General features: G+C 41.0%; 1 protein-coding gene across 2 annotated transcripts; it reads left to right on the top strand.

Moving 5' to 3' along the window:
* The first annotated feature begins 18,895 nt into the window (after positions 1 to 18,895).
* On the top strand, positions 18,896 to 93,040 carry LOC132824713 (protein FAM180A). Of its 2 annotated transcripts, XM_060839384.1 has the most exons (4): positions 53,011 to 53,063; positions 65,553 to 65,653; positions 79,695 to 79,798; positions 90,245 to 93,040. In XM_060839384.1, the coding sequence occupies exons 2-4, from the start codon at positions 65,593 to 65,595 to the stop codon at positions 90,563 to 90,565; spliced, it is 486 nt and encodes a 161-aa protein (XP_060695367.1). In that variant the 5' UTR covers positions 53,011 to 53,063; positions 65,553 to 65,592; the 3' UTR covers positions 90,566 to 93,040. The 2 variants fall into 2 exon arrangements, with proteins under 2 accessions (XP_060695366.1, XP_060695367.1); XM_060839383.1 differs by lacking the exons at positions 53,011 to 53,063; positions 65,553 to 65,653 and adding an exon at positions 18,896 to 19,042.
* Positions 93,041 to 110,311: the final 17,271 nt, after the last annotated feature.

The raw sequence follows: 110,311 nt of genomic DNA, 5'->3' as shown, positions 1-110,311 counted from the left end.
CACTCTTAAAAAAATGAGAGTGTCAGTTTAGAAGAAGTAACTTGTTCATACACAAGAAAGGATATTCTATTAACAATCAGGAAACAGAAAACCTTGCTTGGAAACAATATAAAATGACTACTGAATTTAGCCTTATGCTTATAACCAGAAAATAGATAGGCTGTTACATGACAGGGATGTTAACAAGAAGTTTGTGGAGTTTTGTTTGACTCACTTTAGCTGTCAGGGAGAAATATTTTAGAACTTGCATAAATGGATAAAGTCTGGGATAAGGCAAACTGCACATCCAATGGGAGTGGTAGGCTTAATGAGTTGGATACTTTAACTTGTTCCATTTTTTATTGCCTCCACGTGTTTTGTAAGCCTTATAATAAGATCCCACATTTCTTGTTTGATATGTGCTGAATTGACTGAACTTGGCTGCGACGTCAGCAGAGGATTAGATTTTATTGTCACGTGTACCCAGCTTTAGGAGTACGGGAATACAGTGTCACCACTCTCCAGCGCCACCTTAGAATACAATAGTTAGAATTAAAAACAAGAGCCAAAATTAACAAAACAAAAGCAAAGTAAAAGAAAAAGTCCAAATCATCATTGTCAATACCTGCTGCCATGAATGTTGAGTCAGGATCACCAATGCCACCTGCACTGGACCCACCAATGCTACGGTGTTGCCACTGCTGCAACCATGGCTTCTCAAACACTGATGTCAATGCCTTGCTGCCGCATATGTCAGATCCACTAATATCGAAGTTTCACGTTGCATCACCATCACAGAATCCCGACAGTGTGGAAGCAAGCCATTCAGTCCATCGAGCTCACAATGACTCTCCAAAGAGTATCCCACCCAGTCCCATCTCCCTACCCTATCCCTGCATTTCCCATGGCTAATCCACCTCGCCTGCAAATCCTTGGACACAATATTCAATTTACCATGGCCAATCCACCTAACCTGCACATCTCTGGACTGTGGGAGCAAACCAGAACACCCAGAAGAAACTGACATAGACTCCATGCAGACAGTTGCCTGAGGCTGGAATTGAACCTGGGTCCCTGGCACTGTGAGGCAGCAGTGCTAACCACTGAACCACCACGTGGTCCATCACTTGCCATTAGACCTAACTTGATGATGCCACAAACATCTTGGAATCAATTGATATACAACCTTCCTGAAGAAATGCAAGAGTGCAACCCTTTGAACCAATGCTGACATCAGAGCCATTATCGATGGTGAAGCTGCCGCCTCAAGTGCTGCGCTTGGCCCAGCACATTGAAGTCACCAAACATTCTGCTGCCATCTCTTGTCGCTGGGACCACACTTGCTGTCGTCACTGATGCTGCCAGTTCCACCACAGCCGAGGTCCCCAAGTGCAATAGGTAAGAGAGAACTATAGAGAAAAGAAAGAGGAAGAGAAATAGGTGGAAAAAAGCAATGATGATCAGCAGCTCGAATGATCCTACTCCACTACCATCTTGGATGGTCTATTTTAATTATCGTCAGGTTTGTTGAACTGGGAATGGAAAATATAGCAATGTTCCTGCTATCAATGCAGTGATCCACTGGGGGTTGAAGTCACGATTGACTGTATACATGGCTTTACGGAAGCTGCAAATAAATAGTGGCATAGTGGCAGGGATAATCTATGTAACTATTGACCGGTGAGCCTAACATCAGTGGTAGGGAAGCTGCTGGAGAAGATACTGAGTTATAGGATCTATTCCCATTTGGAGGAAAATGGGCTTATCAGTGATAGGCAACATGGTTTTATGCAGGGAAGGTCATGTATTACAATCCGAATAGAATTCTTTGAGGAAGTGACAAGGTTGATTGATGAGGAAAGGGCTGTAGATGTCATATACATGGACTTCAGTAAGGCATTCAGTATGGTAGGCTGATGGAGAAGGTGAAGTCGGGTGGAGTCCAGGGTAAGTGGCTGGGCAACAGGAGACAGAGAGTAGTAGTGAAAGGGAGTTTCTCAAAATGGAGACCTGTGACCAGTGGTGTTCTACAGGGATCCGTGTGGGGGCCACTGTTGTTTGTGATGTACATACATGATCTGGAGAAAGGTATAGGTGGTCTGATTAGCAAGTTTGCAGATGACACTAAAATTGGTGGAGTAGCAGGTAGTAAAGGGTACTGCCAGAGAATACAATGGAATATAGATAGATTGGAGAGTTGGGCAGAGAAATGGCAGTTGACATTTTGGAAGATCCAATTCAAGAGCAAACTACACAGTAAATGGAAAAGCACTGGGAAAAATTGATGTAAAGAGAGATCTGGATGTTCAGATTGAAGCTCAGACATTAACCATCAGATATAGCACTATGATTGGATTTGTGAATGTTTTCAGAGTTGGGTACCTTTTCTACCCTGGAAAGGGTGAATTTCCATCTCTGTGCACAGCCATTGCAAGGATATTGTTGAATTCTTCCATGCTCATTGACAGTGAAAGGTAACATTCTGCTAGGTTCACAAATGTACCAAATATTTTGTTGTGCCTATCCATCTGACTTGATCGGATCATATTGAGCAACCCTTCTCCCTTGCTGCAATCTGCTTTTCTGTTACTGTTTCTATGTTAGCCTGTACAACACCTGCAGAGCCTCTCTGAGTTGGTAGTTGTAAATGCAATATTGAGTTTCAGTGTTTCCTCATCATCAGATTCCTCTTCCTCTACCGTGATTCCCTCTTGATACTACCAGCTGGGCAGGTGCCAATTCTTGGAGATCTGGAAGGAGAAAGACAACAAAGTTAGGTTGTGAGGGGAGTGGGATGCATGAAAGGTGACTAGGAAAGTGCATACAATTTTCCTTCAAGATTAGAGTGGTGCTGGCAGAGCACAGCAGGATATATTTCAGGTAAAGGCCAAATTTCTGATTAAGGGTTTTTTGCCCGAAACATCAGTTTTCCTGCTCTTTGGATGCTGCATGACCAGCTGTGCTCCTCTAACCTCCAGCATCTGCAGTACTTACTTTCACCTTTCCAATTTTCCTTGTTGGTTTCTACGTCAGGACTGGCTAGTCATGTTGACTTCAATCATATCTGAGCACCATCTCCTGGTGAGGGTGAACATAGTCGTACTGGAAGGTGGTGATCTTCACTTATGTACCGCATTGTCCTGCAAGAGAGGGAAAGTGTATCACTCAGCATGGCGCAATGAATTTTGCTCATGTGATTGCCATAGTAGTAAAAACTGTATGTGAGTCGGAAGTTACATCATTGCTTGCTTATTGATGGTTCTTGTCTCAACCATGCAGATAATATTGCAGCCATCTAAAGTCAGTGTTTTCCATTTTTAAAACCATTTTTCTCCATGAAAAAGTCCCAGGTATTTGAAATCTGATAATTGAAATTGAAAGTGATAGTCCATTTTAACACTATCATAACACCTTGACTAATTATGTGATATAAATTAACTCCTTTTAACACTGCATCCAGGTCCTCAGGGCTACCCTTTACTGTTAATGACCATTGCTTTCTCAGAAGTTGACTGGAGAGTCTCCTAACCTCCTGTCAATTAAGGACCTCTCTCTTCATGTCCACCTCTTATATGAGGACCTTCCAGTGCATTTTCAGAGATCTTTGGAGCATTCTCTCTGTCATGTTATTCCATTTCTGGCTCTTGCAAAATGAAGTCTAGATCTGCTCCAGACAATGTCCTCTTCCTCTTTATGAGGTGAAAGCCTTACTTTAAGCACACAGGCTAGTGGAAATACTTACCAGTGCCTTTGGATTTTGTGCCTATACTTCAATGTGCAGCCATCAACAATACACTTAGCACCGGCTGTAATCATATGAAGGGATGGCAGCACAATCTTTTGCATACTGTCTACAGCAGAACAACTCGACTCAGGTTAATTACCAATCTCAATTTCTAAATCAGTTAATTTCACACCTCATTCAACTTTTCCTCTGAGGTATTTTTATGGAGCCAAATAATAGTACTCTAGCATTAAATGAACACATAGCATCTTTCTCCCTGGAGAAGAAGATGTTGTCAATGCAACAGTAAAGGAAGAAATAGTGATGATATTAGAATCATATTGGTTTGGATAAAAATAGACAAAAATGATGCACTTAAAATGTTGGCAGTGCTCAAAGTAAAAATGTCTGAACCACTCCAGTTCACGATTCCTCAATAAGCTTGACTAGGTTGTACAGCTCATTCTTGTTGTCAGGAGATGGCTCAGTTGTCAAACGTTATTGATTTCTCATATCCCCAGGCTCCCAATTGAGGCTCGGATTGGAAAATATTTCCACCACTCCTGTATAGTTGCAGGTTTTCTTCTCGTTGGCAGTATGAAACAATTCTCTTTTGTCAAGCTAGTTAATAGTTAGTTTCTTCTTTTTGTGTTCCACCATGACTGTAGGAAACCCAATGAAAGTTTCTATCAGTTTCTTCTTTTCCAGTTGGACTACAATTTTTTCTGGAACCAGTTGTTCTTTGACTGACTTCTCTCTAAATAGGCTTGATATAACTTTATTTCTCTTGATCTGTTCACTTTCTCAAGGAATTCATGGAAAACTTTGTGCGACCTCATGAATGTTGAGATTGAAATATGGACGCTCAATATTAAGAAGCGCTGATGATAAATTACATATACATTTTCAACTCCCTTACATTGTTAATGTTGCAAGGCTATTTGTAGCAAATCCTTGAGCCTGAGGTTATGATACTGGGATCTTGTAGTTTCATCTCTGCAACTTATAACCTCTTCCTTCATGGTATTTGACTTGATAAGACTGTAACAGTCATCTCTATATCCAGTGTTATAGACCAGACCAGACCCCCTCAAAATATTCCAAGGAAGTAGCCCAGACCCTAACTTTGCTACTTGTTTTAAGCAGGTGTGGAGTGGATATACCAAGAGAGATGCTGCTGGTCAAACCAACTAGTTTTGTTGCTGGTTTAAACAAAACAGAATAGTTTACAAGATTACTGAATAAAACACAAACAAAAGAGAACAGAATACAGATTAATTTAACCTATCCGAAAACCCAACAAATTATCCCAACTTAATGATGCTGTTCCAAATACTTGCAACAATCCCCATAAATACTCCTTGACACAAAAAGTAAAATCATACATAGGGTCTTACAAAAGAGATGTCAGAGAGAGGGGACCAGCCTGGACCTGTTTCTTTGGGTGCAGCAGCTTTAGCAGACTACTGTTAAACTCAAACCAAACCAGAGAAAAGCTGAGCTGGGAGAAATGGCCACTCCCCTTTCATTGTACGTGTTTTTCTTCAAAAACTTGAAAGCATTTTACCTGAGGCAGTATCTGTTACCTATCATCAAACTGGCCCTAAAAGCCTTCAACTTTGACTTTTCAGAGTCCATGTCTTTTACGTCCTCTCTGAAAGAAAACCAAGGACACCATAATCTGTCAAAGGAGCAGCTTTGTTACACCAACATAAAACTAAATGTATAGGCACTGACATAAACGCATTCTATCAAGATCAAATCAATTTGGATCACAAATGTCTGCTTAAACTGCATTGAGTAACTTTTCTAATGCTGATGATTCCATCAAATTAATGTCTTTGTACGAATAGCCATTTGGCATGCTGCAGCATGAAACTATACATAACTAATGTACATCTTCTGGAAATGACTTATAGTTTTTTTTATATAACTGGGCTTTGCTCGTGGATATGCAGGTTCCTTTTTCCACAGCATTTGTACTGGCTGTTAGTTTCTGCATTCTGACCCACTTGTGGTGTTGGCTTGTCACGTAGTCTTTAGGCAGTTTAGACCTTATTAACTAAATGGATTCTGTTGATCTCATGTGATAAGTTGGGCAAATCCTCTCCGTGATTTTCCTATGAGCCTTCCTGGTTTCTGCTTCCAGCATGATTTAAACAGTTTACTCCAAAGTCAAATTATTTTCAGTTATAATAAATAAATCAAAGACTCATCAATAATTCCAGCAATTTCTGCCTCTTATTAATTCGGATTTCAGCACTTCATAGCCACACTTTTCCACTGATTATTAACAGAAACATATATAGGGATCCCTCTGGATTCTGAGCTCTTCTGTTAAAACTTGCTGTTTTAAGAATTTTATTTATTCTGAAATTAAAACAATAGCCAAAACTTGTATAAATTCTTGAGAAATATCTCTGACTTGTTATACACTTTGGCAATTTAATCATCAGCTGTAGGTTCTATTGAATACAATTTGTACTTACTTGTACAACTTATGATTTAGAATTTAAGCTTGAGATAATTCTGTACCTTAATAATTGCTTACTAGTGGGTTTTCCCATGTTTTTGTAGGGAACATGGAGGTTTTCTACAGGCAGGCAAAATGGAGGTTTCTTCTCCTCTCAATGGCAAAATGACTGATTTCCTGCTTTTCATATACTAATACACAATAATTTTCCATGACTTACCCAATAAAATCAAATGTATTCTTTTTTAGAAGCATGCTTTAAATTGAATTCTTTGGTTTTGTCTCAGCCTCAATGGTCTTGTAACTATCTTCTTCTATTTGACTCAGTCTGCTTTGGTTTTTCATTGTCCCATTTGTTACCTTGATTCAACTTTGCTGTGTTTCTGGTGCTACAAACTCAGTATGGCCTTATGGACCTATATAGCCCCAGATTCCCCTACTACAGCTGTGCCTCATTGTATACACATGCAGTGGTGGAGACACTTGCTCTGAACTATAAACACTCATTTCTTAACTTCTTGCCTTCTCAGCCTGTTTTTTGAAAATAACTTGCAGATTTTTTCTTTGTCCAATGGGGATTTTTAACTTTACTCACACAGCTCCGGTATGTTTGCTTCCTAGCTAAACCTCAAACTGGAATGCTCTTGAAGATCCTCACTTCTTGATGGAATCTGTAACTTCCAGGTGTGACTAGTCTTTAAGCAAAGGAAGAGGAATACCACCATTCCTCATTCTTTGATTAGGTCTAAAAACCTATTTGGTGTGGAGGAGACATAGCAAGAAGAAGCTCTTGTCTGAAAATGATGTTGTTTCTTTCACGATTAGCAAAGAAGTTCAAATTTCATTAGCTAGTTAGTTTCCAAGACTATGAGGAGACCTATGAATGAAGGTCTGCTTTCCAGGCGATCTTAAGGTATTCTGCTTTATCCTCACTCAAACCAATCTCACATCATCAGATTGGTTAGAGTTTAATGCAATCTCCAACAATAACTCTTAAACAACAGACTTTTCTGTTTTCATACTCCACCTCTTTGCAGGAAAGGCCAGTCTTCCATCCACCTGCATTGTGATTAATCTGAGTTATGATTAAGTTGTATTTCATCTGGAGCCCTCTGTATTACACTATGCTGCAATTTCTCTCTATTTAAGTCACGTTCTGATTTTTTGACCCCCTTGCCAAAGTGGACAATATCACATTTCCTTGCATTTGATCCAGATATTCTGATCACTGTTGAAATAAATTCCACGAATAGTAATCCTTTCTAAAATTACACACTCATCTGCCTGCAATTTTTCTGGCCAACTCAGGCCTGTTGAAGAAAATCAGAAAAAAATCCACTCGGCGCAGCAGTAACCTTGTAGGCCAAGACATGCTCCTTCATTACATCACTTGCTGCCATATTTCATAGTTAAAGGTCTCAGCGTCTTTTCTTGATTTATATTCTGCCCTACAGTGTAGCTAATGTTAGTATTCTTTAAATTGCTTCCATTTGTAATTTCCTTTTTTGCTATTTCTTGTCTACATCCAAAACCCAGTTCTACATTATGAATGGTTTTGATCATGTACGTAAGGAAAAACTGTTTCCAGTCGTAGTAGAGTTGTAACTAGTGAACACTGATGTAAAGTGGTTGCTAAAAGAAGCAGCAGTAACATGAGGATATACTGTTCCAGACAATGAATTACTGTTCTTTGGAAAGCAGTGCCTGAAAGGTTGGGCGAAATAGGTTCACTAGTACATTCAAACTAGCTACATAAATGAAGGGGGCATTAAGTAAAGCCAAAGAATTGAAAAGGAATGAGATTAATTGGATAACTGTGCCAAAGAGATGGCATTGGGAATAGGTAAGATGGGCCAAGTGGCCTTCTATTTTGTAGCATTCCATGGTTCAATGATGTAGTAGCTTTTGTATGCATGCTGTAATAAGTGTAATAAGTTGGTGTTAGAAGTTGAATGTTGCTGCTATGAGTAATCAACTGGCACATTAGATAAAGGATCTATATAGAAAATGTGTAATGTATATCAAAAGACCCCTTCTGTATAGCCTGCACAAATGATATATATGCATGTGTGTATGTGTATTTCTGGCTGTCTGTTAGCCTTTATGTAAATTGTTTCCTTATAATTCCAGTCTTGATTCTTTGAAATGCCTTTTCAGTAAACTAGAGATCTACAATGTATTGAATGTTCGATTCATAGGATGATTAAATTTAAATTTGATTTCTTTAAGTGTGTACTGCTGCAATAATTGATATTGTTTCATCTTTTTGTAGTGAGGTTAAACATCATATTGCAAATTCTCCTAAAAAAAGTCTTCAAGGCATCTGTTCCTTCATAGTCTGTGTGGTCTAGTCTGGATGAGAATATCCACCTCTATTGGATAGAAGAGCCTCTTGTAGTAAACAAGGTATATTTTATTGCATAGTGAAAAGTACAAATATATTTTGCGACCTCCAGCACTCATAAATATTAAATCCTGATGTGACTACAGCTGTTTGGGTCAAACTCCAGACTGTGTTGCATTCTTATGTGTTGCCAGTGAATTGGCATTTTGATACGCTGACCTCATCAGCTCCATGTGATACAATAGAGAATGTGGTTCTCATTAAAAGATAATTCAACACTTTTTGTTTAGTGCTGTTATTATTGTCTAACTGCAATATGACAATCATGTTGCAGTTTGCTTCCTTCCACTCCTGAAAGTAGTAGGACGAATCTTCTGCAGTCTCTGTTGGTGAGCCTGAGGGTGGGAAGGCTGGAGTTTGGTGTACTTGAGTCCTGTTGATTCCTCCTCAGCAGAATTGTTTTGGTCGGATTTGAACTCACATCTCCAGAATGGGAGCATAAAGCTCTGGATTGCACAATCAATGACAGTATCATGACACCACCAGTACCCCATGACTGCTTTTATAAGTGCATCCAAGAAGGTCAGAAGTCACAATGACATTGAAGGCAGTTTACGGGTATATGGATGACTTCATCCCAATTACCATTTGAATGCTCACACTTCTGATCGGAAGGGTGACTATTCCTCCTCCACTTACATCTACTAATTTAGGATTAAGTTTGTACATGGCAGAAATCCAGTATTGTTGGGCTTAACGTTAAATCATGTTTCCTCCTTCGCACATTTTACCAGAGCCCAGGAATTGCAGTGTTTTACCCATCCACAATCAACCATAGTCAAATAGATATTACAGGCATCTCTTTGTTTTAGAGAGAGGCAATTGGTTTTAACATGAGGAGCAGGTATCACTGCAGAAATCTCTCCTGCTTTTATCACCTGCCAGGGTAACTTGCAGGTTTATTATCAGCCAGTATCATGAAAGCATCTTCCATGGTCAACAAATCCTGGGGTAGGATTTGAGCCCAAGATTTTTGGCTCAGAGACAACAGTGTAACCAACTGAGCCACAAGACTTCTAAACATGGCTTTATCCTTTTGCATTCTGGATCAGTGGTGCTGGAAGAGAACAGCAGTTCAGGCAGCATCCAAGGAGCAGCGAAATCGACGTTTCGGGCATAAGCCCTTCATCAGGAATAAAGGCAGCGAGCCTGAAGCGTGGAGAGATAAGCTAGAGGAGCGTGGGAGTGGGGAGAAAGTAGCATAGAGTACAAGAGGTGAGTGGGGGAGGGGATGAAGGTGATAGGTCAGGGAGGAGAGGGTGGAGTGGATAGGTGGAAAAGGAGATAGGCAGGTAGGACAAGTCCGGACAAGTCATGGGAACAGTGCTGAGCTGGAAGTTTGGAACTAGGATGAGGTGGGGGAAGGGGAAATGAGGAAACTGTTGAAGTCCACATTGATGCCCTGGGGTTGAAGTGTTCTGAGGCGGAAGATGAGGCATTCTTCCTCCAGGCGTCTGGTGGTGAGGGAGCGGCGGTGAAGGAGGCCCAGGACCTCCGTGTCCTTGGCAGAGTGGGAGGGGGAGTTGAAATGTTGGGCCACGGGGCTGTGTGTGTGATTGTGCGGGTGTCTCGGAGATGTTCCTTAAAGCGCTCTGCTAGGAGGCGCCCAGTCTCCCCAATGTAGAGGAGACCGCATTGGGAGCAATGGATACAATAAATGATATTAGTGGATGTGCAGGTAAAACTTTGATGGATGTGGAAGGCTCCTTTAGGGCCTTGGATAGAGGTGAGGGAGGAGGTGTGGGCGCAGGTTTTACAGTTCCTGCGGTGGCAGGGGAAAGTGCCAGGATGGGAGGGTGGGTTATAGGGGGGCTTGGACCTGACCAGGTAGTCACTGAGGGAACGGTCTTTGCAGAAGGCAGAAAGGGGTGGGGACGGAAATATATCCCTGGTGGTGGGGTCTTTTTGGAGGTGGCGGAAATGTCGGTGGATGATTTGGTTTAAGCGAAGGTTGGTAGGGTGGAAGGTGAGCACCAGGGGCGTTCTGTCCTTGTTACTGTTGGACGGGTGGGGTCTGAGGGCGGAGGTGCGGGATGTGGATGAGATGCGTTGGAGGGCATCTTTAACCACATGGGAAGGGAAATTGCAGTCTCTAAAGAAGGAGGCCATCTGGTGTGTTCTGTGGTGGATCTGGTCCTCCTGGGAGCAGATACGGCAGAGGTGGAGGAATTGGGAATACGGGATGGCATTTTTGGAAGAGGTAGGGTGGGAAGAGGTGTAATCCAGGTAGCTGTGGGAGTCGGTGGGTTTGTAAAAAATGTCAGTGTCAAGTTGGTCGTCATTAATGGAGATGGAGAGGTCCAGGAAGGAGAGGGAGGTGTCAGAGATGGTCCAGGTAAATTTAAGGTCAGGGTGGAATGTACTGGTGAAGTTGATGAATTGCTCAACCTCCTCGCGGGAGCACGTGGTGGCGCCAATGCAGTCATCAATGTAGCGGAGGAAGAGGTGGGGAGTAGTGCCGGTGTAAAATCAACTGTTCTATGTAGCCAACAAAGAGACAGGCATAGCTGGGGCCCATACGTGTGCCCATGGCTACTCCTTTGGTCTGGAGGAAGTGGGAGGAGTCGAAGGAGAAATTGTTAAGGGTGAGGACCAGTTCGGCCAAACAAATGAGAGTGTCGGTGGAAGGGTACTGTTGGGGACGTCTGGAGAGGAAAAACGGAGGGCTTGGAGGCGCTGGTCATGGCGGATGGAGGTGTTTGGCCGAACTGGTCCTCACCCTTAACAATTTCTTCTTCGAATCCTCCTGCTTCCTCCAAACCAAAGGGGTAGCCATGGGCACACGTATGGGCCTCGGCTATGCCTGTCTCTTTGTTGGCTACGTAGAACAGTTGATCTTCCGTAATTACACCGACACTTCCAGCTCAGCACTGTCCCCATGACTTGTCCGAACTTGTCCTACCTGTCTAGCTTCTTCTCCACCTATCCACTCCACCCTCTCCTCCCTGATCTATCACCTTCATCCCCCTCCCCCACTCACCCATTGTACTCTATGCAACTTTCTCCCCACCCCCACCCTCCCCTAGCTTATCTCTCCACGCTTCAGGCTCTCTGCCTTTATTCCTGATGAAGGGCTTTTGCTCGAAACATCGATTTCGCTGCACTTTGGATGCTGCTTGAACTGCTGTGCTCTTCCAGCACCACTGATCCAGAATCTGGTTTCCAGCATCTGCAGTCATTGTTTTTACCTTGTTGATTTTATCCTTTTGCATGTCTATTAATCCAAAAGTAAGCTAATAATGATATGTGAATCATGTTGATTTAAATATGTTAAGTGCATACATTCAGGAGGGCTCCTCTAACATAGTGATAGTGCCCCTACCTCTGGATCTGGAGGTCCACGTTCAACTTTCACTTGCTTCAGAAGTATGCAGTAACATCTCTGAACAGGTTGATTAGGGAAATATCTACATACACACATTCATGGTGAAATTGCTTCAATTTTTGAATCAAATAAAAGTAGTCTGGGAATAACACAGGATGCTTTCTTCATACTTCAATGATTCAGTGGCAGTGTATGCCAGGCGAACACACTCCTCCACTAATTAAAACATGTTTTGCATAAAGGAATTATGGTCATTGGAGGTCAGTCATCTCAGGCCATGACTATTTGTTGTAGGAGTTCCTCATGTTCTCAACCCATATATCAAAACCAGGAGGGTTAGAAAATGAGGAACTGCTCCCCTTTATGAAAGGATCAAGGAGAGAGTGCAGATTTAAAATAATTGGCAGAAATTAGGGAATAGAGGAATGGAGACCATATGCAGACAGATGGCATTAGTTTAGAATGGCATTCATGGTCAGACATGCTGGGCTTTGAAGGGCATGTTCCTCTTCTATATTCTAAACTCCACCATATTCTACTATAGACCAGCATTTCTCTGTGGGTTTCAGGCCCACACTAACAAATTACAATGTGGTCAGAAGACAGTATTAATAGCAAACAGTCACTCCCCAGAACAGCCAATTAATGCCCACAAGGTGCATCCCATATCCAGTTATGGGGGTGTTAGTGGACAGGGGCTTGATGGTCAATCAGAGATCTTCCAGCACGAAGCAGCAGCAGCAGGGAGTGATGAAAACCAAGGAAGGAACAGGGTACTTAAATTGAGGTGCCCTCTCTCCAACATTTCAGGATTTAAGCTAAACATGGCTTTTGCAACCAGGTCATCTTTCTTGGGGAGGAAGCTGTCTACAAGTCGGTTAGGTTGTTGCAAGGAGGGCCCTAGGATTGAGAATCACCTGGTCTACCAATAGGGGCTACTGTGAGCTTCTAGTGAGCACCTGTCATCAATGGAACTGGGACGATGATGTAAACTCCCAGTTAGCTTCCTTCAATTAAGTGGATGTAAGCAGACAAACGTGATTGGCCATTTGCCAGGTATAATGAGTAACCATGCCCGGTTCCATTCTGCTTTCTTAAAAATGGCTGGAAACAAGTCGATCTGGAGAATGGGTGTGCTGGCCATCGCTAGTATTGCCTGTGCATCTTCTGGCCCTGGTACCAGCTAAAATTTAGATTAGATTACTTACAGTGTGGAAACAGGCCCTTCGGCCCAACAAGTCCACACCAACCCGCCGAAGCGCAACCCACCCATACCCTTACATTTACCCCTTACCTAACACTACGGGCAATTTAGCATGGCCAATTCACCTGACCCGCACATCTTTGTGACTGTGGGAGGAAACCGGAGCACCCGGAGGAAACCCACGCAGACACGGGGAGAACGTGCAAACTCCACACAGTCAGTCGCCTGAGTCGGGAATTGAACCCAGGTCTCTGGTGCTGTGAGGCAGCAGTGCTAACCACTGTGCCACCGTGCCGCCCGTAAAAGTCTACTTTAATATTGACACACCTCATTACAACAGATTTAATTTATCAAATTAATCTGTAGCTATCTATGGTTATATACTTTTGATTATATAGATTATATACTCAGTTTGAACAGATTGTAGATGGTACAACCACCCTGGTTAGTATGTATCATTAAATAATGGCTAACTAAAAGGTGGCTGTGACATGGGATATGAAAGCTAGAAGATGTGCAGAGATCCTTTGGAAAGGTTTAGGTTCTTTCAGCAATCAACAGGTCTTTTATAAATGGAGTCTGTTTATAAATGTGGGACACGATAGAGAGAATGGTTTAAAAATATATTTCACAAATAAGGTACATCTCTTAAGTCTACAACTTATTGCCTATCCAAATTGTCTTTTAAAAAAGTGGTAATGAGCTGTCTGCTTGAACTGCTGCAGTCCATATGTGGTGGAAAGGGAATATTATCAGCTGAATGTTGGAAGAGAATCTGAACAGGGATCTATTAGCGACAGGAATGAGTACAGCATTAAGTCTTCAATAAGTGTGGTCTGAAGAGTAAAAATAATCAGCTCATCAATTAATGCCTCCATTAAATGAAACAAGGATTTTGGATAATTGGTAAAGGAATCAGTGGGGAGGTGTGGATAATATTTTTACGCAGCATGTTGTTATAATTTGGAAGGATTGACCTGACAGGGAAACTGCTTCAATAGTGATTTGTAAAAAATTATTATATATATTTGAAAAAAGAAAATAAAGACATTACTGGGAAAGAACAGGGGAGTGGAACTAATTAGGTTTGCACCTGAAAGAGTCAGCACAGATATGATGAAGCAAATGGCATCCTTCACAATTTGGTGAATTGCTGCGAAGAGTGTGCAGTATGATTTTCTAATTTGTGGAAGTTCTGCTTTCTGGGTTTCATCAAGTTCTGATGTGTTCCATGGCTTGAGAGAAGAATCAGTTGGAATGATATTTTAACATCATTTTAAAGTGATGTGCAAATGAAGAAAGGGTATTTAGATTAGATTCCCTACAGTGTAGTTATAGGCCCTTCAGCCCAAACCGACCCTCCAAAGAGTAACCCACCCAGATCATTTCCCTCTGACTAATACACCTAACACTATGGGCAATTTAGCATTGTCAATTCACCTGACCTGCACATCTTTGGACTGTGGGAGGAAACCAGAGCACCCAGAGGAAACCCACGCAGATACAGGGAGAATATGCAAACTCCACAAACACACTCACCAGAGGCTGGAATTGAACCTGGGACCCTAGTGCTGTGAGGTAGCAGTGCTAACAACTGAGCCACCATGCCACCCTCAAATGTGAGAAGAAATGTTTTCACACAGCAAGTTATTAGGGAATGGAATGGAATGGAACACACTGCCAGGAAACATAGTGGAAACAACGTAATTGAGGCATTCACAAGAACTTTGGTGATTATTTGGATGGTAATCGCATGCGGGGAAATGGGGAAAAGGCTGCATTTTGACCAGTGACAATGAAGGAATGGCAAATATTTCTAAGTCAGGATGGTGAGTGGCTTAGAGGGGAAATTGCAGGTGGTGATGTTCCCATGTATTTGCTGCCCTTGTCATTCTAGATGGAATTAACTCTGAGTTTGGAAGTTGTTGTCTAAGGATCTTTGGTGAATTTCTCCAACACATCTTGTAGATCGTACATATTATTGCCTTTGATCCTTGCTGCTAGAATGACTGAATGTTTGTGGATGTGGTGCCAAATAAGCAGGCTGCTTTATCTTGGTTGGTGTCGAGGTTCTTGAGTGTTGTTGGAGCTGCATTCTTCAGGCAAATGGTGAGAATTCCATCACACTCCTGACTTTTGCTGTGTAGATGCTGGACAGGTTTTGAGGAGTCAGGAGGTGAGCTACTTGCCACAGGATTCCTAGCCTCTGATGTGGCTGTGTTGCCATTTTGTTTATGTGGCGAGTCCAGTACAGTTTCTGCTCCATGGTAATCACTAGGGTGTTGACAGTGGGGGATTCAGTGATGGTAATGCCATTGAATGTCAAGGGGCAGTGGTTAGATTGTCTCTTATTGGAGATACCATTGCCTGGCACTTGTATGGCATGAATGCAGTTGAGAGGACTATTTCAAAAAGCTTTGTCAGGAATTGAATAAGAGCCAATATCTGTGTGTTATTACATAGAATCATAGAACATTGGAGCAAGAGTAGACCATTCAACCTCTCAAGCCTTCTCCGTCATTCATTTTGATCATGGCTTATCATCCAACTCAGTGGCCTGTTCCTGCTCTTGCCCAATATCCTTTGATTACTTTAAACCAATGCATATCCTTCTTGAAATCATGCATTTCCTGCACACATGCTGGCCCTGGGCACTGGAAATGTGCCTGGCTTCCCACATAGAGCAGGAAGAACACTCCATGGTTTTGAGGTCATCTGCCAAAACTTAACTCATTAAACTAACATTTTGGAAAATATTTAATATCAAATAATATCAATTATTCTAGGGTCCTTATTCACTTGGTCTTGTTACTGTAGAACATAGTCCTTATAAACTATAAACCACAGGAAAAAAAACAAAGGGCAAAACACAACTCTTTCCCTCTGCACCCAATCCCCAATATATTCCAGTTTCCCAGAAGCACACCTGCACACTAGCTGTGTGTCATACTCATTAAGCTTCAATAATAATTAACATCTACTGAGACCCTATTCATGCTTCAGGTGATTGACTGTAGTATTTCAGTCAGTGGAGTCAGCTTTTGACTAGACTATTGAATTAAAAAAACAAAAAAAATTCAATTCAATTCCCAGTGCATGCCAAATTTTCAAAAATACTCTCTCATTCTGCTGTGTCTCACTCAGGATGGATTTTCTTCAAACTATTTGTGTGAAGCTTACAGAACAAAGTAAGCAAAACATATTTGATAAAGGGTAAATGAGGAAATGGAGATCATGTTAAATAGCATCAGATGAAGAATGGACAATAGTCAATAATACATTAACTTCATCTGAGTTCTGTAATGAAATGTTACAGGCAGTTCACAGAATACCAATGCCAAGTCACTTATTAATTTAAAAAAAACAGGCTCAAACACCAAAACATTTAATTGGCCAGATTTGCCCAAATATGTTAAATCATGCTAGTCATGTCATCCATGCTACTGCAGAATCCCCAACCATCAATTAAACTTGCAGCCTTATTTCCGATAATTAGCTTCTGAGGAAGCATTTAATAGAGCTTGTAGGACTCTTACCTAAAACAAGAAATAGGAATCAGTGTCTAGTAACTATTATCCATTAATAGTAGGAGTAGGGAGATAAATAAAAATATCAAAGAGAATGAACAAGAAATTGATAATTTGAAAGTCAATACCCCTCTCCCAGTAATTGAGTTGGATGATACAGAAGCAATTGAGAAGTTAGGTGGATTATTATGTTATCTCTAGAAAAAACTATTTGATTTATGATAGCTATTATGGACTCATAAATGAGTTTTGTAAATACATCAGAGAAAATTTCATAGGTCATAAACAATATTAATGTAAAGAAGTTTTTCCATAAAGCAACATTCTTACAGACTCAAATCCAGAGAAATTAACTCAACTGAGGGAAGAGATCATTTATGTTGGAAAAAGCTGTAATTGAACTGAATCATGATTGTGGAGCTCAAATATTGTGTCTGTATCAAAATCAGATGGATCACAGTGACTCTTCATGTAAGTGTAAGGTCATTGCTATGACAAAGGCAGATTGATATCCAATGCCAGGAAGATTGTAATAAGAGGATTGGGCAAGCATGGGCTATTACAGAAATTGACTTATGAAGGGACATTTGCAAGTTACATTGACTAGCCTTTATAACCCCAGATGGTCTTTGACAATGCCATTTGGAATGAAAAAGCATCAGTAATGTTTCAAAATTATAAACAACATTATTGAAGGATTGTGCAACCATTTTGTATATATTAATGATTTTTAAAACATGGAAGAAAGTATTTAAAACACTTAACTGTTTGATGGATTGCACAGATCCCATTTGATGAAACATTTGGCACAAATTGAATTTCCCGAAGCAAATATAAATTATTTGAGTCAGTCTATGAAGCAAAGCCATGGGGTCTCAAGAGAAGTAAATTAAGGGCAATTTGGATTTTCTGCCTTTGAGGAAACAAAAGATTTTGCAGTAGGTAGACATGTTTAAAATCTAGTGGCATCATTGATTAGCTTGTTTAAAAAAATGCAAGAAATTTGAATGGACGGAAGAATGCTAGAGTGTCTTTAAAGTTGTACACACTAACACGGAGGTTTTGCAGCATCAAGAGATGTTAAGGAACTTAAATAGGATTTTGAAAGCAACAGCAACATGGTTATTGGTGCAGTTTTAAATGCAAGAGGATTAGTTTGGTATTATTTCTGAAACCTTTTGAAGTTCATAAATTCAGTAGCATTGGCAGACTATTATTTATATGGATTTTCAAAGAAAGATCTTTCTTGTGAAGTGCATGTTCCTGGAATATGTTCAGTACATTAAATTTCCTTTCTTTTCTGGAGCTACTAAATCTGAATGGGATCATAAATATAAAAGACCCATGCCTTCCATTATTCTAGTTCTAGGTCAATTGTAATTTCAGCTGTGATCACTTAGCTCGGCAAAATCTACTTCAAAATTGGATCCCACAGCATCTATTATTCAGGTGATAAACAAGCACTGGAACATTCTGTATAGTACGTGGCAGGCAGTGCTTGATCCAAATACGGACAGCTCCAAATGCAAAATTGGTTAGATTGACCAAAGGTTATCCAGGAGCATTCCTGGAGCTGGCATTGTCTACCTCCTATGCAAATTGAGGAACAAAAGTGGATTGTTGTCTGTGTTCAATCACAGAACTCCATTTTGAAAATGGAGTCATCAGAAGGATGTGCTGATGATAGCCACCCAGCTGTTGTTGCAGTTTTAGCAAAAGAGAAGGGAAAAGGAATTGAAGTTTGAGCCTGAAATTACAGCAAATCTAAATGAGGCTGTGGCAGGGTTGAAGAAATCAGTTCACAAGGACTATTATCACGGTTGGAAGATAAATTGCAAGGCTGAAAAGACATTTACAAGATACTTGTACACATGGTTTATTAGAAACTGAAACATTACATACCATTGACAGCTCCTGGAATGCAAAGACTGCAGCTTTGTCTACACTTACAATATGATACCCTATTTTAAATTGCCTGTAAAAATTAATGCAAGAACCTGCTCTATATCCTTTGATGTGTTCTGGATTGTTAGTAAGGATAACCGTATAGGTGTGACTGTATTGTATGAAAGAGGGTATTGATGTGTGAGAGGGAGGGAGCGAGGGTGAACAGCTAGTTGATTGAGTGTCAACATGCATACGTATTACAGTCTGCTGATGTGTACCAGATGTTTTTGAAGGTCAGGCATGCTTACATACAGCCACTGCAGTCGTTGCATAAAGAGTTTCTAAAAGACTTACAGACTTACCAGAGCTGCATTGTAGTCTAATATATCACTACAAGAAGTTACTTTGATTCAAGATTATACACTAATTAAACCCTTGGGAAAATGCAGGGAAAAACTCTGATTCTGCTGATATTTTCCACCAATGTTTGTGCAGCTGCACTTCCCAAAAGGAATAAAGGTAAGTCCAGTGAGAATATAATAAAAATTGAACTAAATTACAGGAAATAAACTCTTCAAATGTCATGTGATTCTACTATAGGTAAAACTGTTTGTGTATCAGGAATGTGTATCAGGAGTAGAATTATTTTGGACAATCAATTATAATAGGCAATACAGATTGACAAAATTTGTCAATAAATAACAAACAGAATGTAAATCAGAATGCCAAAACACTAGTGACTGTGCTTCGACCATTCAAGACAAATTTTGCTTCAGTCTATTTAGTTAATTGTGTGTGTGTGTTAGCTTTTATTTGTTTATGTTCAAGCAAGTCTGCATACAATAATTTGGATCTACTTGAATGCTATGGTGTTGGATTATATGTTTGTGTTGATATCTTTTCTTTTGTGCTGATGTGTGGATGTTTGTCAGTGAGTATGTGTTAATTGTATAACTGCTGGTGTCCATATTATGCCTTCTTGTTGGGTAGATCATGAAATGGGCAATAGTAGAAAATAGTTGATAGTGAATCAGCAACTTGTTTTACATGTCTTGAATTTTCCTTCTCTTGAAGGTACAGCAACCTTCAATATACAGTTGCTGGACATGCTTCTTAGCATGAAGTGATAGTTTGGTCATTGTAGTTTGAGAAAATGTGATGTGAGCTTTTGTCTTCTGCAGGGTATTTATACCTGATGAGGCAATACTTCTATTAGTTCCCTAACTGAAAGATATAATAGATGTTTATTAAAGATCCTGATAGATACACATATTACACTTCAGTGCCTGGGCTAAAATAAACTATTTGGTTACAAGCTGCAGCATATTTTTCCCAATGCGTCATGCTTCTGTTGGCCCCAGTTAAGATGGATTCTGAGACTATAAACCCTCAGGTCAAATGTTATGGTAAGATGATGATATGATGAGCATTTCTCTTACAGATATATTGCATTATGAGTTGTGAGACTGAACACATTTTCCTTTTGTTGAAGATAAAAATATTACCCTAAACAAGTCTACATGGTTAAACATTGGCACACTTTGTCAATTTGATAATAATGCAAAGAGAGTTAACACGATTAACAATTCAATGCAACATTTTGGAAGGCTGATAACTCATCCTGATTGAGTGATTGTTTACCCAGCTGGAGAGGTACATGCTGTGCTTGATTGCTGTCCGCTGACAACTTGCTGTCATTCAACAGCATTACACATAATCTTAGAATCCATACAGAGTGGAAAAAGACGATTTGGTCCATACTGACCCTCTGAACAGCATCCCATCCAGACCTACACCTACCCAATATTTCCCATGCCTAGTCCACCTAATCTGTACATCTTTGGATTGTGAGAGGAAACCTGTGCACCCAGAGGGAACCCATGCAGACATGGGGAGTTTGCACAATCTCCACACAGGCAGTCACACAAGAGTGGAACCAAACCCAGGTCCCTGGAACTATGAGATATCAGTGCTAACAACTGAGCCACTGTGCCACCACAAACATGATCTTCAGCTTTTTTTCTTAAGTTTGCTTCCTGACTCTGCTTGCGCATGATTGACATGTTGTACATTGGCCTGAACTAGCTTCTCATTAACTGTGGTCTCTGTGGACTGCTAGTCATACCACAACTAGACATATGGACAAAAAAAACTGAGGAACAGAAGTACAAAAGTTGGCTCTGCTATTCAATGTGATCATGGCTGATTTGTTTCCATGTTGAATTCCACATTCTCATCTACACCCCTGATAACCCCTTGATTTCTATGCCCATCAAGAATCTATCTGCCTCTCTCTTAAAAATATTCAATCGTCCTGCCTCCACTGCCTTCTGAGGCAATGTCCCAAAGTTATACAGCCCGCTGGACCATTGAACAAAAGAACTGCTATTGCTGTAAATCTGAATCAAAAGCAAAAATTGCTGGAGAAACTCAACAGATCTGGCAGCATCTATGGAGTGAAAAGAGAGCAAATGGTTTGAGTCTAGTGATCATTGTTCAGAACAAGCCTTCTGAATGGAGAAGAAACATCATAGGACCCAAAACATTAACTTTGTTTGCTTTTGCAGATGCTACCAGCAATTTCTGTTTTTTGCCTCTGGACCATTGGTAAATACTTCCTGGAATTTTGCAGAAGCCAAGATAACCTTGTGTACAGACACCGCAGCGCAGTTTTGCTAATGCATGCAACTGGTGCCCTGTTATATGCTATAAAACAATCTCTCATAGGCTGAACAATGGAGTGTAAATGGAGGATACACATCTTTCAGATACATAGTGTTTTTATGTTGACACTAACTCCTGTGCCTTTTATGGACATTAATATTTGTAACAACTTTGTATTCCTTTATAACGTTGACATGGTGTGTGAGATAAACAGTGTTGAAAATTTGATTGTCTTTCAAAATCTGCCTTTCGCTTAGTTGTCTCTTTATTTCATTCATGTGTTTGCATTTGTGCACATTCTTAAAACTTTTCTTATTGATGGCATTGTAGTGTTGTAACATTTGAATAGTCACCTAGTATTGTTCAGGGATCTGGCTTGAATTTTGAAACCATATTTCTTGCATGCATGCGTCCAATGTTATTTAATAAAACATACTTTGCGGATGTAAAGAAACACTGTCAACTTTTGGATAGGTATGTCAAACCACAACAATTGCAGATTTTGATGGTTTGGTGCTCTTACTGACTGTAGCAATAGTGTTGGATGAACCTGAAAGATGTAATTGTTGTTGGCCTGCCACAATGGCTTCATGCAGCCATCCATCTTCAAGTAACGTGTCAATGATCAGGCTCTCTATCATGCCTGAAAGCTCCTTCCTGAATACTTTAATCAGTATAGAGGTGATTACTAATTCAATGGCCTCTCTAAAATTCTACTTTGGGGAAATTACACTCGTACGCTTTGCGATGGCATCTTATGACAAACTCATCAGGGGGTATAGACGTTTCCATTTAAATACCTGGACCCTGTTAATCCTGAAGTTAATTCTTCCTTTGAGCTGGTCTGTGAAAACTAACAAATGTTTCCAAGATCTTTCTGACCTTCTACAGAAAGTCTGGAAATAATAAAACTGGTCAGCACATTAAAGAGAGGTCTGTATTTAAGCTGAAAGTAGCTTTTGATTGCCTGTTTAAAATAGTAACATTTTAATAAATCTCTTTTCTCTCTTTTTCACTTTTAAATAGTAAGATACAGAACTTCCAGTAATGTGGACCTATTAACTGTAATTAGAAAAAAAGGTAAATCTGTAGACTTCTATTAACAGAAATTGATGGTATTAGACTTCCAATTGTTTTGAAGTCAAGAGCTGTCATCTAGCTAACCTTCATCGAGGTTTCCAAGTGTCTACCATCAAAACATGGATTCCTATAAATGGTCATTGCTGCTTACCACTGTGTTGCTACCAGGGCCTTCCATTATGATGTGGGCGTTTGCCTTCAGCAGAGAAGGTGTACCTGATGAGGCAATACTTATGTTAATTCTGTAAAACTCTGGAATTAAGAGTATAATGATGACAGTGAAACAATGTCGATTGTCTAGAAAACCCACCAGACCTTTAGCGAAGCAAACTATCGGTCCTTATCAGTCCGGCCTAAATGTGCATCTGGGCCCACAACATTGAACAGTACAGCACAGTACAGGCCCTTTGGCCCTTGATGTTATGCTGACCTTTTATCCTGCTCTAAGATCAAACTAACCTACACACCCTTCATTTTGCTATCATCCATGTGTCTATCCGAGAGTCGCTTAAATGTTCCTAATGTATCTGACTGTATAACCATTGCTGGTAGTGCATTCAATGCACCCACCACTCTCTGTGTAAAGAGCCAACCTCTGACATCTCCCCTGAACCTTCCTTCAATCACCTTAAAATTGTGCCCCTTGTGATAGCCATTTCTGCCCTGGGAAAAAGTCTCTAACTATTCACTCTGTTTTTGCCTCTTATCATCTTGTACACCTCTATCAAGTCACCTCTCATCCTTCTTCACTCCAATGAGAAAAGCCCTAGCTCCCTCAATCTTTCTTCATAAGACATGCCATCCAGTCCAGGCAGCTTCCTGGTAAATCTCCTCTGTATTCTTTCTAAAGCTTCCACATCCTTCCTACAATGAGGCGACCAGAACTGAACACAATATTCCAAGTGTGGTCTAACTGTGGCACTATAGAACTACTGCATAACCTCAAAGCTCTTAAACTCAGTCCTCCGCTAATGAAAGCCAAGATACCATACATACGCCTTTTTAACAACCCTATCAACTTGGGTGGCAGCTTTGAGGGATCTATGGACATGGACCCCAAGATCCCAACTGTTCCTCCAGACTGCCAAGATTCCTGCCTTTAACCCTGTATTCTGCATTCAAATTCGGCCTTCCAAATTGAATTACTTCACACTTTTCCAGGTTGAACTCCATCTGCCACTTATCAGCCCAATTCTGCATTCTGTCAATATTCTGTTGCAACCCTACAATAGCCCTCCACACTATCCACCACTCCACCAACCTTTGTGACATCAGCAAACTTATTAACCCACAATGTGGCTGATTCCTAACTTTCCTCTGGGAAATTAGATATGAGTAATAAATGCTGGCCTGGCCAGTGACACCACATCGTGCGAAAGAATTTTTGAAAATTATACTTCCTGATATATGCTTACACTAAGTCACAGGAACTTTAGTGTCTGGGCTAATACAAAGCTATTTGGTTACAACAGTAGCACTTTTTTTTCATGTGGGAGTCGAAAAGTGAGGCGTTGGAAAAGCACAGTAGGTCAAGCAGCATGTGAGGAACAGGACAGTCAACGTTTTGGGTATAAGCCCTTCAGCATGCTTCAAGTGGTCCCAGTTAAAAGAAAGATGGAGAATGTTATACCCTCAGGCTATATGCTATGAAATGATGAGAACATAATCTCCTAAAGGTATACTGCATCATAGCTGGGGCGGCATAGCGGCTCAGTTGTTAGCACTGTTGCCTTGCAGCGCTAGGGATCTGGGTTCTGTTCCAGCCTCGGGTGACTGTGTGGAGTTTGCACATCCTCCTTGTGCCTGTGTGGGTTTCCTTCGGGTGCTCTGGTTTCCTCCCACAATCCAAAAGATATGCAGTTGGATGAATTGGCCATGCTAAATAGACCATAGTATTCAGGGATGTGTAGGTTACGTGCATTAGTCAGGTGAAATGGGTCTGGATGGGTTACTCATCGGAGGGTTGGTGTGGATTTGTTGAGTCTAATGGCCTGTTTCCACATTGTAGGGATTCTATTCTATTCAGCTGCGAGATAGAATGCAACAAATATCACATAGTTAATAATGGATTGACATTAGTATGATTTGGAGGTGCCTGGGGTGGACTGGTGTGAACAAAGTTAAAAATCAAACAACACCAAGTTATAGTCCAACAGGTTTATTTGGAAGCACACTAGCTTTCGGAGTGATGCTCCTTCATCAGGTGGCTGTGTACAAAAAAGGATTACAATTCCAATTGCAAACTTTTTCAGCAAATAAAGCAGTGACACACCACTAACTATTTACTTGTTGTGAAATTGTAGTATAAAAATACAATATAAGCGAACCAGAATTACTTTTTGAAAAATTATAACAATCATCTTAAGATATCTTTCAAAGTACAAAAGCCACTGACACAGAAACAAAAATTGCTGGAAAGGCTCAGTAAGCCTGGCAGCATCAGTGGAGAGAAATCAGAGTTAACGTTTTGGTTTGAGTGACCCTTCCTCAGAACTCAAGTTTCCAGCAATTTCTGTTTTTGTTTCTGATTTACAGTATCTGTAGTTCTTTCCATTTTTATAGCACTCAGCGCTGCTGTTGTTGTAAAGAAAATCATCAGCATTTTCTCTCTTGGCTTGAAAGCTAACAGCAGGATTCCTTTCTGAGAGAGCAACTTGTTGTATATCACAAGCATGAACAGACACAGAAAAGTGTGCAGGAAATATATAATGGGTATTTGCACTCAGTTACCCTTTATTTATTTTTCTTGGGGACCAACTGTAGTTTTAGTCAAAAATATCAGGCATGTGACAGTGAGTCACTAGTATGAAAGGCCATGGAGTACAGTCTTGGATTGCAATACTGATGGTCTGAAGCAGCTGTGCAAAGTTGCTTGTGGAAGTTTTGTCCTTCAGCTGAATAACAATCGAAGACAAACGCTTTGTTAATGGAAAGGTTTTGCTGATTAGTATCTGGTTTTGACCAAATGACGGGTCCCACCTCTAATTTTCTTTGTACCCCTCCCATTTAGTCAGTTGTTCCAGTGTTTTGAATAGATTTTAAAGCTGCCATTCATCTGAAAGTAAACCATTTCCTCTGGGAACAGATCGTATTGCACAATCCTGATCCAAGAATTTCTTGAGAAAAACAAGAACTGGTGAATTATCTGCCAGCTGGGTGTCTGTGTCATTGTATGGAAAGTCCTGTGATGTCTCTTTCCCATCAAACAACTTTACCTCCTGGAGGAAGCTGGCAGCAGCAAACAGTAATCACATGGAGGAATGTGAACCAGATGCCATCAGCATTTATTAAAATCTGTTAAAAGTATGTTTTGTAAACATTCAAAGGATGTGAATGTTGCTGGCTAGTCTAGCAATTGCTCCCCATCCCCATTGCCTTGGAGAAGTTGGTGGTGTGCTCCTTCCTTGAACTACTGCAGTCCACTAGGTTTAGGTACATCTACAGTGCTATTTGGAAAGGAGTTTTAGGATTTTCACCCAATGACAATGAAGAAACAATGATCTACTTCCAATACTGTGTGGCTTGGAGGGCAACTTGCAAGTGGTAGTGTTCCCATGCGCCTTCTGCTCTTGTCCTTTTAGAAACTTAAGATCTTGGGCTTAGAAGGTGTCAGCAAAGAAGGCTTGGTGAGTTGCTGCACTGCAACTTGGTACACACTACTATCCCTGTGCAACAATGGAAGGACTGAAATGTGATGCATAGCCAATCAAAGAGGCTTCTTTTGTGCTAGATGTTCTATGGCTTTTCATGTGTTGCTGGATTTGTTGTCAACCATGCAAGTACAGAGTATTCCATCACACTCCTAACTTGTGTTTTGTAGATAGTGGACAGGCACTGGGGACTCAGGTTATGAGTTACTCACCAAGAACTTCCAGTCTTTAACCTGGACTTATAGTGTTTATATATTTAGTCCACTTAAGTTTCTGGTCAATATTAACATTCAGGAAGCTGTTAGTGGAGAATTCAGCAATGATAACGTCTTTGAATATCTAGTTCAGATGACTAGACTTTTTTTCTTTTAGAAGATGGTCATTACCTGGCATGTATGTGGTGTGAATATTACATACCACTTATTAACATAAGCATGAATGTTGCCACCAGGTTTAGAGGGAGGCAGCTGCATAGAGATAATGTCACTAGGCTCTGAAGATATCGATTCAAATCCCACCATGGGAGCTGATGAAATTTAAATTCAATTATTAAAGCTGGAAAACAAAGGTATTCTCATTAACGATGGCCTGAAACCCATCTGAAGCAGGAAAATCCTTGAGGAAGGGACATCTTTACCTGATAGGGTCTACATGTGGCTTCAGATCCATTGCAATGTAGTTGTTTCTTCACTGTTGCCTGAAATGGCCTAGGTGAAAGTGAGTACTACAGATGCTGGAGATTTGAGTCAAGAGTGTGATGCTGGAAAAGCACAACCGATCAGGCAGTATCTGAGGAGCAAGAGAATCAATGTTTCAGGCAAGAGCCCTTCATCAGGAATAAGGAATGGCCTACTTAGCCAATCAATTCAAGGATCAAGGGATGATTAACAAATTCTGGTCTTGCAAACGATTCCCATGTCGCATGAAAATAAAAACCTAACTGCCCAAGGGCATGAAGTACGTGAAGTATGTGAGGAATCACAAATTCTTTTGAACACCGGAATCATCAGTGAACATCCCTACTTCTGATCCGAATGAAGAAAAGGTCATTGGTGAAGCAGTTGGGGATGGTTCTGCCCAGGAGAATACCCTGAGAAAGTCCAACTTAAAGTATAGAGAGTCGCAGGTAATGGGTACAGCCAGAAAAGGCAAACTAGAGCCAAGCTTGAATCGGCCATGGTGTTACTAAATGGCAGAATACTCTCAAGGGGCTGTATGGAACTATTGCTGCTCCAAACTCTTACGTTCTTAGGCCCAGTAGATTTTACCTAGTGGACTTCATCTGAATCTTGGCAATCAATTGTTCAACTGGAAAAAATAAGCAGATTGACAGGAAAAGGTGAAAATTGGGTGGCAAACTGCTTCTTTGGCATCAGAAAATAGTAACAAGAAGCACAGTAGGTTAAAGATTGGGGGGTGCTTTCAGGGTTTCATAGTTGCTAAGATTCAGGAGAGTAGAGGGGCTCTGGGGATGAATTTTACTACTCAATCTTGACTAAGAAAAGGTTTTTGAATGGTTTGTTTGGGCTCCCTGAAAGGTTTATATCAGAAGGAATGCTGAAGCTGTGTCCTGTTTAAGAGAGAGTTAAAATTACATTTGGATCATTGTAATTCATGGAACTCCAGTGGGGTGGTCTCATGGAGCTACAAAACCAGCAGCATTAAAAAATCCAGATGAATGGAATGGAGCATAAGACTTTTTGTTCTACACAGAGACTGGTTCATGTGGGGGATGAACTTCCAGAGAAATGGTGGATGCAGATGTTACAATGTTTAAAATACATTTGGATAAGCACATGAAGAAGAAATGTTTGGAGGGATATGTGCCAAGTGCAAACAGGTGGGACTAATTTAGTTCCAGATTATGGTTGGCATAGACTGGTTGGACCAAAGGGTCTGATTCCGTGCTATATAACTCTATGATTCTATGACCTACTCTCTTGATCCAACCCCAGTTACTGTGCAGGTTAAAATCTAGCCCCAACTCCCACCCCATATCATGCTCTTCCCATTTTTAATGGTCTGTCTTACAAACCTACCTTTGGTGGTTAAGTAGCCTTGGCAGCTTTCTCCATGCCATTCATGGTCATAACCATACGCTTGGCATGGAGGTTCACAAAACAGATCATCAAGATTGGGATGTGCTTTATCCAGTATATGAAATATCCAAATATGGTTCAATTACAGAGCTGAGGGTCATCTCATAGGTTCTTTCAATAACATGCCTGATATTCCAAGCTGTGTATAAGAGGCTTTAAGGACTTTTGTACTTCACAGCACATTGCACTGCAGTGTGTTACATGTGATTATTGAACTGACATTGAACACATTGAATCAGTTCTCATTGTTCTTGGTTTATTATGTTCTTTATGTGTAAGCAAGCTAGCTCAGAGCCACAAACAATCTAAGCAGTAATAAACAACAAAAGTATCCAAAATATGCCACTCAAAATGTGTTGCTCCATTAGCTTCATCATTCAAATCAATGGCATTTGCACATCCTTTGAATAGAAACTACTTTTAACACTGCTACTGCATAATACTATAAGCAGCCTCACAGATATATGATTTACTGCACTCAATTGCTTCTTTAAATCATATTTGCGAAGCTTTCTTCAATTGTTTATTACCAGTTTCAACAACAACAGTTAGGCCGAAACCATTGCAACTGGTTCAGCTTGTGGTCAGTGAAGCAATTAGGAACAGTGCTCAGCTGATGTTATTCCCTGATCTTGCATGTCTTGGTAACAGAACATACGTTTTTTGAAATGATCAAACAGGAGCCCGCTGAAGTTTAAAAATCATGATCAACATCTCCTTTTTCAAGCTGCACTTTATTTCTTTTGGTCCTGTATATGTCACTGGCAAGACTAAAATGTTCTTTACGTTCTTGTAAAATCTTGTTAAATATGTGCAAAGTCTTGAGTTCCCAATATAATGTATAAATATCACAAAGAAAGGAAATTTTCAAAAACAGAGGACAATCTAAAGTTAGTGGTTTCCAACTAGTCAAATTAAATAATGGAAAGACCATATATAATTATTGTTTTATCTATATATAATTATTGTTTCATCTTTGTATTTATGAGCTTACAACAAAGACCAGGATAGCATAGGAACAGGCCCTTCGGACCACCAAGCCTGCACCAGCACCTGAGGCTTTTCTAAACTAAAAGAGCCTTTTTCTTCTATGTGGTCAGTATCCCTCTATTCCCTGTATCTGTCAAGTTGCCTGTTAAACAACTTGCCTGTTAAACATTGCTACTGTATCCAACTCCACCACCTCCTCTGGCAGCACATCCCAGACACTTACCACCCTCTATATAAAACAAATGCCTCTCACATCTCCTTTGAACTTACCTTATTTTACCTTAAACCTATGTACCCTAGTAATTACCATTAATATAACTGGCTTCATTATAAATGTTTAAAGATTACTTATCAATCATTTGAATTTATAATAAAGGACAACTATAGTATAAGCGACGACATTTGGTAAAATAGATTTGCTGCTGCATGCAATTAGTATGAGCAATAAACTCCAGATCATCCATCACTCTATATGGCACTGACCCTGGCTTGGCAGACGAGGTCAGCACAGAGAATGCCAAGTACAGTATTTAGGGACATAAGAACAAATACTAGAAATCATGTCATAGCTTGAAGAACCTGCCACATGCCCGTTTGGCTCTGTAGGATAATGTACCATGAGTTGTGGTTCTGTTCGCCAAGCTGGGAATTTATGTTGCAAACGTTTCGTCCCCTGTCTAGGTGACATCCTCAGTGCTTGGGAGCCTCCTGTGAAGCGCTTCTGTAATGTTTCCTCTGGCATTTATAGTGGTTTGAATCTGCCGTTTCTGGAAATGGCAGATTCAAACCACTATAAATGCTGGAGGAAAGATCACAGAAGCGCTTCACAGGAGGTTCCCAAGCACTGAGGATGTCACCTAGACAGGGGATGAAACTTTTGCAATACAAATTCCCAGCTCGGTGAACAGAACCACAACAATGAGCACCCGAGCTACAAATCTTCTCCCAAACTTTGAATGTACCATGAGGCTTTCTCAGCACAACCTGTCCTGCTTGACCACTTCATTTCACAGAAACAAGTGTGCCATTATAGTTGGGTCTCACTCACATTCATACTTAAACAGGGCATATATTAATTTGTAAGTTTCAATTTCACAACTCCAAATGCTTCAGGCAGCATCTCCTGTAATCAAACATGCTCACTTACTATAATAGGCTTTAGATGACATGGCAGCCATCAGTGACATCTTGAAGGTTGGAAAATATTATAAAGTGTTGGCTGTACTATGAGTAATATATGATAGGATATCTGATATATCTGAGATACCTTGTCCAGATTCACTACCACCAATCCTTTACCATGGTATTACTCTAAAAATCATAGAGATATACAGCACAGAAACAGACCGTTCAGTCCAACTCATCCACGCCAACCAGATAGCCTACACTAATCTCGTACTATTTGCCAGCACTTGGTCCATATACCTCTAAACCCTTCCTATTCATATACCCACCCAGATGCCTTTTAAATGTTGTAATTATACCAGCCTCAACCAATTCCTCTGGCAGCTCATTCCATACGCACATCACCCTTTGTGTGGAAAAGTTGTCCCTTTTAAATCTTTCCCTCTCCCCCTAAACCTATGCCCACTTGTTTTGGACTCCTCCACCCCAAGGAAAAGACCTTGTCTATTTACCCTATTCATGCCCCTCATGATTTTGTAAAGTCTATAAAGTCACCCCTCAGCCTCCGACACTCCAGGGAAAACCACCAGGAAGAATGCAACCACAAAGTTGCCAAATGAGCTATCCAGCCACCTAGTAGTCCTTTATATACTGATGGATGGAGTTTGCCTTCTCATATCACTTAACCCTTTTGGGTACTCACTGTCTAATACATCTCTGCTAAGCATTTATTTGGTTATTAAGTTCTTTATATAATTGTTTCAATTAAGTAAATTATGTTTATCACTAGCTGATATCCCCTCACAAATTCCTGACTTCATAAGTGATTAATGTCTTGATTGGCTTGAAAGTCTGCTGTTTGACAATGAAATATTCAGTTGCAGTTCATTGTTATACTGGAACATTGGTAGATAACATGTGTCCCAGGCTTCAAGACAGCAGCAGCAGCAGCAAGGGCAGAGACAGGTGAAGATAAACTGAAGTCCAAGCTCAAAGACCCAATTCTTTAACTTGAAGACAATAACAAGAGAGAAGGAAGTGGCTAACAGCTGCAGCTAGCTCCTTTGAACAGAACACTCTGGAACCAACCACGCAGCTGTTTATATTAGATTTGGTATTGTGTAATGAAACAGAATTAATTAACAACATCAGAATAGAGATACTTCTAGGCTGCAACAACCATAATATGATTGAACCTAATATTTTGTTTAAGTGGGAGAAGAGTGTCTAAGAGCAGCTGGAAAATGGGAAGCCTTCAGAAATGAGATAACGAAAATCCAGAGACAGTATATTCCTGTCAGGGTGAAAAGAAAGGCTGGTAGGTGTAGGGAATGCTGGATGGCTAAAGAAATTGAGGGTTTGGTTAAGAAAAAGAACGAAGCAATGTTAGGTACAGACAGAATAGATCAAGTGAATGCTTAGATGTGTATAAAGGCAGTAGGAGTGTACTTAAGAAAGAAATCAGGTGGGAAAAAAGGGCACATAAGATAGCTTTGGCAAATAGAATTAAAGGAGAATCCAAAGGGTTTTTACAAATACATTAAGGACAAAAGGGTAACTAGGGAGAGAATAGGGCCCCTCAAAGATCAGCAAGGCAGCCTTTGTGTGGAGTCGCAGGAGATGGGGGAGATACTAAACGAGTATTTTGCATCAGTGTTTACTGTGGAGAAGGACATGGAAGAAATAGAATGTGGGTAAATAAATGGTGACATCTTGAAAAATGTCCATATTACAGAGGAGGAAGTGCTGGATGTCTTGAAATGCATAAAAGTGGATAAATCTCCAGGAGCTGATCTGGTGTACCCTAGAACTCCGTGGGAAGCTGGGGAAGTGATTGCTGGGCACCTTGCTGAGTTATTTGTATCATCAATAGTCACAGGTGAGGTGCCGGAAGACTGTAGGTTGGCTAACATGGTGCCACTATTTAAGAAAGGTGGCCAGGGAATTATAGATCGGTGAGCCTGAGGTTGGGCAACTTGTTGGAGGGGATCCTGAGGGACAAGGTGTACATGTATTGGAAAGGCAAGGTCTGATTAGGGATAGTCAGCATAGCTTTGTGCATGGGAAATCATGTCTCACAAACTTGATTGAGTTTTTAAAAGAAGTAACAAAGAGGATTGATGAGGGCAGAGTGGTGGACTATATGGACGTCAGTAAGGTGTTCGACAAGGTTCCCCATGGAATACTGGTTAGCAAGGTTAGATCTCATGGAGTACAGGGACAACTAACTATTTGGACACAGAATTGGCTCAAAGGTAGAGGATGGTGGTGGAGGGTTGTTTTTCAGATTGGAGGCCAGTGACCAGTGGAGTGCCACAAGGATCGGTGCTGGGTCTACTACTTTTTGTCATTTATATAAATGATTTGAATGTGAGCATAAGAGGTATAGTTACTTTGCAGATGATACCAAAATTAGAGGTGTAGTGGACAGCGAAGAAGGTTGCCTCAGCATACATTGGGATCTTGATCAGATGGGCCAATGGGCTGAGGAGTGGCAGATGCTGTTAATTCATATAAATGTGAGGTGTTGCATTTTGGGAAAGCAAGTCTTAGCAGGACTTATACTCTTAATGGTAAGGTCCTAGGGAGTGTTGCTGAACAAATAGACCTTGGAGTACAGTTCATAGCTCCTTGAAAGTAGAGTCGCAGTGGATAGGAGAGTGAAGAAGGCATTTGATATACTTTTCTTTATTGGTCAGATTATTGAGTATAGGCTTTGGGAGGACATGATGCAGCTGTACAGGATACTGTACAGGTTAAGCCACTTTTGGAATATTGTGTGAAGTCTGGTCTCCTTCCTATCAGAAGGATGTTGTGAAACTTGAACAGGTTCAGAAAAGATTTTCAAGGATATTGCCAAGGTTGCGAGAGGTTGAATAGGCTAGGGCTGTTTTCCTTGGAGCGTCGGAGACATAGGGCAACCTTATAGAGGTTTATAAAATCATGAGGGGCATGGATAGGATAAATAGACAAAGTCTTTCCCCTGGGGTGGGGGAGTCCAGAGCTTGAGGACATAGGTTTAGAGTGAGAAAGTGAAGATATAAAAGAGACCTAAGGGGCAACGTTTTCACGCAGAGGGCAATATGTGTATTGAGTGAGCTGCCAGAGGATGTGGTAGAGGCCAGTACAATTGCAACATTTAAAATGGGTATGTGAATAGGAAGGGTTTGAAGGTATATGGGCTGGGTGCAGGCAGGTGGTACTAGATTTGGGTTGGGATATCTGGTTGGAATGGGCGAGTTGATCTGAAAGGTCTGTTTCCGTGCTGTACATCTCAATGACTTGATGACTTTATGACTGATATTTTAAATTTAAAAAAGGACAACGGTGTGGGTATGAAGTCTAAGCCACCTGAAATGAAGTGGCATTTAAGCTAGTGGAGAGATCAATTGAGATATAACAGCAGACATTTAAGCGGATGTTTCAGAATATGCACAATAGATATCTTTTACCATAATGGAAAGTTCAGGAAAGAGGACCAACTATCTAAGGTTAATTAAAGAAGTTAAGAAGCTTCAAAGTTGAGGAAAAGCATAGAGTTACAGGAAGAAGAGTGGCAGTTAAGATGATTGGTCAGCACACAAAAAGCAGCAGAGAATCCAATTAATCAGAGAAGAAGTTAGAGTACAATTAGAAATTAGTCAGAAATGTAAAAATGAAGAACAGGACTTTCCACAGTTTTATGGAAAAGGAAGAGTATATAAAGTAAGTGTTGGTCCTTGAGAGAATGTGAATGGCGAGTTAATTGTTTCATTTCTGTCTTTACTATTGAGGATAAGAAAAATATCCCAATAATAGTAGTAAATCAGGAAGTGGAGGAAGAGGTGAACTTAGTGAAATTATTATCACCAGGGAAGTGATTCTGAGCAAACTGATGCAAGTCACAAGTCTGCACATTGTAATAGTTAGAGAGAAATTATGGATGAGTAGTAAACACTAGTCTGCAAGTTTCAATGAATTTTTAAAAATCTATAAAGCTGTGAGTTTGCCTAGATCTGAAGGCTCTCGTTAAAACTTTGAAACAATCTCCCCATCCCGTGCCATTCACCACCACAACTTACCACAGTCATTAATACTATAGATGCAAAGGATGGTTACTGGCATGTGAAGTTGGATGAAGGCAGATGTTTTGTGACTATGGTCTGTGTGCTATTTGGGAGATATAGATAGCTATGCACACTGCAGGCACTTGCACTGCTCCGGAAGATTATCAACACAGAAAACAGTTGATTGTAACTTCTTGGAGCGGAAGCAATCATTGATGACCTTCTTGTCTATGGATATAGAGATATATTGGGAGAAGTCATCACAGATCATCATCAGAATCTGGTAGACAGATCTCACCAGATAAGACTGAAACTAATAAGAAGGAGATGGATTTGAATATGATTTAAGTCAGACTCACAGGTCTGATAGTAAATGGAATTCACCTTGATAATGTGAGACCTGGAGCAGGTATGCAGCAACAAACAGATGTGAAAGCAAAGTAAGGATGTTTTTGATTTGTAAACCACTTGACAAAGTTTTGCCTGATTTGTTATCAGGGTATGAACCTCTACATTAGCTCACTGTAAAGGATGATCAGTGATATTGGGGCACAGAACAATCAACAGCTTTCACTCATATTAAGCAACTAAAGTTGTCAATGCTGGTACTGAGTTACTTGGATGTCAATGATGAAGCCCATCCAGCAGTATGATAACAGCAAGGCAAGGCTTGAAGCAACTCCAGTGCAGCAAGAGAACCGGTTGCCTTTGCATCCAAAGTGGTAACAGAAACTGAATGATATTCCCTGGAGCTGAAGGAAGGAAATAATGCCAGAAAGGAGCAGATATCAGATGAACTCATGCATGCCATTACTTGTTTTAAAGGTTGTGGGTTAACTTGAACAATTTAAAGGTAATGGGTCAAATACTGGTTAGTGGATTGATTAAGTTCAAGAAGTAATTTTTGTACTTGAGTGATAATTTTCATGATTGACAATGCACACTATGCAACTTGTAGCTGCAAATGGTAGCATGTCCATTTTTTTGTTTTTGATGAAAAGGAAATGTTTAAAGAAATGCTGTGTACACTGTGACTTTGCATCGTGACGCAACCTTGGATAAAACAAAGAACTGCAGATGCTGAAGATCTGAAACAAAGACAGATATTGTTCGATAAGGTCAGCAGGTCTGGCAACGTCTGTGGAGAGAAATCAGAGTTAATATTTTGAGTCTGGTGACCCTTCCTTAGAACTGATCGTAGCTAGGAAAAGATGACATATATGCTGAAGACAGAGTGTGAGGGGGAGAAAGGATAATAGGATAGGCAGAAATAGAACCTAGAGAGGTAGAAAGAAAGTTCAGCAGATAAAGTTGACCATGAGCCAAGAGGAAGAAACGTTGATCATGGAGACAGCTCATGTAATAAAAGCGCCTGGGATGTGGGGATGGGTAAAAGATATGAAGGAGGTGTTTAGACTCTAAAATGATTGAATTCAATATTTTGTAATGAAGGCTGCAGGGTCCTGAAGTGGAAACTGTGATATAGTTCTTCCAGTTTGCACTGAGTTTCATGAAACACTGCAACAGGCCAAGACAGAGATGTTGTTGACCATCGAACAAAGTGATCACTCAGCTTGCATTTCGTCTCCCCAGTGCACAGGAGACCACACTGAACAGCAAATACAGTGGACAGGGTTGAGTGAAGTGCAGATTGCCCTTTGACATAGTTGCTTTCTGTTGAGGAGAGAAGCTTTTAAAACTTGTATGTGGAACTATTTGTTTGAGGCATTGGTTGTCATGCAAAGGGTTGGAACTGATAGTAAGGTTATGGGGTTTGTGGTGGAATCCAAAGCTAATCACGTCAATCTCCGCAGTGTTAGCAATGCTATGGTTTAGTAAATATTGTGAAGTCCAATCACGTGTTCTGGGACCTGGTGTTCTTTTTACCCTGAATTACTTAAACACAATATAGTATAATTTCCCAAATCTTCCTGAAATAAATAAGATATTGAAATACAGAAAAAAAACACTTACAATAGCAGTAGCATTCCAAGAGTAATATAGACTTCATATTACATTTCTGCAGCAATGGTAAAGTAATCTTAGCTGTGTAGCACTTTCACCTGTCCTTTATTTGACCCATGTTCACTTCTCAGGGCCAGCACATTCCATACTTTGGGTGGGTTCTCCAGGCATTTCCAGTGTCTGGGGCTTCATGCCTCATTGACCGATTCATCTATTGCATAGCCTGGGCTGCAAAGGACGTCTTTCAAAAAATGCCCATACAGCTCAGTTCTAAACTGCAATCAATTATTCAGCGACAGACATTGTAAACAAAGAGCAAAGGAGGTACTTTGGTGTTTGCAAAAGTTGCCCACTGCAGAAGGGAAGTCTTCTCTGACATCCTGGGCTAAGAGAAATGTGGAAAAGTATTTAATGCTTGGCTTCCAAGTCAGGCTGTATTGATAATGAGGGCTCTGGGAGTGTAAGCAGTTTATTTGGCAGTTTAAGATCGTTTCACATTAGAAAGCGTAATGAATGGTCTGCCGCAAACCCACAAAAAGGAGGAAAACCCAGACTTTGAATTTACCAAGCTATCAGCTTCATCTAAGAGTTCATAATCATTATTCAATAAGTAAATATGTAATGCACAGGGCAGGTGGTGCAGCATAGTGAAATATTCCATGGCAGTATAGGCTCAAGACAGATGATCTTAACTTTAAAATAATTGAGCTTCATTGTCATGGTATGCAAGCTAATTGGATAAGACCTGACAAGGGGCGAGGGGATCACAGTGTGTGAATAACCTGTAATTGTTCAGTGCACTGCAGTTGTTGCATCATGCTAGCTGTTGATTCTCATTGTTGCAGACAGCTAGTGCAATCTATAATGCTCATTGACTGCACACATAGGCAGGGGGCCCAATACCATCAGTGTCTAGTGTTATTGAAAGTTTTTAGAAAATTGCCTCATGCCTATTGGAAATGCTTTCAGGAAGTAATTACTTTTGAAAATATTTTAAGGGTCAATGTGCAAGAGAGACTGATCCATATCTTTCTGATGGTTTGCTGGAGACGTTGGTGAATAATGTGAGGAGAAGGAGAAACACTGTGTACCTGTAGGTACGCAGAAAAGCCTCCAGACATATACTCAGCAGGCAGTCAGAAGTCATAAAGACAGGTGAATTGCTGAAGTATAGATCCAAGTACATGAATACCATGCAGAAATAAATTTAATGATTTGGCATAATTAATTAAGATGAGTGAGCTGAGTCTTCTAACAGAACCATGCCAAGAGAGTAGTGGTCACTGGCTGATGTCACTCTCGGAAAGAAAAGACCAACAGTTCAGAGGCAGGAAAGTCAGGAGATTTTGGGCATTGAAGGATCACTTACATTTTACAGTAAAATATAGTGAAAACCTCCAACTGTCACCTCAGCCTAGCACCATTTTGAACAGTTCAAGAATAAAAAGAATATAAATGTATAGATGAAAGTGAGTCTATCTTCCTTCCGTCACTGTGACCGTGAGTCCTCAGCCTTGAGCCAGTTCAACAACGAAGCCTGTACCACCACTCCATTGCCACTGCCTCGCTGTTGTCTGTGCTGGACCCAGTAATATAGGAGTCGCTACTCTTTAGGCAGCATCTGTACACCACTGCCAATGCTGGGTCCCATGCTCAACACACATGTAGCCTGCACCTCCACCCCTGTTGCTGCTACCACCACGCCAATAACCAGTCATCCCCAGCCCCTGTCCTACCTAAGCTCGGAGCTGCTGGTACCACCTCGTTAATAACCAGGAGTCCCCACTCTGGATCTGCCTCGACTACAACCAGGAATCTGTGGCTCTATTGCCAAGCTAGGCTGGTACTGCTGCCTCACCAATAGTCCCACTCCGACCCCCTCCTCTGACATGTTGCCTTGCCAGTGGTCGCCATCTTGAAAAGTCTGCTGTTGCCATGCCTCTGGTCACTGGAGGAGCTTTGCTGCTGCCATCACTGCTGCTGCTGCCTCCAATCATCAGGCAGAGTTGCTGTGTCCAACCACCAAGAGGCTGCCACCATTTCACACGTGGCCTATTGCAGAAGACCTAAAAGAAAAACAAATGAAGAAATGAAAGAGGAATAGAAAAAGACCAGAAGTAAAAAGAAAAGAAAGTGGATGACAATGGACGAGCCCTGGACTCAAGAGCCTGCACCCAGCCCCACTACTCCATCGCCATCTTGAATAATTGCTCCTGGCTGACATGAGAAATTTGTTGGACCATGCTGCAGAAGGAGATTGATCTGCTTCATATATTGGGAAGTCTACTGGACAGCCTGCAGTCAATAGCAAGAAGCATAGAAGTTTCTAGCAAGAATTTGAAATGGGACATTTCAGAGAGTTTAGAGTCCAGCCTTTCTAATAAGGAATAGGTAGCTACCTCCATTGGCATACCACAGAACCCATCGTAATAGAATATCTGATTGTCAACGTTTTGGCTTCCATGCAGCACAGGCAAAGTTTGACTTCTGCTTTGCAAATTGCTATTATTGTAGTTGTGGATTACGGTGTGTAAGGGACCTGCTGTGAACTCTTATAGTCCATCAGTCTATTCCCAACAGGTCATCAGGATTTTTGAGACACTGCCTCAAGGTTGCAGTGGTTCCATGGACCAGGAACCTGCTATCCTTTCTCAGAATAAGCGCATTTCTTCTCTCATCCCTAACATTCAATTAAACTGCCTTGCTGTTCCTGACAACCATACAGACCAGTCTGTTTCAGTGCAGACATTGATGGAACAGCTGAAAACTCTATGTCCAACGTTGGTAAAGGTCTTCCTTCAAAAGTCTTTCTTGCATTTTCTCCAATTGGAGGTTATCCGCCCTTCATATTAACGCTGCTGCTGAAACACAGAGAAACATTTGGAAAAGTGTTACAACACTGGCAAATATGGACTATTAAATTACAGCTTCCATCTTTTGATTGCTGTACATGAGATTTTTCATGGACTTTTACACCAGGCAACTGGGGGAGTTTCAGTGCATTTGCATCTCCTATTTTAATTCACACTTGTATGAAAGTTTTGCATATTGACAGATGAAAGACTCATCTGTCAGTCTGCCAACTGAACAAAGATGACTCAAGAATCCCCACTGAACTGTATTTCAACAGCTGATTTCAAGCAGCACAGCAAAGGAAAGAAAAATGAATTTTTAAACAAAAATTGGCAGACTTTCTCTCATTCCCTGCCTGTTCCCTCAGCATCTCAAAAACAGTATCCAGTCAAAAAAGAAACTGGGGAAAGAAGCATTCACTGAGAACTCAAAGTAATCTGAAAATATCACCACTGCTGAGGATGTCAGACAACAGTTATATAATTGTGGACTCAGATTAAAAATCTAATACCTCAAGGGAATTTTAAACTGTATATCCTTTATTTTTCCTGTCTGTAACAGGGAAATTCCCTTCCAAATTAGTGACTGTGTTTCTGAGTGTTTGATGGTGTTTTTATTATTTTTCCTCAGGGTTAGTAACCAGTAAAATTCCTCTTCAAGAAAACCTTGTCATTGGCTCCTTTATTTTGATTTGATCGCCCGGATTTTAATTTGATATGTGGTACGTCCATGTGCTGAGACAAAACACAAATAACTGTCACAATTGCTCAAGATGGTAGAGCTTAGAGAAGTCAACCCCCACCTCCCCCCCCCCCCTCCCCCACCCCCCGTTTATTTCTTCATACCAAAAGATAAAGGCACTCAGAAGACAGACAGTAAGGGAATGCACAAGGATTATTAGTTCTATTGTATATACGTTATTTAATGAGCATATTTTAAAAATATTATTCGCATTGCATTTCCTGGGTCTATGCTCTCTGTGTTATCAAGTATAGGATAATATGATGATTAGTGCTACAGGAAATGTAAGGCATATGGGACTGTAGTGAATAAACAAGTCCAGTTGATGTCCCTGGTACTACTCATGTAATCTAATCACATAAATCCCAGATAACTATTCTGCCTACACTGTCTGCCTTTCCTGTTTCTCAGCTGCTTCTTCCTCCTCTTTGTTCTGTGCAACCTCAAGAGAAAGCCCCAGCAAGCCCCCAATATACAGAAGCAATTTCTTTCAACACAATATTCCTGATGACAAATAAACATACTGCAAGACAAGTCAAACCATTCTCTATCGGGTATTCATCTTGAGCTGAAGGAATGCTTTTTAAGGAAGTCCAATTGCACTAGCAGCCAGAATGAATATTCGAACTGTTAACATGAACGTATTTCATAATTATTTTTAAGTAATGTTGGTTGGAGGTGTGAAGCTGTCCTTCACTCTGTTCATATTCAGTTGCCCAATGTTAAGACAGGGTGTTAGCTGGAGTGGTGACTTGGCAAATGGCAGCAGTGTCCTCCCATTAACAATGTCACTGATTTTCATCCTGATTCTGCAGATCTGCTGGTGGTGATTAGAAACACATGAACAAACACATTTACCAATGTGGCATCCTGTCTATTTACCAATACAAGAACGATTAGAAGAATGATTAGAATCTCTACAGTGTGGAAACAGGCCATTTGGCCCAAGTCCACAACAGTCTTCTGAAGAGTAACCCAACCAGACCCATTCTCCTAACCTATATTTATTCCTGACTAATGCATGGCTAATTCACCTGACCTACACATCTTTGGACTGTGGGAGGAAACCGAAGCAACCGGAGGAAACCCACGCAGACACAGGGAGGATGTGCAAACATCCACACATACAATTGCCCAAGACTGGAATTGAATCAAGGTCACTGGCGCTATGAGGCAGCATTGCTAATCCCAGAGCCACCGTGCCACCCCTACGACTGTACATTCATCCATTTCAAGTTGTAAATGATCTCTTAGCACCTAAAATATGGACATTTTCACATACCTTCAATAAATGTTGGTTGATAATTCTCCTACAAATGAAGCCTAATAATTGCACCATGATACAGAGATGTTACCAGGAATTCCTACTGCAGCTCCCAGAATTGTAAATTGTCCCAGCTGTAGCACAGTGAGTACAGCAAAGGTACAAAGTTCCACTGTTAATAGCCAATAGTTTATTATTTTACTGATGTTTGGAAATAAGTCTGCTTACTCATTAAACTGCTAGGTTTCTTAATGACTTACACTTAACAGTTCCTGTTTATGGTGACTGTGAATTAATGGTGCCACATTCTGCAATGTTCCAGTTGATGTTCTGCAGTAGGAAATTGTTTAAAATGGAGTGGAATGTTACCAGCTTCAGATGAAATTCCCGTCTTTCAATTTCATAAAGTATTCACACACTGAGACTTTGGTAAAAGCAAGTTTACAATCAGTACTTCTTCGCATTTTGTGTTTCATAATGACACTCCCCCTGAAGAATGATTGAAAGGCACTTAGTGACTGGAATCACATGATATGTAGATATCAATAATCAATATTCTGAGCACTTCGCCAAGACCTACCCCACACCTCTACTGTTCACCTTTAAACAACGACCAAACCTCAAACAGATTATTGTTCGTAACAAACTGCCCAGCTTTCAGGACAACTCCATACAACCCTGTCACAGTAGACGCTGCAAGATTTGTCAGAGTGTGGACATGGATACCACCATTACGTGCGGGGACACCTCCCACCATATACGTGGCAGGTACTCATGCAACTCAGCCAACATTGTCTATCTCATATGCTGCAGGCAAGGATGCCCTGAGGACTGGTACATTGGTGAAACTGAGCAGAGGCTACGGCCACAGATGAATGGACGCCACACAACAATCAACAGACAGGAGTGTTCCCTCCCAACTGGAGAACACTTCAGCGGTCTGGGACATTCGACCTTGGATCTTTGGGTGACCATTCTCCAGGGTGAACTTCAGGACAGGCAGCAGGGATGGCCTCAACTGGGACCTTGGGTTCATGTCACACTACAGGTGATCCCATTGCACTATACACACACACAGGCACTCCTACATATATGTATATAATATACACACACACAAACAGACATTCCTATATACATACACACACACACACACACACACAAACCCACATGCACACATACATATATACGCTTGTGGGATGAATTTGTACTTGCACAGTTACATTGTACTTTGCTCAAAAACTGCATGAATCCATGTAAGATTCTGTTAATTCATTTTTTAGGTTAGAATCAGTCTAAACATTATGGCACAGACAGCTGCACACCTTCTATAAATTTTCTGTGTTGGCACCAATTGTTAAAGTCCACTTGAGAATGTAACTTTTAAAAAATCGCTTTGCGATTTACATAGGAAAGAAGTGAAACTATCATGGTCATTCTAACGGATGAGAGACTTAACGAACAATCAAAGTATTTTTCAACGTATAATTTCAGTTACATCACACTGTAAACTTTTGCTATAAATTCTGTGTCTTACGATTGTGTCCTCCACAACCACTTGATGGAGTGTTGCTCTGAAAGCTAGTGCTTCCAATTAAACCGGTTGGACTATAACTTGGTGCTTTGTGATTTTTAACTTTGTACACCCCAGTCCAATATCGGCGTCTCCAAATCAATATTCTGATGAAATTATTCTCACTTATTTTACTTCAGGTATTTTACAATTCTTCCATTTTTAGAATCAAAATGATATTTTTGCTGACTCTGGACCCACACTGCAGGGTAGGATACTGTTAACTTTCTTCCAAACGGCAATATTTTGTGATTGATGTTAAGACTTGGCAGGCTGATCAACTCTGAGGGCCATCACTATTGAACCTGCTCTTTTCTTTGCTCAAAATTATCATGCGCACAATTTTCCAGAACAAGCCACTATCTGACAAGAATGTGAATGTTGGCTACTTCCCACCCGGGGGACTCAGGCATGAGACAGAATTTAACATTTTGAACATCAGAGGACTCTGGCAGCAGGTCTGAAATCCGAAAGTTTGTGGAGTGGATTGTTTAATGGCACTTTAACTTGACATGACCAATTGAAACAGGCAGTTGTGATAATGAGTTATGCTGACTGTGCACACTTATGTTTCACACAATTTGGTTCTGTTGGCATCTCAAAATGTATGGTGTCAAAGGTTCTTCAACTAAGGAGTTTTAAAGCACTGGTGAAGTGAAGCATGTAGGAGCAAAATAAATGTGAGATGAGAAATCATGTGAATTGTTTAAAAGTTAAAATCATGAGTGAATCATTTCCTTCGGCCACTTTGGATCTCCTCCAGTGACTAAGTAAGGTATTCTATTCAAAAAACGATCCATACATCTAGAGAGGATCCCTATTTTGGTTTTCAGTTGATATAGAGTTACAGAGTCTATCTTCATTTTCTTCCTGTACTTATCTTCTTCCTTTCTTTTCAAGTCTTCAACACAAGAGGTCACATGTTATTAACATAAATCTGTTTCCAGCTTTCTTATATTAGTCACAATAAACTCTATTTTCCATCCTCCAGTTTTTAAATAAACTAGTTATAACATTTCACGATATTAATATGTCAATACATAAGAGGTTAAAATAAATTCAATCTAATCCACATTATGAGAAAATATTTGAATGGAAATATCCATAAGACTGTAAAATTGGCTCATCAAATCAATTTCACCTTTCAATGAGATTACGGGTAATCTGATAACCTGCAACTATAATTTCCTGCCTTTTTCTCATAATCCTCAATTCTCTTACTGGTTAAAAACCTGACTATCTCAGCTCTGCATAAGTAATAACACAAGTTCCAAAATCATTTGCGGTAAAAATATTCCACAGACTCACTATCCTTCTCTTACCCTCCAGAAGGAATTCCTCCTCATCTCTGTCTGAAAATGGGGGACCCGTTATTCTGAGATTAAGCCCCTCTGGTCCTAAATTTTCCCACAATCGCGAAACAACCTCTCCACATCGACCTGGTCAAGACTCCTAAGAATCTTATATATTTCAATAAGGTAACCCCTCTTTTAAAGTCCAAAGAATACACACCCAACTGGCTCAACATCACCTACTAAGAAAATCCCTGTATGTTAGTAAAACCTTATTGATTTTGTCTTACTTGATAATATGCATAAGTCACAAGGTCTAAACCAATTGTTGAGTTTTAATTGTCTATTTTTGTAACTTTGTTGGAAAATGATATCATAAGATGAAAAGTGTGAAACCTCAATATTACAATAAATATTAAGCAATGGACACTCTGGAGACGGGAGCATGCTTCCACTGATGGGTGAGTTCAGAACCAGAGGAGACAGTTTAAAAATAAGGGTACGTCATTTAGAACAGAGTTGAGGAGAAACTTCTTCACCCAGAGAGTGGTGGATATATGGAACGCTCTCCTCCAGAAGGCCAAGTCTCTGGATACTTTCAAGAAAGAGATGGATAGAGCTCCTAAAGATAGTGGAATCAAGGGTAATGGGGATAAGGCAGGAACAGGATACTGATTGAGGATGATCAGCTATGACGATAATGAATGGTGGTGCTGGCTCGAAGGGCTGATTGGCCTACTCCTACACCTATTGTCTATTATTGTCTATAAGTAGTTATGCATTTTTTAATCTTTAGCACCCCCTTTGGATGGAGCTCAGTAGTACATTTGGCAGTAGCCTAATGGGTATGTCTTCTCGAGGATAGACGTCCTATTTGTGTCCCGCAGGTTTGGAGGGGATGGATTCACTGACATCAAGCTGGTACTCTCTTCTGATCACGACTTCCTACTGGCTGCTTGTCACCTATACGAGGTTCAGAAGGTTGGCATGGGAACATAGAAGCTGAACATGAAACTTTTGATCCCAGAAACATTAAAGAACTCAAAAGTGATTAAGATCATTTGAGAAGCATGAAACCTCCCTTTGAGATTTTAGTGCAATCCTGGGAAGCAATCAATGTGCACATCAAGAGGTTTTATATCCCAAGAAGGTATTCAGAAAGTGAGAGAGATATAGAAAGGCAGCATTGTGTTCAATTGTGCTCAAAAGCTGCAGAACCTGATCCTGCTGAGGACAATGGGCGTCGATGTCAAAGTGGATCTTCAGGACCTGAAGAGCCCGCAAGCTTCACTGTTTACTTCGGTGGCCTCTAATTTTCATCTCCAACTCTGTGGAGCAGGGTGAGATGTGGACGTGTTTATTCCTTCTAAAGGCATACTGGGAGAGCTTTGTGATCAGCAGCTTGAAGGAAGATCACAGCTCTGAGTTATCCAAAGACAGCCGAGCCTCCCAATATTCCAACCATCTATCACAGGAAGTGGGAGAAGCTGTGCAAGGTGTTAACTCTCAACGAGAAGACTAAAATTCTCATCTTCATCCTCATCATCATTTTCCTCATAGTACTCTAATTTTCATCTTCAACCGTACATTCAACCTACCTTTATCTTCATCCTCAACATCACTCTCATCCCATCCTTAACTTTATCCAGATCATTATTCTTATCATCACCCTCAAATACTCTCATTTTCACTTTCATCATCATCTTCAAGTTCACCTTTAACTTCCCCCTCATTGTAACCCTCATTTTCAACCTCATCGCAAGCCTTATGATCACCTTCATTACCACCCTCACGTTTACATGCATCACTCCCCTCACCAACCCTCATCTTCACCTTTATCATCACTCTCATCAGTACCCACATATATAAGCAGAAGGGGCAATGGGAGGAAGTTTGATATTGCAATCATATGTAGGAGTGACTCTTTCTCTCCATTGTGGGTAAAGACCTGGCCATCATGTGAAAGGTGCTCTTGGTGTTTCGGTACATGGCCCATTTCCTAAACTTGCACTGCATCAGTCAGCTGAGCTATCTTCTGTTTTATCTGGAGGTCAAAGATAGATTGTGTTCACAGGTACACAAAGTACAGAACCTGGGATAGAGAAGGGAAGAATGTATCTGACATCACCCTCATCCTGGTGACCATCTTCGTGAGCAGTTGCATAGATCCTCAGTACATAAACATTAACTGTTACAACATGCTGAGGCTTGACCTGTCCCCAGGTTGCGAAGGATGGGTTTGATCATGTTGCTGCAGAAGGCTCCAAGTAGTTGGACTATTCTGTATTGCTAGTTCCTTGTGCAAATATTTATATAGAAAATCACCTTTAACCACGAGACCATCAGGTAGCAGTGAACACAAAGTCATCAAGACCCTGTGAGGAAATGAGATGGTTGATTCTGGCAGGTGGTTCCCTGGCAGACTGTCAAAGCAGTTTGACAGAATGGCGCATTGTCAGAACTTTCAAGCATTACCAAGATTTGGTTCAGCTGGTGGTGAGAAAGGCACACTCAGACTTGCTGCTCCATCCCACACTGCCCTTGAGACGGCTGTAATAGTGAAGAGACTCATAGATCTCCTTCCAGGATGTGTCGTTATAATGAAGGTCTGTAGAGAGATGCAGTGATTTTTGTCAAGGCTCCCTCTGAGCAGATCCAGCTTGGGCTGTTCCCTAGGACACACACTAAAACAAATATCAACTCCATCTGGAGGACCATCCAGATGTTCTTTGGTCTGACTGAAAACTATTGGTCTTCCTGCGCAAAGAGTTGTCCTCAACCTGATGTTACAGACTGGCATATTCCAAGGTCCAGGACTACATAAGAAGGATGCACAGAAGCTTGGGGCAGCTGCAGCAGGGAAAAGGCTACTACCTAAGATCTTTCAGTCATAATGTACTGCAAAGCCAGTAACTTAGAAAGCTCAGACTGTAAACTAGAAACAGAATGAATATAATTCTTGTCATTTTTAGTTCATGTTCTATTGTTGCAACTGGATGAAGGTAACTAATTGTGAAAAGTGCCCAAATGAAATTTACTGTATTTTCTGTTTAAATGACAATAGCATTTCATTTCCTTATGTTTTTATCGTGGCCTAGAATCAAAAAGGACGGCTTTAAACTTAAAAGACTGTGGAAGCAATTGCTGCATTTCTCAAAACAATTTATTAATTCAGTGTAGTGCATACACTGATTTTTATTCTAGCAATAGGAGAAGCTGTTTAGAGATAGCTTGGCATCTAAGTGTGTATGTAGAGTGAGATATGACTAGCAGTAAGTAACTGGTTGATATGTGTAATTGTGACCAATTAGGAATGCCAAAGTCCATCAGTCTATCAACATCTCTCTGGTTCCCAAACAACTGAACAGGTTGCGGTGTGAATGTACCAGGGAGATGTTTTTGAAATGCTGGAAGGGCAGGTGTTGTACGGGTGTCTCCGTTGCATAAGTACGTGAAGAAAGCCATTAATTTTCTCCTACTAGTTGCTGCCAGCCTTTCCTGTAACCAGTAAAAAAGAGAATTTTTAGTTAGTGTATACAATTCAGCCTGTATCTCAAGTGAGAGAACAGATGCCAAAAAAACAGAAAGTCTTGGCAAGCAAAAGGAACATCACAACAGACCCATGGACTTGTGAAAATGAACTCTGATGTTACGGATGGAATGAAGACAAGGAAACAATTTTTTGTCTTTCTGTGTCTGTCTGTAAATGTGTGAAGAAATTTTAAAACTGGATTTGAATTTTAACCAGTAAAGCCATATGTAATTAGTTCCTAGCTATGATTCCAGACTCACAGCAATGTGGTTGATGCTTAATTGGCCTCTGGGCAATTAGAAATGGGCAATAAATGCTGGTCTGATCAATGATGTCCACATGCTTTAAATGAATAAAAAAGTAATTCTTGTTAAGAACAGGAAGATGGTTAGTGCTTTCTGTTAACACGATTCCATTAGACAGCTAAAATTGCGACTTAATGTACTTTGATTAAATCATTAACTTTGGGGAGACCCGAGGTGTAGTGGAGCTTGAGAATCAATGGACTTTCACAAATGGTAATAACACTACTGTCCAAATTGAATTATTTTACAATGTAATTAAAAGATATTTTGTGAATTAATTATATTTTTGAGAAAAGATGCAAATTAGCAGGCAATGTGATACTTATGCACTGTCTGCATTGGAAGCAATGGGTGCCCAATAATTGTATGTCACAATCCTGCTTGTGTTTTTCAGGGCTCTATTCAATTCTCTTCTTTTCATGCTAGTATTAACTCATAAGCCACACTGCATCACCTGCTTTGTGGTGTCTAACCTGGCCAAGCATGAAAACTGGACTGGGTTCCAAATGTGATTCTCAATCAAATAGCTGAAAGTTGTTCTTCACACATCAAGAATGGACATTTCTACCAATAGAAGTTGATTTGAAACCCATAGAATGAACCAAATCGCACAGCGAACATACAACTGTGATTATAGCCATGAGATGACATTGAGACATATTCCAGAATACCAAGGTGAACATCAGTTTATGTTGGTCTCAGAGTGAAGTCAGGATGTGTGACACTGAAACTTTGTTACATATATCTTGAACTATGGAGGGCAGTTTTGACCATGTTTAGTAGTGTCAGGGACATATCTACATTTCTCCCAATGTCTAATTCCTTCAACTTCAATAGTTGAAATTAGGAAAGATGTAATCTGATTTGCTCTTGTATTATTATTTAAAGTGTAAATCCTACCCAATATATGTAGGATTCACACTGATGGAAGTGATACTGGACCCAAATGTGTGGGAGAGGAAATGTGTGCATTTATAAAGTGACATTTTGAGACAAATTCAATGAGTTCATAATTTAATGTAACGAGCCAGGACATTTGCAAAAGGGCGTGTGTTGTTGAGAGGGAGGGTGTTTGCAAAATCTATCAACACTTCTAACTAACAAAAATCTGGTATATTACACCAAATTCTGTAATCTTATTACTGTGTCACAATATATGACAGATGGATGATTTAGTATTTTAGATTAAGATTATCTTGATTTCTCCATTAAATGCTACAGAAAGTGTGAGATCATTCTACAGATGTCAAACCATTTGAGGAAGCTGCTTTAATTCAGACTGATGTCATGCTGAATGATAATGGAGAGTGCCTCTGGCAGCAAGATTCCTGGGTCTGGTGGGGTAGCATTGATAAAAATTTCAGTGTGAAATGTTCTGCTGTAACATTATTACTCATCTACTACTGGAAGCCAGAAGTTTCTTGTGAGAACTTCTCTCCCCTTGGATTTATTGCATGCTGTTTATTTAAGGACATTTATGTCCAAGTCAATTAAGCAAATAATTCTGAGGCTGCTTTTAAACTGTAGGATTTACCATTATACTTAGCATTGCTATGATTTTGGAATCATTTTCTAAACACATTTGATTACTAACATATTCACATAGATTTTACCTGCTGTCAAAGTTATGCAACATCCAAACTTTATAAACACTGCAGCGAGAGTTACATCACTAAAATAGCTCTTGGCATGACTTAGAATGTAAGGACTTGAGCAATCAGAACATGTGGGCCTCAGCAGAACGGAAATATTAATTTATTGAACACTCTCTCCTAGGTGCCACAGTTTTGAAACAGAAAAACTAATATGGAATTCAAATAGTGCACATCAATAATATTTCCAGAGAGGTTTCCAGTCCGTGGAATCACCCTTCTGTTCTGTTCATCAAAGACCTGCTCGGGAATATAAACTGCGAGATTTAAAGGGATATTGTTATGCAGCTATGACCAGATGTCACATGATGCAGTATAGCTGTGATAGTCCATAGCACCAGCACTCTTCCAGCAGGTAGTTGGACGATGCCCTGGGGATATGGGACAAACTCTACTCAAATTTCTCATTATTGTGTGTTCCATTTAAAGCTGACTTTGTTAACATTATTAAAATAACAATGTTAAATCAAAACAAAGTAGTGACAATGTAGTTGTTTGATGTTGTGAGTTTAAAGTTTACATTATTTGTCCCATACTGCCTGTTCCATGGCCTGCCTGCTCTCAAGACTTTTTCCTTATGCTTCATGTCTGTACTCAGTCCTGAGATCCTTCTGACCTTCCACCAGTTCCTGACCCTGGTACCAACCTCCCATTCCCACCCTGTTCTTACCTCTCAGACCATTGACATCTGCTGCTCTCTTGTCTCCTATTCTTAAAATGCACTGAAGTCCTGTACTCTATCTCATGGCGGAGGTTAATTGGTTAGGACAGCAAATTCTGGGCTTTAACTGCAACACACTGACCAACATCTGCCACTAGATGGTATCTAATCAATTAAAACTTCATCAAACAATTGTAAATATAATGTGTTTAAGTATTCACATTTTTATTGTATTTCTTCTGTATTTTCAAACTTATTTTATTTCAAAGATTATTTTATGAACGCAGGCATTTTATATCATTTTGACTTAGTGATTTAGAAGTCTTTTCTGCTGAGGAATGTCCTGAATTACCTAACTGTACATGGTTTCTTTCATTTTTAGCAATTTATTTTATTTCAGCAAAGAATGCATATTAGTGTACACATAGAGTACTGTATTTCAACCAGCACATTTCTTTTTCAAAGCAAGACATGTCTGAAGGTACCTATTCCAGTTTTGATTTCTACAGAAACCTGTGAATGACTTAAGGTCATTTCATTTAATGTTATGATTTTCCGTTGCAATAAGCCACAACTTTGAGTTCAGCACAAATATCTTATTTTTTGTCTTTGTTAACCTATTATCTGATCATGTATGTAACTTAATTATTATTTCCAAGGTTTTTCCTGCCATTTTTAACAATCAAAATGGTAGCTACCCGCTTCTCCCAGGGTTATCCCTCCATATGCATAAAAGATGGAGATTCATGTTTCTGGGTCATTGCCCAAGGCTTGTTGATTTTAGACCTAACCATTTCAGGCAGAGATCATTCTGTATGCCCTGTTTATGCCAGCTGCCTTTACAAGTTAATTTCTGGGACTTGAATCCAAGAATTATTTTTACCAGAAAGACTGCAGCAAATAGGCATGGTGTACAAAGGGCTGCTTTGGAATGAGAAATGGAGAGGATATATTTTGTTTTCCTTCCCTTTTGCTGAGCTGACTTTTCCTTACCCAGGGCCAATACTGGAAGCAAGTTGAAAGTTTTGGAGATAAGTGGTTTTTGAACAAAATTACAGTTAATTTGCTCATGGAAAGACTGTCAGTTCACTTTAATCAAAGGGTGGTGATATGGAAACAAATACTGTTTGTTTAGAAATAGACTATGTTTGGGAAGAATAACAACAGGATAATGCAGAAGACAGGAAGCACCAAGAAAAAAAACAGAATAGACATATTGGCATTTCAGGAAAGCTGCCCAGAATCTTTACTTCTCAACTAGTATGGAAATATACGTTTGGCTGGTGAGTGGAGAATTAAAGATGAAAACTAAGAAATCAAACAAATCAGGCAGATTGTTGAACTAAATGAGTTTCAAAGATATAATGCAGCAAATCTAGAACATGGTTTAAAATTAATCTGCAATGGTAAAATAAAGGGATCCAGATTTAACTTCTAACCTGCAAAATATATGAAATGTTTAATCAGACACTGAAGTGGTTTGCACTCTGAAATTTAATCACAAGCACAACCAACTTAGAGTCATAGAGTCATAGAGATGTACAGCATGGAAACAGACCCTTCAGTCCAACCCGTCCATGCCAACTAGATATCCCAACCCAATCTTGTCCCACCTGCCAGCACCTGGCCCATATCCCTCCAAACCCTTCCTATTCATATACCCATCCAAATGCTCTTAAATGTTGCAATTGTACCAGCCTCCACCACTTCCTCTGGCAGCTCATTCTATACATGTACCACCCTCTGCGTGAAAAAAGTTGCCCCTTAGATCTCTTTGAGATCTTTCCCCTCTCACCCTAAACCTATGCCCTCTAATTCTGGACTCCCTGATCCCAGGGAAAAGACTTTGTCTATTTATCCTATCCATGCCCCTCATATTTTGTAAACCTCTATAAGGTCACCCCTCAGCCTCTGACGCTCCAGGGTAAACAGCCCCAACCTGTTCAACCTCTCCCTGTAGCTCAGCTCCTCCAATCCTGGCAACATCCTTGTAAATCTTTTCTGAACCCTTCTTCTGTGCTAGGTTTGAGTTGAACCTAGCAGAAGAAGAAGATGGTTGTGATTATCGGAGCCAGTCATTCCAGCTCCAAGAAATCCCTACAGAAGTTCCTCAGGGTACTGTCGCAGGGCCAACAATCTTCAGCTGCTTCATCAATGAGCTTCTCCACATCATCAGGTCAGAAGTAGGAATGTTCGCTGATACTGAAGCAGTCTATGTTCAAATGCATCAAGAACTGAACAATATCCAGGCTAGGGCTGACAAGTGGCAAGTAACATTCACGTCACATAAATGCTTGACCATAATCATTTCTGACAAGAGAGAATCTAACCATCAACCCTTGACATTCAATGGCTTTACCATCTCTGAAATCCCCCCACTATCAACATCTGGGATTGCCACTGACCAGAAACTGAACTGGACTAGGCATATAAATATAATGGTTATAAGAGCAGGTCAGAGGCCAGGAATATTGCAGCAAATAACTCACCTACTGATTCCCTAAGTCTATCTACTATCTACAATACACAAGTCAAGAGTGTGATGGAATCCTCTCCACTTGCCTGAATGAGTGCAGCTCCAACATCGCTCAAGGAGCTTGACACTATGCAGGACAAAGTAACCCACTTGATTGACACCAAATCTACAGGCATTCACTCCCTCTGCCCTTGATGTTCAGTAGCAGCACTTTGTACTTTCTACAAGATACCACTGCAGAAATTCACCAAGGCTCCTTATGCATTTTCTACCAATCACATGATATCTACCATCTAGAAACACAAGGGTTGCAATATATAGTTGAACATACCACTAGCAAGACCCCTCCAATCCAGACACCATTCTGATTTAGAAACAGATTGGTATTCCTTCATTATCACCAGATCAAAATCCTGGAATTCCCTTTCTAATCGTATGGTGGGTCTACCCACAGGAAATGGACTGCAGCACTTCAAGAAGGCAGCACACCATCACCTTCTCAAGGACAACTAAGGATCAGCAGCTCAGCCAGTGCCGTCCCCATCCCACGAATGAATGAAAAAGGACTGTTGCAGGTCAGAAAGGAGAAGCATCTGTTAAGGTGGTAATGAGTTGTCTTCTTGAACTGCTGTATTCCACTTGCTGTGGATAGACCCACATGACTGAATGAACAACTGAGTGATCTCACATAGGCCACCTGTTGTTTTTTGGAAGGAGCTAGTCACATGGAAGATTAAAGTGGCTATCACCTTAATAAGCACATGGAGAGGATAGCCTCCCACTCCTACACCTCTCCAGCATACAGCATAGTTCTTTCACAGTTTTCTAGAACATTGGGAGTCTGCACTATCCCCAGGAAATGGAGTTTGGGATTGTGATAACCCCTACAAGGCCCACGGGGGAATCACTAATTAATACCCTCATAGATCCCGGGATGGGTCTGCAGAACTGTCTGTCCTGGACTGAGACTAGTCGAAGTACACCTGAATTGTGGCTGTATTTTAGTGTTCAATAATAAATAATGTTCATTTCCAGTCAGGATTCCTGAGTAATTACAGGGGTGAAAAAATCCAGTCCTCCAATGAGACATCATGCTTCCTGAGGGATCCTGTCGCAGCGAGATCTGAGTGATCTTCAGCCTCTGCAGTGGCCACCCTGGGCATTGTCCCAATTAATATTCAGTTGCATTTTGCATCTAGACAACAGAAAATGATGGCAGGGTCCCCCTGGTTGCTAAGTACCCCCAGACCCCCTTAAAGGTTTCCCTCCCTCCAGATAGCCTCCATGTCCCCTTTGTTTTTCACTACCCCAATACTCTGATGCTACCTATCCCCGTATATGTGGAGACCCATCATATTGAACTTCACCTCCAACTGTCCTCCCTACCCCAATATTACACCTTTAAAGATGTTCAGCCTGCTTCTCTACACTCCCCATGTAGATCAGATTCCCTACAGGGTGGAAACAGGCCCTTCGGCCCAACACCGACCCGTCAAAGAGTAACCCATCCAGACCCATCACCCTACCCTAAACCTGCCCCTGACTAATGCATCTAACACTAAGGGACAATCTAGCATGGCCAATTCACCTAACCTGCACATCTTTGGACTGTGGGAGGACACCAGAGACCCTGGAGGAAACCCACGCAGCCACGGGGAGAATGTGCAAACTCCATGCACACAGTCGCCCGAGGTGGGAATTGAACCCGGGTCCACCATAGGGGTGGCATAGTGGGGGGCAAGTGGTTAGCACTGCTGCCTCACAGCACTGGATGCAATTCCTACCTCAGGTAACTGTCTGCATGGAGTTTGCACATTCTCCCCGTGTCTGCGTGGGTTTCCTCCGGGTTCTTCCCACATTAAAAAAAAGTTGTGCAAGTCAGGTGAATTAGCCATGCTAAATTGCCCCTTAGTGTTAGGTGCATTAGTCAGGGGTAAATGTAGGGAAATGGCTCTGGGTGGATTACTCTTCAGAGGGTCGGTGTGGACTTGTTGGGCCAAAGGGCCTGTTTCCATACTGTAGGGAATTTAATCTAATCATGTAGAGGCCACAATGATAGTCACTGCCAATAGCCCTTTCTCAGAGCCTGTGATGCTGTTCCACTTATTCTCCATACACTTTGATTGTCCTGTCATCACCGTCATTGTCCCCATCTCAACAAATGCCTCTGCTTTCTGCCTCAGCCTTAACACCACATTCTGTATAATATTGATCCCCATTGCCCCTACAGGCTGCCCTTGCATTTCCTCAACAATCACCCCTTGTACCTCAAACATTGTATTTGCCTCAGAGCTACATAAGACTTCAGCCAGTAGTCTCTAGACATGTCTGGCCAGACCTTGACCACCTGTGTTTGTAGCTCCCTGACTGACAACATGTGATTCCCATGATTGCTTGTGGTGGTCCTACAGAGTGACCATTGCCCAATTCTGGGAATATAGTGGAACATTTCCACTGACCTTGAGTGGCCAAGAAGACAGTTGACTGTAGCCAAGCCCTGACACTTTATGTGGACTGTGCTGGTACCGGGACCCCTGACTAACAGGACACTCCCTCGCTGCCTTTACTGGACTGAGGACCAATACTCACTCACTTTCCAATACTGTCCATTAAGTTAAATAAATGTGCAGTGTTGCCACATTGGTAGCTGGAACACTGCCTGTAGGTATTAAGATTGACACCTCAGTGTGCCATACAGCAAGATGCCCTCTTTCTTCCCCAACAGATCCCTTTTGGCAATCATGACAAAGAGTTTGTCTGTGCATCTGCACAAAGAAGCATGGTCAGTATGGCAGTACTGATTATTTTTGACTCTGGCTTAAGGACCGATGTGTTAACAAGCAAGGCAAGGCAAGACAAGACAGAGATGCTGTGAGTCATGCAGGCAAGTACCATGTGGGTGAGCAGGTCTGAGAAACAGCCAGGTCTAAACTGTGGGCTGGGTACCTATACTTGCAGCAGCCTTTCAATGCTAATGGTTGGTGTGTCTTGCAATGTGAGTGCGTGCTTCCTAATGAATTGCAAGTTGGGTGAAGAGGTGCTATAAGGATCATGAGAAGTTGGCAAGTGTCAGATGTGAATGTCAAGGGATACATGCGGCTGAGCCCATACATCATGCCCTGAGCAGCATGGAGGTTCCTCATGGCTAACAGAGAGCTGAAGTCACCTGGTACCCCCTCAGGAATTCTGAACATTGGGCTTTTCCAGTGTGTTTGGGAAAATAGGAAGCTGAATATTTAATGAGGTGAGTTGTGTCTTCAACAAGGTGTTAACAACTATAATTCCCCTTAATTAGCAACTCATTGCTGCTTAGGGAGAAACCTGTTTTGATGCCCAGGGAATGCATAAGAGATGCTGTGAGCTGCTCCTGATATCGTGATAAGCCTCACTGGGAAGCTCACATGATTCTGCCACTTTTCTTACTGTAGCACACATCGTTCCAACCCTTATACAATTCCATCCAATGTTTTCAGCTGCAGGCTTAGAATTTTAGTGTGGGATAGGTGAGAACATCCTGTTGCTGTCAGCAAAGAAATCCTTTCCCAGGTGTTGTACAATGATGATTATGTTACATGTGGTTAATGGGTGAGGCTGAAGAGTTCTACTCCAGTTGGTGAAGGGGAAAGATGTATCTGTACCAGTGCACTAAGGCTCTGGTATTTATTACCAACCAAAGCTCATTGTACTAATTGCTATTATTGCAAAAACACAATTGCTATCTCAGAATAGCATGATGTTAGCATGGTGCATCCTCTACCACTAATCGCTAAACAGACTCAAGATAAAGTGAAGACAAAAGAGGATTGGTGGTTGTAAACTACTTGAAACAACCCTTACTCAATATCATATACTGGCAGAAGGTACATCTGGGATGGTGTGGATGAGAGGAGCTGGGGCAATCTGAAGAAGGATGGAAGTGATTGAAGTAAATGAGGGATTGAAGTTGTTGTTTCAGAGATCTATACCTTGCAGAAGTAGCCATTCTCCCTAGTGAGCTATCTCTCAACCAGGCTCATTGGCAGGGAGTGGGAAAACTAGGAGAGGGCTATACATGAATCAGTAATGGTCTTTGCTACTACACCAGGTTCTACTTTCAGGTAAACAATTTTTTCAAAAACATATTGTTTTGCTTGTTCCCTCCAGAGGTCCCTTTAAACATCTCTGGTTAGAACACCATATTTTACTGAATACTGTGGCTGTAACATGTAAAGAAGGTCTCAACTAAACATAAGGCCCCTTAAGGGTTCAACAATGTCTGAGTCAGGAGCCCTGATTGGCATTTTGTTTTGCCTTTACCAAGAGTCTGGACAGTGCATCCCTAGTGCATAATGGGCATGTACACATTACTTACCATAATGGACAGCTGGGAGAACATTTTTCATCTGTAAAACAGGCAAGCATCATCAAATTTCTGGGTTCCAGTACTTATGGAACAAAATTTGAAAGGATCATCAAGGTAGATTTACCGCTTGCCTAGGCTTTAGGCTTCAGTTTATTCCCAAGTGACCTTTGAGACCAATAATGTGGTGCCTTCTGACCAGGGGTATCTCAATCAGAAGAGACTGCAGATTACTCTTTCACTTGCTTGTTTTCAATTTGTCGTTTTAACTTTATCTTTTGTTATTGTTTAACAAGAAAGTGAATTTATATAGAGCTTGTACAGTGTCAAATGATTCTGAAACTCTGCATATGAACGTAATCAAATAAAAAAATTGATAATAAGTCAGAAAAGGAGAAATTAAGATGTGTGATTAAAATCCTGGTCAAAAAGCTAGATCTTAACCATTTTCTTAAACAAAGAGATAAAGGTATTGAGGTCAAGAGATTTAGACAGTGTATTCCAGGGCTTACTGCCCAAACAGCTAAAGGTGCATTGCCTATAGCAAAACAATTAAAATCAAGGTGCACAAGAGACCAGAATTGAAGGAACAGAGATCTGGGTTGGAGGGCTAGAAGCAGTTGCTGAAATGAGAGGAGGTATGGCCATCAAAGCACTAAAAAAAAATGTAAATCTGATATGCTAAAGGATTACAAGTCAATGTAGAAAATTAAAATAGTCAAATGACTGCTCTCTGTCATGTGCAAAAACAAAGGATGCCCACTTTGAAGAAGTTCTCTGCCTCCCTCAGACGTGGCTCCACTTACACTCACCCCCAGTCCTGAAGAAGGGTTACACTCGAAATTTTGATTTCTCCACCTCCTGGCGCTGCCTGGCTTGCTGTGTTCCTCCAGCCTCCTGCTTGTCTATATTAGTAATGAAAGTACAAATCTCTTAGATTTTGACTACTAATAAATTTACTTTTGAAAATGCTTATCACTTTCTTGATTTGCCCTTAACCTGCTTGCTTTCTCCTGCATTTACTGCATGTATGCATGTACTTGAATCCTAGACAACATTGTCCTGGGGCTTATCTTTTCACCAAAGTGTGTCTCATCATTCTAACTCTGCATTTTGAAAAGGATGCCTCAACTTCAGAATTGTTTCAGTGATACGGCTTCCTTGTTTCCTTTTCCCCTGCAGTTTAGGACCAACTATAAAATTATGAATGTTTATTTCAACATGGCCAAGGAGCACCCACTCAACATTTTATTGCCAGTCATTTATTTTAGCTAGCACTGTAGAGGAGAAAATGACACTATTTGTTGTACAAAGTTAAAAGTCACCCAACACCAGGCTATGGTCCAACAGGTTTAATTGGAAGCACACTAGCTTTCGGAGCGCTAATCTTTCATCAGGTGCTTCCAATTCAACCTGTTGGACTATAACCTGGTGTTGTGTGATTTTTAACTTTGTACACCCCAGTCCAACATCGGCATCACCAAATCATGACTGTATATTGTCTTTTCATTCATTTACCTTGATCTTTCTGCAAGAGCATTTAGAAGGAATTATGGAGATCAAAAATATGAGACATCTGAAGTTATGGTTTCAGAGTCCTATACCTTACAGAAGTAGCCATTCTCCCCAGTGAGCAATCTCTCAGCCAGATCTGTTGGCAGGGAGTGGGAAAGCTGGGTGATTTCCTTCTTCCTAGACCACAGGTTGTGAAACAAACTGCAACACATCCAGGATTACATTTAAAAAAGCAGAATAGATCGAGAGTTATATTTTGGATATTCATGGTCTGTGTCATTCATACATTTACTTCCTTAATCAAAGAATGATTGATAATTGTAACTTAATTTAGCCCTTTTGTGCAGAGACAGTGCGTAGTGATTGGAATGAAGTCAGCCTGATAGATCTCATAAAATAGGAATTTCCTGGTTGAAGCTGTTAGGAAGTCTGGCTGACAGATATAAACAGGACTATCAGAGGTTCTGTTCATTCTAGGCTCTGAGATAGCTATTCATGTGTGCAGGCCTTTGTGGAGTTATTTCATTGTGTTCCATTGTCAGAGACGCAATTGATGAGCGGTTTCTTTTCGATTCATTCATGGGATGAAGGTGTTACTGGCCAGTCCAGCATTTATTTCCCATCCCCAGATGGCAGTTAATAGTCAATTACATTGCTGTGGATCTGGAGTCACATGTAGACTAGACTGGGAAAGGATGCCAGTTTCCTTCCCCAGAGCACGTTAGTGAACGTAAAGTTAAGGCTGCATTTTTTGATCATTTTTATATCAATGACACCACTACAACAGAACAATGGATCTAGCGTCCTAGTCAATGTTTGTCCTTATCCCTAAATCCTTTTTATCAAATAAACATTAACTGTTCATTTATTTCATTGTTTTTTGGAACATCTGTTTTACACAGATGGACTGCACTGGTTGTGAACACAAAAGGAAATTACACTTACAAATAACTAATTGGCTTTGTGGCTGCCTGGAGGTGCACCTTGCAAAGGAAGCCTGCAATCTTTTAAAGTGGATCCACAGTCAGGCTACAGGAGCTGCTAGCACACTCTCAGGAAGGGCTTCTGCCAGGCATAGGACAACATGGAGCAATAGCCCAGAGGTCTTTCGATGAGGTACTGGAGATTGGTGTATAGAAGCACTATTACTTTGATGGATATGCAGAGGCATTAACTCGGATATTGATACTGTGCAGACCTTAAAGTGCACTCCAGAGCTGCAATTAGCATCTGGTGAGTCACTGGGCATGAGTGGTCGGGCCAGGGCAGAGGCAAGTGCATCTGATGGGTGAGGTTGCCAACAAGCTTGTCTATGGAGGACTTGGCAGAGATCCTGGATTTGATCATGGAGGAAAATGCTTATGGGAATGCACATTGACAGGCTTGGTGCATTGGCAGACCCACCATTGATTTTTCCTCACTAGTGATAAGAAGTTCAAAGAGTTAGGCTTTGATTTGACACAGGACTTTACATGGAGCTTGTAGCCATCCTTTCCAGACTGGAAATGGTGACCAACTTGTCAGCTCTTGTGAACACAATGTTACATAAGGACCCTGGAGCAAACTTATGTTGATGTCATGGAGTCCTAACATTGCAGCCCAAAGATCACACAACAAAAGAGTGACTCATATCTCAGCTTCCATTGCAACAACAGACAGAAGCTACTCAATGTTTTGGAGTTATTGTGAACACTCACACTCAGACCTGTGCTTGTCACTGTGCAGGCTCAGTGTAGTGTGACACAGGCTCAGACTGCTGCCATCAGGGCTGCAGGTGTATGTGTTCAAATGGGCATGCAGTCCTGAAGAAGGGTTACACCTGAAATGTCAAGTTGTTCACCTCTTGTTGCTGCCTGGTTTACTGTGTTCTTCCAACCTCCTGCCTGTCTACTATGCAGTCTCTCCCAGCAACCTGTTTTCCAACAGTTTGTTCAGGATTGCTGAGGAGTCCACCTGCAAAAGTGACAGTAACTCCATATTGTGTACAACTGCTGTTTCTTCTCAGGATAGCAGCATTCATTCCCACTCCACTGCTGCTCCACCTGTCCTTGTTATGACATTTCATGCAGTCTGTCCAGAATGCTGCCTCCTATGCTAAGATGGTGCACACTGAACGTTGGCCCTTAAGGCATAAAAAACCTGTTTCAAATTATCTTTCAGGACCATCTGCAGTCTTCCCCAGTGAAGGTCACCAGCTGTCCAACAGTCATGCTATAGTTATTGGGTTAGCCCTGGGTAGGAACACTAGAGAGAAAAGATCACCTACAAGGCAGGCGCAAAGGGAAAACCAGGAGTGGACAGTTCAGTTTTGAATATGTTGTTAGAAATGCTTTGGATTAAGTTGGAATGAAATGTTTATGTTGGTGTCTTTTATTTTCAGCTTTTGGCCAAATAACAGTGTGATGGTCCTACCAAAGGAATGGAAAGGTGCACAGTTGTGGAGTAATTGTCATGTTGGGATGATTTCTCAGGGGAATCAATGTCTGAGGATCCAGTCACAATCAGTCTTTTCAAAGTGAGGAGGTTCCTGCCATTCTTTTTTTTCTGCAGTGGCCAAGGAGTGGCCCTCATGTTAGCACAGTTGCTTAGTTTGCAACACATACTGAGAAAGATCTGAGTGTAATCCGGGCAGTAGGGCCATGGCATCAGAACATCAATGTGTTTTTCCATGATAGTCCAGGTAGCTGCATGATCTCATTGCAGACATATTGTCCTCACATTATTGAGTAATGGAGGGGAGACATGACCGAAGTATGGATTGGACAAACCTTGTCACTCAGCAGCCAGGCTCTGCTTCTTCCTGGTGGGAGCAGTTGACTGGGGCAGGATGAATAAATGTGATGCGACAACAGGACAAGCCAGTTCGTTGATATTGTCAGGCATCAATTGCACCTTAATGAAGTGTAATATGTCTTCATTACTATGTGGTATGCAGAGAGACAAAAGCCAATTGTGTTCAGTCATTTGCATTGTGGACCTTTGCGAATCTCATCAATCCAGCCAAATCTCATGCTCACTCCTTTTGGTAAATGAGAAGTCAATGAAATGCTCTTTTTTCTGTATAGGGTATTTGTTGGCAGTATACAAATGCTCACAAGTGGAATAGCTGCTACTATCATCTGTGTCTCATAGAACAGTATAGCTGCAATGAGTGCCATGTAGTAACCATGAAGGATCTACCACTATTGAAATTTAGGTGAAGTAATCTTGACAGCCATTGGCAGCACCAATTTTGCTCTGCTGTGTGTTTAAAGGCCAGGTTGGAGAAGTTGTAGTAAAACTAAATGTGTTCAGATAGTGCACTGAGTTCAGTCTCGAATGACCTTTGGTGTCTTCTCCTTAGATCCATGCTCCTCCTTCCTTTGTGTATTGCTACCCTTCTCTGATGCCCTTGCTGTCTCTCCAATGTATGCTGCAGGCTCAGATGTACTGCAACAATGGCCCCAGTACAGCAAATCCTCACTATCCATGCAGTACAAGGGCACAGACATCCCATGGATAACAGAAAATGAGGATACTGCTACCATGTAATTCTCCTAACTACTGTCCAAGACTGAACAATTAGACTGGACAGGTCAATGGCACAATAAAATGGAGGCCAACCTTGCAAATGCATGGATCTGCAGGTAATGAGGAGTGAGTGCACTGAAACAGCCTTCCACCAGACAAGTCTTCCAAATCCTTTGGCATCTTTATTAGAATCCAACATCACTGTCTTATAAATGCAAACATAAAAAAACCCTCCATTTGTACAGTACTGAACACACACCTTTCACTAAACCTGCACCAAGAGTGTCAAAGACACCTCATCTGAAAGTTGCATGGGTGGTTTCTAACTAACACCAACAGGGGAGTTTGAGGGTGGTGCTTGTGAGGATGGGGAGAGGGTCCCTTATGAATATGCCCAGCTAGGACCGAAGGGAGGGCATTAAATGGACTTGTGCAGACCAAAATGGCAGATTGTATCATTAATCAATTAGACATTTATACAACGTCTTGATCCGCTTACTCTGCACGTTTCTAACACATGCCAACCTCTGACTGCACCCTTATTGTCAGGCTTTAACAGGATTAACAGGAATCATTCCAGCCGGCAGTTTTGGGATTGCTATAGCACTAGTACCAGTGGCACTATGGAGTTGGATTTGGCACCATTCTGTGGCTGTGCAGTTCCATCCATTCATTGTTTACAAAGAAAGTATTTCCCACCACATTTCCCTCTGATCGCTTTATTGATCTGTTGCACTTTCAACATTTAGAGAGACTTAACATGTTTCTCATGCTTTTAACTCCATTTCCAACTTAATGTCAATGATTTCAGAATTAATCTTTCCATAATAGTAGTACATGGATTATATTTGATGTGGTTTAATGGCACATAGAAAGACATTAGATTAACGCTTATCAAAGCTGCCATCAAAGTTGTGTGACAGGTGATGTAATTAAGATAAACATCAACCATGTTTAATGGTAATTCTGATAAGCAATTGCTGCTCAACTCCTGTTAGCTGATGAAATGAAATTCTTTCAAGCTTACAGACTGGTTTTGTTGGCTGAAGGATAAAGGCTTCAATAAATGTTTCCAGGTCTGGTGCACCCAGTCTCACAGTTTTAGCAAAGCAAGCTTATATAAAGCAAAGCACTGGAAAAGCCTGGTGAGGAGGCGTAGATGGGGATTGTTGCATTTCCACTGTAATGTTGGTAAATTAGCTGCTAGAAATGCCAGAAGAACAATGCACAATTGTTACCATTGCTTTTTTAAAGCTTTATGCAGCTGTTTCATTGAAGCTACACCAGACGATTGGGACAATTCCCACAGAAATTCGCCCCCTTTCACCCGGTCCCAAATACTGATGTCCTTCCCACAGACTTCCAAAATTACAGTATTCATAAGATCAGGAAATTCAATAAGTTATGCACAAATGTTTTACTTTCAAAACCTCATTCATTCCAGTTGAAACATTACAGGGTAATGTTGTTTTAAGTTTGCTCCCCTTTTATGCAGGCAACAATTGTGGGAGATCATGAATCAGTCAATACTGCAAATACATCCTATGCTATTTTATGAACAGACAGCAATTTTATTTCATTAATAAGTCTCTACTGTATGTTACTAATTACCTGATCCCACATGTCAATACTAAATACATAGGGAGCTGGCATGACTCTTTAATCATGTAACAATCTCACCATTCCAGCCCTGAAGGTTGTGTATTAGGATGATTAACTGTAACAAAAACACTGTATTGTGGATGCTGGAAATCTGAAATCAATTGATTAACAGAGGCATTCCATACACTCGTAAGAACTTGGATAAGTTCTGGTTCCCATCACCCCTGTGCTTGCTGATATCCAGTGGCTCCTGGATCAGCATTCATTTTAAAGTTCATGTCCCTGTTTTCAAAACTTTCCATGCCTTTGCACCTTGCAGTTTCTGTAACCATTTCATAGAGACAACAGAACATCTGTCTTCCTCCTGTTCTCTCCTCTGACACATGCCCAGATTTTAATGACTCCACCTTTCGCATCCAAGCTTTCAGCCATGTTTAGGCCTTAAGCTCTGGAATTCTTTCTTTCTAACACTTTACCTCTCAAACTGTTTCTCTCCACACAGAATGCATCTTTCCTCTTTGGCAAGCTCCATGCTTGGGTGTTCACCTGATTTACTGTCTTGGCTTCCAGGTAGGTGAGGAAGTCTTGAAGAACACCACAGAAGCCTTGAAGAGCACCACAGAAGCATATCATATGTTTTCCAACATCAGGATGTGCACTGGGGACATATTTCCTATCTTAAGAAACCCTGAAATCACAAGAAGTGTGATAGAACACATAACCATTCTGAAGTCTAGTTTGGATGCACAGAAAAATCTAGTTGGTTGCTGGAATTGAGTCCAACTGCAGGACCTTTGTAACATATGAAGTGACCTCTGAGTTTGCAAAACTTGACAATAATAACAAGGGGATGCAACTGTTTCATCATATGAAGAGGAAGATGTTAAGCTAAAGTGAAGAAATGGAGCAGCAAAGCCTGCTGACTGCAATCTGAGTGAGATCACAATAGCCATGTCTGCAAAAATGAAAAGTTGCCTCAGTAAAATGAAGTCACTTTAGACCTGACTGTTCTCCTCCTAATGCTCCTACAAAGACTTTCACTTTCTCTATCATTTCCAAGACTTCTACCAAGTTCCTTCATAAGACAGAAGTCCGACAAAAATAGGAAGCTTACACAAAAATGAATACAGAACTGTGCATGCACAAGTTGTGTTTACAGACCAACAGTTCTCCAAAAGTGCCAAAATTCCATTTAACTTACCTGCAACTACTTCTTAACAACATCCAACCCTTTAGGTTCATTAAGTTACTTTTTCGTGTTTTTAATCCATTGGCCCATAATATAATGTTTGAGAGAGATGGAGTTCAATGATGGGTCACTTGCAAGATCACTTAGCACCTTAGAAGTTGAGATGAATGCTTCTTTGTGTGAACGTATTGGAAGGGATTTAAGGGCCACTCTAATTAGAGTCATGGAGTCATAGAGATGTACAGCACCAAAACAGACCCTTCTGTACAATCATGCTGACAAGATATCCTAACCTAATCTAGTCCCATTTGCCAACACTTGGCCCCGATCCCCCTAATCACTTCCTATTCATCTACCCATCCGGACGCCTTTTAAAAGTTGTAATTGTACCAGCCTCCACCAGTTCCTCTGGCAGCTCATTCCATACACGCACCACCCTCTGCATGAAAAAGTTGCCCCTTAGGTCCTTTTTAAATTTTTCCTCTCTCAACCTAAACCTATGCCCTCTAGTTCTGGACTCTCCCACTCCAGGGAAAAGACATTGTCTATTTACCCTATCCATGCCCGCCATGATTTTATAACCATCTTTAAGGTCAACCCTCAGCCTCCGACAGCCCCAGCCTATTCAGTCTCTCCCTGTTGCCACTTTCTGAACAGTGACACCTTCAAGCAGTCCTTGTAGCTGACTGGTGGATATTCAATCACTGAATAGTTTCACTTAAGCATGGCACCCGCTGACGTGATTAGCTTTATTCTCATTGCAGTGTAATTCTTCCATAGATCGAGTGACTGTATTTGAATTTAAATGTTACATTATGTGTAGAACATTTGAAGAGGCTCACATGTTTTATTATCTAAAAGTTCTTTATTCTGTTCTATCCCTCTCCACCATTTTCCTCTCTTTCTTAGCTTTCTGTTCTGTCTAGCACTGCACACATGACTGAGTAAGATGCAGCAAGTTAAAGTCTCTGGTGGGTGCAGACTTAGAATTCAGGCAGAGTCATCAACAGGTAAGTATGTTGTCCTTTGTTCTTTTGTCCTGAGATTGGTGTTCTATTCACTGCTGGAGTAATGGGTATCTATCTTGCAGTATGGGAGTGCTTGATCAGGGCAATGAAAGGAGATCTTCATTCTGTAAATAATTTATTTAAACCCAAAATGAAAGTATCAAAGGGGAAATATAACCGATGCTATTCTTCTGCTTGGTCAACTTTGTCCCTTTTGGAGAAATTTGCAATCCTTTTTTATTCAATCAGGTTACAGTCAGTGCCAAATTTTCCTCCTGCTCTTGCTGAATGGTCTCATTTCAGAAATGACATTCATGAGTGTTGTACCTTTGGTTAAGCTAGTAAATAATTACTGACGATACTGCTTCATTGCTAATCAGTGACCTCTGCTGAAACTATTCATATGCGGGTGTAAGATAAGGACAATATTTTCTTTCACTTTATTCATACTGGTACTGGTACTCTTAAAATTAATCATTTCCCAGAGAACTAGTAGTTGCTTGGACACACGTACTTTAATTAAGGCAAAGCAGATCAGATTTGTACAGGGAAAATTGTGTTTAACTTGACTGGGTTTTTTAATAAGCTATTTGATATTGTGTATGTGGATTTCCAAAGTTGTTTGACAAGATTGCCACAAAGTGAACTTGCCAGCAAACATACTTTAAGATGATTGGGAAAAGAAGCAATGGAAACATGAGAGAACACTTTCTTCCAGAGAATATCGTTTGGATCTGGAAGGCACTGTCTGAGAGTGTGGTGGAGCCAAAGTCAATTGAAGCTTTCAGAAGAGAAAAGCAAAGATTCCCATGGTAAAAGATAAGAAGTGAGATGGTAGAACTAGGGGAGTTGCTGTTGAGAAAGTCAGCGCAAACATGATAGACTGAATCACCTTTTCCTGTGCTGTAAAAATCTGTGATTCTATTCTATGATTCCATGTAAATTAAGGATCAATTTCTGTCGAAGTTTCTTTGAGAAATGTGTCCGCTGTGAATGGGTCAGGTGTTAGGCCTGCTGGGCTCAGATCCCTAACAAAAGAGAAGCATGAAGTGCATTTCACATGAAACAGATCCACTGATCTTGCTTCTTAGCTATGCAACTCCACTGCAAACCAAGAGTTCCTCTTAGCTAAAAAAAAGCTATGCTGCCTATGTGTAGCTATGCAATAAAAATGTAAACTGTTGTTTTCTTAAGTGAATGGGTTTCATACAACAACAAAAAAGTGAACATTGATGGCCAACTTCCATCACTGCCTGAACCAATTAACCTGAGGGTCACAGTTCGCAATTTTGCTTTATCGTAGGGTGAACTCACCCTAACTATTCAGATGAGGCCTGAGGATCATAGTTTGGGGTCTCTTTGTTCAGACATTCCAAATCTAGAATCACAAATGTCCCAAACTAATTTCTACCTGAACAATCGTTCTACTATTTGGGGAATAATACAACCAACATTTAATCAAAAATGACCACTTTCCATCATGTCACTAATTTCACTGAGTTATGAGATGTACATCAGGTCTTTTGCTAACAAACAAGACAGTTTTCACTTTCATTCAATGAGCAACTCATATTTTTCTCCATATTGTCACTTGTTTTCCCAAACGTTTTCTCAGATTGCTTTGTTACAAAAACAAAACTTTGACTTAATTAAGTTTAATTTGTTCGTGTAACGTGAGTGTTACTGACTGAGCTCAAGTGTTGACATCCTCAATGATGGAAGAGCCCAGCACATCAGTGCAAAAGATAAGGCTGAAGCATTTGCAGCAATCTTCAGCTAGCAGTGCTGAGGGGATGGTCCATCTTGGCCTCCTCCAGTGGTCCCCAGAATTACAGATACCAGTCTTAAGCCAATTCCATTCACTCCACATGATGTCATGGGGCAGTTGGAGGCACTGGATACTGCAAAGGCTACAGGGCCTGACAACATTCTGGCAATAGCACTTGCTCCAGAACTTGCAGCTTCCCTAGTCAAGCTCTTCCAGTTCAGTTACAACACTGGCATCGACCTGGCAATGTGGAAAATTGCCCAAGTATGTCTTGTACATAAAAAGCAGGACAAATCCAATCTGGCCAGTTACTGCCCCATTAGTCTAACTTCATTAATCTGTAAAGTGATGGAAGGTGTCATCCTGCTCAGCAATAACCTGCTCAGTGGAGCCCAGTTTGACCTCTGTCAGTGCTGCTCAGCTCCTGACCTCATTGCAGCTTTGGTTCAAACATAGACAAAACAGCTGAATCCCAGAGGTGAGTGATAGCCCCTGAAATCAAGGCTGCATTGCACTGAGTGTGGCATCAATGAGCACGAGAAAAACTGGAATCAATGAGTATCTGGGGCAAACTCTCCGGTGGTTGGAGTCACACCTGACACATAGGAAGATGGTTGTGATTGTTGGAGGTCAGTCATTTCAGCTCCAGAACGTCTCTGCAGGAGTTCCTCAGGGTAGTGTCCAAAGCCTAGCCATCTTTAGCTGCTTCATCAATGACCTTCCCTCCATCATAATGTCAGAAGTGAGGATGTTCGCCAATGATTACACAATGTTCAGCACCATTCATGATTCCTCAGATACTGAAGCAGTCTGTGTCCAAATGCAACAAGATCTGGACAATATCCAGGCTTGGGCTGACAGGTGGTAAGTAACATTTGCACACACAAATATCAGACCATGAGTATCACCGATAAGAAACAATCTAATCACCATCCCTTGACATTCAAAGCATTATCATCACTGGATCCTCCACATCCTGGGAGTTATCATTGATCAGAAACTCAACTGGACACAACACCTAAATGCAGCAGCTACAAAAGCAGGTCAGAAGTTGGGAATACTGCAGTATTTAATGCACCTCCTGACTCTTAAAAGTTTGTCCACCATCTCAAGGCTCAAGTCAGGCGTGTAATGGAATATTTCCCATTTGCCTGAATGAGTGCAGCCCCAAGGCCACTGAAGAAGCTTGACACAATCCTGAACAAAGCAGCCCACTCGATTGGCATTGCATCCACAAGCATTCACTCCCTCCATCACTGATGCTCAGGTAGCAGTAGTGTGTACTATCTACTAGATGCACTGCAGAAATTCACCAAAGATCATCAGAATGCACTTTCCAAATCCATGACCACGGCCAGCTAGAAGAACAAGGGCAGCACATTCATGGGAACACAACCAACTTCAAGTTCCCCCTTCAAGCCACTCATCATCAATGTTTTGCTATTCCTTCACTATCGCTGGGTCAAAATCCTGGAACTTCCTCCCTAATGACACAGCAGGTGACTGCAGCAGTTCAAGAAGGCAGCTCACTATCACCTTCTCAAGAGCAACTAGGGAAACAAATGCTGGCCCAGCCAGCGATGCTTACATCCAACAAATGAATAAATAAAAATAAATAAGTAAATATAAGTAAATATTGCCCTTGGTATGGTAGTATGGTGGGGGAGGGGCTGCCTTCTTGAAGCATTGAAGTCCATGTGATGTAAATACATCCAGAGTCACCGAGCCATAGAGATGTACAGCATGGAAACAGACCCTTCGGTCCAACCCGTTCATGCCAACCAGATATCCCAACCCAATCTAGTCCCACCTGCCAGCACCCGGCCCATATCCTTCCAAACCCTTCCTATTCATATACCCATCCAAATGCCTCTTAAATGTTGCAATTGTACCAGCCTCCACCACTTCCTGTGGCAGCTCATTCCATACACGTACCACCCTCTGTGTGAAAAAGTTGCCCCTTAGGTCTCTTTTATATCTTTCCCCTCTCACTCTAAACCTATGCCCTCTAGTTCTGGACTTCCCGGTCCCAGGGAAAGTACTTTGTCTATTTATCCTATCCATGCCCCTCATAATTTTGTAAACCTCTATAAGGTCACTCTTCAGCCTCCAACACTCTAGGGAAAAGAGCCCCAGCCTGTTCAGCCTTCCTCCCTATAGTTCAAATCCTCCAACCCTGGCAACATCCTGGTAAATCTTTTCTGAACCTTTTCAAGTTTCACAACATCTTTTCGATAGGAAGGAGACCAGAATTGCACGCAATATTCCAACAGTGGCCTAACCAATGTCCCATACAGCCGCAACGTGACCTCCCAACTCCCGTACTCAGTACTCTAACCAGTAAAGCAAAGCATACCGAATGCCTTCTTCACTATCGTATCTACCTGCGACTCTACTTTAAAGGAGCTATGAACCTGTACCCCAAGATCTCTTTGTTCAGCAACATTCCCTAGGACCTTACCATTAAGTTTATAAGTACTGCTAAGATTTGCTTTCCCAAAATGCAGCACCTTGCATTTATCTGAGTTAAACTCCATCTTCCACTTCTCAGCCCGTTGGCCCATCTGATCAAGATCCCGTTGCAATCTGAGGTAACCTTCTTCGCTGTCCACTACACCTCCAATTTTGGTGTCATCTGCAAACTTACTAACTATACCTCTTATGCTTGCATCCAAATCATTTATATAAATGACAAAATGTAGAGGACCCAGCACCGATACTTGCAGCTCTCCACTGGTCATAGGGCTCCAGTCTGAAAAATAACTCTCCACCACTACCCTCCATCTTTTACCTTTAAGCCAGTTTTGTACCCAAATGGCAGGTTCTCCCTGTATTCCATGAAATCTAACCTTGCTAACCAGTCTCCCATGGGGAACCTGGTCAAACACCTTACTGAAGTCCATATAGATCACATCTACCGCTCTACCCTCATCAATCCTCTTTGTTACTCCTTCAAAAAAAAACTCAATCAAGTTTGTGAGACATGATTTCCCATGCTCAAAGCCATGTTGACTATCCCTAATTAGTCTTTGCCTTTCCAAATACATTTTCATCCTGTCCCTCAGGATTCCCTCCAACAATTTGCCCACCACTGACATCAGGCTCACTGGTCTATAGTTCCCTGGCTTGTCCTTACCAGCCTTCTTAAACAGTGACACCACGTGAGCCAACCTCCAGTCTTCTGGCACCTTACCTGTGACTGTCGATGATACAAATATCTCAGCAAGAAGCCCAGCAATCACTTCTCTTGCTTCCCCCAGAGTTCTAGGGTACATCTGATCAGGTCCTGGGGATTTATCCACCTTTATGCATTTCAAGACATCCAGCACTTCCTCCTCTGTAATCTGGACATTTTTCAAGGTGTTGCCATCTATTTCCCTACATTCTATATTCCATATCCTTTTCCACAGTAAATACTGATGCAAAATACTCCTTGATGGACGGCAGTTCCAGGTTTTTGAACCAATGATACTGAACAATCTCAATAAAGTTCCATGTCAGAATGATGAGTGGGGCTTTGATAGTATTTGCAAAGTGCATCCACACTGCCTCGTCCAGTTATGTTTCTGGTCAATTGCAATCCTGTGGATGGTGGCGAAGGGAGTTTTAGCACTTGTACTACCTTTAACTGTGCAGGTGAAATGGTTAAGTTCCTTCCTGTTAGTGATGGTGATTGATTGACATTTCTGTGAAGTGAATGTTATTTGTGTTTGAGTTCAAGTCTAAAATTCAGGTCATGCAGCACATTTGAGAAAATGGTGTGAGTTACCTGCTTGAATGGCCACTCTCCATATGATGTAGTAGACCCACCGTGCTGCAGCACACTGTCATTGTGCTTTTCGTGGACACTAGAGTAGGGCAATTTTTTTCATATTGCAACCAAATTGTGTTGCAGGTTGGCCTCACAGATGTGCTTTATCCTTATATATGAAATAAGACAGTAGGTTTTAGTATGGCTTTTGACAGCCTGACTCCCACGACCTTGAGGATTATACAGAAGGGAGGAACCCCAATTACCTCACCTTTGTTTTCTAATCCAAAATGCCCAGTCTCATACTAAAATCTCAAATATGAGTATCAGCTGCTCAATAGAGTCTAGACAGCGAACTTGAGACCTTCCAGGTCTGTATAATTTAGTTACTGAATGTCTTAACGAGCTAGCTAATTAGGATTGCATAAAAAAATCTAAGAGTAGTAAATAATATTTGCAGCATATATGCATGCTGATAAGTGACTAAAAAACACAATTAAGAAGGGGAAAAGAATTTCAGAAAATAGGATTTTTTTTGTCAAATTTCAAACCTTTAAACATCAGTGCAGTTTTTAAAAAATTGTATTGTTGGCACTTTAATAAGTGAAAACAGATGTTGGAATGTAAAGTATGAGGATATTTCCTTTAGATATCAATTCCAACTTCTACAGCTTATGGGTGCCAAAATAAATTCAAGTCAACATGTTTTTTTACTGTTTTGGTAAACACAAGAAAATTATTGAATGTACTTGTCATTGATGTGGGAATGAACATATAGACAGTCCTGGTTGTTTCATGCTGTCACAAACATTGGCTACAGCAGAATACAGATCATTCTGCTGTAATGAGTGTTTCTTGAATGTGAATTTGCTATAATGTATTTGGCGAATTGGGTAAACTATTTGTAAAGCACAAACTTAGAAATGTCTACTGGCTATAACGTGATTCCGGCCACATTAGTTTAAATGGTGCTGCTAGTACACAATTTTCTTATAACACAGGATTGCATTGAGAATGGAACTACTGTGTTATAGCAGAATTGACTGTACTTTGGCATATCTTACACATTATAAAATGGAGATACATTAGTGTGGGTAATGTAACGTTGCCATAGTCCCAGAGGCTGCTCTTCACTTGAGAGAGAGGTGACTGATGTTGCTTTAACTGGAGGGTCACCACACCTCATGTGAGGGGTGAGGTTGAGAAGGTGGGATCTTCATAGTAACCTCAACCTGTATGGGAATTGAACCCCTGCTGATGTCATGCTGCATTGCAAACCAGCCAACTGAACTGAGAAAAGTACTGAAATTATGTTTACGGTTTGATACAAATTGATGAGTGATTTCAATATAAACCAATGAAGTAAGCAAAAATTGTGCATCTCTGAGTGTTAGTTATTAAAAGAATATTTGCAAAAAAACTGAAAATATATTTGAAAACAATTACTTGGGTTTTCCACTTGATGTTGCTGGTTTCTTCAGTATAATTCAGTCAAAATTGTCAAATGACCTAGAAGTGCTTTCAGCTGGATTCATCTTTCTGCAATCTTTTGTGCAAGTTTTAAAAATTACACATCCTTCTCAGAAAATTGGTGTTTAGGGTAAACAAATCACCATTTGGGATCCCTGTTAGTTGCATTTTCAGGCTTACTTTGAGACTTCAAAACTTAAACTTTATTTTAGACGCAAGGACGTAAACTGATAGGTTGAAATGTTTTCAAATATGTTTTTTGCTTTAATTTATATAAACTGAATTTGTACCCCAAAGTGACTGGAAGAGAGTTATATACATTGTTTGAAAGTTGCATTAAAGTCAGGTTGCTACAAGACAAAACTGTGCACATGCTAAGCACTGGAAGGTAGATAGACTAAGCCATTCCAAAATCAACAGCTCACATCAAAGCTCTGCAGTTCAGCCACATGGTGTCATGAATGGTGGTATACAATTAAACAACGAACCAGTGAAGAGGTTTTGAAAACAGCCCCATCGCTAATTATGGCACATTAGTGTAAAAGATAAAGCTGAAGCATTTGCAACCATTCTCAACTGAAAGTGCTGAGTGAATGATCCATCTTAGCTTCTTCTTGAATACCCTATCATCATATATGCCAATCTTCAATTAATTCAATTCACCTCATGTGGTATCAAGACAAGCCTGATTCCATACGATTTGGAGAAGCTGGTGTTGGACTGGAGTGTACAAAGTTAAAAATCACACAACACCAGGTTATAGTCTAACAGGTTTATTTGGAAGCACTAGCATTCAGAGCACTGCTCCTTCATCAGGTGATTGTGGAGACTAAGATTGTAAGACACAGAATTCATAGCAAAAGTTTCCAGTGTGATGTAACTGAAATTATATATTGAAAAAGACCTGGATTGTTTGTTAAGTCTCTCATCTTTTCGAATGACCACATTGGTTTTATTTCTTTCATATGTAAATTGCAAAACCTTTTTTTAAAGTTACATTCTCAAGGTGTATTGGTGTCATGTCGGCCCAGATAATGTATTGAAGGTGTTAGTTCCTTGTGAGGCTGTCTGTGCCACAACGGTCAGACTGACTCTAATCTAAAAAAATGGATTTACAGAATCTTCCATGGATTCATGCATTTTTTGAGCAAAGTAAAATGTAATTCTCAAAGTTCAAATTCACCCCACAAACTTATATGTGTATGTGTGAGTTGGGGGGTGCGGTTTGGGGGGACTATGAGTGTCTGTGAGAGAGTGTGTGTGTGTGTATGTATGTGAGTATGAGTGTAAAGGGGTTTATGTGTGTGTGTGTGTGTGTATGTAATATATATATATATATATATATATACACATAGTGCAATGGGGTCATCTGTAGTGTAACATGAACCCAAGGTACCAGTTGAGGCCCTCACTATGGATACGGAACTAGCTACCAGCCTGTGCTCGGCCACTTTTCATTGCTGCCTGTCCTGAAGTCTGCTTTGGAGGATGGTCACCCAAAGGACTGAAGTCGAATGTCCCTGATCGCTGAAGTGTTCTCGAATGGGAGGGAACACTCCTGTCTGTTGATTGTTTTGTGGTGTCCATTCACCTGTTGCTGTAGCCTCTGTTTGGTCTCAACAATATACCGTGCCTCAGGGCATCCATGCCTGCAGCGTATGAGGTAGACAATGTTGGCTGAGTCGCATGAGTACCTGCCACGTATATGGTGGGTATGCTAACGTGGTCATTTTAAAAGATGAGAAACTTAACAACCAATTCAGGTCTTTTTCAATATATAATTTCAATTACATCACACTGGAAAGTTTTGCTATAAATTCTGAGTCTTGCAATCTTATTCTCCACAATCACCTGATGAAGGAGCAGTGGTCCGAAAGCTACTGCTTCCAAATAAACCTGTTGGACTATAACTTGGTGTTGTGTGATTTTTAAACTGATTGCATATGTTCCAGTACAGTTATACAAATGTGGAAAATTACCCAGGTAGACCTGTACACAAAAAGCAAAACACATCTAATTTGACCATTTACCATCGCGTCAGTCTACTCTCGATGGTCAATGAAGTGATGGAAAGAGTCGTCAACAGTGATACCAAGTGGGACGTAATTAGCAATCACCTGCTCAATAATGCTCAACTGGACCACTAAGCTCTTGCTCTCATTCCACACCTTTGTATAAATATGGACAATACAGCTTAACTCCACAGGCGAGATGAAATTGACAGCATTTGACTGAGTGCCACATCAAGCAGGCTTAGCAAATATTTAAGCCGATGAGAATCAAAGGAAAAGCTCTCCATTAATTGAAGACATTCGATGCATAAAGGAAGATGATTATGATTGTCAGAACCAATTGTCTCAGCTCATGGACGTCGATACAGGAATTCTTCAGAATAGCGTGCAGCCCAATTATTTCCAGCTGCTTCATCAATGAGCTACCTTCTGACTTAAACTGAGAAGTGAAAATGTTTGCTGATAATTGCATAATTTTTAACTCGTTGGTTACTGAGGCAACCTATGCCTACACACACAGTGAGACCTAGAAAACATCCAGGTTTGGGTTGTGAAGTAACAAGTAAAATTAATGACACATCAGTGTCAGACAATGACCGTCTCTAACCAAGAGAATCCACCCATTTCCCCTTTACATTGGAAGGCAATTCCATTGATGACTGACCCACCAACAACATCCTGAAGGTTACCAACAATGAGAAACTTAACTGAACAAGCCATATAAAATCCATTCCAGAAGGTCTTATCAGAAACTTGTAATTCTTGGAAAGTTACTCACCGCCTCATAATCTGCCCACCAGAATTTACAAGTCTCTCATTCCGAATTTGAATTCAGTATTGAAAAGGAAATCTGATATAAAGAAACTAATGATGACTAGAAACCACTATCGATTGTCAGAAAAACTTTCATCTGGCTCGCTACTGTCCTTCAGGGAAGGGAATCTGCCATTCTCATCTGGCCTGGCCCACATGTGACTCCAGACCCACAGCAACATGGTTGACTGTCAATTGCCCTCTGAAATGTTCACCAAGCTAATCAGTTGTATCAATATCTACAAAGTCTTAATAAAAAAATGAAACTGAAGGATCACCTGGCATTGACCAAGGCACTAGAAGACACAATGGCAGAAACAGCCCTGTTGATACTGCAAAGTCTTCCTGACTAACATTTGGGAGCTAATACCAAAATTGAGAGAACTGTCTAACAGACTGGGAATGAAGCCTCATTCCTGATGAAGGGCTTTTGCCCGAAATGTCAATTTTCCTGCTCCTCAGATGCTGCCTAACCTGCTGTGTTTTCCCAGCACCGCTCTAATCTTGACTCTAATCTCCAGCACCTGCAATACCCACTTCTGCCCTATCTAACAGACTAGCCAAATACCAGCCTGACATATTCATACTCACGAAAACATCCCTTACAGACAATATCCCAGACTCCACCATCACCATGTTTGGATATGTTATGGGGATAAAGATAGAGTTAATGGTAGTTGTCTTTTTCAACAGGCAGGGGATTTTAAGACTATAGGGCACATTTTTAAGGTCAGAGGAGAAGATTTAAAAAGGACCTGAGGGGCAATTTTTTTTACATAGAGGGTGGTTCATGTGTGGAATGAACCTCCTGAGGAAGTGATGGATGTGGGCATAATTACAACATTTAAAAAACATTTGGATAAGCACATGAATAGGAAAGGTTTGGAGGAAAATGGGCCAAGAGTAGGCAGGTGGGACTAGTTTCATTTGGGATTATGTTCAGCATGGACTGATTGGACCAAAGGGTCTGTTTCCATGCTGTATGACTCTAAGTTCTGTCCTACCAGCAGAGATAGCAGCACAGTGGTATACAGCCAGGAAGGAGGGCGTTGTCCTGGGAGTCCTCAGCATTGACTCTGGACCTCATGAAGTCTCATGGCTTCAGGTTAAACATGAACAAGGAAATTACCTGCTGACTATCACATACATGTCATCCTTCCTTGGCTGATGAATCAGTACTCCTCCATGTTGAGAACACTTACGGAAGCACTGAGTGTGATAAGGACACTTTATGCACCCTGGGTGGGGGATTTCAATATTTACCACCAAGAGCGACTCGGCAGCAGTACTACTGATTGAATTAGTTGGTTCTTAAAAGACACTGCTATTGGACTAGGACTGTGGCAGGTGGTGAGGGAACCAACAAGAGAGAAAAACATACTTGACCTCATCCTAACCAATCTGCAGGCTGCAGGTGCATCTGTCCATGACAGTATCATAAGAGTGACCTCCACACAGTCATTATAGAGATGAGGTCTCACCTACATGTTGAGAATAACCTCTATTGAGTTGTGTGGCACTATCACTGTACTAAATGGGACTGACTTTGAACAGGTCTAGCAACTCAAGACTGGGCATCCATGAGGCATTGTGTCCATCAACAACAGCAGAATTGTACTCCAGCACAATCTGCAACATCATGGCCCGGCATATACCCCTCTCAACCATGACCATCAAGGCAGGGGATCAACCCTGGTTCAATGGAGAGTGCAGGCACACATGCCAGAAACAGCACCAAGCATACCTAAAAATAAGGTGTCAACCCAGTGAAGCCAGCAAACAGGACGACTTGCATGCCAAACAGCATAAGAGGCAGGTAATAGACAGACCTAAGCAATTCCACAATCAATGGATTGGATCTAAGCTCTGCGGTCCAGTCACATCCAGTCATGAATGGTGGTGGACAGTTAAACAACTCACTGGAGGAGAAGGCTCCGCAAATATTCCTATCCTCAATGATGGAAAAGCCCAACCCATCAGTACAAAAGATAAGCCTGAAATACTGGCAGCAATCTCTGACCGGAAGTGCCGAGTGGACAATCATCTAAGTTTCCTCAGCCTTCAGCCAATTCAATTCACTCCACATGATATCAAGAAAGAGTTGGAGGTTCTGGACACTGCAATGATTATTGGCCCGGACAATATTCCTGCAATAATACCGAAGAGTTGTGCTCCAGAACTTGCCATTCGCCTAGCAAGCTGTTCTAGTACAGCCAAATGGCCTGTTTCCACACTTGAGATATCCTACAAAGTTACAACACTGGCTTCCACCTGACAGTTTGAAAAATTGTTCAGTTATGTCCTGTACACACAAAGCAGGACAAATCTAACCCGCCCCATCAGTCTACTGTCAATCATCAGTCAAGTGATGGAAGCTGTCAGCAACAGTACTATCAAGCAGCACCTCCTGCTCAGTGATGGCCTGTTTGGGTTCTGTCAGGGCCACTCAGCTCCTGACCTCATTACAGCCTTGGTTCAAATATGGGCAAGAAAGCAGAATTCTAGAGGTGAGGTGAGAGTGATAGCCCTTGACATCAAGGCCACATTCAGTGTGACACCAAGGAACCCTTTCAAAACTTAAGTCAATAAGGGATCAGGAGAAAACTTTGCAGTGGTTGGAGTCATATCTGGCACATAGATGGTTGTGGTTATTAGAGGTCAGTCATCTTAGCTACAGGATATCACTGCAGGAGTTCCTCAGGGTAGTGTGCTAGGCCCAACCATCTTCAGCTGCTTCATCAAAGACCTTTCCTCCATCATAAGGTCAGATGTTCAGGGCCACTCATGACTTCTCAGTTACTGAAGCAGTCCGTGTTCAAATAAAGTATGAATTGGACAATATCCAGGCTTGGGCTGACAAGTAGCAAGTACCATTTACCCACCATACAAATCCCAAGCAATGCCCATCTCTAATAACAGACAATTTAATCAGTGAGTCGAGAGTGTGGTGCTGGAAAAGCACAGCAGTAAGCCAGCATCCGAGGAGCAGGAGAATCGATGTTTCAGGCATAAGCCCTTCATCAGGAATGAGGCTTGTGGACCGGGGTGCTGAGAGATAAATTGGAGGGGGTTGGGAGGAAGGTAGCTGAGAATGCAAGTGGTCAAAGAAGGTGAGGGAGAAGGTGCTAAATAGGAGAGGAGAGTGGAGCGGATAGGGAAACATCTGCCTACTTGCGGATCATTTCAGATTACATCTAAGGGACAGCTGCACCAACCAACGCCACCAGACCATGGCTGAACACCTCAACTCCCCTTCATCCACCTATTGCATTCTCAGTTAGCTTCCCCCCAACCCCATTCCCCTCTCATTTATCTCTCAGCAACCCCACCCATCCCCGGACCACAAGCCTCATTCCTGATGAAGGGCTTATGCCTGAAACATTGATTCTCCTGCTCCTTGGATGCTGCCTGACCTGCCGTGCTTTTCTAGCACCACACTCTTGACTCTGATCTGTAGCATTTGCAGTCCTCACTTTCTCCTAATTTAATCACCGACCCTTGGCATTGAATGGTATTACCATGACTGAATCCCCCACTGTTAAAATCCTGAAGGTTACCCTTGACCAGAAACTCAGCTGCACTCACCACATAAACACAATGGCTACAAGAACAGATTACAGTTTAAGAGTACTGCAGTGAGTAACTCACCTTCTGACTCCCTGAAGCCTGCCCACCATCTACAAAGGACAAGTCAGGAGTGTGATGGAATACTCTCCACTTGCCTGGATGAATGCAGTGCCGACAATACCCAAGAAACTTGATACCATCCAGGACAAAGCAGCTGACTTGATTGGTTTCAAGCCCACAAGCATCCACTCCCTCCACACTAACACTCAGTAGTAGCAATGTGTACTATCTACAAGATGCACTGCAGAAATTCATTAAAGATCCTTAGACAGCACCTTCCAAACCCACAAACCCTTCCATCAAGAAGGACAAAGGCAGCAGATACATGGGAACATCACCAACTCAAGTTCCCCTCCAAGCCATTCCCCATCCGGACTTTGAAATATATTGTTGTTCCCTCACTGTCGCTGGGTCAAAATCCTGGAGTTCCTCCCTCAGGTCATCATACATCTACCTATAGGACATGGGCTGGTCAGGTTTCATTAATTTGTGCCCACATGTTGTTCTTAATGGAATATTATTGAGAATGAATTGTTTGAAGTTCATGATTTTGTTATTGTTTTATTCACATTCACAACATTTCTTTTTCTTTTCCTCTTCTAGTTCTGTTCCCATCTGCACAGAGGCTAAAAAGAAATCCAGATTCCAACATTCCTATTAATCCTGTGTTCCAGAAGTCATATAAGGACGCGGAGCTGCTGTATGAGGTTTCTCTCTCTCTCTGTTTCTCTCACATTTTACACTTCTGTTTCACTGTTATTGAATACTTAATTTGATAAGACACAAAGCAATTATATATTAATTAACTAGCTTCTGAAACTTTTCATTGCGAACATTCACTGTCATCTTGCTCCTAAGGATAAGAGTATCTTTATGATTTTCTTGGTGAAAGATAGTTAAATAATTAACTGCTGTTAGAATAACAGAATTTTACAATACAGAAGGAGGCTTTTTGACCCATCATGTCTGTACCAGCTCTGGAAAGTGCTACCCAGCTCATTCCACTCTCCAGCTCTATCTCTGTAGCACTCCAAATTCATTACCTTCAAATATATATCCAACTCACTTTTGAAACCTCTGATGGAATCTGCCTCCAATACTCTCCAGGGCAGCGCTTTCCAAAAACTAACAACTCTCTGAATAAAAATGTTTCTCCTCATCTCACTCCCAGCATTCTTGCTGACAATCTTGAAATTGTAACCCCTAGTCACTGACATACCGAAGCAGAATATTCTTCTTTATCCTGTCAAAATTGGACATAAGGTTTGAACATCTCAGTAAAGTCATCTCTTAATCGTTTCTGCTCCAAGGAGATAAGCCCAATTTCTCTAATCTTTCGTTATATCTAAAATCCTGGTATCATTCTTGTATATCTCCCTTTGCACTGTCTCCAGGGCTTTAACATCCTTTCTTAAATAAAGTGCCCAGACTGAATACAATACTCCAAATGTGGTTTAACCAATGACTTATAGCATCACTTCCTTACTTTTACTACTAATAAATAAAACAATCCTCTCACTGTTAACAATTGTTTCAACTTGCCTGCCATCTTCAAAGAATTGTGCATTTGAATCCTAAGGTTCCTCTGCTCCTGTACTCCCCTCTAAGTTGTATCATTGAGCTTGTATTGGCTCTTCACGTTTCTTCAACCAAAATGCATTACCTGCATTGCTCGGCATTGAAATTCATTTGCCAGGTCTCTGCTCATTTGCCCAACTCATCAATGCCTCAGTGAAGTCACTCAGCACCAATTCAGTGTTCTTCCCAGTTTTAGTATCATCTGAAAATGTAGGTATTTGCTCTCAACACCCATCTCCAATCATTGATGTGAATCAGGAAAAGGCATAAGATGTTAGGATTTAGAGAATAATTTAGTGCAGTCAAATTGGATTTCTAACTTCATTGATATATACAGGAATTGAGTGGTGTGACATACAAGCTAGTTACAGGCTGCCAGTTGAGTCTGCTTTGCCATTAAACAGATTCATGGCAGATGTCTACCTAGTGCTTTCTTCCCAGACTCCTTTAAAATCTAAAAATGTATCAATCTCTTTCTTGAACATATTCAGTGACTTAGCCTTTCTGCAGTAGACAGATTCACTCTCCTTTGAATGAAGAAATCCTTCCTCATCTTAATCCTAAATGATCTACCCTGTATTCTGATACGGTGTCCCTTGGTTCTAGACTTACCAGGTTGGGAAAACATCTCCCTGCCCCCTTCATCCAGTCGGTCCAGTCCTGTTAGAATTTTGTCCATTTCAACCAGATCCTGTCACACCTTTCTAAGGTCTAGTGAATACAGGCCCAGTCGAACCAATCTCTTCTCTTATGATAGTCCTGCCATATCTGATATCAGCCTTGTGAACCTCCACTGCACTCGTCTCTTGAGTAGGAAACCATGTAGAGTGTTCGGGATGATTGAGGCGCAAATAGAGTTTAACATTCTTTGGATCAATTCTGAATTGCTATGTATCTTATAAAGACTTGAATAGCTTGTTTCAAATCAATGCTGTGCAGCTTTGCATTCTTTATAGGATCTCTACTGTGATTGCTCAATAAGTATGGACCACTGTGTATTTTGTAATGTATGAATAAAAACATACAACCCTCCAAACACATCCAAGCACAATACAATGCAGTTAAATGCCCCTGTTTAGCAGAACTTTGCTTTTTATGATTGTATTATATGCATCAAAATGTTCCAAAACCATAAGATTAGGAATAACTTCATTAACTTCAGTTAATAGGGAATATAAATAGAGAATATAAAACTAAAGACTTGGTGATGGGATACCGGCCTCTGGGCAGTTATTTCAGGTAGATACTTTTCAAAAGCATAATCAGATAAAGACAAACAGTGACAAAAATAGAATAAAACAGAAAAACTGCATCCACCTTTATGAATGAAGCCCCCACTACATGGAATGTATGCAGAGCACCCCTCACGTTAGCTGTAATTTCAACAAGGACTATCAGGTTAAGTTGAAAAGTTAACACATTAAACCCATAAGAACAGGATTATAAAATCTTTCTGATCTGTCAAAAGCTGCACAGACTCAACAGGAATATTAAATCTTGGACAGTGATAATAAATGGAAATTGAAGTTGGAAGACATATAATTTACGAAGAACAGGATCACAAATCAAAAGCAGTCAGTTAGCAGAAAGAACTGATCTTGCAGCACCCTCTAGTGAAACAATTTGAAATAATTTGGAGCTCACAACATCCTCTCATAAATTTGTAACGAAGTACTCAGACCTCTTGGTATCTCTGAGAACTTCCCCTTCTAATTAAAAATTCAGGCTGTAAGCAGCAGGTTTGTTAGTAATACATTACCTTCCACTTCTTAGTAGAAGTATCTATTGTTTCTTCCTGATCTTCCCTAATTTCTTCAAATATCCAGTGAAATACTCTCAGTTGTTTTGCAATTTTGCAAATAGTTAATCTTGCATTACACATTCTGAATAATGTGTTGCGTATTTACCATATTATTAGATTTTCACTATTTGCAGTTGTTTTTCTTCAACGTAAGATCAAAAAGGTGACTGGTTACCTCAAACAATTTCCATGAAAATAATGAAGGAGGATCAATTGATATTTGGTTGAATGCTAGTCTTTTAGAATGGATGACATGAGAAACCTTTTGATAGCTTCCTAATCAACCCATTCAGAGATGCTACCTCTGGAACAGGTGAAACTTGAACCCGGATTCCTGGCTATAGAAGGTGGGGGACACTGCCATTATACTAACAGAGCTCTCCAGATTAAGTTTCTTTCATTTTATTTAACCTACTTTCCTAATCAACCTATTCAGAAACATTATTGCACACCTCTGGAGCAGGTTGACCATGAACCCAGGTCTCCTGGTTCAGAGGTAAAGGCATTACCTCTGCACCACAAGAATCCCTTCAAGGCTGTGGAATTCATTTCCAGGGTTAGTGATTAAGGGACAAAGATTGATCTATCATGAAGGCTAATTGACATCGATGAGGTAAATAACAGCACATTAAGCAGTTGTCCCGAATTTTAAGGAGATGTAGAGAATGCACACAGTATCTGCATCAGATCAGTTGACTGAACGTAGACACAACATGAGAAGATCATCACCCACACGAGGAGTTTCCATTCCTACAATGGTCAGTTGATCAATAATCACAAAAAGAACAACTTATTCTGTGTGCATTCACTTTCCTGGCAGGTGTCTTGAGTCCCTCATCCTCCCAACATATCCATGCTGCCTCAACTCTTCAATCCACTTCCAAACTCCATGAATGGATGCGAGGTGACAAGGGATATCCCTTGAACAAACAACTGCTCAACTCTCTCTGAAGGCACCAGACAAAGATACAGAAGCAACAGACCATGAGCTGTCGGCCATCTGAAGATGCAATTCAGTGCCGAGACCAATCAGATATTCCCCCAGCACAATGTTCTTTGTAAATGACCTCCTCGAAAGATATGGCCTTTGAGGGCAGTGAGGCTGTAGAATTATCTAGCTCAGTGGAGGAAGAGGTGCAGGACACAGATGAGAAGGTAGAGGTGGAAGATGTAGAACAGACAGTTGCCTGAATGCACAGGGAGCCGACCAGGTCCAGTGTGATGTTCAACAGCATGTCATGAAAATCAGAGATCATTTGATTCAGGCATATTTCAATTACATCACTCATACCTATACGAAAGCACGTTATGAAACAGAACCTTAGTTGCCTGTGCTAACACATCCATTGAAGACTCCACCTGGAACGTGTGACCTCTTAGCCCCATTGAAGGGCCCACATCTTCCCAGAAATTGCTCTGTCACCAGAGTCAAATCCTTACTCTCCAACATCTCATTGACTTTTCTTAACCATTGTTAATCAATTGTAGTTATTTACATTGTGCTTATTAAGCAAATGTGTGTACATTTTCATGAAGAAGACACCCCAGTGACCCACTCAGTGCTCTGCATAATGTGGTGACCTCCATGCTCAGCCACTTCTTATGTACTGCTCTCTCCGTGGCCCTGCAATGGCGATTGTCCTGATATTGGAGGTGCCTGTGAGGGAGTCTGAATCACAAATGCCCCCCTTATCCAAAATTAAATCATCCACAACTGTTTTTGTCACCTCCTACTTCTCATAAGTCCTGTGCTACTCACTCAGTGCCACCCCATATAATCATACTCCAGGACTCACTAATCTCTCTGTACGTGCACTGGTTTGGTGCACCTGTAAATTGTGCAATTCCTCTTCAGAGCTTTCCTGCTTGGTTTGTATCCTGTGACATTGGGGAGATGATCTCCTACGCTCAATTTCTGCATCTGTGGGAGACAAATACAGAGAAGATTCGAGCTAGTCTTGGACAACAGAAACCTCTGTGTTGCTGAGACGATGCCAGTGTAACTCAGTGTTTGGTATATTGTTGGATGAAGAGGAGTGCAAAGCTTCTTACTAACCAGTGTGCCCTCTCATCACCAAGACTTTCGCAAGTGCCCACCTTGTCACAGCTGACCTCTTTACTGTCTGCGATCTTGTTATTTCCATTGCTACCTCCTCCATGCTTGTGATCACTTGATGCTAGGAAACACCTCCACCCATCTGGGCCTTCTTGTGGGAACTGAGTTCTCCATAAAGATAAAAGAACAGTGAGGTAAGGTCGCTGTCTTTCATGGACAATACCAGCTGCTCCAATTCATTAGAGGCTGTACACATCAATGGTGCCAGGTTCTGAGCAGCACAAAGCCCCTTTCCCAGGGGCCAGTAATTACTTCAGGTGCACCTCTTTATACCCTCCCCCGTGTTACAGCATTTACTTTGCCAGAGCAATTCAGATCATTAAAGCTTGTTCAATATTGAATTAAATCTCTGCAAACCACACTCCTTCTGCATATATCCATGTAGGCTTGCTTAATTCAGGTGGGGGTCACATCCTGCCAGCTTCCGGGACTACAGTGTTCCTCTCCACTCTCGTGAGCAAGGTTTAACAATCGAAGGGGTTTCCCTACCTAGGCTCTAAACTTTTAGTTCTCTTGAGGCATTATATTCATGTCACAACACAATTCATTTCAAGCTGAAGTCACAGCATTCAATGGATTGTCATAGTTTAAGTTGAACTCACATATGAAGAGGCACACCTCGCTTTCTACTCCCACAGCCATGAACTGGCTTCCAAATCTGCCCTGTGAAACCTAAGGGTTTAGGCTCTGGAATTAGTTCCAACTTGCATTTCTTGCAACCCTATATTGACATTCAAAGTTAGATTGAATAAGGTGAGTGAAGGAAAAGTGGTTGAAGAATTTTGGGACCAGTGTGAGTAATTGTGATCAGAAGTATTTGCTGACAAACACTTGAGCCAAATGGCCTATTTTTGTGTTGCTATTTCTGTCTCTTATTAAACTCTTCAATGGTGTAAACATTCCTATAATTACTACTGAGTGACATGGTCTTAAACAATAATTTACTTGACAACTAGGTTCCTCACTAGACTTCTGATGAACGACTAAACCCCATAATAATCCTCTCTCATAGTAAGCACTCTTCAATGACTACACTCCTCACACTCTCATTACTCATATTAGGTTTCAAACACTCACTATGTCTGCTGATTAGGAGCCCTCAAACATTTGCTTCTCTAAATGGTAACACCGACCTTTCTGAATAATCTTTCCTACATTTATTGTTCCCAATTAATAGATCCCTTCATTGTAAATGTTCTGAACTATTTTCTTCCTTATACCTTGATAGCTGTGCACCCTAAGTTGGGCTGGGAAGTGAAAGTGGAGTTTAATCTAGCCAAGTGTGAAGTGATGCATTTTGGAAGGTCAAAGCAAGAGGAAAGTATACAGGAAATTGCAGGAGCCTGAAACACATTGATATACAGAGGGATCTTGGAGTGCAAACCCATAGCTCCCTGAAAGTGAGAACATGAGTGAATAAGGTGGTAGAGAAGGTGATTGTCTTCATCAGTCATTATACTTCATCATAGAGTATAAAAGTTAGCAAGTCATGTTGCAGCTCAATAAAACTTTAGTTAGGCCACATTTGGAGTATTATGTGCAGATCTCGTCACTACACTACAGGAAGAATGATGGGGCTTTGGAGCAGGTACAAAAGAGGATGCTGCCTGGCTTGGAGTGTGTTAGCTCAAAGAAAAGATTGGACAAACTTGGATTTTTTTTTTTGCAAGGGCCTCAGAAGCTGAAAGAAATATATAACATTATAAGAGGCATGCATATAATGGATAGTCAATCTTTTTTCCAAGGTGGAAATGTCAAGCACTAGGAGGCATAGGTTTAAAGTGAAAGGGGGCAAGTTTAATAAGGTGTGTGAGGTAAGTTTTTCACACAGAGGGTGGTAAGCGCCTAGAATGTGCTTTCAGGGGAACTGGTAGAAGCAAATATAATAGCAACTTTTAGAAGGCATTCATACCATCACATGAACAGGCAAGGAATAGAAGGATATGGACCATGTGCAGGCAGATGGGACTAGTTTAGAATGGCACCATTATTGGAGTAGAAATGATGGGCTGAAGGGCCTGCTTCTGTACTGTACTGTTCTATATTGTATGTTCAATGTTTTCTGCATGATCATTGAAGATCCATTATCATAGTTTGCCTGATCAGAGAAAGGAGAATGTGGCTTTTTGGCTTCAGTGATATCCAATTACTGCCAATCTAGTTACTCTATTTTGTATGGTGTGGGGATGTGAGTTTATGTCTCAGTATTTAGTAATTTTTAGAGAACATTTCTTCTGCAATAAGTACCAACATTAACTTGCAAGTCAGTAGACAGCCATACTGGATCAACTGAATCAAAATTTTAGAATTCACTTAAACACCTGCCGTATTCTCCATTGCATGTCATTAACTCTGGTGGAATCTTATAAGGCACTGAATGAACTGGGCTATGTTGAGAAATCTGGGACAGTTGCCTGAGAGATGCAGCAAGGCCTTTCTTGACGTCAAGACCAACTAGTAACATTTTCCAACTATGTTCTGAATGTCAAGATTATTGTTAGACACTGGTAAGATGCCTATTAAAGGGTAAGCAGTCTCTTTAACACTGAATTTACTTCGTTAATATGCAACTTGCCATCCTACCACCACAACGAGGAAACTAGATGTCAGCAATTCTTGACATAAAAGTCTGAATGGGTATTGGCAACTCCAGCTTGTGTCCTGCTCCTCTGGGCATCCATCTTGGATTTCTGGCTAAACAATCTCAGGAGAGGGTCTAGGACACCCTCATCCTCAGACACTGACTGACCAGTGGAAACCATCAATGCACCTTTCCAATCCAATTGTAGGATTTTGCACGTCAAGGCATATTGGCAACCAGCATTGCATTGTTACTGCAATCACACTTTATTCATTGAGACAGACACACAGCCCACACACTGCACCCAGCTTTATCTCAGGAATGTACAGTTGTCCTCTTAGAGCTCCGTTGTTGTGATTAAACTCCACTTTCACTTCCCCGCCCAACAACGGACACCTGAGCTACAAATCTTCAACCAGACTTTTCTTAGAGCTCCCTCAATCTGAGCCAACCTGGATATTCAAAGCATCCCTGCCTTGCCTTACCTTTGTGTGCTTTTCCTCCCCCCACTTCTCTCCCCAAAGTCAAACACTATTCATTAATGTGGTATTAAACATATGGATATTATAATCCACTCAATCGTCTGACAGCATTGAACATAACATCAAATTTTGTGATCAACTTATAACCAGAGCCTTCTAAGTCCCTTTTCTTCAGCAGTCAAAGATAAAGAAAGGGGTAAGGCTGTTACTTTGCTGACTGAGTTTCTATCGCTCTTTAAGGCCTCAGTGAATCTGCTAGAGCAGAGTGCAGTTCATTAAATTTACTTCTGCAGGCAAAATCAAATGGAGAAGAAACACTCCATAATCCTTAAAAAGCTCCTATTCAATGTTTGGAACAACTAGGAGCATTTTCCAGCTAAGTGCCAGGAATTGAGATAAGATTCTCACTCACAAAAGAGAGATGTTTATTCAAGGGTTTATTGCTTGTTATCAGCCTCATTAACTTCCCATCTCCACTCAGCAATATGCAGCTTCCTAGGAAATGAGATGTAGAATTTCTGATGTGAAATTCAGCGTAGGTATTTGATAACTTCGGCTCACTGCTTGCTTTTCCAGTCTGCTACCTTGAACATCCAGCAACAAAGTCTCCAGGAATGCTCCAGGCCACCTGCCATACTCATCAACGGCGCTGGTATCCAACAACTGCCAGTCTCTCAGAACCCTCATGGCACCTCTCTGTTCTATTTGCAGGATGTTTCTGTACGTTAAAGCTGCACTTCAGAGCACACTGGCAAAACACTGGCATTGAAAAACAGCTGCAAGGACACTTTGTACACAGATATCCTGCTCACAGACTGGTCCAGGCTGCATCGCAGGGCTGCACACTTGCTGTATTAATACTCACTCACCTTGAGCCTACCTTGATGCTGACAGCCTTGCCTTTTTACACTTTGCTCATTCACCCAGAGCTACTAGGTTCACAGTATTTCCATTTTGCCTTGCTATTTAGTGCAGACACAAAGTCAGGAAGTTTGCCATAATAGTCCACAGTCCTCTAGCAAGTGAAGGGGGACAGCCTTCAGGCAGGGGGGAGGGGGTCACGATTCAGATGGTCAAAGGCAGCCTCCAACATCAGTCCAGAGACTTGAACACAGTTTATCAGCCACTCAGGGCAATCAGGGTCATGATCCCCTTCTTATAGCACATCAGATTGGCTGTTTCTGCCATAATGTGGGCAGTTTTTTTCCTGGAAGAAGAGAAAAGGGGGATTGAGTGAGATGAATGTGAGTGGCGTATGTGTTAGTGCTAGTGCTGGTGAGGAAAGATGGTGAGATATCCTAAATGAGTAAGTAGACAATGCAGATGATCAGAAGAATTAGTGGTGTTGGAGGGTTGGGTCTGGTAATTGCAAGCGAGGGAAGATGTTACATATGATAGTGAAAGAGTTAGAGCATTAACATAGGTGGGAGTTGCAGTAGAGATAGAGACAGTTTGCATTATCAGGGAGAAGGTGCGGTCACTTTCTGTGGTTGAACAGAAAAGGTCATTCCTTCACTGCTGGGAGTTCCTCCAGACAGCTCAGATCACAATGACCCTCGTAACAATCTGAGACCCTGCTGGCACGGTCTGATAGTGTGGCCTCTTCTGGCAATACTCAGATTAGATCACATCCTACCTGTGAACTATTCTGACCACCTTGATCTCTAGATACCTGTCCACAAATCAGAACTGCAATTTCCTCTTATCTGCAACTTCCAGGGAAAATGTTATGAACTATGCTGGGCATCAATAGTCTGATAATACTTATCCAAATATAAAATGGCCTTTCAAAGTTGGAGTGGCTGGCTTGGATGTTTGTCTATTCTGGGATACCTGTGCAGTGACAAGTTCTTCTGGGTACTGAGAGTGGGAGAATTTGGTTAGCATCAAACATGAAGAGTACTATACGAATGGCATAGAGAGTCAATGAGACAGTAGTCATGAAAGTGCATGAGGCCTTATGGAGTCAAACCTTCAGGAATCTCAACAAAATTGACTTAGCCAAAACATGTAAGATTCAGCCCTTCAAGAATGTGTTACTCTTCAAAAACAGGGAATCAAACACAGCTTTTAATTTCTAGATTTTCCCCTCTTCTTATATTCCAATTTCTTCCTCCCTTTGTTTGTGCTGGACTAAAGTTTTACAGATTCTAGCCGCAATCTTGGACTTTGCCAAATGGGTTAATCTTCATGTGTAAGCATAGGCTGTAGAATTACACATATTATTCAGATACAGCAGAGACTGACAGCTCAGTCTCGTCTTATTTGAAGTTCAAAGTTCTTAATTTCCAAAGATAAAAGTATAAAGAGCAACATTCCTGGCCATTTATGCACTTTCCCTTTACCTAGCCTAAGGACATTTAGATTCACTGTAGTCCCATATTGTCCTCTCTGCTGTCACTTGACTAGACACAGATCTTGCACTTCATTGATTTATATAGTTCAACTTTCGATGATTTTAGATATTGAAAAAGTGGATCCATGTGGATTGGTTTAATTATTTTACAAATTCTAAATACTTGACTTATTAACTATGAGGTTGATTTTGTCCATCATTTTTATTGTTTTTTAAATATATTTTCTCTACATTTCTAGTTTCTTCTGGGGGGGCTGAAATTTGATGACAATTTAGAGTGCTCCCTGAAGGATGAAGAGCTTGCATCGCTGAGAGCAGCAAAGAAGTTTAATGTTATTGTCAATCACATCATTCCCAAGGACATCGCTGATATCCGAAGGCTTACTTACAGACTATCCAAATACGTTGGACAGCTTAAGTCAGAGGACTTTGAGAGGACGCTGCTGACCTTGGTGTTCACAGCTTACCAGGCAGTAAAATTTAAAGGACACCAACAGGACTACTGGGAAGAGTCACTTGTAAATCTCTTTCAAGCTTTAAGACAAGATTTGATGTCTTAATAATTCTGATTTTGGGGGTGTTGGAAGAAGTTAAGCTTAGTGGAGTTTAATTCTTGAATATTTAACTATCTCACTTCTAGTGATTTCTTAATGGTTCCCCTAGTTTCTTTAAGCATTCCGAATTAGCCTTTTTTTTGCAGGATCTGCATTAAAATGCAAGCATTTTCTACCCTTTTCACAAAAAAAGATGACTATATGTAACATAATCCTCTCTAATCCAAAAATATAAGTGATGGTGAAATGCAAATATTTTGAATATTGGGCCATTAAAGTACAAAAAAGATTGGGAGATTCAACTATAAATGCATCTCGATCAAATAAAACTTGACCAAAACTATTCAAAGGAATGATACAGTGAAGCATAAGACCTTCAAGCATTTAACTGCGGGAAACCGAATCTGCGGATACAGGGGTTCTACTGTATATCTGCTAAAGTGTATCACCCAACTGCAATTGGCCCTCAATGCCAACTTATGGGGAGCATAAGTGAATTTCAATCTTTTTTTCCCCCAATCAAATCAAATCAAATTTAGTCGTTTTATGCTGGCTCCAAGAACGGGCGGCACGGTGGCACAGTGGTTAGCACTGCTGCCTCACAGTGCCTGAGACCCGGGTTCAATTCCCACCTCAGGCGACTGACTGTGTGGAGTTTGCACGTTCTCCCCGTGTCTGCGTGGGTTTCCTCCGGGTGCTCCGGTTTCCTCCCACAGTCCAAAGATGTGCGGGTCAGGTGAATTGGCCATGCTAAATTGCCCGTAGTGTTAGGTAAGGGGTAAATGTAGGGGTATGGGTGGGTTGCGCTTCGGCGGGTCGGTGTGGACTTGTTGGGCCGAAGTGCCTGTTTCCACACTGTAAGTCTAATCTAATCTAATAAGGAAAGTGGGTTCCTATTATAAAAATCTGTCACTTACTTCTAACTGATAGAGGCTGGTGTGCAAAATGGAAGTGTTACATTGGTACAGTGATGAGTGTTCTTCTGAGAATTAAGTGGAGGGTGGGAGCTTTATTCTGCAGTTGACTATACTGGGGATGGTTGTAGTGGGATGGATAGTACTGATATGGAATGCCTAAAGGGTTTTCAACTCTAGCACTAATATTCTATCATTTTAACAAACACGAAAATTGATCACTATGCATTTCCTGCAAAAAAAAGTTTGCACTTAATTAACCAGAATAGCATACGTTTGTTAAAGATTTAGAAATATAAACAGCTGTTCTATTTAAAATGCAATACAATATAGAATATGATTGAAATGAATGCTTTTCTATAACTAAATTGCTATCGTTGTTTGAATATTGCCAGGCGGAGGGGTTATTTTCAGGGCTTGGGATTGCGATGTGCTGAAAGTGCAATCTTACCATCAACATCGCAGACTGACTTAGTAAGGTGTTCGTTTCTATTTGCCAGAGTACATTTGAAATCGCGGTGACAGTTTTTCACAAGTGACTCAAAAATACTAATTAAGAGGATTATTGGGTCGAGGAATTCAATGATACATCTTGTACGTATTGAGATACATTCTTAGAAAAGCTGAAGAAGCCATATATTACCACAAACTCAGAAAAGGATAGTAACATAAAATTTGCTCCGATTATAATGCCTCCAACCCTTGGGAGGAGAACCAAGATGAACTGGAGACTGTGGAAAATCTGACTGTGTTGCACGTCACTTAAATCTTCTACTCTAATATGAGAAATATCATCATTTATTTACAGTTGATACATGAATCACACGTATGAACCCGTCACACCACCCTAACATTCATTGGATCATTAAATATGGCTGATTGTAATTGCAGGAACAAATAAATCGGCTGACCAGGGCAGGATGTCTGCATTTTATTGTTGCACAACATCTGAAAGCTTTCCTCTTGCGTGTCTGGTCAAAGGTGCATATCACATAGGGGTGGATGGTAAAACTATTGAACTATAGATAGTATTTATTGTATTCATTGAAGAAGTAAGCATTGTTTCTCACTCCTCACTGTGTGCCTTTTCTCTTTTGAAGTCCATCAGCATTCCATTCCCCTATGATTTCCTTGGAGGAAAGGGGAGAGTTTGTCCAATTACGACCTGTGAACTTTGCATGGTGAAAGGTAGATAATTCAATGGCAGTCCATGATAGCAAAAATATAATTGTTACCTACTTCTTAAATAGTTGAAATCCAGAGCTTTCCTTGTACAAGTGAAGTATCCAATGATACTTGTCTGGATATCAAAACTGCAGGTACGTTCACAGCTGAAGATCTTGACTCAGTGATCTATTTCAGAGATCAGTAGCATCAAAAAGTCCTTCCACAGAATCCACTCACAATGCTGTTAACAGAAAAATGTCCTGTTCCCATTTTGGCAGCAACACTTTGCATGGAAAAAAATTCAATAATGAGTTATAATGGTCGCTTATATTTTTAAAATTTCTTTTTATTAAATACTTAAGTGTTACTGGGCCTTTAACTATCTTAAGGATTCATTCAATAAATGACCAATTAAGTCAAACATATTTTAAATGTTCTAGTCTTTTTTTGTTAATAAATAAAGTTTTAAAAATCAATTAAGTTAATTGGAAAAATTTCTATCCTTGTTGCAGAAGAAAGAGACCTCTAGCATTTGGTTACAATTGTGGATTATATTCCCGGATAATGTTCTCTTTCAAAACAACCTGAGAGCTTTGGTTTGTACTTTTCCTTTCCAATAGCTATTTTCTCAAAGACCCCAAACTAAGGAAATCTTGGATTCAGCATCAGGATGTCCTTCATGAAGAATGTTTGAAATAAAAAGAAAAAAAAGAAGTCATTACAAAACAGCTTAAGCTATCATCCCCCAGCAAGGTGGCATAGTGGTTAGCATTGCTGCCTCACAGTGCCAGGGACACAGGCTCAATTTCAGCCTCAGGCGGCTGTCTGTGTGGAGTTTGCACATTCTCCCCATGTCTGTGTAGGTTTCCTCTGGGTGCTCTGGTTTCCTTCCACAATCCAAAGATATACAGGTTAGGTGAATTAGAGTCATAGAGATGTACAGCATGGAAACAGACCCTTCAGTTCAAACCAACCATGCCAACCAGGTATCCCAACCCAATCTAGTCCCATTTGCCAGCACCCGGCCCAAACCCTTCCTATTCCCACACAAATGCCTCTTAAATGTTGCAATTGTACCAGCTCATTCCATACCCATACCACCCTCTGGGTGAAACAGTTGCCCTTTAGGCCTCTTTTATATCTTTCCCTTCTCACTCTCAACCTATGCCCTCTAGTTCTAGACTCCCTGACCCCAGGAAAAAGACTTTGCCTATTTACCCTATCCATGCCCCTCATTATTTTGTAAACCTCTACACCCCTCAGCCTCTGATGCTCCAGGAAAAACAGCCCCAGCCTGTTCAGCCTCTCCCTATAGCTCAAATCCTCCAACCCTGGCAACATCCTTGTAAATCTTTTCTGAACCTTTTCAAGTTTCACAACATCTTTCTGATAGGAAGGAGACCAGAATTGCACGCAATATTCCAACAGTGGCCTAATCAATGTCCTGTATAGCTGCAACATGACCTCCCAACTCCCATACTCAGTACTCTGACCAATAAAGGAAAGCATACCAAACACCTTCTTCACTATCCTATCTACCTGTGACTCCACTTTCAAGGAGCTATAAACCTGCACTCCAAGGTCTCTTTGTTCAGCAACACTCCCTAGGACCTTACCATTCAGTGTATAGGTCCTGCTAAGATTTGTTTTCCCAAAATGAAGAACCTGAATTAAACTCCATCTGCCACTTCTCAGCCCATTGGCCCATCTAGTCCAGATCCTGTAGTAATCTGAGGTACCCTCTTCGCTGTCCACTACACTTCCAATTTTGGTGTCATCTGCTTGCATCCAAATCATTTATGTAAATGACAAAAAGTAATGGATCCAGCACCGATCCTTGTGGCACTCCACTGGCCAAAGGCCTCCAGTCTGAAAAACAGTCCTCCATCACCACCCTCTGTCTTCTACCTTTGAGCCCCTTCTGTATCCAAATGGCTAATTCTCTCTGTACTCCATGAGATCTAACCTTGCTAATCAGTCTCCCATGGGGAACCTTGTCGAACGCCTTGCTGAAGTCCATATAGATCACATCTACTGCTCTGCACTCATCAATCCTCTTTGTTACTTCTTCAAAAAACTCAATCAAGTTTGAGAGACATGATTTCCCACGCACAAAGCCATGTTGACTATCCCTAATTGGTCAAGCAAAATTGCCCATAGTGTACGTTAGGTGCATTAGTCAGGGATAAATATGGGATAATGGGGTGGGTGAGTGGGTCTGGATGGGTTACTCTTTGGAGAGTCAGCGTGGAGTTGTTGGGCTGAAGGGCCTGTTTCCACACTGTAGGATTCTGTGAGTTAACTCTGTCAATAAGGTTTTAATCACGTGACATGGCTACAGCCCTCAGTCAATATTTGTGTCATGTTTACAAATGTGGGGAACTGTAGTCAACCTAAGTCCTTTTACATTAGCTTCAAGAATCAGGATAGTAGGTCCGTATTATAAAAATGTCAATAATGTGGCCCAAACTTCTCACTGATAAAGGCTATTGTAGAAAGTGGAAATGTATCATTGGTACAGTGGTGAGTGGTCTTTTTAAAGTTGGGTGGAGGGTGGGACCTTTATTCTGCAGTTGACTATACTAGGGATGGATGTAGTGGGATGGTTAGTACTGATACAGAATGCCTGACTAGGTTTCAACTCCAGCACTAATATACTGTCATGTTAACAAACACAAAAATACAAAGTAGCATTGCTCCCCAAATTAAAAAAAAACATGTTTTGTTTACTGGCACAGTTTTGAAAAATCAGCAATCAAGGACAGAAATTTCTGTGCCCAACCAGAACATTCAGAAGCGTGGGCTAGAGAAGTTTATTGTGGAAGGGACAAAAATGCAGTTTTCTATTGGTGGGTTAGAATTTTGTGATTAAGTTGTCAGAAACTTTCAGGCAGCTTGACATTCCTGACATTGTGTTTTACATTCACTCCTGTGTCATGAATACTCATCAACACCCCAGCCCGTTGGTGACTGTCATCATATTGGCCGAAAATGTGAAACATGCCTGTTCATGAATCTAACTATATTTATAGGCATATACCTCATAGCATTGACATTTTCCTCCAAGAGTGTGCAAACCTCTTCACTAACTTAGATCCTTCAAAACCATGGTGTTCCTTTACAGTAACACTTACACTATTAGGAATGAAGCCTGACTGGGCAATAAGCCCACCCAAATGTGGCAGGGGAGAAATGATTTGGTGAATAGTAATCAGATACATTTTCCAAGTTGAGTTGAAAAGTCACTGCCCTAATGTGGTATGAGTTGCTCTATTGAAGCTCTTTTTTTGTTTCAAGCATGAATCCTGGCAAACATGTAAGGGGTCAGTAGTGCAACATTTTAGCCACAATTAAGTTCTGATTAGTTTAGCCATGTTAGCGGCACGGTGGCACAGTGGTTAGCACTGCTGCCTCACAGCGTCAGAGACCCAGGTTCAATTCCCGCCTTAGGCGATCCACTCTGTGGAGTTTGCACATTGTCCCTGTGTCTGCGTGAGTTTCCTCTGGGTGCTCCTGTTTCCTCCAAAAATGTGCAGGTTAGTGAATTGGCCAAGCTAAATTGCCCGTGGTGTTAGGGGAATGGGTGGGTGGCGGGTTGGTGTGGACTTGTTGGGCCAAAGGGCCTGTTTCCACACTGTGAGTAATCTAATCTTAACATTTGTAAAACTTCGTTGATTTGGGAATGTTCCCATTGGAAGATAGCAAATATAATTCCTTAGGGAAGGAGACAGAAAGTAGCAAGCAGGAAGCTACAGGCAAGTCAGCTTTACATTTTTAAAGCTATCATAAAAATGTGTAACTAGGTACTTGAATAAGTTTAAGGGAATCAGAGTAGACACAGTTTTGTGAAAGAGAAATCATGTTTGACCAATTTATTGGAGTGAATGCAAGAAAGAACATCTGCTGTAAACAAAAGGAAATTATTGAATACTGCATTTGATTTTCAGGAAGCATTTTAATCAAGTGAACATTAAGGGTTGTTGTGGAAAATAAAAGCACATGGCCTAGGGTGTAGCATATTGACATGGATAGAAAATGGCTAACTAATAGGAAGCATCAAGGACACAAACAAGATGATGACCTGGATAGCAAGATGTGATGAATAGTATGCCAGAGAGATCAATTCTGGGACCTCAACTTTTGCAATGTATATACCTGACTTGGATAAAGGGACTGAAGATATGATTTTAAATTTGTTAATGATTCAAAATTGGTAGAAAAGTAAGTTGTGAAGTAGTCACAAGGAGCTTATGAAGGACTATAAATAGATTGAAGAATGGGTAAAGGTCTGACAAATGGGACATGATGTAGGAAAATCTAAAATTTCCATTTTGGCAGGAAGAGTTTAAAAGCATATTATCTAAATGGTGCATGATTATAGAGCTCTGAGATGCAAAGAAATCTGGATTTCCTCAGGAATCACAAAAGGTTAGAGTACAGAGAGAGCAAAAAATAAGGAATCTATTAGAATGTTATCCTGTGTTGTGAGAAGACTTGAAAACACAAGATAAAGGGGTTAAACTTCAATTGATATTCATTCATCCGTGAGATGTGGGAATCATTGGTTGCACCAACATTTATTATCCGTTCCCTGATTGCTTGAGATAGTGGTGGTGAGCTGCTTACTTGTACTGCTGTAGTCCGTAGGACGTAAGGGAACCCACATTGCTGTTAGGAAGGGAGCTCTGAGATGCTGACCCAGTAACAAGCAAGGAACTGTAATACAGTTTCAAGTCACAACAGTGTGTGGTTTTGATGGGAACTTACAGGTGGTAATGTTACCATTCATTTGCTGACCATGTCCTTCCAGGTAGTAGAATTCATAGGTTTGGAAGGTGCTGTTGGAAAAGCCTTGTTGAGTTACTGCAATATAGTTTATAGATAGTATGCATAGCTGTCACCATGCATTGGTAGTGAAAGGAATGAATGTTGAAGATGCTGGATGGGTTGCCAATCAAGTGGGCTACTGTCAAGCTTGTTAAATGTTATTGAAGCTGCACTTCAGAGGATGTGGTGGGTGGAGTACGGTTACATTTTCAGAAGACTTTGGATAAGTACATTAATAAGGAATGTTTGGAAGGAAAAGGGCCAAGTGCAGGCAGGTGGGATTAGTTTAGTTTGAGATTATGGTCGGCATCGACTCGTTGGACTGAAGAGTCTGCTTCTGTGCTGTAAGACTCTGTAATTCTCTGAGATCATGTTCCTGTACTCAAGTTCTCTCACTATGAAGGCCAACATACAGCTGGCCTTCTATACTGTCTGCTGCAGTTACACACTTACTTTCAGTGACTGGTGTACGAGGACATCTAGGTCTTGTTGAATATTCCTTTCTCTCAATTTACAGCCAATCAAATAATAATTTCCTTTTTAGTCTTGGGACCAAAGTGGCTAATCTCACACTTATTCATATTATACTACATCTGTCAAGCATTTGCTCACGAACTCAGCCTGTCCAAATCACACTGCAACATCTCTACATCCTCCTCACAGCTCACCCTCCCACCCTGCTTTGTATCATCTGCAGATTTTGAGATACTACGTTTAGTTTTCTCATCTAAATCATTAACATATTTTGTGAATAGCAGGAGCCCTAATACCAATCACTGCAGTATCCCACAGGTCACTGCCTGCCAGTCAGAAAAGGACCCATTTATTTCTATTCTTTGTTTTCTGTCTGCTAACCAATTCTCTATCCATCTCAATACATTATACTCCATTCCATGTGTGTTATTTTTTATGCATTAATCTACAATGTGGGATTTTGTTGAAAGCTTTCTCAAATTCCAAATCACTGCTCACCCAACCCACCATCAACCGTATTTTACTTCCTTGAAGAATTCAGTAGATTTGTAAAGCATGAATTTCCTTTTGTAAATCAACGTCAACGATTGTGAATAGACTTATGGGGTGGTAATTGATTGGGTTGGATTTGTCCTGCTTTTGATGTGTAGGACATATTTGGACAATTTTCTACATGTTTGCATAGATGTCAATCTTGTTCTTGAACAGCATGGATTGGGGAACAGTTTGTCCTGGAACACAAATCTTCAGTACTACTCTGGAATGTCATCAGGACTCATAACCTTTGCAGTATCTAAAGCATCCGGTCGTTTCTTAATATTACGTGAGTGAACTGAATTGATTGAAACTAGTTTATATGCTGTTTGGTGCCTCAGGTGAAGTCAATGTTGAGAACTTCCAGGGCAACTCCTACCTGATTGTGTCATCAAATTCTGATCCCACTGGCATTATGGACTCAGAGTTGGCGATACAGTGTCTGGATATAGTACCTTACAGTAAACTGTAAGAATTGATTCCAAGAGGCTTTTGCTTGACTTGTAGGTGGGATTGCACTCCCAATGTTGGCATAAAACCCCAGTTATTGTTAAGAAGGGCCAACAGGGAAACATTTGTCATTCTCATTTCTGGTGTCTAGATGAAAGCCAGGTGGTTCATCCAGTTTATTTTCCTTTCTTTAGGATAAATGGCTTGCTCCGTCATTTCAGAGGTAGTTAAGAGTCAACCACAATGCTGCGTGTCTGGATTCACAGGTACGCCAGACCAACACAGGATGTAAATGTATTGGAAACAGAGAATGGGTTAACCTAGAGGAAAGTTGGACAAGATAGGCTTGTATTCTCAGGAGTTTAGAAGACTAAGAGAGGGGGCTTGACTGAAACATATAAAATCCTGGGGGGCATTGACAGTATGAGCTCCCTTCCTCAAAGAGTAATAGAAGCAGAATTCTTGAATGTTCTGAAGGCAGAAGTTGGTCAATAGAGTTGTTAAGAAATGGCAAGAGGGAATCCAAGATAGCGGTATCTTGTTAGGATTGCATTTGGAGGGCTCCATGCTGAAACACAGACCCAGAACCCATCCCAAGAAAATTTTCTGTGAGTAAAAACACAGAAACAGAGCTAGAGACCTGGAAAAAATCTACTTACCTTTGTCCTTGCAGCTGGAGAATGCCAAAAAAAGGAAGAAACTTGCCTGGGACTTTGGCCACGGCCCAGCCCACTGAAGCAGCGGGCTTGCTGACTCACCACACCCTGGTTGAGGAACTGGCCAAATTTCACAAGGTCCTTGGGAGGCAGATCCAGGAAAAAGTCAAGGAGAAGCTGGCTCCTGTGTTTGCTATGCTACAAGACTTGGGAAAAAGGACCAATGAACTCGAGCGCCGTACTGCAGGGGTAGGGTCAGAGATTGATTCCTCCAAGAGCTGGATTGAACCCCTGGAAGCACAGATCCATTCTCTGTGGGATCTGGTAGATGATCTCGAAAACAGGGGCAGAAGAAAGAACGTGCACATTGTTGGCATACCGGAGCGGACAGAAAGTGAGCAGCTGGTGGAGTTCTTCAAGAAGTGGTTCCTGGAGTTCCTTGGTTTGGAGGTTGAAAAGGGAAGGATAACAATTGAAAGAGCCCACGAGATCGCCAAATGCTGATCAGCATCCACACCCTGTCCTGGTAAGGTTCCATCATTATAAAGACAAGCAGAGGGTCATGGAAGCCTCCTGAACCGAGGGGAGGGATTCAAGGGCGTTGGTATGTGGTGGCTCCAGGGTCATGTTTTTTCAAGAGTTCTTGGTGTCAGTGGTCTGGAAAAGGAAGTCCTATGATGGCATCAAGAAGAGATTGAGAGTGCTAGGGATCCAGTATTCTTTAAGCTATCCAGCGGTGCTTTGGATCAATCATAATGGATCCATACATTTGTTTGATTTGCCAGAGAAAGCAAAGAACCATGTGGACATGTTGACTTAAATGAACGGACGAATATATGTAGAGGGCAGAGCTGTTCGGGTTTGCTCTTCCTTAAAAAGAGTGAAGTCTCCTTCCTCGTAATAAGTTGTGTGAAATGAATCTGGGATGGATAGAGTATTTATCTTAATCTCTTCAGTTAAGTTAAGGGATGAGTGACATATTTATTTTTAGTTTACTTCTTTATAGTACTAACCTTGCTCTCGGGTGTTTTTTCTTCTCCACCAGGTGGTCAGTGTATGTGGTGCAACCCTAGCTGGTAGGAGTTGAGAAGGTGGTTGGGATGGTTCGTAGGGTTGTAGGAGGTATAGGTGCCCACTTTGAATGGGGAGTAAATTCCTCCAAACAGTGCCTTTGGCAATTTTTTGTTTTTCTGTTTTTGCTGTGCATAGTTTTTGTAAGTTTTACAGATTTGTTGGCTGTAGTTATTTTAGTCTGTGTAGATTTTGGGTTTTGTGGATTCTCTTGCATTGAAGCTCAGCGATATGTAGTTTGGGTTCTTGCTCTCTGGAGCCCAGATGGTGCTACAGAAGGTTATTGCTCAGGATGTGTTTAAGTGGTGCACCTGGAAAATTAAGGGGAGTCATTCACCTGTCAAGAGGAAGCAGGTACTTTCCAGCCTTAAAAGGGAGAGGGTGAATGTTGCCTTCTTACAAGAAACACACTTGGATGATACAGAGCATCTGAAGCTGCAACAGAACGGGTAAGTCTTGGTTTATTTTTCATCTTTCAATACAAGGAGTAGAGGGTGGCTATTCTAGTTAGAAAGAGTCTCCCATTTAAGTTATTAGAGTGTATTAAAGACACACAAGAGAGACTTGTAATCCTTAAAGCTTTGATACATGGAGAAGAATATGGGATCTTAAATGTTTACTGTCCCCAGCCCAAACCTTAAATTCTTGACAGATGCACTTTTTAGACTGGTTAACCTTGCAACTCCACATATCATTACAGGAGGGGATTTCAGTTGTCTCATAGACCCTACGGTAGACAGATTGCCCAAAGGCCCACCGATATTTTCTTTGCAATCTAAACAATTAAGGGATTTGTGTGCTGAATTGGGGTTGGGAGATGTTTGGAGGTACCTATAGCCTCCTGGCAGGGACTTCATGTTCTTTTTGAACCCACATAAATGCCATACCAGGATTGATCATTTTCTGATCCCCACAGCACATCTGGACTTGGTGGCGTCATGAACAATCGGCAATATCACTATTTCCGATCACGCCCCAGTGTAGTTAATGCTTAAGAGTATGGATACAATGGCAGCTCAAGGCACTGGTGACTTGACCCTTTCATCCTCAAGGATAGCAAATTTATTGAATTCTTTTCTACTGAGTTCAAGGCTTTTTTAGGTATTAATTCAGGCTCGGTCAGTTTCCTTTGGGAAGCAGCTAAAGGCTATGATAGGAGATTGGTTATTTCCTATTCAGCCAGTAAAAAGCGACGGATGGGTGAGCAGCAACCCTTGGTCGAGATGAGTCTGAAAACAGCTGAAAAGGCATATTTTGACAAGCCCTTGCTGGTTAAACTGCAGAGGATCACAGCGCTTTGGTCTACGCTGAACTCCATGCTCACACAGACAGCCAAGAGGGAGCTTACATTTGCAAGTCAAAGCCTGTTTGAGCATGTGGATAATATGGTCCCTAACATACCTTGCTAGGTAAAAGAGTGGCCCCAGGCCATTACCTCGATTAGAGAGGGTACTGGAAATTTGACCTACAATTCGAAAAAGATTAATGCAGCATTCCAGAAATTTTACTCTGAATTATACCAATCTGAAAGCTGTGAGAGTGGGTGGGTTAGGATGGAGTCTTTTTTTAAGAATTTGAACCTTTTGGGAGTGACCCCTGGACAAGAGTCTCTCCTCAATGCCCCATTGTCAGAGCAAGAGGTGCAGGAGGCTGTAAGGCAGCTCCGGAATGGAAGCTGCTTCCTGGCGGGCTCCCCAGTGAGTTCCATAAGGAATTTATAACTATATTGTCAGGGCTGATGCTTGGTATGTTTAATGACTCACATAGTCATGGCCTTCCTCCCACCATCTCTAAGAGAGGAGAACATCTCTCTCATTCTTAAAAAAGGGAAGGCCCCAGAGGATTGTGCTTGCTAAAGACCCATTTCACTCCTGAATGTCAACTTTAAAATCCTATCTAAGACTCTGGCACTCAGGCTAGAAACTTTACTGCCGTCCGTCATTAAGGAGGACCAGACGGGGTTCATAAAAGGTCATAGATCGATGGATAATGTCAGGAGATTACCTAACATGATCCAGGTAAGTCAACAGTGGTCGGTACAGGGATTGGTGATCTCCTTATTTGCGGAAAAGGCATTTGACATGGTCGAGTGGCCATATCTTTTTCATATTTAGGGACAGACCTTCATCAGGGGGGTGGAGGGCCTATATAGTGATCCTCATGCTGTGGTCCTCACCAATGGTGTACAGGCAAGCAATTTTAATATTTGTAGGGGCAATCGGCAGGGCTGTCCCTTGTCACCATTGCTTTTCATATTGGTGTTGAACCACTGACAGAGGCAATATGCAGGGATCCCAATGTAATCGCTCCAGAACTAGGGACAAAGTCACATAAGATCGCATTGTATGTGGATGACGTTCTTGTCTTGTTATCAAACCCAGCAGTCTCAGTGCCACACGTGATACAATGCATCAATCTATTTGATGGCTTCTCGGGTTATAACATCAATTTTGCGAAGTCAGAGGCCATGCCGAGAGCGGTCTCCCGAGAGTGCCTCATCCTGAGGGTGGATCTCAGTTCCCCTTTAGATGGTTGCAGGAGGGCTTTCTCTACTTAGATATATTTATTACTCCTGTTTTTGATTGGCTAGTTAAAACCAATTTTGCCTATTTATTCAACAGAATCAAGCAGGACCTTCATAGATGGGAGGCACTTCCGATAGCCCTCATTCTGCCCCACCTGTTGTATCCTATGTGAATGCTTCCTTTGCTTTTTACAAGGCAAATATTTAGAAGACTGAGCAGCTGGTTTAGTTCTTTTGTCTGGTATCGCAAGCAGCAACTAATTAAATTGACTAAACTGCAGTTACCTTACAGACTGGGAGGAGTCGGCCTTCCAAATATCAAAAACTATCAGTTAAGCTTGTTGCTATCTTACGTGAATTATTGGGCCTGGGGGAGACCCTCATTCACTATGGTTGGATATCGAAGAATCTCAGGCCTGTTGTTCTTAGATGAAATGAGAACAGTGAAGGAATATTGCCATAGCCCAGTAGTCATCAATACTGCCTAGGCGTAGAGGGCAATGTGTCAGGGTGAGGGCAATATTGCCAAAACATCATTTTTGACACCCATAGTTGGCATGCCGGGCTTTCAGTCAGGGATGATGGGCTCTGGGTTTAAACTATGGGCAGCGAGGGGCATTTCTTTGAAGGGGACATATTGGTGTCCTTTGACAAGTTGGCTTGGAATTATGAATTGCCCAAGAGGGACCTCTTTCGTTTTTTTCAAATTAGAAACTTCATACAGAAAGAGACCATACTTCTAACTGATCCTTATCGGTCTGACATGGAGAAGAGGGTTTTGAGTGCTGAGAATACATTATCTGTTAGCAACATTTATCATCTATTGGGAGAGGATCCCTCAAACGAGATCAAACTGCTCTTTAAGGTATTGGAGAAGGATTTGGACATTGAGATCTCTTCTGAAATATGGAAGGATATCTGGAAAAATGCAAGGAGGATCTCGATTTGCAACAAGACCCATGCCTTGCAGTTGTAAATTCTCCACAGGATTCATTTGATCCAAGGCAGCCTCGCTAAATTTGAAGTGGAAGCATCTCCAATGTGTTCTAAATGTAAAGTGAGCCTGGGCACACTCACTCATTGTCTTTAATCCTGACACAGACTGCGGGCATATTGGAGTGCTGTAGTAGGTGAAATAGAGAAGGCCCTGGGGATGGAGGTGGAGATGGACCCAGTATCTCTTCCTTTTGCTTAGTAAATTCACTTTTATTAGGTGCACACAAAACAAAGGCTTTTCAGTATCATCACTTTTTGTACCAGTAAGAACATTCTATTAGAGTGGGTGTCAGAAAATCCCCTGGGGCCGGTGGACTGGTGTAAACTAGTCATGGTGCACATCCTCTTGATGATCTTAAGAGTATGATGCACCATTAGATTGAGAATTTCTATAAGACGTGGCGGCCCTTTTTGGACCACCTGGGTATGGATTTGTCTGCCATACTAATAAGAGTCTTTATATAGCCATGGCAATTTTGTGTAATGAATCTGGTATCCAGAGGGGAGGGACTATGAACATATGAATATGTATAAACTTATGCATCTCGATGATCAAGGGTGATTGCTTTGTTTTGCTGAGCTGTGTTATGGTTATTATCATTATTATTATTGTTAAGATTTTTCTTTTTTAGCTTAGATATTAGTTATTTTTATTTATGTAATTAGCAGGTTTGTTTTTTAATGTTAGTTTGAATTGTTTGGTTTTGTATTTGTTGTAATATTCAAAAGAAAAAGTTTTCCTTTCTTTAATAAAAATATAGTTTAAAAAAAAGCAAGAATACTTGCCAGGCCTCAGGGTGAGAAACCCTCCAAAAACATGATGCAACTCAAAACTTAGCCGAAAAAAATTTCAGCCCAAAGTTTGTTATCTGTCTTTAAATTCTCATGTGAAGTTGTTGACGAGACACTTTTTGGAGTTCCTACAGTTCATGTAATGAAAATATACTGGCAATACTGCTCGAGAAAGAATTTTAGGCTTTTGGTTCAGCAATGACGAAGGAAAGGAGATATATTTTATTAGTGAGGATGATGCATAACTTGAAAGTAACTTGCAAGTGGTGAGTCTCCCATGCATTTACTGGTCTTGTCTTTTTAGCTGGTAGCTGCATCTTTGGAAGGTGCTGTTGAAAAAGCCTTGTTGAATTGCTACCTGTAGCCATCACATATAGCAATGCAGAATCTGATGCTGGAGGGAATGAATGCTTGAGGAGGTGTAAAGTCAAGTAATCTGCTTTGCTGTGGAAGGTGTTAAGTTTCTTGGGTGATATTGAAATCGGACTTCATCCAGGCAGCTGAGAATATTCCATTACTCTCTGACTTGTGCTTTGTAAATGGTGGACAAGTTGTGAGGAATCGAGAGTCGTTAGATGCTGCAGGTCACCCAGTCTTGACTTGTTTGTATAGTCACTGGACTTACTGTATCCGTTTTGTCTGTGCAGTTACTGGTCAGTGTCAACCAATGATTAAACCATCATCAAAAGTCATGAGAAGATGGTTAGACTCTGTCTTGTTGAAAATTGACATTAGTTGGCAATTTTGTGATGAATATTACTTGTTACTTATCAGCCCAACCTGAATTTTGTTCACATCTCGTTACAAACAGGCATGGACTGTTTGATTATCTAAGAATTTGTGAATAGAACTAGACATTGTAGAATCATGAAGAAACATTCCCACTCCTCACTTTTAATATGAAGAGAAGGCCATTGATTAATCAGCTGCAGATGGTTGGGCCTAGGACACTACCTTGAAGAACTCTGACAGAGATGCTACGGGGTTGAGCTGATTGGTCTCCAACAACTACAAACCTTCCTTTGTGCTTGAGTTTTTCTCTCATCGACTTCAATTTTGCTAGGGCTCTTAGATGTCAGACTCAATTACATTGTGACTTGATGTCAAGGGCAGTCACTCACCACACCTCTGGAAATCAGCTTTTTGTTCATGTTTAAGTGGTGGCTATAATAGGGTCAGGAATTCAGTGTTCCAGATGAGTTCTTAGTTCTGAGTCAGAGAACAGGTTATTACTGTGTAAGTGCTGCTTGATAGCACTGCCAACATCCCCTTCCATCACCTTAATAATGATTGACAGTAGAATCGGTTGGGTTAAATTTTGTCTATTTTTGTGGACAGGATATCATCTGCAATTTTCCACATTGTTGGGTAGATGTCAGTGTTGTATTTGTACTGGAGCAGCTCAGAAAGGGCACTGCTAATTCTGGGACACATATCTGCAGCACTCCAGCTGGGATGTTGTTTTGGTCTTTGTTACGTCCAGTGTACTTAGCCATTGCTTGATATCACATGGGTTAATCAGAGATGGCTAAAGAAACCGAATCTTTGATTTTGAAGATTTTAAGTAGAGGCTAAGATAGATCATTAGCTTGGTACTTCCTGCTCAAAATCAATGTAAAAGCTTCAGCCTTGAAGTTTGGACTGATGTGCTGGAGTCCACTATCATTCAGGATGGAATTATTCTTTGACCCTGTTGCTCCTGTTAATCGTTTAACTATCCATAACTGTTCTTAACTGGATGCGATAGGAATGCATAAATTACATTTGATTCATGGATCAGACAAGAATAGGAGCAGGAGTGGAACATTCAGTCCTTCAAGCCTACACTGTCTTTCGATACGTTTGTGGCTAATCTGCCCGTGCAGCGTCTGTTATTATCGTAGGCTGTGCTAGAGAACATTAGGACCTCACCATAGTTGCTCCTGGCATTCTGCCCTAAACTCCCGATTGATCCCCTGGCTTAATTTTGATGGCACGCTGAGGGAGGTGTCAGGCTATGAGGGAACAGGTTGGTAATGCCACTGCTTGTCTACTAATGGCCAGTTTTAAACTGCTTTACCCCTTTTTAAGACAGGTTGTCCTTAGTGTGGAGACAAATCATCTTGCTAGTATTGAAATCTGTACTAGTCGCTTAAAAAAAAACAATGATATTCTGTCAGGGATGAGATCAAAGTATGAACGTGTGCTTTATTCTGTTTCAAGGAGTTTTAGTGAGCTTCATTCAAAAATAACAAATGTACTTAATTATAGTGCTGAGCATAAATGTGTTTTCAGGTGTTAATGAGATAAAACTTGCAGAAATGTAATTAACCTTTTGAGACATGTTATGGCAGATGAGACTTGAACCTAGTCCTGTTTGGCCAGAGATAGGGATACTATGACAGCCCTTGAGATAGAACTTGTAAACTGATTCAATTCAGAATTAGGAACAATTTACATTTAATTTGCCAATTCATGGTCAGACTGTATTGCAGCTTTATTGTGCTTGCTCCTTGAAACTGGAATGTATACATTAGATGGAAGTGCCTACGAGTGAGTATTGCAATATGTTATTCTGTTGTATACTTGCTTAGAAATACATTTTTGAAAAAAATGAAGGAAGTAAAACCAAAGCATATCTGCAGATTTTTTAGCCTTTGCTGATTCTAAAGCTATTTTGATAATGTTTGTGGCTTATGTAGGGTCGCCACAAGGATATTTGCTACCCTAGGCAAACCTTCAGCTTGCTACTCTGCATTTGCCCCCCACCATTCATTACCCCATAATCCAGGTAATGTTAGCAGAAGTGACAATAATGGGTAGTCAGTGACAAGTTGACAGTGTGTTGTAAGTGAAAGCAAGTCCTGTAACCCAGGGAATGGGCTTAGGGCACAAGTCGATGTGGGGTTCACTGCCTCCCTATTGTGAACACCCTGCCATGTGAATACTCCTCAGTCATGAGTGGACTCTGAGATAAAGCTCTTTCGTTTAGCTGACACAGTCGTTTTACAAATACCAAGAGAACATTTTCAATAAACCTTAGAACAAATGATTGGCAAGATCAGAAGTGAAATGATGTGAACCTCCATTCACCCACACCACAGTCAGACAATGCTTGCTGCTACACAAATAGAAATAGCTGAAGAAACTCAACAGGTCTGGCAGTATCTGTGGAGAGAAAGCAAAGTTAATGATTCAGGTCTAGTGACAATTCTTCACTTTTGAAGTTCAATTTGAAATGTTAACTCTGCTTTCCCTCCACAGATGCTACATGACTTGCTGAGTTTCTCAACAATTTCAGTTTTTGATCCAGATTTCTAGCTTCCACAGTTCTTTGTATTTTTTTAATGTTTGCTGCTCATACTCAATCCCTCAATGAATCCCTCAAATCCTTTATAACCCATCAAACTCCCAGCTAAAATGAGTCCTTTTTTCCAGTGGAAGGAGGTTAGGTTATTTAGGTGGCTGTATTTGATCAGCACAGCCATGATGGGATAAAGGACCTTACTCTGTGCTGCAAACCTCTATGACTCTAATTTGATTGGGCAGTGTTGTGCTGGATATGATTGCACTTCATGACAATGCTTCATGGCAATGAGATTTGGAGTTTCTTTCCATTTTCATTGTACATGTTATGGGACTAATTCACTTAAGAAGCGAGTAGATTTTGCTGTGCACACCCTCCTTCACCCCTGCCAAACTTACCAAGGCAAGTGCCTACTTCACACAATGGTAGCACTGTCCCTGGGCTTATCTATTTCAGTAAAACTCCATTCCTACTTGATATTATTTGAGGTAATATTCTGTTATTTCAGTGTGTATAATTCTGCGATATGAATATTCACTATCCAGGATTGAAAATGTAATGAGAATACAAAATTTATTAAAATATCTGTCATACACAGAGGTTTGTCACTTTGTCAGGGACATGAAAGAGTGACTCGTCTGCCTTTATTTTCATCTAGAAAATTTCAGTGACATGAAAATTGAATGGGTTCAATAGCAAGTGAGTGATCTGCCCTATCTGACATTACACTGCTTCTGTTCAATCTTGAAGAATATTTATTGATCAGTTGTGGTCTTCTGAATCTTGATCAGTCACCGAGAAATTATTGGACTAGTGACCAATCTAATGCTATCCTCCATGCTATTCTTGCTTCAAAGCAACTTGAAGTGCCCTTAGGAATGACCAGATTGATGCCTTTATTGAATTACAGTGTTGTACAAGATAGAGAAAGCAATAACCATGCAAGAAAAGTGATATAAAGGGTAACGGAGATCTCATCCTGTCCTAATAAAGTAGCTAGAGTCCCTTTTAGATCCAATGGATCTAATCCAGATGAAAGACCTGCATCATTGTCATGCTTCTCATGTATTGCTCCTGTAAATCTTAGTCAGCTCATTATCCATGTCTTATCATCCAATAATTCACCTGTACATATGATTAGTTGCCTTAATCAGAACTGGGCAAGCAAAACATATAAGTCATGTCCATCTCAAAAAGATCTAGTTTTTCCATGAAACATTGTTTGCGAGTTCTCAAAAATAAGTAAAATATTTCACTCGTGTCGATTCTTTCTGTTAAGGATGTTGGGGCTTTTCCTCACAATTATACCTTTGGAAAAATCTATCACAGCTTGAAAATAATATATGCCTACCATGTTGCTGACTTGGTGTCAAATTAGACTAATCTTAGTCATTTGGAAAATATATGTCCAGATAGCAACATAGACAATTTCATACAGATTCCCATGGCTGCTTAAATGAAGGCAGTTATATAACTATTGAGTACAGTCAATAATTATTAAAACCAAAAACATTTTTCAGGGCCAGTAGAGTTGGGTGCACATTCTTTGATCATGAAGCTATTGGTACGGCTTCCATATGCTGTACGTCACCTGTTAATTCTTTGTGGGTGAGAGAGAGGTACTAATTTGAAGGGCGTCATCTTTTTGCCTCACTCATCAACTTACTCTCCATCTCCTCCTCCTTTTCCTGGTATCCTGAGTCACACTGAACTTGAAAGATTAACTTTTTTTTCTCTTTCCACAGATACAGCCAGACCTGTTGAGTTTTGCTGGCATTTTCTGCTGTTATTTCAGATCTCCTGCACATACAGTATTTTGCTTTTACCATGGGACATTTCATTTCTGAATAACCTGCACAAAAGTACAGAACTTCTATTTATATATGATCATTAATTTTTCAGTGTCTCTTGGTGCTATACAGGCAATTAAGTAGATTTACAGCGTATTCACTGCTATAATGCTGCAAAGCACAGCAGTAAATTAGTACAGCAATACCCACAAAGTGTTATGAGGCAAGTGACTACATAATCTGCTTTTATTCTGAGTTGTGCTTGTATGGA

This window comes from Hemiscyllium ocellatum, chromosome 19 (assembly GCF_020745735.1).
Source record: "Hemiscyllium ocellatum isolate sHemOce1 chromosome 19, sHemOce1.pat.X.cur, whole genome shotgun sequence".
Taxonomy (NCBI): Eukaryota; Metazoa; Chordata; class Chondrichthyes; order Orectolobiformes; family Hemiscylliidae; genus Hemiscyllium; species Hemiscyllium ocellatum.
This window is presented reverse-complemented; position numbering and strand designations above follow the sequence as displayed.

What these genes read in the sequence shown, in the direction of transcription:
- LOC132824713 (XM_060839383.1), top strand. Translation starts at nt 18,967, where the DNA reads ATGCAGGGAAAAACTCTGATTCTGCTGATATTTTCCACCAATGTTTGT. An exon ending in ACTTCCCAAAAGGAATAAAG is followed by an intron (nt 19,043 to 79,694) that starts GTAAGTCCAGTG and finishes TTCCTCTTCTAG; the next exon opens with TTCTGTTCCCATCTGCACAG. An exon ending in ACGCGGAGCTGCTGTATGAG is followed by an intron (nt 79,799 to 90,244) that starts GTTTCTCTCTCT and finishes CTACATTTCTAG; the next exon opens with TTTCTTCTGGGGGGGCTGAA.